Source organism: Oncorhynchus gorbuscha, unplaced genomic scaffold (genome assembly GCF_021184085.1).
Source record: "Oncorhynchus gorbuscha isolate QuinsamMale2020 ecotype Even-year unplaced genomic scaffold, OgorEven_v1.0 Un_scaffold_1699, whole genome shotgun sequence".
NCBI lineage: Eukaryota > Metazoa > Chordata > Actinopteri > Salmoniformes > Salmonidae > Oncorhynchus > Oncorhynchus gorbuscha.
Genome location: NW_025746401.1, coordinates 1 through 118,047, shown reverse-complemented (window position 1 = coordinate 118,047; position 118,047 = coordinate 1). Strand labels below are relative to the sequence as shown.

Here is a 118,047-nt window from a genome sequence, read left to right as displayed (position 1 = left end):
ATAAGACAATAAGACTCACCCTACTGGTAGACAATAAGACAATAAGACTCACCCTACTGGTAGACAATAAGACAATAAGACTCACCCTACTGGTAGACAATAAGACAATAAGACTCACCCTACTGGTAGACAATAAGACAATAAGACTCACCCTACTGGTAGACAATAAGACAATAAGACTGGTAGACAAAGACAATAAGACTCACCCTACTGGTAGACAATAAGACAATAAGACTCACCCTACTGGTAGACAATAAGACAATAAGACTCACCCTACTGGTAGACAATAAGACAATAAGACTCACCCTACTGGTAGACAATAAGACAATAAGACTCACCCTACTGGTAGACAATAAGACAATAAGACTCACCCTACTGGTAGACAATAAGACAATAAGAATCACCCTACTGGTAGACAATAAGACAATAAGACTCACACTACTGGTAGACAATAAGACTCAACCTACTGGTAGACAATAAGACTCACCCTACTGGTAGACAATAAGAGAATAAGACTCACCCTACTGGTAGACAATAAGACAATAAGACTCACCCTACTGGTAGACAATAAGACTCACCCTACTGGTAGACAATAAGACAATAAGACTCACCCTACTGGTAGACAATAAGACAATAAGACTCACCCTACTGGTAGACAATAAGACAATAAGACTCACCCTACTGGTAGACAATAAGACAATAAGACTCACCCTACTGGTAGACAATAAGACAATAAGACTCACCCTACTGGTAGACAATAAGACAATAAGACTCACCTACTGGTAGACAATAAGACAATAAGACTCACCCTACTGGTAGACAATAAGACAATAAGACTCACCCTACTGGTAGACAATAAGACAATAAGACTCACCCTACTGGTAGACAATAAGACAATAAGACTCACCCTACTGGTAGACAATAAGACAATAAGACTCACCTCTACTGGTAGACAATAAGACAATAAGACTCACCCTACTGGTAGACAATAAGACAATAAGACTCACCCTACTGGTAGACAATAAGACAATAAGACTCACCCTACTGGTAGACAATAAGACAATAAGACTCACCCTACTGGTAGACAATAAGACAATAAGAATCACCCTACTGGTAGACAATAAGACAATAAGACTCACCCTACTGGTAGACAATAAGACAATAAGACTCACCCTACTGGTAGACAATAAGACAATAAGACTCACCCTACTGGTAGACAATAAGACAATAAGACTCACCCTACTGGTAGACAATAAGACAATAAGACTCACCCTACTGGTAGACAATAAGACAATAAGACTCACCCTACTGGTAGACAATAAGACAATAAGACTCACCCTACTGGTAGACAATAAGACAATAAATCACCCTACTGGTAGACAGTAAGACAATAAGACTCACGCTACTGGTAGACAATAAGAATAAGACAATAAGACTCACCCTACTGGTAGACAATAAGACAATAAGACACCCTACTGGTAGACAATAAGACAATAAGACTCACCCTACTGGTAGACAATAAGACAATAAGACTCACCCTACTGGTAGACAATAAGACAATAAGACTCACCCTACTGGTAGACAATAAGACAATAAGACTCACCCTACTGTAGTAAGACAATAAGACTCACCCTACTGGTAGACAATAAGACAGACAATAAGACTCACCCTACTGGTAGACAATAAGACTCACCCTACTGGTAGACAATAAGACTCACCCTACTGGTAGACAATAAGACTCACCCTACTGGTAGACAATAAGACTCACCCTACTGGTAGACAATAAGACAATAAGACTCACCCTACTGGTAGACAATAAGACTCACCCTACTGGTAGACAATAAGACTCACCCTACTGGTAGACAATAAGACAATAAGACTCACCCTACTGGTAGACAATAAGACAATAAGACTCACCCTACTGGTAGACAATAGACAATAAGACTCACCCTACTGGTAGACAATAAGACAATAAGACTCACCCTACTGGTAGACAATAAGACTAAGACCCTACTGGTAGACAATAAGACAATAAGACTCACCCTACTGGTAGACAATAAGACAATAAGACTCACCCTACTGGTAGACAATAAGACAATAAGACTCACCCTACTGGTAGACAATAAGACAATAAGACTCACCCTACTGGTAGACAATAAGACAATAAGACTCACCCTACTGGTAGACAATAAGACAATAAGACTCACCCTACTGGTAGACAATAAGACAATAAGACTCACCCTACTGGTAGACAATAAGACAATAAGACTCACCCTACTGGTAGACAATAAGACAATAAGACTCACCCTACTGGTAGACAATAAGACAATAAGACTCACCCTACTGGTAGACAATAAGACAATAAGACTCACCCTACTGGTAGACAATAAGACAATAAGACTCACCCTACTGGTAGACAATAAGACAATAAGACTCACCCTACTGGACAATAAGACAATAAGACTCACCCTACTGGTAGACAATAAGACACCCTAAGACAATAAGACTCACCCTACTGGTAGACAATAAGACAATAAGACTCACCCTACTGGTAGACAATAAGACAATAAGACTCACCCTACTGGTAGACAATAAGACAATAAGACTCACCCTACTGGTAGACAATAAGACAATAAGACTCACCCTACTGGTAGACAATAAGACAATAAGACCTACTGGTAGACAATAAGACTAAGACTCACCCTACTGGTAGACAATAAGACAATAAGACTCACCCTACTGGTAGACAATAAGACAATAAGACTCACCCTACTGGTAGACAATAAGACAATAAGACTCACCCTACTGGTAGACAATAAGACAATAAGACTCACCCTACTGGTAGACAATAAGACAATAAGACTCACCCTACTGGTAGACAATAAGACAATAAGACTCACCCTACTGGTAGACAATAAGACAATAAGACTCACCCTACTGGTAGACAATAAGACAATAAGACTCACCCTACTGGTAGACAATAAGACAATAAGACTCACCCTACTGGTAGACAATAAGACAATAAGACTCACCCTACTGGTAGACAATAAGACAATAAGACTCACCCTACTGGTAGACAATAAGACAATAAGACTCACCCTACTGGTAGACAATAAGACAATAAGACTCACCCTACTGGTAGACAATAAGACAATAAGACTCACCCTACTGGTAGACAATAAGACAATAAGACTCACCCTACTGGTAGACAATAAGACAATAAGACTCACCCTACTGGTAGACAATAAGACAATAAGACTCACCCTACTGGTAGACAATAAGACAATAAGACTCACCCTACTGTAGTAAGACAATAAGACTCACCCTACTGGTAGACAATAAGACTCACCCTACTGGTAGACAATAAGACAATAAGACTCACCCTACTGGTAGACAATAAGACAATAAGACTCACCCTACTGGTAGACAATAAGACAATAAGAATAAGACAATAAGACTCACCCTACTGGTAGACTGGTAAGACAACTAAGACAATAAGACTCACCCTACTGGTAGACAATAAGACAATAAGACTCACCCTACTGGTAGACAATAAGACAATAAGACTCACCCTACTGGTAGACAATAAGACAATAAGACTCACCCTACTGGTAGACAATAAGACAATAAGACTCACCCTACTGGTAGACAATAAGACAATAAGACTCACCCTACTGGTAGACAATAAGACAATAAGACTCACCCTACTGGTAGACAATAAGACAATAAGACTCACCCTACTGGTAGACAATAAGACAATAAGACTCACCCTACTGGTAGACAATAAGACAATAAGACTCACCCTACTGGTAGACAATAAGACAATAAGACTCACCCTACTGGTAGACAATAAGACAATAAGACTCACCCTACTGGTAGACAATAAGACAATAAGACAATAAGACTCACCCTACTGGTAGACAATAAGACAATAAGACTCACCCTACTGGTAGACAATAAGACAATAAGACTCACCCTACTGGTAGACAATAAGACAATAAGACTCACCCTACTGGTAGACAATAAGACAATAAGACTCACCCTACTGGTAGACAATAAGACAATAAGACTCACCCTACTGGTAGACAATAAGACAATAAGACTCACCCTACTGGTAGACAATAAGACAATAAGACTCACCCTACTGGTAGACAATAAGACAATAAGACTCACCCTACTGGTAGACAATAAGACAATAAGACTCACCCTACTGGTAGACAATAAGACAATAAGACTCACCCTACTGGTAGACAATAAGACAATAAGACTCACCCTACTGGTAGACAATAAGACAATAAGACTCACCCTACTGGTAGACAATAAGACAATAAGACTCACCCTACTGGTAGACAATAAGACAATAAGACTCACCCTACTGGTAGACAATAAGACAATAAGACTCACCCTACTGGTAGACAATAAGACAATAAGACTCACCCTACTGGTAGACAATAAGACTCACCCTACTGGTAGACAATAAGACTCACCCTACTGGTAGACAATAAGACTCACCCTACTGGTAGACAATAAGACTCACCCTACTGGGTAGACAATAAGACTCACCCTACTGGTAGACAATAGACAATAAGACTCACCCTACTGGTAGACAATAAGACTCACCCTACTGGTAGACAATAAGACTCACCCTATGGTAGACAATAAGACTCACCCTACTGGTAGACAATAAGACAATAAGACTCACCCTACTGGTAGACAATAAGACTCACCCTACTGACAATAAGACAATAAGACAATAAGACTCACCCTACTGGTAGACAATAAGACAATAAGACTCACCCTACTGGTAGACAATAAGACAATAAGAATCACCCTACTGGTAGACAATAAGACAATAAGACTCACCCTACTGGTAGACAATAAGACAATAAGACTCACCCTACTGGTAGACAATAAGACAATAAGACTCACCCTACTGGTAGAGAATAAGACAATAAGACTCACCCTACTGGTAGATAAGACAATAAGAATAAGACAATAAGACTCACCCTACTGGTAGACAATAAGACAATAAGACTCACCCTACTGGTAGACAATAAGACAATAAGAATCACCCTACTGGTAGACAATAAGACAATAAGACTCACGCTACTGGTAGACAATAAGACAATAAGACTCACCCTACTGGTAGACAATAAGACAATAAGAATCACCCTACTGGTAGACAATAAGACAATAAGACTCACCCTACTGGTAGACAATAAGACAATAAGACTCACCCTACTGGTAGACAATAAGACAATAAGACTCACCCTACTGGTAGACAATAAGACAATAAGACTCACCCTACTGGTAGACAATAAGACTCACCCTACTGGTAGACAATAAGACTCACCCTACTGGTAGACAATAAGACTCACCCTACTGGTAGACAATAAGACTCACCCTACTGGTAGACAATAAGACTCATCCTACTGGTAGACAATAAGACTCACCCTACTGGTAGACAATAAGACTCACCCTACTGGTAGACAATAAGACTCACCCTACGGGTAGACAATAAGACTCACCCTACTGGTAGACAATAAGACTCACCCTACTGGTAGACAATAAGACTCACCCTACTGGTAGACAATAAGACTCACCCTACTGGTAGACAATAAGACAATAAGACTCACCCTACTGGTAGACAATAAGACAATAAGACTCACCCTACTGGTAGACAATAAGACAATAAGACTCACCCTACTGGTAGACAATAAGACAATAAGACTCACCCTACTGGTAGACAATAAGACATTAAGAATCACCCTACTGGTAGACAATAAGACAATAAGACTCACCCTACTGGTAGACAATAAGACAATAAGACTCACCCTACTGGTAGACAATAAGACAATAAGACTCACCCTACTGGTAGAGAATAAGACAATAAGACTCACCCTACTGGTAGACAATAAGACAATAAGACTCACCCTACTGGTAGACAATAAGACAATATGACTCACCCTACTGGTAGACAATAAGACAATAAGAATCACCCTACTGGTAGACAATAAGACAATAAGACTCACCCTACTGGTAGACAATAAGACTCACCCTACTGGTAGACAATAAGACAATAAGACTCACCCTACTGGTAGACAATAAGACAATAAGACTCACCCTACTGGTAGACAATAAGACAATAAGACTCACCCTACTGGTAGACAATAAGACAATAAGACTCACCCTACTGGTAGACAATAAGACAATAAGACTCACCCTACTGGTAGACAATAAGACAATAAGACTCACCCTACTGGTAGACAATAAGACAATAAGACTCACCCTACTGGTAGACAATAAGACAATAAGACTCACCCTACTGGTAGACAATAAGACAATAAGACTCACCCTACTGGTAGACAATAAGACAATAAGACTCACCCTACTGGTAGACAATAAGACAATAAGACTCACCCTACTGGTAGACAATAAGACAATAAGACTCACCCTACTGGTAGAGAAACACCACCCTCCTCTCTGTCATGTTGACTCACCCTACTGGTAGAGAAACACCACCCTCCTCTCTGTCATGTTGACTCACCCTACTGGTAGAGAAACACCACCCTCCTCTCTGTCATGTTGACTCACCCTACTGGTAGAGAAACACCATCCTCCTCTCATGTTGACTCACCCTACTGGGAGAGAAACACCACCCTCCTCTCATGTTGACTCACCCTACTGGTAGAGAAACACCACCCTCCTCTCTGTCATGTTGACTCACCCTACTGGTAGAGAAACACCATCCTCCTCTCATGTTGACTCACCCTACTGGTAGAGAAACACCATCCTCCTCTCTGTCATGTTGACTCACCCTACTGGTAGAGAAACACCATCTTCCTCTCATGTTGACTCACCCTACTGGTAGAGAAACACCATCCTCCTCTCTGTCATGTTGACTCACCCTACTGGTAGAGAAACACCATCCTCCTCTCTGTCATGTTGACTCACCCTACTGGTAGAGAAACACCACCCTCCTCTCATGTTGACTCACCCTACTGGGAGAGAAACACCACCCTCCTCTCTGTCATGTTGACTCACCCTACTGGTAGAGAAACACCACCCTCCTCTCTGTCATGTTGACTCACCCTACTGGTAGAGAAACACCATCCTCCTCTCTGTCATGTTGACTCACCCTACTGGTAGAGAAACACCATCCTCCTCTCTGTCATGTTGACTCACCCTACTGGTAGAGAAACACCACCCTCCTCTCTGTCATGTTGACTCACCCTACTGGTAGAGAAACACCACCCTCCTCTCTGTCATGTTGACTCACCCTACTGGTAGAGAAACACCACCCTCCTCTCTGTCATGTTGACTCACCCTACTGGTAGAGAAACACCACCCTCCTCTCTGTCATGTTGACTCACCCTACTGGTAGAGAAACACCACCCTCCTCTCTGTCATGTTGACTCACCCTACTGGTAGAGAAACACCATCCTCCTCTCTGTCATGTTGACTCACCCTACTGGTAGAGAAACACCACCCTCCTCTCTGTCATGTTGACTCACCCTACTGGTAGAGAAACACCATCCTCCTCTCTGTCATGTTGACTCACCCTATTGGTAGAGAAACACCACCCTCCTCTCATGTTGACTCACCCTACTGGGAGAGAAACACCATCCTCCTCTCTGTCATATTGACTCACCCTACTGGTAGAGAAACACCATCCTCCTCTCATGTTGACTCACCCTACTGGTAGAGAAACACCATCCTCCTCTCTGTCATGTTGACTCACCCTACTGGTAGAGAAACACCACCCTCCTCTCATGTTGACTCACCCTACTGGTAGAGAAACACCACCCTCCTCTCATGTTGACTCACCCTACTGGTAGAGAAACACCATCCTCCTCTCTGTCATGTTGACTCACCCTACTGGTAGAGAAACACCACCCTCCTCTCTGTCATGTTGACTCACCCTACTGGTAGAGAAACACCACCCTCCTCTCTGTCATGTTGACTCACCCTACTGGTAGAGAAACACCATCCTCCTCTCATGTTGACTCACCCTACTGGTAGAGAAACACCATCCTCCTCTCTGTCATGTTGACTCACCCTACTGGTAGAGAAACACCATCCTCCTCTCATGTTGACTCACCCTACTGGTAGAGAAACACCATCCTCCTCTCTGTCATGTTGACTCACCCTACTGGTAGAGAAACACCACCCTCCTCTCTGTCATGTTGACTCACCCTACTGGTAGAGAAACACCATCCTCCTCTCATGTTGACTCACCCTACTGGTAGAGAAACACCATCCTCCTCTCTGTCATGTTGACTCACCCTACTGGTAGAGAAACACCACCCTCCTCTCTGTCATGTTGACTCACCCTACTGGTAGAGAAACACCACCCTCCTCTCATGTTGACTCACCCTACTGGTAGAGAAACACCACCCTCCTCTCTGTCATGTTGACTCACCCTACTGGTAGAGAAACACCATCCTCCTCTCTGTCATGTTGACTCACCCTACTGGTAGAGAAACACCATCCTCCTCTCTGTCATGTTGACTCACCCTACTGGTAGAGAAACACCATCCTCCTCTCTGTCATGTTGACTCACCCTACTGGTAGAGAAACACCACCCTCCTCTCATGTTGACTCACCCTACTGGTAGAGAAACACCACCCTCCTCTCTGTCATGTTGACTCACCCTACTGGTAGAGAAACACCACCCTCCTCTCTGTCATGTTGACTCACCCTACTGGTAGAGAAACACCACCCTCCTCTCTGTCATGTTGACTCACCCTACTGGTAGAGAAACACCATCCTCCTCTCATGTTGACTCACCCTACTGGTAGAGAAACACCACCCTCCTCTCATGTTGACTCACCCTACTGGTAGAGAAACACCACCCTCCTCTCATGTTGACTCACCCTACTGGTAGAGAAACACCACCCTCCTCTCTGTCATGTTGACTCACCCTACTGGTAGAGAAACACCACCCTCCTCTCTGTCATGTTGACTCACCCTACTGGTAGAGAAACACCACCGTCCTCTCTGTCATGTTGACTCACCCTACTGGTAGAGAAACACCACCCTCCTCTCTGTCATGTTGACTCACACTACTGGTAGAGAAACACCACCCTCCTCTCTGTCATGTTGACTCACCCTACTGGTAGAGAAACACCACCCTCCTCTCTGTCATGTTGACTCACCCTACTGGTAGAGAAACACCATCCTCCTCTCTGTCATGTTGACTCACCCTACTGGTAGAGAAACACCACCCTCCTCTCTGTCATGTTGACTCACCCTACTGGTAGAGAAACACCACCCTCCTCTCTGTCATGTTGACTCACCCTACTGGTAGAGAAACACCACCCTCTTCTCTGTCATGTTGACTCACCCTACTGGTAGAGAAACACCACCCTCCTCTCTGTCATGTTGACTCACCCTACTGGTAGAGAAACACCACCCTCCTCTCTGTCATGTTGACTCACCCTACTGGTAGAGAAACACCACCCTCCTCTCTGTCATGTTGACTCACCCTACTGGTAGAGAAACACCACCCTCCTCTCTGTCATGTTGACTCACCCTACTGGTAGAGAAACACCATCCTCCTCTCTGTCATGTTGACTCACCCTATTGGTAGAGAAACACCACCCTCCTCTCATGTTGACTCACCCTACTGGGAGAGAAACACCATCCTCCTCTCTGTCATATTGACTCACCCTACTGGTAGAGAAACACCACCCTCCTCTCTGTCATGTTGACTCACCCTACTGGTAGAGAAACACCATCCTCCTCTCATGTTGACTCACCCTACTGGTAGAGAAACACCACCCTCCTCTCATGTTGACTCACCCTACTGGTAGAGAAACACCACCCTCCTCTCATGTTGACTCACCCTACTGGTAGAGAAACACCACCCTCCTCTCTGTCATGTTGACTCACCCTACTGGTAGAGAAACACCACCCTCCTCTCTGTCATGTTGACTCACCCTACTGGTAGAGAAACACCACCGTCCTCTCTGTCATGTTGACTCACCCTACTGGTAGAGAAACACCACCCTCCTCTCTGTCATGTTGACTCACACTACTGGTAGAGAAACACCACCCTCCTCTCTGTCATGTTGACTCACCCTACTGGTAGAGAAACACCACCCTCCTCTCTGTCATGTTGACTCACCCTACTGGTAGAGAAACACCATCCTCCTCTCTGTCATGTTGACTCACCCTACTGGTAGAGAAACACCACCCTCCTCTCTGTCATGTTGACTCACCCTACTGGTAGAGAAACACCACCCTCCTCTCTGTCATGTTGACTCACCCTACTGGTAGAGAAACACCACCCTCTTCTCTGTCATGTTGACTCACCCTACTGGTAGAGAAACACCACCCTCCTCTCTGTCATGTTGACTCACCCTACTGGTAGAGAAACACCACCCTCCTCTCTGTCATGTTGACTCACCCTACTGGTAGAGAAACACCACCCTCCTCTCATGTTGACTCACCCTACTGGTAGAGAAACACCACCCTCCTCTCATGTTGACTCACCCTACTGGTAGAGAAACACCATCCTCCTCTCTGTCATGTTGACTCACCCTACTGGTAGAGAAACACCACCCTCCTCTCATGTTGACTCACCCTACTGGTAGAGAAACACCATCCTCCTCTCATGTTGACTCACCCTACTGGTAGAGAAACACCATCCTCCTCTCTGTCATGTTGACTCACCCTACTGGTAGAGAAACACCACCCTCCTCTCATGTTGACTCACCCTACTGGTAGAGAAACACCACCCTCCTCTCATGTTGACTCACCCTACTGGTAGAGAAACACCATCCTTGTCATGCAGGTGAAAGAGGACCCAAAAGCGACTTGGCGAAAACAGAGTCTTTAATCCAGTAAAGTGAATACAAACAAAAAAACACAACTTTCACTCGAAATGACGAGGACAAACTGGAGACTCGATCTAGAACAGCAGGTGAACAGCAGGTTGCCTCGGGAAGGCACTCGAACCAGACAGACTCAGACACCTGCTCACCACGCAGCATCTGAGGAAAACACGACACGACAGGGCGATACACAATCACAGCACGGTGAATTCTAAACAAGGAACCGACAGGACAGGAACGGAACACAAAGGAAGAAATAGGGACTCTAATCAGGGGAAAGGATCGGGAACAGGTGTGGGAAGACTAAATGATTGATTAGGGGAATAGGAACAGCTGGGAGCAGGAACGGAACGATAGAGAGAAGAGAGAGCGAGAGAGTGAGAGAGGGAGGGGGAGAGAGAGGGATAGAAAGAGGGAAAGAACCTAATAAGACCAGCAGAGGGAAACGAATAGAATGGGAAGCACAGGGACAAGACAAGATAATAAATGACAAAACATGACAGTACCCCCCACTCACCGAGCGCCTCCTGGCGCACTCGAGGAGGAATCCTGGCGGCAACGGAGGAAATCATCAATGAGTGAACGGTCCAGCACGTCCCGAGACGGAACCCAACTCCTCTCCTCAGGACCGTAACCCTCCCAATCCACTAAGTATTGGTGACCCCGTCCCCGAGAACGCATGTCCATGATCTTATGTACCTTGTAAATAGGTGCGCTCTCGACAAGGACGGGAGGGGGAGGGAAGACGAACGGGGTGCGAAGAAAGGGCTTAACACAGGAGACATGGAAGACAGGATGGACGCGACGAAGATGTCGCGGAAGAAGCAGTCGCACAGCGACAGGATTGACGACCTGGGAAACACGGAACGGACCAATGAACCGCGGAGTCAACTTACGAGAAGCTGTCGTAAGAGGAAGGTTGCGAGTGGAAAGCCACACTCTCTGGCCGCAACAATACCTTGGACTCTTAATCCTGCGTTTATTGGCGGCTCTCACAGTCTGTGCCCTGTAACGGCAAAGTGCAGACCTCACCCTCCTCCAAGTGCGCTCACAACGTTGGACAAACGCTTGAGCGGAGGGAACGCTGGACTCGGCAAGCTGGGATGAGAACAGAGGAGGCTGGTAACCCAGACTACTCTGAAACGGAGATAACCCGGTAGCAGACGAAGGAAGCGAATTGTGAGCGTATTCTGCCCAGGGGAGCTGTTCTGCCCAAGACGCAGGGTTTCTGAAAGAAAGGCTGCGTAGTATGCGACCAATCGTCTGATTGGCCCTCTCTGCTTGACCGTTAGACTGGGGATGAAACCCGGAAGAGAGACTGACGGACGCACCAATCAAACGACAGAACTCCCTCCAAAACTGTGACGTGAATTGCGGGCCTCTGTCTGAAACGGCGTCTAACGGGAGGCCATGAATTCTGAATACATTCTCGATAATGATTTGTGCCGTCTCCTTAGCGGAAGGAAGTTTAGCGAGGGGAATGAAATGTGCCGCCTTAGAGAACCTATCGACAACCGTAAGAATCACAGTCTTCCCCGCAGACAAAGGCAGACCGGTAATGAAGTCTAGGGCGATGTGAGACCATGGTCGAGAAGGAATGGGGAGCGGTCTGAGACGACCGGCAGGAGGAGAGTTACCCGACTTAGTCTGCGCGCAGTCCGAACAAGCAGCCACGAAACGGCGCGTGTCACGCTCCTGAGTCGGCCACCAAAAGCGCTGGCGAATAGACGCAAGAGTGCCTCGAACACCGGGATGACCAGCTAACTTGGCAGAGTGAGCCCACTGAAGAACAGCCAGACGAGTGGAAACAGGAACGAAAAGGAGGTTACTAGGACAAGCGCGCGGCGACGCAGTGTGCGTGAGTGCTTGCTTAACCTGTCTCTCAATTCCCCAGACAGTTAACCCGACAACACGCCCATAAGGAAGAATCCCCTCGGGATCAGTAGAAGCCACAGAAGAACTAAACAGACGGGATAAGGCATCAGGCTTGGTGTTCTTGCTACCCGGACGGTAAGAAATCACAAACTCGAAACGAGCGAAAAACAACGCCCAACGAGCTTGACGGGCATTAAGTCGTTTGGCAGAACGGATGTACTCAAGGTTCTTATGGTCTGTCCAAACGACAAAAGGAACGGTCGCCCCCTCCAACCACTGTCGCCATTCGCCTAGGGCTAAGCGGATGGCGAGCAGTTCACGGTTACCCACATCATAGTTGCGCTCAGATGGCGACAGGCGATGAGAAAAATAAGCGCAAGGATGAACCTTATCGTCAGACTGGAAGCGCTGGGATAGAATGGCTCCCACGCCTACCTCTGAAGCGCCAACCTCGACAATGAATTGTCTAGTGACGTCAGGAGTAACGAGGATAGGAGCGGACGTAAAACGTTCTTTTAGAAGATCAAAAGCTCCCTGGGCGGAACCGGACCACTTAAAACACGTCTTGACAGAAGTAAGAGCTGTGAGAGGGGCAGCAACTTGACCGAAATTACGAATGAAACGCCGATAGAAATTAGCGAAACCTAAAAAGCGCTGCAACTCGACACGTGACCTTGGAACGGGCCAATCACTGACAGCTTGGACCTTAGCGGAATCCATCTGAATGCCTTCAGCGGAAATAACGGAACCGAGAAAAGTAACGGAGGAGACATGAAAAGAGCACTTCTCAGCCTTTACGTAGAGACAATTCTCTAAAAGGCGCTGTAGAACACGTCGAACGTGCTGAACATGAATCTCGAGTGACGGAGAAAAATCAGGATATCGTCAAGATAGACAAAAACAAAGATGTTCAGCATGTCTCTCAGAACATCATTAACTAATGCCTGAAAAACAGCTGGCGCATTGGCGAGACCGAACGGCAGAACCCGGTACTCAAAATGCCCTAACGGAGTGTTAAACGCCGTTTTCCACTCGTCCCCCTCTCTGATGCGCACGAGATGGTAAGCGTTACGAAGGTCCAACTTAGTAAAGCACCTGGCTCCCTGCAGAATCTCGAAGGCTGATGACATAAGGGGAAGCGGATAACGATTCTTAACCGTTATGTCATTCAGCCCTCGATAATCCACGCAGGGGCGCAGAGTACCGTCCTTCTTCTTAACAAAAAGAACCCCGCCCCGGCCGGAGAGGAAGAAGGCACTATGGTACCGGCGTCAAGAGACACAGACAAATAATCCTCGAGAGCCTTACGTTCGGGAGCCGACAGAGAGTATAGTCTACCCCGAGGAGGAGTGGTCCCCGGAAGGAGATCAATACTACAATCATACGACCGGTGAGGAGGAAGGGAGTTGGCTCGGGACCGACTGAAGACCGTGCGCAGATCATGATATTCCTCCGGCACTCCTGTCAAATCGCCAGGTTCCTCCTGAGAAGTAGGGACAGAAGAAACGGGAGGGATGGCAGACATTAAACACTTCACATGACAAGAAACGTTCCAGGATAGGATAGAATTACTAGACCAATTAATAGAAGGATTATGACATACTAGCCAGGGATGACCCAAAACAACAGGTGTAAACGGTGAACGGAAAATCAAAAAAGAAATAGTCTCACTGTGGTTACCAGATACTGTGAGGGTTAAAGGTAGTGTCTCAAATCTGATACTGGGAAGATGACTACCATCTAAGGCGAACATGGGCGTAGGCTTCTCTAACTCTCTGAAAGGAATGTCATGTTTCCGAACCCATGCTTCGTCCATGAAACAACCCTCAGCCCCAGAGTCTATCAAGGCACTACATGTAGCACCCGAACCGGTCCAGCGTAGATGGACCGACAAAGTAGTACAGGATTTTGATGGAGAGACTTGAGTAGTTGCGCTCACCTGTAGCCCTCCGCTTACAGATGAGCTCTGGCTTTTACTGGACATGAATTAACAAAATGTCCAGCAACTCCGCAATAGAGGCACAGGCGGTTGGTGATCCTCCGTTCCCTCTCCTTAGTCGAGATGCGAATCCCTCCCAGCTGCATGGGCTCAGTCTCTGAGCCAGAGGAGGGAGATGGTTGCGATGCGGAGCAGGGAAACACCGTTGATGCGAGCTCTCTTCCACGAGCCCGGTGACGAAGATCTACCCGTCGTTCTATGCGGATGGCGAGAGCAATCAAAGAGTCCACATCTGAAGGAACCTCCCGGGAGAGAATCTCATCCTTAACCACTGCGTGGAGTCCCTCCAGAAAACGAGCGAGCAGCGCCGGCTCGTTCCACTCACTAGAGGCAGCAAGAGTGCGAAACTCAATAGAATAATCCGTTATGGACCGTTCACCTTGGCATAAGGAAGCCAGGGCCCTAGAAGCCTCCCTACCAAAAACTGAACGGTCAAAAACCCGAATCATCTCCTCTTTAAAGTTCTGGAACTTGTTAGAGCAATCAGCCCTTGCCTCCCAGATAGCTGTGCCCCATTCTCGAGCCCGGCCAGTAAGGAGTGAAATGACGTAAGCAACCCGAGCTCTCTCTCTAGAGTATGTGTTGGGTTGGAGAGAGAACACAATCTCACACTGCGTGAGAAAGGAGCGGCACTCAGTGGGCTGCCCGGAGTAGCAAGGTGGGTTATTAACCCTAGGTTCTGGAGGCTCGGCAGGCCAGGAAGTAACAGGTGGCACGAGACGTAGACTCTGGAACTGTCCAGAGAGGTCGGAAACCTGAGCGGCCAGGTTCTCCACGGCATGGCGAGCAGCAGACAATTCCTGCTCGTGTCTGCCGAGCATGGCTCCTTGGATCTCGACGGCAGTGTAACGAGCGTCTGAAGTCGCTGGGTCCATTCCTTGGTCGGTTCCTTCTGTCATGCAGGTGAAAGAGGACCCAAAAGCGACTTGGCGAAAACAGAGTCTTTAATCCAGTAAAGTGAATACAAACAAAAAAACACAACTTTCACTCGAAATGACGAGGACAAACTGGAGACTCGATCTAGAACAGCAGGTGAACAGCAGGTTGCCTCGGGAAGGCACTCGAACCAGACAGACTCAGACACCTGCTCACCACGCAGCATCTGAGGAAAACACGACACGACAGGGCGATACACAATCACAGCACGGTGAATTCTAAACAAGGAACCGACAGGACAGGAACGGAACACAAAGGAAGAAATAGGGACTCTAATCAGGGGAAAGGATCGGGAACAGGTGTGGGAAGACTAAATGATTGATTAGGGGAATAGGAACAGCTGGGAGCAGGAACGGAACGATAGAGAGAAGAGAGAGCGAGAGAGTGAGAGAGGGAGGGGGAGAGAGAGGGATAGAAAGAGGGAAAGAACCTAATAAGACCAGCAGAGGGAAACGAATAGAATGGGAAGCACAGGGACAAGACAAGATAATAAATGTCAAAACATGACAATCCTCCTCTCTGTCATGTTGACTCACCCTACTGGTAGAGAAACACCACCCTCCTCTCATGTTGACTCACCCTACTGGTAGAGAAACACCACCCTCCTCTCATGTTGACTCACACTACTGGTAGAGAAACACCACCCTCCTCTCTGTCATGTTGACTCACCCTACTGGTAGAGAAACACCACCCTCCTCTCTGTCATGTTGACTCACCCTACTGGTAGAGAAACACCACCCTCCTCTCATGTTGACTCACCCTACTGGTAGAGAAACACCACCCTCCTCTCATGTTGACTCACCCTACTGGTAGAGAAACACCATCCTCCTCTCTGTCATGTTGACTCACCCTACTGGTAGAGAAACACCACCCTCCTCTCATGTTGACTCACCCTACTGGTAGAGAAACACCATCCTCCTCTCATGTTGACTCACCCTACTGGTAGAGAAACACCACCCTCCTCTCTGTCATGTTGACTCACCCTACTGGTAGAGAAACACCACCCTCCTCTCTGTCATGTTGACTCACCCTACTGGTAGAGAAACACCATCCTCCTCTCATGTTGACTCACCCTACTGGTAGAGAAACACCACCCTCCTCTCATGTTGACTCACCCTACTGGTAGAGAAACACCACCCTCCTCTCATGTTGACTCACCCTACTGGTAGAGAAACACCACCCTCCTCTCTGTCATGTTGACTCACCCTACTGGTAGAGAAACACCACCCTCCTCTCTGTCATGTTGACTCACCCTACTGGTAGAGAAACACCACCGTCCTCTCTGTCATGTTGACTCACCCTACTGGTAGAGAAACACCACCCTCCTCTCTGTCATGTTGACTCACCCTACTGGTAGAGAAACACCACCCTCCTCTCTGTCATGTTGACTCACCCTACTGGTAGAGAAACACCACCCTCCTCTCTGTCATGTTGACTCACCCTACTGGTAGAGAAACACCACCCTCCTCTCATGTTGACTCACCCTACTGGTAGAGAAACACCACCCTCCTCTCTGTCATGTTGACTCACCCTACTGGTAGAGAAACACCACCCTCCTCTCTGTCATGTTGACTCACCCTACTGGTAGAGAAACACCACCCTCCTCTCTGTCATGTTGACTCACCCTACTGGTAGAGAAACACCACCCTCCTCTCTGTCATGTTGACTCACCCTACTGGTAGAGAAACACCACCCTCCTCTCTGTCATGTTGACTCACCCTACTGGTAGAGAAACACCATCCTCCTCTCTGTCATGTTGACTCACCCTACTGGTAGAGAAACACCACCCTCCTCTCTGTCATGTTGACTCACCCTACTGGTAGAGAAACACCACCCTCCTCTCTGTCATGTTGACTCACCCTACTGGTAGAGAAACACCACCCTCCTCTCTGTCATGTTGACTCACCCTACTGGTAGAGAAACACCACCCTCCTCTCTGTCATGTTGACGCACCCTACTGGTAGAGAAACACCACCCTCCTCTCTGTCATGTTGACTCACCCTACTGGTAGAGAAACACCACCCTCCTCTCTGTCATGTTGACTCACCCTACTGGTAGAGAAACACCATCCTCCTCTCTGTCATGTTGACTCACCCTACTGGTAGAGAAACACCACCCTCCTCTCTGTCATGTTGACTCACCCTACTGGTAGAGAAACACCACCCTCCTCTCTGTCATGTTGACTCACCCTACTGGTAGAGAAACACCACCCTCCTCTCTGTCATGTTGACTCACCCTACTGGTAGAGAAACACCACCCTCCTCTCTGTCATGTTGACTCACCCTACTGGTAGAGAAACACCACCCTCCTCTCTGTCATGTTGACTCACCCTACTGGTAGAGAAACACCACCCTCCTCTCTGTCATGTTGACTCACCCTACTGGTAGAGAAACACCACCCTCCTCTCTGTCATGTTGACTCACCCTACTGGTAGAGAAACACCACCCTCCTCTCTGTCATGTTGACTCACCCTACTGGTAGAGAAACACCATCCTCCTCTCTGTCATGTTGACTCACCCTACTGGTAGAGAAACACCACCCTCCTCTCTGTCATGTTGACTCACCCTACTGGTAGAGAAACACCACCCTCCTCTCTGTCATGTTGACTCACCCTACTGGTAGAGAAACACCACCCTCTTCTCTGTCATGTTGACTCACCCTACTGGTAGAGAAACACCACCCTCCTCTCTGTCATGTTGACTCACCCTACTGGTAGAGAAACACCACCCTCCTCTCTGTCATGTTGACTCACCCTACTGGTAGAGAAACACCACCCTCCTCTCTGTCATGTTGACTCACCCTACTGGTAGAGAAACACCACCCTCCTCTCTGTCATGTTGACTCACCCTACTGGTAGAGAAACACCATCCTCCTCTCTGTCATGTTGACTCACCCTATTGGTAGAGAAACACCACCCTCCTCTCATGTTGACTCACCCTACTGGGAGAGAAACACCATCCTCCTCTCTGTCATATTGACTCACCCTACTGGTAGAGAAACACCATCCTCCTCTCATGTTGACTCACCCTACTGGTAGAGAAACACCATCCTCCTCTCTGTCATGTTGACTCACCCTATTGGTAGAGAAACACCACCCTCCTCTCTGTCATGTTGACTCACCCTACTGGTAGAGAAACACCACCCTCCTCTCTGTCATGTTGACTCACCCTACTGGTAGAGAAACACCACCCTCCTCTCATGTTGACTCACCCTACTGGTAGAGAAACACCACCCTCCTCTCATGTTGACTCACCCTACTGGTAGAGAAACACCATCCTCCTCTCTGTCATGTTGACTCACCCTACTGGTAGAGAAACACCACCCTCCTCTCATGTTGACTCACCCTACTGGTAGAGAAACACCATCCTCCTCTCATGTTGACTCACCCTACTGGTAGAGAAACACCATCCTCCTCTCTGTCATGTTGACTCACCCTACTGGTAGAGAAACACCACCCTCCTCTCATGTTGACTCACCCTACTGGTAGAGAAACACCACCCTCCTCTCATGTTGACTCACCCTACTGGTAGAGAAACACCATCCTCCTCTCTGTCATGTTGACTCACCCTACTGGTAGAGAAACACCACCCTCCTCTCATGTTGACTCACCCTACTGGTAGAGAAACACCACCCTCCTCTCATGTTGACTCACACTACTGGTAGAGAAACACCACCCTCCTCTCTGTCATGTTGACTCACCCTACTGGTAGAGAAACACCACCCTCCTCTCTGTCATGTTGACTCACCCTACTGGTAGAGAAACACCACCCTCCTCTCATGTTGACTCACCCTACTGGTAGAGAAACACCACCCTCCTCTCATGTTGACTCACCCTACTGGTAGAGAAACACCATCCTCCTCTCTGTCATGTTGACTCACCCTACTGGTAGAGAAACACCACCCTCCTCTCATGTTGACTCACCCTACTGGTAGAGAAACACCATCCTCCTCTCATGTTGACTCACCCTACTGGTAGAGAAACACCATCCTCCTCTCTGTCATGTTGACTCACCCTACTGGTAGAGAAACACCACCCTCCTCTCATGTTGACTCACCCTACTGGTAGAGAAACACCACCCTCCTCTCATGTTGACTCACCCTACTGGTAGAGAAACACCATCCTCCTCTCTGTCATGTTGACTCACCCTACTGGTAGAGAAACACCACCCTCCTCTCATGTTGACTCACCCTACTGGTAGAGAAACACCACCCTCCTCTCATGTTGACTCACACTACTGGTAGAGAAACACCACCCTCCTCTCTGTCATGTTGACTCACCCTACTGGTAGAGAAACACCATCCTCCTCTCTGTCATGTTGACTCACCCTACTGGTAGAGAAACACCACCCTCCTCTCTGTCATGTTGACTCACCCTACTGGTAGAGAAACACCACCCTCCTCTCTGTCATGTTGACTCACCCTACTGGGAGAGAAACACCACCCTCCTCTCTGTCATGTTGACTCACCCTACTGGGAGAGAAACACCACCCTCCTCTCATGTTGACTCACCCTACTGGGAGAGAAACACCATCCTCCTCTCTGTCATGTTGACTCACCCTACTGGTAGAGAAACACCACCCTCCTCTCTGTCATGTTGAATCACCCTATTGGTAGAGAAACACCACCCTCCTCTCTGTCATGTTGACTAAACAGTCTATCACTCTGTCATACAATACACGGTTGTATGTGTTGTTCTAGGCTACCTGGCTAAATTGCTCGCTAGCCTAACTTCCTTTCATGGCCAACGTTATCTAGTTAACATTAGCCTTCTACATTTAGCTACATATTGAACTTCCATCCTCTCAGGCCAGGGGGGCACTGCAATGTGTGAATTAATGGTTGGATCAGAGTCGCAGTTATAATCATTGGCCAGTACAGAGAACTAAGTAAAACCACAAGTCCATATCCCTATCTCCATCCATGGCTAATTTAGGAAAGGGACCATTTTAGCTAGCTAGCTAGCCAGCGGAGGACAACAACGAGATGCAACAATTCAAGTTGTTTCTGTCAATGACGTATGCTCGTAATGCCATTTGATGGTTGTGATGTCAAATCCAAGCTGTCTTCCCTTTCATTCAACACCATGGGCGGCAACAATGTCATACTCTTTATGACCAGACAGCATCAGATAGCTTGCCTACAGAGATAGAGGGGCAATTTCATTCGCTCTTGGGTTTTTCTCAGGTAAGATACAGGGCATTTTGTTAAGTATTCAGACCCTTTCCCCACAAGCAACATTCTGAGACGAACTGTGTTCTTAGCCAGCCCCTAACACAGTTAACACAGATGAAATATGGAAAACCATTCCATTCCTTTTAATAAGTGGCAGTTTAGTTTTGTTTGTATGAACAATTACAGTGTAAAGCAACATGTTTTATATGTAGGTACCAGTATTTTGTCTCCTCCATACCCCAACTTCTGTTCTTGACACATTTTTAAGGAGTTCTGTTTTCACACCTCCTTGACAGTATTTTATTACTTACATGGGCTGTTTTAATATTAGTCTAGAATGAAGATGAAAAATGCGCTTTCATTTTAAAACTAGCAGCGTTTAATTTTGTTTTGTCATTTTGGATAATGGGATCATGTGGAGTACTGCTACATCTTCCATCCCTGGAATGAGGTACGTTTTCCAGCCATATCCTGCATTCGTTACCGGGGTGCAAACATTATGGATGAGCAGTGTTTAAACACGAACGAGAATGTTCTCACCTGTTTCAGTCGGTCACTCAGGTAGTTCACAGTGACCCAGCCGAAGGCTCCCTCCTCCTGGCCTGTGATGATGCGAGCGCCCTGATAGGAGAACGGAGAGGACCGCAACACCTCCTCTACCGACCAAAGCACCTGATCAGACAAGCTCTGGTTTTCCATCCTACACACACACACACACACACACACCTTTTGGTTAGTCCAGTGTTTTCATTTTTACTTCCTGATTAGTGTACAGTGTTTTCATAATGACTTCCTGATCAGTGTTTTTAATTTTAACTTCCTGGTTAGTGTCTAATGTTTTCATAATAACTTCTTGGTTAGTGCCTAGTGTTTTTATAAGAACTGCATGGTTAGCTTATTAACTGTCTAGTTAGTGTCCAGTAACTTCTTGGTTAGTGCCTAGTGTTTTTATAAGAACTGCATGGTTAGTGCCTAGTGTTTTTATAAGAACTGCATGGTTAGTGCCTAGTGTTTTTATAAGAACTGCATGGTTAGCTTATTAACTGTCTAGTTAGTGTCCAGTAACTTCCTGGGTAGTGCCTAGTGTTTTTATAAGAACTGCATGGTTAGTGTCTAATGTTTTTATAAGAACTGCATGGTTAGCTTATTAACTGTCTAGTTAGTGTCCAGTAACTTCTTGGTTAGTGCCTAGTGTTTTTATAAGAACTGCATGGTTAGTGCCTAGTGTTTTTATAAGAACTGCATGGTTAGTGTCTAATGTTTTTATAAGAACTGCATGGTTAGTGCCTAGTGTTTTTATAAGAACTGCATGGTTAGTGTCTAATGTTTTTATAAGAACTGCATGGTTAGTGCCTAGTGTTTTTATAAGAACTGCATGGTTAGTGTCTAATGTTTTTATAAGAACTGCATGGTTAGTGCCTAGTGTTTTTATAAGAACTGCATGGTTAGTGCCTAGTGTTTTTATAAGAACTGCATGGTTAGCTTATTAACTGTCTAGTTAGTGTCCAGTAACTTCCTGGTTAGTGCCTAGTGTTTTTATAAGAACTGCATGGTTAGTGTCTAATGTTTTTATAAGAACTGCATGGTTAGTGCCTAGTGTTTTTATAAGAACTGCATGGTTAGTGCCTAGTGTTTTTATAAGAACTGCATGGTTAGCTTATTAACTGTCTAGTTAGTGTCCAGTAACTTTCTAGTTGGTGTTCAGTGTTTTCCTAATCATTTCCTGGTTAGTGTCTATTCTTTTCATAATAACTTCCTAGATATTAGTCAGTGTTTTCCTAATCATTTCCTGGTTAGTGTCTATTCTTTTCATAATAACTTCCTAGATATTAGTCAGTGTTTTCCTAATCATTTCCTGGTTAGTGTCTATTCTTTTCATAATAACTTCCTAGATATTAGTCAGTGTTTTCCTAATCATTTCCTGGTTAGTGTCTATTCTTTTCATAATAACTTCCTAGATATTAGTCAGTGTTTTCCTAATCATTTCCTGGTTAGTGTCTATTCTTTTCATAATAACTTCCTAGATATTAGTCAGTGTTTTCCTAATCATTTCCTGGTTAGTGTCTATTCTTTTCATAATAACTTCCTAGATATTAGTCAGTGTTTTCCTAATCATTTCCTGGTTAGTGTCTATTCTTTTCATAATAACTTCCTAGATATTAGTCAGTGTTTTCCTAATCATTTCCTGGTTAGTGTCTATTCTTTTCATAATAACTTCCTAGATATTAGTCAGTGTTTTCCTAATCATTTCCTGGTTAGTGTCTATTCTTTTCATAATAACTTCCTAGATATTAGTCAGTGTTTTCCTAATCATTTCCTGGTTAGTGTCTATTCTTTTCATAATAACTTCCTAGATATTAGTCAGTGTTTTCCTAATCATTTCCTGGTTAGTGTCTATTCTTTTCATAATAACTTCCTAGATATTAGTCAGTGTTTTCCTAATCATTTCCTGGTTAGTGTCTATTCTTTTCATAATAACTTCCTAGATATTAGTCAGTGTTTTCCTAATCATTTCCTGGTTAGTGTCTATTCTTTTCATAATAACTTCCTAGATATTAGTCAGTGTTTTCCTAATCATTTCCTGGTTAGTGTCTATTCTTTTCATAATAACTTCCTAGATATTAGTCAGTGTTTTCCTAATCATTTCCTGGTTAGTGTCTAATGTTTTCATAATAACTTCCTATATATTAGTCAGTGTTTTCCTAATCATTTCCTGGTTAGTGTCTATTCTTTTCATAATAACTTCCTAGATATTAGTCAGTGTTTTCCTAATCATTTCCTGGTTAGTGTCTATTCTTTTCATAATAACTTCCTAGATATTAGTCAGTGTTTTCCTAATCATTTCCTGGTTAGTGTCTATTCTTTTCATAATAACTTCCTAGATATTAGTCAGTGTTTTCCTAATCATTTCCTGGTTAGTGTCTATTCTTTTCATAATAACTTCCTAGATATTAGTCAGTGTTTTCCTAATCATTTCCTGGTTAGTGTCTATTCTTTTCATAATAACTTCCTAGATATTAGTCAGTGTTTTCCTAATCATTTCCTGGTTAGTGTCTATTCTTTTCATAATAACTTCCTAGATATTAGTCAGTGTTTTCATATTCATTTCCTGGTTAGTGTCCAGTGTTTTCATAAAAACCTAGTTATTATCCAGTGTTTTTATATTAACTTCCTGGTTATTGTCCAGTAACTTCCTTGTTGTTGCCCAGTGTTTTCATGTTAACTTTCTGGTTAGTATCTAGTGTTTTTGGAAAAACTTCCTAGTTATTGTCAAGTGTTGTCAAATGAACTTCCTCATTAGCGTCCAGCGTTTTCAGAAATTCCTGGTTAGTGTCAAATGCTGCCAATGACTGGAACGAACTGCAAAAAAATCACTGGAGACTCATGTCTTCCTCACTGGCTTTTTTATTTGGGCTGCAATCCTGTTAACGGGATTGATATGACAACAGCCAGTGAAAATGCAGGGCGCCAAATTCAAAACAACAGTCCTCAAACATACATGTATTTTATACCGTTTTAAAGGTAATCTTGTTGTTAATCCCACCACAGTGTCCGATTTCAAATTTACAGCGAAAGCACCACAAACAATTATGTTAGGTCACTACAAATTCACAGAAAAACACAGCCATTTTTTTCCAGCCAAAGAGAGGAGTCACAAAAAGCACAAATAGAGTTAAAATGAATCACTAACCTTTGATGATCTTCATGAGATGACACTCATATGACTTCATGTTACATAATACATGTATGTTTTGTTTGATTTATATAAGTTCATATTTATATAAAAAATCTCTGTATACATTGGCGCGTTACGTTCATTAGTTCCAAAAACATTCGGTGATAATGCAGAGAGCCACATCATTTTCCAGAAATACTCATTATAAATGTTGATAAATACAATTGTTAGACTTGAAAATATAGATATACCTCTCCTTAATGCAACCGCTGTGTCAGATTTTTAAAAACTTTACGGAAAAAGAAATCCATGCAATAATCTGGCCTGTTATCCGCCATGTTGGAGTCAACAGAAATCAGAAATCACATTATAAATATTCCCTTACCTATGACGATCTTCATCAGAATGCACTCCCAGGAATCCTAGTTCCACAATAAATGCTTGATTTGTTCGATAATGTCCATTATATATGTCGAAGTAGCTACTTGTGTTAGCACGTTTAGTACACAAATCCAAACGCTCGTGCAGGTCCATCCCAACATTGGACGAAAACTTCAAAAAGTTATATTACAGGTCGAAGAAACTTGTCAAACTAAGTATAGAATCGATCTTTAGGATGTTGTTATCATAAATCTTCAATAAAGTTCCAACCGGAGAATTCCTATATCTGTAGAGTAGCCATGGAACGCAGGTCGCTATCATGTGAAATGCACATGACCAGTACCTGGCTCTCTGCCAGACCACTGACTCAAAGAGCTCCCATCCAACTCCACAACACAGTAGAAGCCTCATTTGAGTTTCTAAAGATGGTTGACATCTAGTGGAAGCCCTAGGAAGTGCAACGTTATCCATATCCCACTGTGTATTCAATAGGGGCTGGGTTGAAAGTGACCAGCTGGCTGCTACCTAATAACACTGATAGGCTGCAGAGCCATCTGTTTAGCTTGCTGCTACCCAATAACACTGATATGCTGCAGAGCCATCTGTTTAGTTTGCTGCTACCCAATAACACTGACAGGCTGCAGAGCCGTCTGTTTAGTTTGCTGCTACCCAATAACACTGATAGGCTGCAGAGCCGTCTGTTTAGTTTGCTGCTACCCAATAACACTGATAGGCTGCAGAGCCATCTGTTTAGTTTGCTGCTACCCAATAACACTGACAGGCTGCAGAGCCGTCTGTTTAGCTGGCTGCAGAGCCGTCTGTTTAGCAGGCTGCAGAGCCGTCTGTTTAGCAGGCTGCAGAGCCGTCTGTTTAGCAGGCTGCAGAGCCGTCTGTTTAGCAGGCTGCAGAGCCGTCTGTTTAGCTGGCTGCAGAGCCGTCTGTTTAGCTGGCTGCAGAGCCGTCTGTTTAGCTGGCTGCAGAGCCATCTGTTTAGCAGGCTGCAGAGCCGTCTCTTTAGCTGGCTGCAGAGCCGTCTGTTTAGCTGGCTGCAGAGCCGTCTCTTTAGCTGGCTGCAGAGCCGTCTGTTTAGCAGGCTGCAGAGCCGTCTGTTTAGCTGGCTGCAGAGCCGTCTCTTTAGCTGGCTGCAGAGCCGTCTGTTTAGCTGGCTGCAGAGCCGTCTCTTTAGCTGGCTGCAGAGCCGTCTGTTTAGCTGGCTGCAGAGCCGTCTGTTTAGCTGGCTGCAGAGCCGTCTGTTTAGCTGGCTGCAGAGCCGTCTGTTTAGCTGGCTGCAGAGCTGTCTGTTTAGCTGGCTGCAGAGCCGTCTGTTTAGCTGGATGCAGAGCCATCTGTTTAGCTGGCTGCAGAGCCGTCTGTTTAGCTGGCTGCAGAGCCGTCTGTTTAGCTGGCTGCAGAGCCGTCTCTTTAGCTGGCTGCTACCCAATAACACTGACAGGCTGCAGAGCCGTCTGTTTAGCTTGCTGCTACCCAATAACACTGACAGGCTGCAGAGCCGTCTGTTTAGTTTGCTGCTACCCAATAACACTGACAGGCTGCAGAGCCGTCTGTTTAGTTTGCTGCTATCCAATAACACTGACAGGCTGCAGAGCCGTCTCTTTAGCTGGCTGCAGAGCCGTCTGTTTAGTTTGCTGCTACCCAATAACACTGACAGGCTGCAGAGCCGTCTGTTTAGCAGGCTGCAGAGCCGTCTGTTTAGCTGGCTGCAGAGCCGTCTGTTTAGCTGTCTGCAGAGCCGTCTCTTTAGCTGGCTGCAGAGCCGTCTGTTTAGCTGGCTGCAGAGCCGTCTGTTTAGCAGGCTGCAGAGCCGTCTGTTTAGCAGGCTGCAGAGCCGTCTGTTTAGCTGGCTGCAGAGCCGTCTGTTTAGCAGGCTGCAGAGCCGTCTGTTTAGCTGGCTGCAGAGCCGTCTGTTTAGCTGGCTGCAGAACCGTCTGTTTAGCTTGCTGCTACCCAATAACACTGACAGGCTGCAGAGCCGTCTGTTTAGCTGGCTGCAGAGCCGTCTGTTTAGCTGGCTGCAGAGCCGTCTGTTTAGCTGGCTGTTCAGCATGAGCAGTTAGCGCCAAACGACTTGGGAAACCCAGCTTCAGCTTTATTCATTGGGAAACTAAAGAAAGCCTCACAAGCTGTTTTATACTGAACAAAAATATAAACGTAACATGCAATGATTTCTAACATTTTACTGAGTTACAGTTCATATTAGGACATCAGTCACTTTAAGTCTATGGATTTTCACAACTGGGAATAAAGATATGCATCAGTTGGTCATAGATGCCTTAAAAAATGGTAGGGACATGGATTAGAAAACCAGTCAGTATCTGGTGTGACCACGATTTGCCTCATGCAGCAGGACACATCTCCTTCACATAGAGTTGATCAGGCTGTTGTTTGTGGCCTGTGGAATGTTGTCCCACCCCTCTTCAATGGCAGTGCGAAGTTGCTGGATATTGGTGGGAACTGGAACACACTGTCCTACACATCGATTCAGAGCATCACGAACATGCTCTATGGGTGACATGTCTGGTGAGTATGCAGGCCATGGATGAACTGGGACATTTTCAACTTCCAGGAACTGTGTACAGATCCTTGCGACACGGGGCCGTGCATTATCGTGCTGAAACATGAGGTGATGGCGGTGGATGAATGGCACGACAATGGGCCTCAGGATCTCGTCATGGTATCTCTATGCATTCAAATTGCCATTGATAAAAAACGCAATTGTGTTCACTGTCCGTAGCTTATGCCTTCCCACACCATAACCCCACTGCCACCATGGGGCACTTCATTCACAACATTGACATCAGCAAACCGCTCGCCCAAACAACGCCATACACCTGGTCTGCGGTTGTGAGGCTAGTTGGACGTACTGCCTAATTCTCTAAAAAGACTATGAGGGTGGCGTATGCTAGGGAAATGAAAATAAAATTCTCTGGCAACAGCTATGGTGGACATTCCTGCATTCAGCATGCCAATTGCAGGCTCCCTCAAAACGTGAGACATCTGTGGCATTGTGTTGTGTCACAAAACCGCACATTTTAGAGTGGCCTTTCATTGTCCCCAGCGCAAGGTACATCTGTGTAATTGTCATGCTGTTGAATCAACTCCTTGATATGCCACATCTGTCAGGTAGATGGATTATCTTGGCAAAGGAGAAATGCTCACTAACAAATATGGAAACAAATTTGTCCACACAATTTTAGAGAAATAAGCTTTTAGTGCATATGGAAAATTTCAGGGATCTTTAATTTCAGCTCATGAAACATTGGACCAACACTTTACACATTTTACTAATATTTTTGTTCAGTGGAGTTTCACTGTGTGTTATTTTTACCTTACCACAAACTGTCTATTGCTTGATATAAGCAGGTTTATCCAAATGTGTCAAAGAATAGGTAATCCAGGATTAGTTGGGTCGTAGTGGTTCTGGCCAGTCAGTAGTTATAGTTCTCCTCCTAAACACCATTGGGTCGTAGTGGTTCTGGCCAGTCAGTAGTTACAGCTCTCCTCCTAAACACCATTGGGTCGTAGTGGTTCTGGCCAGTCAGTAGTTACAGTTCTCCTCCTAAACACCATTGGGTCGTAGTGGTTCTGGCCAGTCAGTAGTTACAGTTCTCTTCCTAAACACCATTGGGTCGTAGTGGTTCTGGCCAGTCAGTAGTTACAGTTCTCCTCCTAAACACCATTGGGTCGTAGTGGTTCTGGCCAGTCAGTAGTTACAGTTCTCCTCCTAAACACCATTGGGTCGTAGTGGTTCTGGCCAGTCAGTAGTTACAGTTCTCCTCCTAAACACCATTGGGTAGTAGTGGTTCTGGCCAGTCAGTAGTTACAGTTCTCCTCCTAAACACCATTGGGTAGTAGTGGTTCTGGCCAGTCAGTAGTTACAGTTCTCCTCCTAAACACCATTGGGTAGTAGTGGTTCTGGCCAGTCAGTAGTTACAGTTCTCCTCCTAAACACCATTGGGTAGTAGTGGTTCTGGCCAGTCAGTAGTTACAGTTCTCCTCCTAAACACCATTGGGTAGTAGTGGTTAATGTCTGGCCAGTCAGTAGTTACAGTTCTCCTCCTAAACACCATTTTGTCGTAGTGGTTCTGGCCAGTCAGTAGTTACAGTTCTCCTCCTAAACACCATTGGGTCGTAGTGGTTCTGGCCAGTCAGTAGTTACAGTTCTCCTCCTAAACACCATTGGGTAGTAGTGGTTAATGTCTGGCCAGTCAGTAGTTACAGTTCTCCTCCTAAACACCATTGGGTCGTAGTGGTTCTGGCCAGTCAGTAGTTACAGTTCTCCTCCTAAACACCATTGGGTAGTAGTGGTTCTGGCCAGTCAGTAGTTACAGTTCTCCTCCTAAACACCATTGGGTAGTAGTGGTTCTGGCCAGTCAGTAGTTACAGCACTCCTCCTAAACACCATTGGGTAGTAGTGGTTCTGGCCAGTCAGTAGTTACAGTTCTCCTCCTAAACACCATTGGGTAGTAGTGGTTCTGGTCAGTCAGTAGTTACAGTTCTCCTCCTAAACACCATTGGGTAGTAGTGGTTAATGTCTGGCCAGTCAGTAGTTACAGCTCTCCTCCTAAACACCATTGGGTAGTAGTGGTTCTGGCCAGTCAGTAGTTACAGTTCTCCTCCTAAACACCATTGGGTAGTAGTGGTTAATGTCTGGCCAGTCAGTAGTTACAGTTCTCCTCCTAAACACCATTGGGTAGTAGTGGTTCTGGCCAGTCAGTAGTTACAGCTCTCCTCCTAAACACCATTGGGTAGTAGTGGTTAATGTCTGGCCAGTCAGTAGTTACAGTTCTCCTCCTAAACACCATTGGGTAGTAGTGGTTAATGTCTGGCCAGTCAGTAGTTACAGTTCTCCTCTAAACACCATTAGGTAGTAGTGGTTCTGGCCAGTCAGTAGTTACAGTTCTCCTCCTAAACACCATTGGGTCGTAGTGGTTCTGGCCAGTCAGTAGTTACAGTTCTCCTCCTAAACACCATTGGGTAGTAGTGGTTCTGGCCAGTCAGTAGTTACAGCTCTCCTCCTAAACACCATTGGGTAGTAGTGGTTTTGGCCAGTCAGTAGTTACAGTTCTCCTCCTAAACACCATTGGGTAGTAGTGGTTCTGGCCAGTCAGTAGTTACAGCTCTCCTCCTAAACACCATTGGGTAGTAGTGGTTCTGGCCAGTCAGTAGTTACAGCTCTCCTCCTAAACACCATTGGGTAGTAGTGGTTCTGGCCAGTCAGTAGTTACAGTTCTCCTCCTAAACACCATTGGGTAGTAGTGGTTAATGTCTGGCCAGTCAGTAGTTACAGTTCTCCTCCTAAACACCATTGGGTCATAGTGGTTCTGGCCAGTCAGTAGTTACAGTTCTCCTCCTAAACACCATTGGGTAGTAGTGGTTCTGGCCAGTCAGTAGTTACAGTTCTCCTCCTAAACACCATTGGGTAGTAGTGGTTAATGTCTGGCCAGTCAGTAGTTACAGTTCTCCTCCTAAACACCATTGGGTAGTAGTGGTTCTGGCCAGTCAGTAGTTACAGCTCTCCTCCTAAACACCATTGGGTAGTAGTGGTTCTGGCCAGTCAGTAGTTACAGTTCTCCTCCTAAACACCATTGGGTAGTAGTGGTTAATGTCTGGCCAGTCAGTAGTTACAGTTCTCCTCCTAAACACCATTGGGTAGTAGTGGTTCTGGCCAGTCAGTAGTTACAGCTCTCCTCCTAAACACCATTGGGTAGTAGTGGTTCTGGCCAGTCAGTAGTTACAGCTCTCCTCCTAAACACCATTGGGTAGTAGGGGTTCTGGCCAGTCAGTAGTTACAGTTCTCCTCCTAAACACCATTGGGTAGTAGTGGTTCTGGCCAGTCAGTAGTTACAGTTCTCCTCCTAAACACCATTGGGTAGTAGTGGTTCTGGCCAGTCAGTAGTTACAGTTCTCCTCCTAAACACCATTGGGTAGTAGTGGTTCTGGCCAGTCAGTAGTTACAGCTCTCCTCCTAAACACCATTGGGTAGTAGTGGTTCTGGCCAGTCAGTAGTTACAGTTCTCCTCCTAAACACCATTGGGTCGTAGTGGTTAATGTCTGGCCAGTCAGTAGTTACAGTTCTCCTCCTAAACACCATTGGGTCGTAGTGGTTAATGTCTGGCCAGTCAGTAGTTACAGTTCTACTCCTAAACACCATTGGGTAGTAGTGGTTAATGTCTGGCCAGTCAGTAGTTACAGTTCTCCTCTAAACACCATTGGGTAGTAGTGGTTCTGGCCAGTCAGTAGTTACAGTTCTCCTCCTAAACACCATTGGGTAGTAGTGGTTAATGTCTGGCCAGTCAGTAGTTACAGTTCTCCTCTAAACACCATTGGGTAGTAGTGGTTCTGGCCAGTCAGTAGTTACAGTTCTCCTCCTAAACACCATTGGGTCCTAGTGGTTCTGGCCAGTCAGTAGTTACAGTTCTCCTCCTAAACACCATTGGGTCGTAGTGGTTCTGGCCAGTCAGTAGTTACAGTTCTTCTCCTAAACACCATTGGGTAGTAGTGGTTCTGGCCAGTCAGTAGTTACAGCTCTCCTCCTAAACACCATTGGGTAGTAGTGGTTCTGGCCAGTCAGTAGTTACAGTTCTCCTCCTAAACACCATTGGGTAGTAGTGGTTCTGGCCAGTCAGTAGTTACAGTTCTCCTCCTAAACACCATTGGGTAGTAGTGGTTCTGGCCAGTCAGTAGTTACAGCTCTCCTCCTAAACACCATTGGGTAGTAGTGGTTCTGGCCAGTCAGTAGTTACAGTTCTCCTCCTAAACACCATTGGGTAGTAGTGGTTCTGGCCAGTCAGTAGTCACAGTTCTCCTCCTAAACACCATTGGTTAGTAGTGGTTCTGGCCAGTCAGTAGTTACAGTTCTCCTCCTAAACACCATTGGGTAGTAGTGGTTAATGTCTGGCCAGTCAGTAGTTACAGTTCTCCTCCTAAACACCATTGGGTCGTAGTGGTTCTGGCCAGTCAGTAGTTACAGCTCTCCTCCTAAACACCATTGGGTCGTAGTGGTTCTGGCCAGTCAGTAGTTACAGTTCTCCTCCTAAACACCATTGGGTCGTAGTGGTTCTGGCCAGTCAGTAGTTACAGTTCTCCTCCTAAACACCATTGGGTAGTAGTGGTTCTGGCCAGTCAGTAGTTACAGTTCTCCTCCTAAACACCATTGGGTAGTAGTGGTTCTGGCCAGTCAGTAGTTACAGTTCTCCTCCTAAACACCATTGGGTCGTAGTGGTTCTGGCCAGTCAGTAGTTACAGTTCTCCTCCTAAACACCATTGGGTAGTAGTGGTTCTGGCCAGTCAGTAGTTACAGTTCTCCTCCTAAACACCATTGGGTCGTAGTGGTTCTGGCCAGTCAGTAGTTACAGTTCTCCTCCTAAACACCATTGGGTAGTAGTGGTTCTGGCCAGTCAGTAGTTACAGTTCTCCTCCTAAACACCATTGGGTCGTAGTGGTTAATGCCTGGCCAGTCAGTAGTTACAGCTCTCCTCCTAAACACCATTGGGTCGTAGTGGTTCTGGCCAGTCAGTAGTTACAGCTCTCCTCCTAAACACCATTGGGTAGTAGTGGTTCTGGCCAGTCAGTAGTTACAGTTCTCCTCCTAAACACCATTGGGTCGTAGTGGTTAATGTCTGGCCAGTCAGTAGCTACAGTTCTCCTCCTAAACACCATTGGGTCGTAGTGGTTAATGTCTGGCCAGTCAGTAGTTACAGTTCTCCTCCTAAACACCATTGGGTAGTAGTGGTTCTGGCCAGTCAGTAGTTACAGTTCTCCTCCTAAACACCATTGGGTAGTAGTGGTTCTGGCCAGTCAGTAGTTACAGCTCTCCTCCTAAACACCATTGGGTCGTAGTGGTTCTGGCCAGTCAGTAGTTACAGTTCTCCTCCTAAACACCATTGGGTAGTAGTGGTTCTGGCCAGTCAGTAGTTACAGTTCTCCTCCTAAACACCATTGGGTCGTAGTGGTTCTGGCCAGTCAGTAGTTACAGCTCTCCTCCTAAACACCATTGGGTCGTAGTGGTTCTGGCCAGTCAGTAGTTACAGTTCTCCTCCTAAACACCATTGGGTAGTAGTGGTTCTGGCCAGTCAGTAGTTACAGTTCTCCTCCTAAACACCATTGGGTCAGTAGTGGTTAATGTCTGGCCAGTCAGTAGTTACAGCTCTCCTCCTAAACACCATTGGGTCGTAGTGGTTCTGGCCAGTCAGTAGTTACAGTTCTCCTCCTAAACACCATTGGGTCGTAGTGGTTCTGGCCAGTCAGTAGTTACAGTTCTCCTCCTAAACACCATTGGGTCGTAGTGGTTAATGTCTGGCCAGTCAGTAGTTACAGTTCTCCTCCTAAACACCATTGGGTCGTAGTGGTTCTGGCCAGTCAGTAGTTACAGTTCTCCTCCTAAACACCATTGGGTCGTAGTGGTTAATGTCTGGCCAGTCAGTAGTTACAGTTCTCCTCCTAAACACCATTGGGTCGTAGTGGTTCTGGCCAGTCAGTAGTTACAGCTCTCCTCCTAAACACCATTGGGTCGTAGTGGTTAATGTCTGGCCAGTCAGTAGTTACAGTTCTCCTCCTAAACACCATTGGGTCGTAGTGGTTAATGTCTGGCCAGTCAGTAGTTACAGTTCTCCTCCTAAACACCATTGGGTAGTAGTGGTTCTGGCCAGTCAGTAGCTACAGTTCTCCTCCTAAACACCATTGGGTCGTAGTGGTTAATGTCTGGCCAGTCAGTAGTTACAGTTCTCCTCCTAAACACCATTGGGTAGTAGTGGTTCTGGCCAGTCAGTAGTTACAGTTCTCCTCCTAAACACCATTGGGTAGTAGTGGTTCTGGCCAGTCAGTAGTTACAGTTCTCCTCCTAAACACCATTGGGTCGTAGTGGTTCTGGCCAGTCAGTAGTTACAGTTCTCCTCCTAAACACCATTGGGTAGTAGTGGTTCTGGCCAGTCAGTAGTTACAGTTCTCCTCCTAAACACCATTGGGTCGTAGTGGTTCTGGCCAGTCAGTAGTTACAGCTCTCCTCCTAAACACCATTGGGTCGTAGTGGTTCTGGCCAGTCAGTAGTTACAGTTCTCCTCCTAAACACCATTGGGTAGTAGTGGTTCTGGCCAGTCAGTAGTTACAGTTCTCCTCCTAAACACCATTGGGTCGTAGTGGTTAATGTCTGGCCAGTCAGTAGTTACAGCTCTCCTCCTAAACACCATTGGGTCGTAGTGGTTCTGGCCAGTCAGTAGTTACAGTTCTCCTCCTAAACACCATTGGGTACAGTTCTCCTCCTAAACACCGTAGTGGTTCTGGCCAGTCAGTAGTTACAGTTCTCCTCCTAAACACCATTGGGTCGTAGTGGTTAATGTCTGGCCAGTCAGTAGTTACAGTTCTCCTCCTAAACACCATTGGGTCGTAGTGGTTCTGGCCAGTCAGTAGTTACAGTTCTCCTCCTAAACACCATTGGGTCGTAGTGGTTAATGTCTGGCCAGTCAGTAGTTACAGTTCTCCTCCTAAACACCATTGGGTCGTAGTGGTTCTGGCCAGTCAGTAGTTACAGCTCTCCTCCTAAACACCATTGGGTCGTAGTGGTTAATGTCTGGCCAGTCAGTAGTTACAGTTCTCCTCCTAAACACCATTGGGTAGTAGTGGTTCTGGCCAGTCAGTAGTTACAGTTCTCCTCCTAAACACCATTGGGTAGTAGTGGTTCTGGCCAGTCAGTAGTTACAGCTCTCCTCCTAAACACCATTGGGTCGTAGTGGTTCTGGCCAGTCAGTAGTTACAGTTCTCCTCCTAAACACCATTGGGTAGTAGTGGTTCTGGCCAGTCAGTAGTTACAGTTCTCCTCCTAAACACCATTGGGTCGTAGTGGTTCTGGCCAGTCAGTAGTTACAGCTCTCCTCCTAAACACCATTGGGTCGTAGTGGTTCTGGCCAGTCAGTAGTTACAGTTCTCCTCCTAAACACCATTGGGTAGTAGTGGTTCTGGCCAGTCAGTAGTTACAGTTCTCCTCCTAAACACCATTGGGTCGTAGTGGTTAATGTCTGGCCAGTCAGTAGTTACAGTTCTCCTCCTAAACACCATTGGGTCGTAGTGGTTCTGGCCAGTCAGTAGTTACAGTTCTCCTCCTAAACACCATTGGGTCGTAGTGGTTCTGGCCAGTCAGTAGTTACAGTTCTCCTCCTAAACACCATTGGGTCGTAGTGGTTAATGTCTGGCCAGTCAGTAGTTACAGTTCTCCTCCTAAACACCATTGGGTCGTAGTGGTTCTGGCCAGTCAGTAGTTACAGTTCTCCTCCTAAACACCATTGGGTCGTAGTGGTTAATGTCTGGCCAGTCAGTAGTTACAGTTCTCCTCCTAAACACCATTGGGTCGTAGTGGTTCTGGCCAGTCAGTAGTTACAGTTCTCCTCCTAAACACCATTGGGTCGTAGTGGTTAATGTCTGGCCAGTCAGTAGTTACAGTTCTCCTCCTAAACACCATTGGGTAGTAGTGGTTCTGGCCAGTCAGTAGTTACAGTTCTCCTCCTAAACACCATTGGGTCGTAGTGGTTCTGGCCAGTCAGTAGTTACAGTTCTCCTCCTAAACACCATTGGGTCGTAGTGGTTCTGGCCAGTCAGTAGTTACAGTTCTCCTCCTAAACACCATTGGGTCGTAGTGGTTCTGGCCAGTCAGTAGTTACAGTTCTCCTCCTAAACACCATTGGGTATTAGTGGTTCTGGCCAGTCAGTAGTTACAGTTCTCCTCCTAAACACCATTGGGTAGTAGTGGTTCTGGCCAGTCAGTAGTTACAGTTCTCCTCCTAAACACCATTGGGTCGTAGTGGTTCTGGCCAGTCAGTAGTTACAGTTCTCCTCCTAAACACCATTGGGTCATAGTGGTTCTGGCCAGTCAGTAGTTACAGTTCTCCTCCTAAACACCATTGGGTAGTAGTGGTTCTGGCCAGTCAGTAGTTACAGTTCTCCTCCTAAACACCATTGGGTCGTAGTGTGTCTGGCCAGTCAGTAGTTACAGTTCTCCTCCTAAACACCATTGGGTCGTAGTGGTTCTGGCCAGTCAGTAGTTACAGTTCTCCTCCTAAACACCATTGGGTCGTAGTGGTTCTGGCCAGTCAGTAGTTACAGTTCTCCTCCTAAACACCATTGGGTCGTAGTGGTTAATGGTTCTGGCCAGTCAGTAGTTACAGTTCTCCTCCTAAACACCATTGGGTCGTAGTGGTTCTGGCCAGTCAGTAGTTACAGTTCTCCTCCTAAACACCATTGGGTCGTAGTGGTTAATGTCTGGCCAGTCAGTAGTTACAGTTCTCCTCCTAAACACCATTGGGTCGTAGTGGTTCTGGCCAGTCAGTAGTTACAGTTCTCCTCCTAAACACCATTGGGTCGTAGTGGTTCTGGCCAGTCAGTAGTTACAGTTCTCCTCCTAAACACCATTGGGTCGTAGTGGTTCTGGCCAGTCAGTAGTTACAGTTCTCCTCCTAAACACCATTGGGTAGTAGTGGTTCTGGCCAGTCAGTAGTTACAGTTCTCCTCCTAAACACCATTGGGTCGTAGTGGTTAATGTCTGGCCAGTCAGTAGTTACAGTTCTCCTCCTAAACACCATTGGGTCGTAGTGGTTCTGGCCAGTCAGTAGTTACAGTTCTCCTCCTAAACACCATTGGGTAGTAGTGGTTCTGGCCAGTCAGTAGTTACAGTTCTCCTCCTAAACACCATTGGGTCGTAGTGGTTCTGGCCAGTCAGCAGTTACAGCTCTCCTCCTAAACACCATTGGGTCGTAGTGGTTCTGGCCAGTCAGTAGTTACAGTTCTCCTCCTAAACACCATTGGGTAGTAGTGGTTCTGGCCAGTCATTAGTTACAGTTCTCCTCCTAAACACCATTGGGTCGTAGTGGTTCTGGCCAGTCAGTAGTTACAGTTCTCCTCCTAAACACCATTGGGTATTAGTGGTTCTGGCCAGTCAGTAGTTACAGTTCTCCTAAACACCATTGGGTAGTAGTGGTTCTGGCCAGTCAGTAGTTACAGTTCTCCTCCTAAACACCATTGGGTCGTAGTGGTTCTGGCCAGTCAGTAGTTACAGTTCTCCTCCTAAACACCATTGGGTCGTAGTGGTTAATGTCTGGCCAGTCAGTAGTTACAGTTCTCCTCCTAAACACCATTGGGTAGTAGTGGTTCTGGCCAGTCAGTAGTTACAGTTCTCCTCCTAAACACCATTGGGTCGTAGTGGTTCTGGCCAGTCAGTAGTTACAGCTCTCCTCCTAAACACCATTGGGTCGTAGTGGTTCTGGCCAGTCAGTAGTTACAGTTATCCTCCTAAACACCATTGGGTCGTAGTGGTTCTGGCCAGTCAGTAGTTACAGTTCTCCTCCTAAACACCATTGGGCGTAGTGGTCGTAGTGGTTAATGTCTGGCCAGTCAGTAGTTACAGTTCTCCTCCTAAACACCATTGGGTCGTAGTGGTTCTGGCCAGTCAGTAGTTACAGTTCTCCTCCTAAACACCATTGGGGTCAGTAGTTACAGTAGTGGTTCTGGCCAGTCAGTAGTTACAGTTCTCCTCCTAAACACCATTGGGTCGTAGTGGTTCTGGCCAGTCAGTAGTTACAGTTCTCCTCCTAAACACCATTGGGTCGTAGTGGTTAATGTCTGGCCAGTCAGTAGTTACAGTTCTCCTCCTAAACACCATTGGGTCGTAGTGGTTCTGGCCAGTCAGTAGTTACAGTTCTCCTCCTAAACACCATTGGGTAGTAGTGGTTCTGGCCAGTCAGTAGTTACAGTTCTCCTCCTAAACACCATTGGGTCAGTAGTGGTGTCTGGCCAGTCAGTAGTTACAGTTCTCCTCCTAAACACCATTGGGTCGTAGTGGTTCTGGCCAGTCAGTAGTTACAGTTCTCCTCCTAAACACCATTGGGTCGTAGTGGTTCTGGCCAGTCAGTAGTTACAGTTCTCCTCCTAAACACCATTGGGTAGTAGTGGTTCTGGCCAGTCATTAGTTACAGTTCTCCTCCTAAACACCATTGGGTCGTAGTGGTTCTGGCCAGTCAGTAGTTACAGTTCTCCTCCTAAACACCATTGGGTATTAGTGGTTCTGGCCAGTCAGTAGTTACAGTTCTCCTAAACACCATTGGGTAGTAGTGGTTCTGGCCAGTCAGTAGTTACAGTTCTCCTCCTAAACACCATTGGGTCGTAGTGGTTCTGGCCAGTCAGTAGTTACAGTTCTCCTCCTAAACACCATTGGGTCGTAGTGGTTCTGGCCAGTCAGTAGTTACAGTTCTCCTCCTAAACACCATTGGGTCGTAGTGGTTCTGGCCAGTCAGTAGTTACAGTTCTCCTCCTAAACACCATTGGGTCGTAGTGGTTAATGTCTGGCCAGTCAGTAGTTACAGTTCTCCTCCTAAACACCATTGGGTCGTAGTGGTTAATGTCTGGCCAGTCAGTAGTTACAGTTCTCCTCCTAAACACCATTGGGTCGTAGTGGTTCTGGCCAGTCAGTAGTTACAGTTCTCCTCCTAAACACCATTGGGTATTAGTGGTTCTGGCCAGTCAGTAGTTACAGTTCTCCTAAACACCATTGGGTAGTAGTGGTTCTGGCCAGTCAGTAGTTACAGTTCTCCTCCTAAACACCATTGGGTCGTAGTGGTTCTGGCCAGTCAGTAGTTACAGTTCTCCTCCTAAACACCATTGGGTCGTAGTGGTTCTGGCCAGTCAGTAGTTACAGTTCTCCTCCTAAACACCATTGGGTCGTAGTGGTTCTGGCCAGTCAGTAGTTACAGTTCTCCTCCTAAACACCATTGGGTCAGTAGTGGTAGTGGTTCTGGCCAGTCAGTAGTTACAGTTCTCCTCCTAAACACCATTGGGTCGTAGTGGTTCTGGCCAGTCAGTAGTTACAGTTCTCCTCCTAAACACCATTGGGTCGTAGTGGTTCTGGCCAGTCAGTAGTTACAGTTCTCCTCCTAAACACCATTGTCGTAGTGGTTCTGGCCAGTCAGTAGTTACAGTTCTCCTCCTAAACACCATTGGGTAGTAGTGGTTCTGGCCAGTCAGTAGTTACAGTTCTCTCCTAAACACCATTGGGTAGTAGTGGTTCTGGCCAGTCAGTAGTTACAGTTCTCCTCCTAAACACCATTGGGTCGTAGTGGTTCTGGCCAGTCAGTAGTTACAGTTCTCCTCCTAAACACCATTGGGTCGTAGTGGTTCTGGCCAGTCAGTAGTTACAGTTCTCCTCCTAAACACCATTGGGTCGTAGTGGTTCTGGCCAGTCAGTAGTTACAGTTCTCCTCCTAAACACCATTGGGTCGTAGTGGTTGTCTGGCCAGTCAGTAGTTACAGCTCTCCTCCTAAACACCATTGGGTCGTAGTGGTTCTGGCCAGTCAGTAGTTACAGTTCTCCTAAACACCATTGGGTCGTAGTGGTTCAGGCCAGTCAGTAGTTACAGTTCTCCTCCTAAACACCATTGGGTCGTAGTGGTTCTGGCCAGTCAGTAGTTACAGTTCTCCTCCTAAACACCATTGGGTCGTAGTGGTTCCGGTCCAGTCAGTAGTTACAGTTCTCCTCCTAAACACCATTGGGTCGTAGTGGTTCTGGCCAGTCAGTAGTTACAGTTCTCCTCCTAAACACCATTGGGTAGTAGTGGTTCTGGCCAGTCAGTAGTTACAGTTCTCCTCCTAAACACCATTGGGTCGTAGTGGTTAATGTCTGGCCAGTCAGTAGTTACAGTTCTCCTCCTAAACACCATTGGGTAGTAGTGGTTCTGGCCAGTCAGTAGTTACAGTTCTCCTCCTAAACACCATTGGGTCGTAGTGGTTCTGGCCAGTCAGTAGTTACAGTTCTCCTCCTAAACACCATTGGGTAGTAGTGGTTCTGGCCAGTCAGTAGTTACAGTTCTCCTCCTAAACACCATTGGGTCGTAGTGGTTAATGTCTGGCCAGTCAGTAGTTACAGTTCTCCTCCTAAACACCATTGGGTCGTAGTGGTTCTGGCCAGTCAGTAGTTACAGTTCTCCTCCTAAACACCATTGGGTAGTAGTGGTTAATGTCTGGCCAGTCAGTAGTTACAGTTCTCCTCCTAAACACCATTGGGTCGTAGTGGTTCTGGCCAGTCAGTAGTTACAGTTCTCCTCCTAAACACCATTGGGTCGTAGTGGTTCTGGCCAGTCAGTAGTTACAGTTCTCCTCCTAAACACCATTGGGTCGTAGTGGTTCTGGCCAGTCAGTAGTTACAGTTCTCCTCCTAAACACCATTGGGTCGTAGTGGTTCTGGCCAGTCAGTAGTTACAGTTCTCCTCCTAAACACCATTGGGTCGTAGTGGTTCTGGCCAGTCAGTAGTTACAGTTCTCCTCCTAAACACCATTGGGTCGTAGTGGTTCTGGCCAGTCAGTAGTTACAGTTCTCCTCTAAACACCATTGGGTCGTAGTGGTTCTGGCCAGTCAGTAGTTACAGTTCTCCTCCTAAACACCATTGGGTCGTAGTGGTTCTGGCCAGTCAGTAGTTACAGTTCTCCTCCTAAACACCATTGGGTCGTAGTGGTTCTGGCCAGTCAGTAGTTACAGCTCTCCTCCTAAACACCATTGGGTCGTAGTGGTTAATGTCTGGCCAGTCAGTAGTTACAGTTCTCCTCCTAAACACCATTGGGTAGTAGTGGTTCTGGCCAGTCAGTAGTTACAGTTCTCCTCCTAAACACCATTGGGTCGTAGTGGTTCTGGCCAGTCAGTAGTTACAGTTCTCCTCCTAAACACCATTGGGTAAACACCAGTTAGTGGTTCTGGCCAGTCAGTAGTTACAGTTCTCCTCCTAAACACCATTGGGTCGTAGTGGTTCTGGCCAGTCAGTAGTTACAGTTCTCCTCCTAAACACCATTGGGTCGTAGTGGTTCTGGCCAGTCAGTAGTTACAGTTCTCCTCCTAAACACCATTGGGTCGTAGTGGTTCTGGCCAGTCAGTAGTTACAGTTCTCCTCCTAAACACCATTGGGTCGTAGTGGTTCTGGCCAGTCAGTAGTTACAGTTCTCCTCCTAAACACCATTGGGTCGTAGTGGTTCTGGCCAGTCAGTAGTTACAGTTCTCCTCCTAAACACCATTGGGTCGTAGTGGTTCTGTTACAGTTCTCCTCCTAAACACCAGTCAGTAGTTACAGTTCTCCTCCTAAACACCATTGGGTCGTAGTGGTTCTGGCCAGTCAGTAGTTACAGTTCTCCTCTAAACACCATTGGGTCGTAGTGGTTCTGGCCAGTCAGTAGTTACAGTTCTCCTCCTAAACACCATTGGGTCGTAGTGGTTCTGGCCAGTCAGTAGTTACAGTTCTCCTCCTAAACACCATTGGGTCGTAGTGGTTCTGGATAATTTGAAGATCAGCGTCATTGAAGTTGGTGGTTCGTTAATACTAATTTCTGATCTTTTCATCACTAGTTACCAGAGCCACAAAGTCAGAAAACATACCTACCTCTACAATGTATCTTTTTAAACCTAAACCTAATCTTAACCCTAACCATAACCACATTGCTAACCTTATGCCTAACCCTAACCTTAAATTAAGACCAAAAAGCTCATTTGAGCTTTCACACATTTTTACAATATAACCAATTTTGACTTTGTGACTGTAGTATCTGGTGGAAATCTTTCCGATCTGAGACGAGGGAAATTGTTTGCCTGGTTTGGTGTTTTGTTAAGGGAGTGGTCACGCACCCAAGAAGGCTCAACCAATCATCCGACGGATAATACTTGCAGCTATCCTACGAAACAACATTTTGCATCCAGGGGTACCTGAGCAGCCTCATTCCGGCGGTGGCCCCCAGGTAGAGGGGGGTCTCGTGGTGCCTGCTTAGGGGGATGAGGCTCTCTGCTTCCTTCATACAGCTCTTCAGAGACGCCCCTGCCTGCCCTGGAAGCACAGAGTAGCTGGAGATACCAGCACCTGGACGGACGGACGCACACACGCACACACACACACACACACACACACACACACACACACACACACACACACACACACACACACACACACACACACACACACACACACACACACACACACACACACACACACACACACACACACACACACACACACACACACACTTTAACTAGATAACAAAGCAAATTTTATTGGTCACATACACATGGTTAGCAGATGTTAATGGGGGTGTAGCGAAATGCTTGTGCTTCTAGTTCTGACAATGCAGTAATAACTAACGAGTAATCTAACCTAACAATTCCACAACACCTACCTTATACACGCAAATCTAAAGGGATGGAATAAGAATATGTACATATACATATCTGGATGAGCGATGGCCGTGTGCCATAGGCAAGATGCAGTAGATGGTATAGAATACAGTATATACATATGAGATGAGTAATGTAGGACATGTAGACATTATTAAAGTGCCGTTATTTAAAGTGACTAGTGATACCTTCAAATCCATTTATTAAATAGATTAAAGTGGACAGAGATTCGAGTCTATGTTGGCAGCAGCCTCTGTGTTAGTGATGGCTGTTTAATGGTCTGACGGCCTTGAGATAGAAGCTGTTTTTCAGTCTCCCGGTCCCAGCTTGCTAGGTTTTTATAGTGTGTGTGTGTGTGTGTGTGTGTGTGTGTGTGTGTGTGTGTGTGTGTGTGTGTGTGTGTGTGTGTGTGTGTGTGTGTGTGTGTGTGTGTGTGTGTGTGTGTGTGTGCGTGCGTGCGTGCGTGCGTGCGTGCGTGCGTGCGTGCGTGCGTGCGTGTGTCTACCTTGGACTTTGCAGGAGTGTGTCTGCTGCACTCTTCCGGTGTCGTTATCCTTCTCTGCTGGCCACTCGTAGATATACACTGCTGTATGTGAGGAGCCAGCATCCAGGACGATCCCATACTGAGAGATGGAGAGAGACACATTTTCAACCTCTCTGACCCAGTCTGTAATACCTACATGTTTCAAGCAAACCACCATAGCCCCTGTACCTAAGAATGTAACCTGTCTAAATGAATACCAACCCGTAGCACACATCTTTTGCCATGACATTTGTATTCATTCTGGATTCCCAATTAGCTGATTGAGAAAGAAAAGGAAAGCCGAGCTCTAGGAGCTCAGATGAAATCATTTCATACCTTAATAACCAATGTTTGTTGATCAGGGTATAATGACAAAAGACTGAGGGTCACTAGTTTATATAGTGTCAAAGGACACACAGGTGTCTGTAATCATGGCCAGGTCTGGCCTGATATCATTGGTTAATTCTCAGACATAAGAATAACATACAAAAACATGAATGGATAGCATACGATCATAGATCACATTTGGCTACATAGTCCTACAAACATTTACAATGAATAGCAAAATCACAATCACAAGAATGGCTTCAGATCAAAGTCTTCATTGAGACCGAAGGGAGCAAGGTCCTTTAAATGAAAGATCCAGGCAGCCTCTCGTTTTAACAATAAATTGTCGAGGTCACCCCTCTGCTAGGGAGGGTGACATGTTCGATGGACAATATAACGTAGGGTTGAAATCTTGTGGTTCGCTTCCAAAAAGTGGACCACAACTGGGTCATGTTTTTGCACCTATTATTATTTGCACCTAATGGTGCTGCGATGCTCCAAGATTCGTACTTTTAATTTGCACTTTGTTTTACCCACACCAGCACAAAAACATCCTGTGGCGGACTGCAATAGCGTCGAACAGTCCCCGCGATATGCAACTGTTCAGGGAAGTCAGGAACCAATACACGCAGTCAGTCAGGAAAGCTAAGGCCAGCTACTTCAGGCAGAAGTTTGCATCCTGTAGCTCCAACTCCAAAAAGTTCTGGGACACTGTGAAGTCCATGGAGAACAAGAGCACCTCCTCCCAGCTGCCCACTGCACTGAGGCTAGGTAACACGGTCACCACCGATAAATCCATGATTATCGAAAACTTCAATAAGCATTTATCAACGGCTGGCCATGCCTTCCGCCTGGCTACTCCAACCTCGGCCAACAGCTCCGCCCCCCCGCAGCTCCTCGCCCAAGCGTCTCCAGGTTCTCCTTTACCCAAATCCAGATAGCAGATGTTCTGAAAGAGCTGCAAAACCTGGACCCGTACAAATCAGCTGGGCTTGACAATCTGGACCCTCTATTTCTGAAACTATCCGCCGCCATTGTCGCAAACCCTATTACCAGCCTGTTCAACCTCTCTTTCATATCATCTGAGATCCCCAAGGATTGGAAAGCTGCCGCAGTCATCCCCCTCTTCAAAGGGGGAGACACCCTGGACCCAAACTGTTACAGACCTATATCCATCCTGCCCTGCCTATCTAACTAAGGTCTTCGAAAGCCAAGTCAACAAACAGGTCACTGACCATCTCGAATCCCACCGTACCTTCTCCGCTGTGCAATCTGGTTTCCGAGCCGGTCACGGGTGCACCTCAGCTACACTCAAGGTATGAAACGATATCATAACCGCCATCGATAAAAGACAGTACTGTGCAGCCGTCTTCATCGACCTTGCCAAGGCCTTCGACTCTGTCAATCACCATATTCTTATCGGCAGACTCAGTAGCCTCGGTTTTTCGGATGACTGCCTTGCCTGGTTCACCAATTACTTTGCAGACAGAGTTCAGTGTGTCAAATCGGAGGGCATGCTGTCCGGTCCTCTGGCAGTCTCTATGGGGGTGCCACAGGGTTCAATTCTCAGGCCGACTCTTTTCTCTGTATATATCAATGATGTTGCTCTTGCTGCGGGCGATTCCCTGATCCACCTCTACGCAGACGACACCATTCTATATACTTTTGGCCCGTCATTGGACACTGTGCTATCTAACCTCCAAACGAGCTTCAATGCCATACAACACTCCTTCCGTGGCCTCCAACTGCTCTTAAACGCTAGTAAAACCAAATGCATGCTTTTCAACCGATCGCTGCCTGCACCCGCATGCCCGACTAGCATCACCACCCTGGATGGTTACGACCTTGAATATGTGGACATCTATAAGTACCTAGGTGTCTGGCTCGACTGCAAACTCTCCTTCCAGACTCATATCAAACATCTCCAATCGAAAATCAAATCAAGAATCTGCTTTCTATTCCGCAACAAAGCCTCCTTCACTCACGCCGCCAAGCTTACCCTAGTAAAACTGACTATCCTACCGATCCTCGACTTCGGCGATGTCATCTACAAAATGGCTTCCAACACTCTACTCAGCAAACTGGATGCAGTCTATCACAGTGCCATCCGTTTTGTCACTAAAGCACCTTATGCCACCCACCACTGCGACTTGTATGCTCTAGTCGGCTGGCCCTCGCTACATATTCGTCGCCAGACCCACTGGCTCCAGGTCATCTACAAGTCCATGCTAGGTAAAGCTCCGCCTTATCTCAGTTCACTGGTCACGATGGCAACACCCATCCGTAGCACGCGCTCCAGCAGGTGTATCTCACTGATCATCCCTAAAGCCAACACCTCATTTGGCCGCCTTTCGTTCCAGTACTCTGCTGCCTGTGACTGGAACGAATTGCAAAAATCGCTGAAGTTGGAGACTTTTATCTCCCTCACCAACTTCAAACATCAGCTATCTGAGCAGCTAACCGATCGCTGCTGCTGTACATAGTCTATTGGTAAAAAGCCCACCCATTTTCACCTAACTCATTCCCATACTGTTTTTATACTGTTTTTATTTATTTACTTTTCTGCTCTTTTGCACACCAATATCTCTACCTGTACATGTCCATCTGATCATTTATCACTCCAGTGCTAATCTGCAAAATTTTAATTATTCGCCTACCTCATGCCTTTTGCACACATTGTATATAGACTCCCCTTTTTTTCTACTGTGTTATTGACTTGTTAATTGTTTACTCCATGTGTAACTCTGTGTTGTCTGTTCACACTGCTATGCTTTATCTTGGCCAGGTCGCAGTTGCAAATGAGAACTTGTTCTCAACTAGCCTACCTGGTTAAATAAAGGTGTTCTCAACTAGCCTACCTGGTTAAATAAAGGTGTTCTCAACTAGCCTACCTGGTTAAATAAAGGTGAAAAAACAACAAAAAAAACAACAACAAAAAAACATTTTTTACCACAAGGACAAGTTATAAGATAAATAACTGCCTTAGTGGAGCACGTGGAAACACCTTTGATTGGGATCTGTTTCCCTGTTTGTGGGTGTTTGAAGGATCTACATTTATAAGTGCCATTGCATTGATCACAGCCGTTACACTACTAGTGTCCATCCAGTAGAGGCGTAAATAGACGTTGTACTGGGATATTTTGGGGTGGATCCGATACTGTCATCGGATCTTAGAATGTGCCGATGTTTGTGATCGATTCTTTTCCCAAGTCTAGGTCCTAAACAGATTCTACCCCCAAGCCATAAGACTCCTGAACATCTAATCAAATGGCTACCCAGACTACTTGCATTGCCCCCACTCTTTTACGCTGCTGCTACTCTCTGTTATTATCTATGCATAGTCACTTTAATAACTCTACCTACATGTACATATTACCTCAATTACCTCCACTAACCGGTGCCCCCGCATATTGACTCTGTACCGGTACCCCCCTGTATATAGTCTCGCTATTGTTATTTTACTGCCGCCCTTTTTTAAACTGCGTTGTTGGTTTGGGATTGTAAGTAAGGTTGTATTTGGCACATGTGACAAATAACATTTGATTTGGATATTTCAGTTTTTTGCTAATTCTTTTGATTCGACAGAATTGGCTGTAGGGCAAACTGTTTTCAAGGGAAGTGGGTGACAACTATCAGACCTCAACACACTGTTACGCTCAGTAGGTTTCAGTGTATAGAACATTATCTTCACACAAAATCAGAAAATCAAGGAAACTGATTTGACGTGTATCAGATTGCATAGTAAATGTCAGATGCTCAGAACAGGAGTGAAGAAAAGCATGGAACGCCTGGAGCTGTTTTGCATCACCCCTCCATAGAACACAAGAATCATCAACGTACCATTTCCACATAGTAATGTCATTCAAGAAAACATTTTTGAGAGGATTGAGAATAGACTGTTTCATGTAACCCACATACAAATTAGCATAGTTAGGAGCCATGGGGGCCATAGCAGTACCCTTCATCTGAATAAAGAAACCATTTAGAAATATGAAGTAGTTTTGTGTAGAGTAATATTTCAGCCAATGTTATAATGCAGCACTGGATGGTAGTTCATTAGGGTCACGTTGCAGAAGAAAATGTTCCATAGCTTCAATACCGCCCTCGTGTGGAATATTAGTGTATAACTCAACATCAAAAAAATAACTAACAAGGTATTATCAGGGAGAGGATCAAGAGATTCAATAATAGAGACCATACTGCTGGTGTCCTTAAGGAGGGGAGCTGTTCTGAGACGATACTGCTGGTGTCTTTAAGGAGGGGAGCTGGTCTGAGAACATACTGCTGGTGTCCTTTAGGAGGGGAACTGTTCTGAGACCATACTGCTGGTGTCCTTTAGGAGGGGAGCTGGTCTGAGACCATACTGCTGGTGTCCTTAAGGAGGGGAGCTGGTCTGAGAACATACTGCTGGTGTCCTTTAGGAGGGGAACTGTTCTGAGACCATACTGCTGGTGTCCTTTAGGAGGGGAGCTGGTCTGAGACCATACTGCTGGTGTCCTTAAGGAGGGGAGCTGTTCTGAGACCATACTGCTGGTGTCCTTTAGGAGGGGAGCTGTTCTGAGACCATACTGCTGGTGTCCTTAAGGAGGGGAGCTGTTCTGAGACCATACTGCTGGTGTCCTTAAGGAGGGGAGCTGTTCTGAGACCATACTGCTGGTGTCCTTAAGGAGGGGAGCTGTTCTGAGACCATACTGCTGGTGTCCTTTAGGAGGGGAGCTGGTCTGAGACCATACTGCTGGTGTCCTTTAGGAGGGGAGCTGGTCTGACACCATACTGCTGGTGTCCTTAAGGAGGGGAGCTGTTCTGAGACCATACTGCTGGTGTCCTTTAGGAGGGGAGCTGGTCTGAGACCATAATGCTGGTGTCCTTTAGGAGGGGAGCTGGTCTGAGACCATAATGCTGGTGTCCTTTAGGAGGGGAGCTGGTCTGAGACCATACTGCTGGTGTCCTTAAGGAGGGGCGCTGTTCTGAGACCATACTGCTGGTGTCCTTTAGGAGGGGAGCTGTTCTGAGACCATACTGCTGGTGTCCTTAAGGAGGGGAGCTGGTCTGAGACCATACTGCTGGTGTCCTTAAGGAGGGGAGCTGGTCTGAGAACACACTGCTGGTGTCCTTTAGGAGGGGAACTGTTCTGAGACCATACTGCTGGTGTCCTTTAGGAGGGGAGCTGGTCTGAGACCATACTGCTGATGTCCTTTAGGAGGGGAGCTGTTCTGAGACCATACTGCTGGTGTCCTTAAGGAGGGGAGCTGTTCTGAGACCATACTGCTGGTGTCCTTAAGGAGGGGAGCTGTTCTGAGACTATACTGCTGGTGTCCTTTAGGAGGGGAGCTGGTCTGAGACCATACTGCTGGTGTCCTTTAGGAGGGGAGCTGGTCTGACACCATACTGCTGGTGTCCTTAAGGAGGGGAGCTGTTCTGAGACCATACTGCTGGTGTCCTTTAGGAGGGGAGCTGGTCTGAGACCATACTGCTGGTGTCCTTTAGGAGGGGAGCTGGTCTGAGACCATACTGCTGGTGTCCTTTAGGAGGGGAGCTGTTCTGAGACCATACTGCTGGTGTCCTTTAGGAGGGGAGCTGGTCTGAGACCATACTGCTGGTGTCCTTAAGGAGGGGAGCTGTTCTGAGACCATACTGCTGGTGTCCTTTAGGAGGGGAGCTGGTCTGAGACCATACTGCTGGTGTCCCGTAGGAGGCGAGCTGGTCTGAAACCTTACTGCTGGTGTCCTTTACAAAGGAGTGGATTCAGCATGTCAATACCTCTCACAAATACAAGTAGTGATGAAGTCATTCTCTCCTCCACTTTGAACCAGGAGAGATTGACATGTATATTATTAATGTTAGCTCTCCGTGTATATTTAAGTGCCAGCTGCGCTACCCTGTCCTGAAATAATTGCAAATTTCCTAAGTCCCTCTTTGTGGCACTTGACCACACAACTGAACAGTAGTCCAGGTGCGACAAAACTAGGGCCTGTAGGACCTGCCTTGTTGATAGTGTTGTTAAGAAGGTAGAAACTAGGACCTGTAGGACCTGCCTTGTTCATAGTGTTGTTAAGAAGGTAGAAACTAGGACCTGTAGGACCTGCCTTGTTGATAGTGTTGTTAAGAAGGTAGGAACTAGGGCCTGTAGGACCTGCCTTGTTGATAATGCTGTTAAGAAGGTATAAACTAGGGCCTGTAGGACCTACCTTGTTGATAGTGTTGTTAAGAAGGTAGAAACTAGGACCTGTAGGACCTGCCTTGTTGATAGTGTTGTTAAGAAGGTATAAACTAGGGCCTGTAGGACCTGCCTTGTTGATAGTGTTGTTAAGAAGGTAGAAACTAGGGCCTGTAGGACCTGCCTTGTTGATAGTGTTGTTAAGAAGGTATAAACTAGGGCCTGTAGGACCTGCCTTGTTGATAGTGTTGTTAAGAAGGTAGGAACTAGGGCCTGTAGGACCTGCCCTGTTGATAATGTTGTTAAGAAGGTATAAACTAGGGCCTGTAGGACCTGCCTTGTTGATAATGTTGTTAAGAAGGTATAAACTAGGGCCTGTAGGACCTGCCTTGTTGATAATGCTGTTAAGAAGGTAGAAACTAGGGCCTGTAGGACCTACCTTGTTGATAATGCTGTTAAGAAGGTATAAACTAGGGCCTGTATGACCTGCCTTGTTGATAATGCTGTTAAGAAGGTAGAAACTAGGGCCTGTATGACCTGCCTTGTTGATAATGCTGTTAAGAAGGTATAAACTAGGGCCTGTATGACCTGCCTTGTTGATAATGCTGTTAAGAAGGTAGAAACTAGGGCCTGTATGACCTGCCTTGTTGATAATGCTGTTAAGAAGGTAGAAACTAGGGCCTGTAGGACCTACCTTGTTGATAATGCTGTTAAGAAGGCAAAGCAGTGCTTTATTATAGACAGACTCCTCCCCATCCTTGCTACTGTTGTATCAATATGTTTTGACCATGACAGTTTATAATACAGGGTTACTGCAAGCAGTTGTTATGTTCGTTGAATGGAGGAGACCAAGGCGCAGCGTGATATAAATACATGTTACTTTAATGACGACGAAGAAACACATAAACAAACTACAAAAACGAACGTGAAGCTAAATATAGTGCTGACACAGGCAACTAACACATAGACAATAACCCACGAAATACCCAAAGAAGATGGCTGCCTAAATATGGTTCCCAATCAGAGACAACGATAAACAGCTGCCTCTAATTGAGAACCAATCTAGGCAACCATAGACATACATAAACACCTAGATAGTAAACACCCCCATAAACATACAAAACCCCTAGACAGTACAAAAACACACATACATCACCCATGTCACACCCTGACCTAACCAAAATAATAAAGAAAACAAAGAATACTAAGGTCAGGGCGTGACAGTACCCCCCCAAAGATGTGGACTCCCGGCCACACACCTAAACCTATATGGGAGGGTCTGGGTGGGCATAACTCCGAGGTGGCGATTCTGGTTCGGGACGTGGACCCTGCTCCACTTCTGACTCGTCACACTTACTTAATGTCTCTGGAGTGGGAACACTCACCGCCGACCACGGACTAGAGGACGCCACTGGACTGATGGTCGAGTCTGGAGTGAGTGGCGCCTCTGGATTGGAGGGAGACTCTGGCGGATCCGGACTGGAGGGAGACTCTGGCGGATCCGGACTGGGACCCGTCGTGGTAGGTTCCGGACTGCGGCCCGTCGTAGGAGGTTCCGGTCTGTAGACTATCGCCGGACGCTCTGGACTGGGTACTGTTGCCGAACGCTCTGGACTGGGTACTGTTGCCGGACGCTCTGGACTGGGTACTGTTGCCGGACGCTCTGGACTGGGTACTGTCGCCGGACGCTCTGGACTGGGTACTGTCGCCGGACGCTCTAGACTGGGTACTGTCGCCGGACGCTCTAGACTGGGTACTGTCGCCGGACGCTCTAGACTGGGTACTGTCGCCGGACGCTCTGGACTGGGTACTGTCGCCGGACGCTCTGGACTGGGTACTGTCGCCAGACGCTCTGGACTGGGTACTGTCGCCAGACGCTCTGGACTGGGTACTGTCGCCGGACGCTCTGGACTGGGTACTGTCGCCGGACGCTCTGGACTGGGTACTGTCGCCGGACGCTCTGGACTGGGTACTGTCGCTTGCCCGCTGGCACAGGACACACAGGGCTGTCCAGACTCACAGTACGCAGAACCGGCCAATGAGCTGGAATATAGCGCAACGGGCTAGAAATGCGCACTGGAGACGCCGTGGGCATCTCTGCATAACACGGTGCCTGACCAGTTATACGCTCCCCACGGTAAGCACGAGGAGTTGGCTCAGGTCTCCTACCTGACTTAGCCAATCTCCTCGTGTGTCCCCCCCAAAACATTTATTGGGGCTGCCTCTCGGTCTTCCGTGCTAGCCGTGTACCCATATATCATCGCCGTTCCTCCATTCTCCTGTATCCCTCCTCGCACTGTTCCATAGAATCCCAGGCGGGCACTGGCACTCTCTCTGGATCGATCGACCACCTCTCCATCTCCTCCCAGGTTTTTACCCACTCATCCTTCTCTCGGGTCCATTCTTCCACAAAGCGCTGTTCCCTGTTCCAGGGATCAACAAGCCTTCCACCCCTGTGTCTGCCCTAATGGCAGCCCCCAGAGGCTCCATGTACAGAACGAAGAGGAGAGCCGAGAGTGGGCACCCCTGCCTGACCCCAGACGAGAGGTCAAAAACATCACCCAAGTGACTATTTACACTAACTTGGCACCCCGCTCCGACATATAATGTACAGATCCATCCTATGAATTTCTCCCCAAATCCTAATCTACCTAACACACTGAATAGAAAAGTTATATTCATGCAATCAAAGGCTTTCGCCTGATCTAGCGCTGCTACCATTAAAGGCAGACCTCTATCTTCAACCCAAGCAATGGAGTCCCTGATTAACTGTAGGGTTCCATCTAATAGAGCGGCCCTCTACCCTGCACGTCTGATCCTCATGGATGACGTAGGGAAGGGCTGTACGCAACCGGTCTGCTAAAACCTTTGCAAATAGCTTGTAATCTACGCACAGCATGGTCAACGGCCACCAGTTGCCAAGGTCTGTTGCTTCCCCCTTCTTATACAGAAGTGACAGCACACCAACAGCCATTGATCCCCCCGGGACCCCCGTCTCAAGGATGGCCTTCAAGACTTCGAGGACCACTGGTCCAAGTATACCCCAAAACTTGAGATAAAACTCAGCCGCAGCCAATCCATCCCAGCCACCTTCCCTTTTCACATCCTCCTAAGAGCGCTCTCAACCTCTTCTAGTGTGATCTGGGCCTCCATCACTTCTCCATCACTTCTCTAATGTCCTCCGGCAACCGCCTGGACAAGTGTTCTAAAAACACATTTCCCTGCTCTACATCTATTTCCCTTTCCTTAAATAAACATTGGAAATGGTCAGTTGTCACCCTGACCATTTCCTCTGGTTTTCTGGAAAGCCTAGAAAGCTGTCCTGGGGAATTCCTGATTCTAACTGGATTTTGTTGGAGAGGCTTCCATTAAAGAACACCCTCTGTGTTCTGTTAGACAGGTAACTCTTTATCCACATTATAGCAGGGGTGTAAAGCCATAACACATACGTTTTTCGATAATGTCAAAAGCTGCAATGAAGTTATCATCAATTTCTCTCAGCCAATCATCAGTCATTTGTGTCAGTGCTGTGCTTATTGAATGTCCTTCCCTATAAGCGCGCTGAAAGTCTGGTGTCAATTTGTTTACTGTAAAATATAATTTTATCTGGTCAAACACAATTTTTCCAGAAGTTTACTAAGGGTTGGTAACAGGCTGATTGGTGGGCTATTTGAGCCAGTGAAGGGGGCTTTACTATTATTGGGAAGCGGAATGATTTTAGCTTCCCTCCAGGCCTGACGGCACACACTTTCTAGTAGGCTTAAATTGAAGATATGGCAAATTGGAGTGGAAATATCGTCTGCTATTCTCCTCAGTCATTTTCCATCCAGATTGTTAGACCCCGGTGGCTTGTCATTGTTGATAGACAACAATACTTTTTTTCACCTCTTCTACAGTGACTTTTTAGAATTCGAAAGTACAATTCTAGTCTTTCATAATTTGGTCTGATATACTTGGATGTGTAGTGTCAGCGTTTGTTGCTGGCATATAATCCCTATCTTGCCAATGCCTGGTGTAGACAGCAACACTGTCTGGTGTAGAGGTCCTGGATGGCAGGAAGCTTTGCACCAGTGATGTACTGGGCCGTACGCACTACCTTCTGTAGTGCCTTGAGGTCTGAGGCCGAGAAGTTGCCATACCAGGCAGTGATGCAACTGGTCAGGATGCTCTCGATGGCTCAGCTGTAAAACATTTTGAGAATCTGAGTAACCTTGCCAAATCTTTTCAGTCTCCTGAGGGGGAATAGGTTTTGACATGCCCTCCTCACTGTTTTGGTGTGCCTTGGTGTGCTTGGACCATGTTCGTTTGTTGGTTGATGTGGACGCCATAGAATTTGAAGCTCTCAACCCTGCTCCACTACAGCCCCGCCGATGAGAATGGGGGCGTGCTCGGTCCTCCTTGTCCATCACCCTGATTGATCTCTTTTTATTTAGCCCTCAATAGCCTCAGTCATTAGGCAGTATTAGTTTTGTTTAATTTAGCACGCTTCTCCTGTTTTGTTTATCTGCCTTTATTATTAACTACCTGCTGCACCAGCTTCCTGAATCCAAGTGCTTACGTTACAAGAATGGCAAGATGACAGCAATCTGCAGGTCATGGAGAGAGGACATCAGTTCTGAATCTGAATCCATGATAACAATGACAGAGAAATCTGATTAACTAACAGTACCCAGGCCATTTCATGTAATTGATCTACTCCAGAGCTAATTGATTCAACTTGTCAACTAATCCTCAAGGTCTTGAATAGCTAGATCAGAGCTACAGTACAATTGTGAAACATCTGGGTGTACCCGAGGAAAGGTTTGAGAAACAGATGCAGTACATTACAGTAAAACAAACTAGAGAAAGTCTTTTCAACATTTATTCAGAACCGAAAATGAACCAGAAAATATGCATTTTCAACGTCCGGAAAATACCTATTTTGACGTCCTGAAAATAACTATTTTCACCTTTCATTCAGAACCTAAAATGAACCTAACTTCAACGTCTGGAATTGTATCGTATAATGTATTTTAAATGTCATTTTGCTTACTGGGTTCAGACTTTGGGAACACACTAAAAAGTAACTTGATATTGTTGATTAGTCAGCATAAATGTGTATTAAAATGGCATGAAGAAAATGGCATTGACAGAACGGTGTACTGAATGAATGCATCATAAGGTAAGGACTGGAATTTGTTCTGGATGCTCGAACAGCGTCTGTCTCGTATGTTGATCTAGCTAATTATCTAGCAAAGCTAGCATACAGTGGGGAGAACAAGTATTTGATACACTGCCGATTTTGCAGGTTTTCCGATTTTGCAGGTTTTCCTACTTACAAAGCATGTAGAGGTCTGTCATTTTTATCATAGGTACACTTCAACTGTGAGAGACGGAATCTAAAACAAAATCCAGAAAATCACATTGTATGATTTTTAAGTAATTCATTTGCATTTTGTTGCATGACATAAGTATTTGATCACCTACCAACCAGTAAGAAGGTATCTAGGTGTTTTTGTAAGTCTATGGTTGCCTAGATTGGTTCTCAATTAGAGGCAGCTGTCTATCGTTGTCTCTAATAAAATGCAAATTAATTACTCTACACCTATGGGTGTATTGAATCACCCATCCAAAGCGTAATTAACAATTTCATCATGCTCAAAGGGATATTCAGTGTCTGCTTATATTTACCCATCTACCAATAGGTGTCCATCTTTGCGAGGCATTGGAAAACTTCCATGGTCTTTTTGGTTGAATCTTTGCAACTCTCTTGTCTTTGTGGTTGATTCTGTGCTTGAAATTCGCTACTCCACTGTGGGACCTTACAGACAATTGTATGTGTGGGGTAGAGAGATGGGGTAATCACTCAGAAACCTGGTTAACCACTATTATTGCACACAGTGAGTCCATGCAACGTATTATGTGAAGAAAAAAAATATATATATATTATGTGACTTGTTAAGCACATTTGTACTCCTGAATGTATTTAGGCTTGCTATAAAAGGGGTAAAAGACTTATTGACTCAAGACATTTCAGCTTTACATTTTTAATGAATTGGTAAAAATGTCTAAACAAAAAATTCCACTTTTTACGTTGTGGGATATTGTGTATGGATCAGTGGCACAATATCTAAACGTTATCCATTTTAAATTCAGGCTGTAAGACAACAAAATGTGGAAAAAGTCAAGCGCTGTGAATAGTTTCTGAAGGAACTGTATGGCACAGTCTCGTTGGCTTGTGGCTACTGTCTACTGGCTAGTTTCTGAAGGCACTGTATGGCACAGTCTCGTTGGCTTGTGGCTACTGTCTACTGGCTAGTTTCTGAAGGCCCTGTATGGCACAGTCTCGTTGGCTTGTAGCTACTGTCTACTGGCTAGTTTCTGAAGGCACTGTATGGCACAGTCTCGTTGGCTTGCGGCTACTGTCTACTGGCTAGTTTCTGAAGGCACTGTATGGCACAGTCTCGTTGGCTTGCGGCTACTGTCTACTGGCTAGTTTCTGAAGGCACTGTATGGCACAGTCTCGTTGGCTTGCGGCTACTGTCTACTGGCTAGTTTCTGAAGGCACTGTATGGCACAGTCTCGTTGGCTTGCGGCTACTGTCTACTGGCTAGTTTCTGAAGGCACTGTATGGCACAGTCTCGTTGGCTTGTGGCTACTGTCTACTGGCTAGTTTCTGAAGGCACTGTATGGCACAGTCTCGTTGGCTTGTAGCTACTGTCTACTGGCTAGTTTCTGAAGGCACTGTATGGCACAGTCTCGTTGGCTTGTTGCTACTGTCTACTGGCTAGTTTCTGAAGGCCCTGTATGGCACAGTCTCGTTGGCTTGTAGCTACTGTCTACTGGCTAGTTTCTGAAGGCCCTGTATGGCACAGTCTCGTTGGCTTGTTGCTACTGTCTACTGGCTAGTTTCTGAAGGCACTGTATGGCACAGTCTCGTTGGCTTGCGGCTACTGTCTAATCAAATCAAATCAAATCAAATTTATTTATATAGCCCTTCGTACATCAGCTGATATCTCAAAGTGCTGTACAGAAACCCAGCCTAAAACCCCAAACAGCAAACAATGCAGGTGTAAAAGCACGGTGGCTAGGAAAAACTCCCTAGAAAGGCCAAAACCTAGGAAGAAACCTAGAGAGGAACCGGGCTATGTGGGGTGGCCAGTCCTCTTCTGGCTGTGCCGGGTAGAGATTATAACAGAACATGACCAAGATGTTCAAATGTTCATAAATGACCAGCATGGTCAAATTAATAAGGCAGAACAGTTGAAACTGGAGCAGCAGCACAGTCAGATGGACTGGGGACAGCAAGGAGCCATCATGTCAGGTAGTCCTGGGGCACGGTCCTAGGGCTCAGGTCCTCCGAGAGTTTCTGAGAGAAAGAAAGAGAGAATTAGAGAGAGCATATGTGGGGTGGCTACAGTCCTCTTCTGGCTGTGCCAGGTGGAGATTATAGCAGAACGTGGCCAAGATGTTCAAATGTTCTAAATGACCAGCATGGTTGAATAATAGTAAGGCAGAACAGTTGAAACTGGAGCAGGAGCATGGCCAGGTGGACTGGGGACAGCAAGGAGTCCTCATGTCAGGTAGTCCTGGGACATGGTCCTAGGGCCCAGGCCAGTTGAAACTGGAGCAGCAGCATGGCCAGGTGGACTGGGGACAGCAAGGAGTCATCATGTCAGGTAGTCCTGGGGCATGGTTCTAGGGCTCAGGTCCTCCGAGAGAGAAAGAAAGAGAGAAGGAGAGAATTAGAGAACGCACACTTAGATTTACACAGGACACCGAATAGGACAGGAGAAGTACTCCAGATAAACAAACTGACCCTAGCCCCCGACACATAAACTACTGCAGCATAAATACTGGAGGCTGAGACAGGAGGGGTCAGGAGACACTGTGGCCCCATCCGATGGCACACCCCGGACAGGGCCAAACAGGAAGGATATAACCCCACCCACTTTGCCAAAGCACAGCCCCCACACCACTAGAGGGAAATCTTCAACCACCAACTTACCATCCTGAGACAAGGCCGAGTATAGCCCACAAAGATCTCCGACACGGTACAACCCAAGGGGTGGGGGGGAACCCAGACAGGCCGACCACAACAGTGAATCAACCCACCCAGGTGACGCATGGCCCCCCAGGGACGGCACTGAGAGAGCCCCAGCAAGCCAGTGACTCAGCCCCCGTAACAGGGTTAGAGGCAGAGAAACCCAGTGGAAAACGGGGAACCGGCCAGGCAGAGACAGCAAGGGCGGTTCGTTGCTCCAGAGCCTTTCCGTTCACCTTCCCACTCCTGGGCCAGACTACACTCAATCATATGACCCACTGAAGAGATGAGTCTTCAGTAAAGACTTAAAGGTTGAGACCGAGTTTGCGTCTCTGACATGGGTAGGCAGACCGTTCCATAAAAATGGAGCTCTATAGGAGAAAGCCCTGCCTCCAGCTGTTTGCTTAGAAATTCTAGGGACAATTAGGAGGCCTGCGTCTTGTGACCGTAGCTACGTATAGGTATGTACGGCAGGACCAAATCAGAAGGTAGGTAGGAGCAAGCCCATGTAATGCTTTGTAGGTTAGCAGTAAAACCTTGAAATCAGCCCTTGCTTTGACAGGAAGCCAGTGTAGAGAGGCTAGCACTGGAGTAATATGATCAAATTTTTTGGTTCTAGTCAGGATTCTAGCAGCCGTATTTAGCACTAACTGAAGTTTATTTAGTGCTTTATCTGGGTAGCCGGAAAATAGAGCATTGCAGTAGTCTAACCTAGAAGTGACAAAAGCATGGATTAATTTTTCTGCATCATTTTTGGACAGAAAGTTTCTGATTTTTGCAATGTTACGTAGATGGAAAAAAGCTGTCCTCGAAATGGTCTTGATATGTTCTTCAAAAGAGAGATCAGGGTCCAGAGTAACGCCGAGGTCCTTCACAGTTTTATTTGAGGCGACTGTACAACCATTAAGATTAATTGTCAGATTCAACAGAAGATCTCTTTGTTTCTTGGGACCTAGAACAAGCATCTCTGTTTTGTCCTACTGTTTAATAGTAGAAAGTTTGCAGCCATCCACTTCCTTATGTCTGAAACACATGCTTCTAGCGAGGGCAATTTTGGTGCTTCACCATGTTTCATTGAAATGTACAGCTGTGTGTCATCCGATAGCAGTGAAAGTTTACATTATGTTTTGAATAACATCCCCAAGAGGTAAAATATATAGTGAAAACAATAGTGGTCCTAAAACAGAACCTTGAGGAACACCGAAATGTACAGTTGATTTGTCAGAGGACAAACCATTCACAGGACAAACTGATATCTTTCCGACAGATAAGACCTAAACCAGGCCAGAACATGTCCGTGTAGACCAATTTGGGTTTCCAATCTCTCCAAAAGAATGTGGTGATCGATGGTATCAAAAGCAGCACTAAGGTCTAGGAGCACGAGGACAGATGCAGTTAGTTGGCTAGTTTCTGAAGGCCCTGTATGGCACAGTCTCGTTGGCTTGTAGCTACTGTTTACTGGCTAGTTGGCTAGCTAAATTGGCTATAATAATGCCCCAAGCCTTGCGATGCAGTGCCTTAGACTGCTGCACCACCCAGGAGACCTGCCATCAGACATTTTTTAAATCCTATGGTCACTTTATGGAGGCTAGTCTCGTTTTTAATCCGACGACTAAAATGTGAGCTAGATAGCCACAGAAAATACTCTGAAAATTCAATTGTCAACGACCCTGTTAAGATATCCGGTATGTGGTTCTTGGTAACGGACGTACAGCTCATGACGAGAGGTGGGGAATGTGCTATGTACCTTTTCATAAACATTGGTATCATATTGGCTTAGATATGATGGTAGGGAGATTTAAATTCAGCTTGAGCTTCAACCAATGCATAATATAGTCTACACTATTTGGGATTTTTCCATCGCAGCCACAGAATCTGAAAAAGCTATTGCAAACATTTATTGTACCTCATTGCCATAACAACCACATATAGTACCTTGTACTTCTGTAGGAGAGGCTTGTTCTGCAATACTGCTGTTGTCACCAGGGCAACTATCGCTGTGATACCAAGCACCGTGATGATGATCACAGCCTTATACCAAGCGTTCTTTCCTTTCGTCTCTGAGGAAGAGGGATAGTAGGAGAGATGGGGAGAGAGGGTGAGAGAGGAGAAGAGAGAGGGAGGAGAAGAGAGGAGGGAGGGGGAGAGAGGGGGAGAGAGAGAGGGAGGGGGAGAGAGGGGGAGAGAGAGAGGGGGAGAAGGAGAGAGGGAAAGAGTTAGGAAGAGAGAGGGAAAGTTGGAGAGAGTTAGCATTTTCCAACCAGCTGTTGATGATGTCACATCTGTATTATTGATGACAGGAGGGTTATGAGTGTTAATGTTGATGCTGTTGTTGCTGTTGTTGTTGTTGTTGCTGCTGCTGTTGTTGTTGTGTAACTAGGAACTAGTTCTAAATGTGTTGTAAATGTCCATATTAACTCAAGTTAATGCTCTAACCAGAGGTAGGTTCAACAAGGGAAGTAGTTTGTTCATTTGTTTTGTGTTAGATCTACTAGAACCTTTCCTGGGCACACCCTTTTTCTCCATGTTCGCCTTCCTTTTACCTATGAAATTACCTTTTGTTCTGAAAATAAATGTTTGCTTTTTACACTTGGAACTTTGGATTCCCAAAACCATGTTCAGTGGTTGCTTTGGAAGCCCGTCTGACTACGGCATCACATACTTGGTGCCTCAAGGCAAGTTTGGAATTGGATTCCCAAAACCATATTCAGTGGTTGCTTTGGAAGCCCGTCTGACTACGGCATCACATACTTGGTGCCTCAAGGCAAGTTTGGAATTGGATTCCCAAAACCATATTCAGTGGTTGCTTTGGAAGCCCGTCTGACTACGGCATCACATACTTGGTGCCTCAAGGCAAGTTTGGAATTGGATTCCCAAAACCATATTCAGTGGTTGCTTTGGAAGCCCGTCTGACTACGGCATCACATACTTGGTGCCTCAAGGCAAGTTTGGAATTGGATTCCCAAAACCATATTCAGTGGTTGCTTTGGAAGCCCGTCTGACTACGGCATCACATACTTGGTGCCTCAAGGCAAGTTTGGAATTGGATTCCCAAAACCATGTTCAGTGGTTGCTTTGGAAGCCCGTCTGACTACGGCATCACATACTTGGTGCCTCAAGGCAAGTTTGGAATTGGATTCCCAAAACCATGTTCAGTGGTTGCTTTGGAAGCCCGTCTGACTACGGCATCACATACTTGGTGCCTCAAGGCAAGTTTGGAATTGGATTCCGATATTGCCTCAACTGTATATTCCAAGTGAAGAAGTGACTGACTCTATTGTAGCTCTCTGACTTCGCGTTACTCACTTTGGAGAGAGGGGAATGAAGTATGGTTGCTCTTTCTATTGCTCAATCTGCTCGAGGTGTTGGATAATTTCGGGGAACCTTTGAGAGTTGTGGAGCTTGGAATTGCTCGTGGAGCTTGGAATCGCTCGTGGAGCTTGGAATCGCTCGTGGAGCTTGGAATCGCTCGTGAGCTTGGAATCGCTCGTGGAGCTTGGAATTGCTCGTGGAGCTTGGAATCGCTCGCGGAGCTTGAATTGTATGTGTCTTGGCTGTTGTGTCTTGTGATGACCTCATGTGTTGGGCTCATTCATTAAGCTGTGCTTTGCTAAAATGTGTTCATAATGTGCTAATCGTTCACTGTTACGTGCTTTTAAAATGGATACAATTGAAATTCTTAAGAAATTGTAATGATCTAGAAGTGCTAAATTGGGTGCACTTGCTAAAAATATAAATGAGATCACAGTTTATGGGTGATGACGGAAATGTGGAATTGGTTTACACAAATATGTTCACTGATTCCTCAAAGTTGGTTAAGGAGTTGCATGATCTCAATGAGTCCATAAAGGTTTTATTACCAGCCGACGAGGCAGAAAAGGATCAGGTCGAATGGTTTGGCCCAAACACAGAGGCAGAAAAGGATCAGGTCGAATGGTTTGGCCCAAACACAGAGGCAGAAAAGGATCAGGTCGAATGGTTTGGCCCAAACACAGAGGCAGAAAAGGATCAGGTCGAATGGTTTGGCCCAAACACAGAGGCAGAAAAGGATCAGGTCGAATGGTTTGGCCCAAACACAGAGGCAGAAAAGGAACAGGTCGAATGGTTTGGCCCAAACACAGAGGCAGAAAAGGATCAGGTCGAATGGTTTGGCCCAAACACAGAGGCAGAAAAGGATCAGGTCGAATGGTTTGGCCCAAACACAGAGGCAGAAAAGGATCAGGTCGAATGGTTTGGCCCAAACACAGAGGCAGAAAAGGATCAGGTCGAATGGTTTGGCCCAAACACAGAGGCAGAAAAGGATCAGGTCGAATGGTTTGGCCCAAACACAGAGGCGAAAAGGATCAGGTCGAATGGTTTGGCCCAAACACAGAGGCAGAAAAGGATCAGGTCGAATGGTTTGGCCCAAACACAGAGGCAGAAAAGGATCAGGTCGAATGGTTTGGCCCAAACACAGAGGCAGAAAAGGATCAGGTCGAATGGTTTGGCCCAAACACAGAGGCAGAAAAGGATCAGGTCGAATGGTTTGGCCCAAACACAGAGGCAGAAAAGGATCAGGTCGAATGGTTTGGCCCAAACACAGAGGCAGAAAAGGATCAGGTCGAATGGTTTGGCCCAAACACAGAGGCAGAAAAGGATCAGGGAATGGTTTGGCCCAAACACAGAGGCAGAAAAGGATCAGGTCGAATGGTTTGGCCCAAACACAGAGGCAGAAAAGGATCAGGTCGAATGGTTTGGCCCAAACACAGAGGCAGAAAAGGATCAGGTCGAATGGTTTGGCCCAAACACAGAGGCAGAAAAGGATCAGGTCGAATGGTTTGGCCCAAACACAGAGGCAGAAAAGGATCAGGTCGAATGGTTTGGCCCAAACACAGAGGCAGAAAAGGATCAGGTCGAATGGTTTGGCCCAAACACAGAGGCAGAAAAGGATCAGGTCGAATGGTTTGGCCCAAACACAGAGGCAGAAAAGGATCAGGTCGAATGGTTTGGCCCAAACACAGAGGCAGAAAAGGATCAGGTCGAATGGTTTGGCCCAAACACAGAGGCAGAAAAGGATCAGGTCGAATGGTTTGGCCCAAACAGAGGCAGAAAAGGATCAGGTCGAATGGTTTGGCCCAAACACAGAGGCAGAAAAGGATCAGGTCGAATGGTTTGGCCCAAACACAGAGGCAGAAAAGGATCAGGTCGAATGGTTTGGCCCAAACACAGAGGCAGAAAAGGATCAGGTCGAATGGTTTGGCCCAAACACAGAGGCAGAAAAGGATCAGGTCGAATGGTTTGGCCCAAACACAGAGGCAGAAAAGGATCAGGTCGAATGGTTTGGCCCAAACACAGAGGCAGAAAAGGAACAGGTCGAATGGTTTGGCCCAAACACAGAGGCAGAAAAGGATCAGGTCGAATGGTTTGGCCCAAACACAGCAACACTGGATTATTTTGTATCCACAGTGGACACATGGATGGAAGAAGCACATCAATGCTCAGCTGCTAACAAAACTGATGCGGAGGTCCAGCCAAGGGACAGTATCGTAAATATCTAATCAAAATGTGGAAATTAGTCACAACACAGCAGGCGCTCAAGACAATCCACCACATCTTATATCAAGCTCAATTTGGAGGCTGAAAGGGCAGCTTATTGGTTAAAGTTGAAACATTGAAAAGGAAACAACTATTGGAGGAACAAGAGCCTCAACTCAAATCATAAATGGAAGAATTAGAGCTTGAAGCTGAAATATGGTCTAAAAGTGCTAAGCTGAATGTATTCCATGAATGTATCCCCTTGTTCACCATGTCTGTGCACAGGGCCAGGGTCAAAGTAGTATGTTGCAAGAAAGTGCTACCACCACATACAGCTCTGTTCATCGTAGGTCAACTAACACACAGCCTGTTGTAAGACCAAAAGATAGGCAGCTGCAACATCCAACTAGGAGAGGAAGGCCTACCAACCCAGATCAGGGTGGAGCTGACAACATGGCCACTGTTGTCAACATTCTGCTACACCAACCATCTATCACTGAAATGCTGGTAAAGCAGCAAAGGTTGTCCTCATTACCACCTCTTAGTGTACCTGTGTTTACAGCAAAGACAGGCTGTACTTTTTGGAGCAATTCACCAGAGATCTAGTCTGCAGTTGCCAAGATACGGAGGCTAAGCAGAGGCCAAAAGGCTTCTGAATATAAAATGGTTTTCTTCATGATGTTGGATGACAAAGGGATATTGCATGCGTGTTACCTCATTTTATACCCTAGTGAAACAGGAAGTGATGTAATGGCTCACTATAGTTCCTTAAGACTTAAATAAACTTAAATAAGTTTAGAGCAGTCTGACTGAGCAGCAGCAGGCCCGTAATTATTCATTCAAACAGCACTTTTGTGCGTTTTGCCAGAAGCTCTTCGCAAGCACAGCGCTGTTTATGACTTCAAGCCTATCAGCCTAATGGCTGGTGTAACCAATGTGAAATGGCTAGCTAGTTAGCTGGGTGTGCGCTAATACTGTTTCAAACATCACTCACTTTTAGATTTGGAGTAGTTATTCCCCTTGCGCTGCAAGGGCCGTGGCTTTTGTGGAGTGATGGGTAACGATGCTTCGAGTGTGGCTGTTGTCGATGTGTTCCTGGTTCGAGCCCAGGTAGGGGTGAGGAGGGGGACGGAAGCTATACTGTTACACTGGCAATACTAAAGTGCATATAAGGACATCCAATAGTCAAAGGTATATGAAATACAAATGGAATAGAGATAAATAGTCCTATAATTCCTATAATAACTACAACCTAAAACCTCTTACCTTGGAATATATCATGTTAAAAGAAACCAACAACTTTCATATGTTCTCATGTTCTGAGCAAGGAACTGAAACGTTAGCTTTCTTACATGGCACATATTGCACTTTTACGTTCTTCTCCAACACTTTGTTTTTGCATTACTTAAACCAAATTGAACATGTTTCATTATTTATTTGAGGCTAAATTGATTTTATTGATGTATTATATTAAGTTAAAATAAGTATTAATTAATTCAGTAGTTGTCATTATCACAAATTGTAAAAAATAAAAAAATCGGCCAATTAATCAGTATCGGCTTTTTTGGTCCCGGTATCGGCGTTGAAAAATCCTAATCGGTCGACCTCTAGTTTGAATGGATGAAGTGTCTGCTTTTCTGTGTTGATTTCTCTTACTTTAATAGGAGAATCTCCTTTTAGAGAGAGAGAGAGAGAGAGAGAGAGAGAGAGAGAGAGAGAGAGAGAGAGAGAGAGAGAGAGAGAGAGAGAGAGAGAGAGAGAGAGAGAGAGAGAGAGAGAGAGAGAGAGAGAGAGAGAGAGAGAGAGAGAGAGAGAGAGAGAGAGAGAGAGAGAGAGAGAGAGAGAGAGAGAGAGAGAGAGAGAGAGAGAGAGAGAGAGAGAGAGAGAGAGAGAGAGAGAGAGAGAGAGAGAGAGAGAGAGAGAAAGGCAGAGAGGGAGAGAGAGAGGGAGAGAGGGAGAGAGTGAGGGAGAGAGGGAGAGAGAAAGGCAGAGAGGGAGAGAGAGAGGGAGAGAGGGAGAGAGAGAGAGAGAGAGAGAGAGAGAGAGAGAGAGAGAGAGAGAGAGAGAGAGAGAGAGAGAAAGGCAGAGAGGGAGAGAGAGAGGAGAGAGAGAGAGAGAGAGAGAGAGAGAGAGAGAGAGAGAGAGAGAGAGAGAGAGAGAGAGAGAGAAAGGCAGAGAGGGAGAGAGAGAGGGAGAAAGGGAGAGAGGGAGAGAGAGAGGGAGAAAGGGAGAGAGAGACCCAACCAAATCATGAGAAAACAAAAAGATAATTACTTAACACATTGGAAAGAATTAACAAAAAAACAGAGCAAACTAGAATGCTATTTGGCCCTACACAGAGAGTACACAGCGGCAGAATACTGACCCAAAATTAAGGAAAGCTTTGACTATGTACAGACTCAGTGAGCATAGTCTTGCTATTGAGAATGGCTGCCGTAGGCAGACATGGCTCTCAAGAGAAGACAGGCTATGTGCTCACTGCCCACAAAATGAGGTGGAAACTGAGCTGCACTTCCTAACCTCCTGCCCAATGTATGACCATATTAGAGAGACATATTTCCCCCAGATTACACAGATCCACAAAGAATTCGAAAACAAATCAAATTTTGAAAAACTCCCATATCTTTTGGGTGAAATTCCACAGTGTGCCATCACAGCAGCAAGATTTGTGACCTGTTGCCACGAGAAAAGGGCAACCAGTGAAGAACAAACACCATTGTAAATACAACCTATATTTATGCTTATTCATTTTATCTTGTGTCATTTAACTATTTGTACATTGTATATATATATATAATATGACATTTGTAATGTCTTTACTGTTTTTAAACTTCTGTATGTGTAATGTTTACTGTTATTTTTTGTTGTTTTTCACTTTATATATTCACTTTGTATGTTGTCTACCTCACTTGCTTTGGCAATGTTAACACATGTTTCCCATGCCAATAAAGCCCTTGAATTGAATTGAATTGAGGAGAGAGAGAAAGAGAGAAAGAAAGAGAGAAGAGAGAGAAGAGGAGAGAGAGAGAGAGAGAGAGAGAGAGAGAGAGAGAGAGAGAGAGAGAGAGAGAGAGAGAGAGAGAGAGAGAGGGGGGTGGGTAACAGTTAACTATGTGATATGATCTAAAAAGTACAGAATTGCAGCCCTGTGTGTCTTCAGAGGAACAGGCGCTGAGAGGAACAGGCACTGAAACAGAGATTGGCATTTCCTCTCCAAGCCCGGAAGTGCAGGCTGTCGGCATGGAAACGCAGCTGGAGTGTGTGTGTGTCTGTGTGTTAAACCCTGAAAGGGGCTAATTAGGGGGAGCCATGTCTGGCTCTAAGCAACATGTGTGTTTGTGTTTGAGGAAGTTGGGACTCCATTCGTTAGTTGTTTATGTTGGAGTGTGATTGGTCAGGCAGTTTGAGAAATCATCATTGTTACCGATTGGAATTCCCTGTGTGTGTGTGTGTGTGTGTCAAAGGGAGTGTGAGGGGACTACTGATAATAAGAAACACTGGCTACACACATGTAGACACACACACACACACACACACACACACACACACACACACACACACACACACACACACACACACACACACACACACACACACACACACACACACACACACACACACACACACACACACACACACACACACACACACACACACACACACTTACAATATCTTAGTGTTCCATTCTCTTACACGGTTCTAGCCTCCCTTCCTGCAGTAGTTCTGTCAGCCTTAGATCCCAATATCTTAGTGTTCCATTCTCTTACACGGTTCTAGCCTCCCTTCCTGCAGTAGTTCTGTCAGCCTTAGATCCCAATATCTTAGTGTTCCATTCTCTTACACGGTTCTAGCCTCCCCTCCTGCAGTAGTTCTGTCAGCCTTAGATCCCAGGTTAGCCTGTCTTCCTGCCCGTTCCTGCTCACACACAGACTTGCGCAGGCACCACACACACACATCCACACACACGCAGACAAGGCACACACACAAACAGACACACACACACACACACACATTTTCTCTTATCTTTTCCGTTAAAGTTACCTTCACGTTAAGACAGTTGCACCAAACATTTTAAGGTTAATTTCCCCTTTAATTAAATTATGTTACAAAAAATGCCCATGAGGTCCCTTAACTGCTTCATTCAGTATGGATATCAATGTGAACAGCATTTTTGTGGAGGTGAATGTTGCTTTCCTAATTCCTATGCCCTCGTTGCTACAGCAAAACTTAAACCACCTAGCTAGTTAGCTAGCTAAGTAAATTATGGTAGGTGGTAGTTTTAGGTTGAAGACAGGGACAAGTTGTTTGGATTTGAAATGATACTGAATATGAGGTGAAACAGCAGACTATTAGCTTTAATTTGAGGCTATTTTCAACCATGTCGGGTGAACCGTTTATAAATATTTTTGTACACAGTCCCCCAAATTCAGTTATATATGTATTCAAGTAGTAAACAGTTAATTATTCATGTGGATGGTGTATCAATAAACTCAGTCACTACTGCTGGTACCAAATAAGAATTTGTTCTTAGCTGACTTGCCTAGTTAAATAAAGTTAAAATTAAAATTAAAAATTGACTCTGTACTGGTACCACCCTGTATATAACCTCCACATTGACTCTGTACTGGTACCTCCTGTATATAGCCTCCACATTGACTCTGTACTGGTACCCCCTGTATATAACCTCCACATTGACTCTGTACCACTTACCCCCTGTATATAGCCTCCACATTGACTCTGTACTGGTACCTCCTGTATATAGCCTCCACATTGACTCTGTACTGGTACCCCATGTATATAACCTCCACATTGACTCTGTACTGGTACCCCCCTGTATATAGCTTCCACATTGACTCTGTACCGGTTACCCCCTGTATATATAGCCTCCACATTGACTCTGTACTGGTACCCCCTGTATATAGCCTCCACATTGACTCTGTACCGGTACCCCATGTATATAGCCTCCACATTGACTCTGTACTGGTACCCCCCTGTATATAGCTTCCACATTGACTCTGTACCGGTTACCCCCTGTATATATAGCCTCCACATTGACTCTGTACCGGTACCCCCTGTATATAGCCTCCACATTGACTCTGTACCGGTACCCCCTGTATATAGCCTCCACATTGACTCTGTACCGGTACCCCCTGTATATAGCCTCCACATTGACTCTGTACCGGTACCCCCTGTATATAGCCTCCACATTGACTCTGTACCGGTACCCCCTGTGACGGATGTGGCAAGGCTTGCAAACTATTTGTCACACCAGATCTAGTTCACCTGTCCTTGTGATTGTCTCCACCCACTCCAGGTGTCACTTATTTTCCCTGGTGTATTTATCTCCGTGTTTCCTCTGTGCCAGTTCGTCTTGTTTGTCTTTCAAGTCAACCAGCGCTTTTTCCTGTACTCCTGCTTCTATTCTCTTTTTGGTAGTCCTCCTGGTTTTGACCCTTGCCTGTTTTCTAGACTCCGTACCAGTCTGCCTGACCATTCTGCCTGCCCTGACCTCGAGCCTGCAGGCCACTCTGTACCTCCTTGACTATGAACTGGTTTTGACCTTTTGCCTGTCCATGACCATTCTCTTGCCTACCCCTTTCGGATTGAATAATAAATATCAAAGACTCAAACCATTTATATCTGGGTCTTGCCTTGTGACCTTATACTTGCATCAAAAAGCAGAACACTCAAAACATGAGCACAATGGCAGCTCTTCCTTTAAAGAACTCCAGGCCTCAAGAGGGCAGATAACCCAAAAACACGGGTGGAACTAAAAAATTGAGCCAGGATTTCTGAAGGGACTACTTTTACATGCGTACCTGGCAGATAAGCATGGGTATAAAATGTTTGGGCTTAGCTTTGCTTGGGTCCTCAACATACAAACAGCTCACTGTTCAACCCTAAAGACGCAACTGGTATGTAATGTTTGGAATGATTTATTATGTTGCATCCAGTGCTTGGCACAATTTACATGGTTAACTCTGGTAAGAGTGGTGACTTTTTTGTGTATATTTTCTGACTGCAGAAGTAATTGCTTGAAGTGCTAGATTAAATTGTTTAAACGTTTACTTTATTCAAAGCCATGCTTTGTTGCTGTGTCATGCATTGTTTATTGTGTAAAATAATGCATGTTTATTCTCTTATCAACCTATTCCTATTCCCTATTCCTTATTCCTCTGTCATTCAACTACTCTATTCAAAAAATCTACTGTTTCAACACATTCAACAAATGGCATCAAAACCATAAGAAAACACTAAAGGAATTGAGTTGTCCCTTTGCATCCTTCACGTGTTGAGCAAGCAGTTTTCAAATTTGGGCAGAGCTGAAATAATTATAACACCTAGACAACTTGACAATACTATTTAGACCTTATAGCCAGAACCACCTAGCCATCAGAAGCTAACCAGCTAATTAGCTACAAGCTATTTAGTCATTGTTAGCGACTGCTAGCGGCCTTTACCTTCTGCACAGATGCCAGCCCTTTATTTTAGCCTGAATAATACTCGCCAGCCTACTGGTATAGGACTGTTTCTCCACTACAACGCCGGATTCCTGCTGTAAACCCTGGACCATTACTCCTGATCTTCACAGCTAGCTAGCTGCCACTGAGTGACCCACTACCGACGCTATCCCTGAGGCCCACCTCTCCGCATACTCAGTAGTTCACCCGGACTCCACTCAAACTCGGCTAGAATCCACTACTCCACCAGATCCTTGCCGTAAGCTCTGGACCTTGGCACCGGATCACCGCTGGTACCGAGTGGCTATAATGGCTAATGGCCCTGAAAGAGGTGGAGAACAAGAGTACCTCCTCCCAGCTGCCCATTGCACTGAGGCTAGGTAACACGGTCACCACCGACTAATCCACGATAATCAAACATTTCAATAAGCATTTCTCTACGGCTGGCCATGCCTTCCTCCTGGCTACTCCAACCCCGGCCCTGCCTATCTAAAGTCTTCGAAAGCCAAGGTAATAAACAGATGGGGGTGCGTGCTCAGTCCCCTCCTGTACTACCTGTTCACTCATGACTGCATGGCCAAGCACAACTCCAACACCATCATTAAGTTTGCTGACGATACAACAGTGGTAGGCCGGATCACCGACAATGATGAGACCGCCTATAGGGTAAAGGTCAGAGACCTGGCAGTGTGGTACCAGGATATCAACCTCTTCCTCAATGTGATCCAGACAAGGGAGATTGTGGACTATAGAAAAAGGAGGACAGAGCACGCCCCCATTCTCATCGACGGGGCTGTATTGGATCCGTTGAGAGCTTCAAATTCCTTGTTGTCCACATCAACGACAAACTAGAATTGTCCAAACACACCAAGACAGTCGTGACGAGGGCACGACAATGCCTATTCCCCCTCAGGAGACTGAAAAGATTAGGCATGAGTACTCTGATCCTCAAGATTCTACATCTGCACCAACGTTGCATCACTGCCTTGTATGGCAACTGCTCGGCCTCCGACCGCAAGACACTACGTAGGGTAGTGTGTACAGCCATGTACATCACAGGGGCCAAGCTTCCTGTCATCCAGGAGCTATATACCAGGTGGTGTCAGAGGAAGGGCCTAGTCATAGACTGTTCTCTCTGCTACTGCACAGCAAGCTGTACCAGCAAGCTGTAGCAGCACCAAGTCTAGGTCCAAAAGGCTTCTTACCAGCATCTACCCCCCCTCCCCCAAGCCATAAGGCTCCTGAACAGCATCTACCCCCCCCCAAGCCATAAGGCTCCTGAACAGCATCTACCCCCCCCCCAAGCCATAAGGCTCCTGAACAGCATCTACCCCCCCAAGCCATAAGGCTCCTGAACAGCTAACCTGTGTCCCCGCACATTGATTCTGTACCGTTACCTCCTGTATATTGTTTCACTACTGTTTTATTTTTTTCCCTTTAATTATTAGTTCTATTTTTAAATATTTTTTTTACATCAGTTGATTTTAGTAACACTTAACACTTATGTTTCTTAACTGCATTGTTGGTTAAAGGCTTTCAGGTAAACATTTCACTGTAAGGTCTACAGCTGTTGTATTTGGCGTATATGAAAAATACAATTTGATTTGACCAATTAGTTAATCCACAATAGTAACCTAATTGACAGAGTGAAAAGAAGGAAGCCTGTACAGAATAGAAATATTCCTAAACATGCCTCATGTTTGCAAAAAGGCACTAAAGTCATTCTGCAAAAAAATATGGCAAAGCAATTAACCTTTTGTTCTGAATACAAAGTGTTATGCTTGGGGCAAATCCAATACAACACATCACAGAGTACCGCTCTACATTTTATCAAGTATAGTGGTGGCTGCATCATGTTATTGGTATGCCTTTAATCGTTCTGGCCTGGGGAATTTTTCAGGATAAAAAATAAATGGAATGGAGCTAAACACAGGAACGATCTTATAGGAAAACCTTGTTCAGTCTGCTTTCCACTAGACACTGAGAGATTAATTCACATTTCAGCAGGACAATAACCTAAAACTAAAGGCCAAATCTACACTGGAGTTGCTTATCAACTTGGGCGGCAGGGTAGCCTAGTGGTTAGAGCTTTGGACTAGTAACTGGAAGGTTGCAAGTTCAAACCCCTGAGCTGACAAGGTACAAATCTGTTCTGCCCCTGAACAGGCAGTTAACCCACTGTTCCTAGGCAGTTATTGAAAATAAGAATTTGTTCTTAACTGACTTGCCTAGTTAAATAAAAAATCAAGAAGACAGTGAATTTTCCTGAGTGGCCTGGTTACAGTGTTGAATTAAATCTGCTTAAAAATGTATGGCGTCACCTCAAAATGGTTTCCGAGCAATGACCAACAACCAATTTGACAGAGCTTAAAGAATAAATACAAAAATAATGGGCAAATGTTGCACAATGCAGGTGTGGAAACCTCTTAAACTTACCCTCAAAGACTCACAGCTGTAATCGCTGCCAAAGGTGATTCTAACATGTATTGTCCCAGGGGAATATTATCTACTATTTATCTAATCAAGACATATTTATCTAATCTACATATTATTTTACAAATGTTAGAATTTGTCTTCCACTTTGACATTCTATAGTATTTTGTGTAGATCGTAGACATATAGGCCAGGTGTCAAGAAGCAGGTGTAGAAGGTCCGTTTAATAATGAATGCAGTTAAACGAAACATGAGAAGAATACAGAACGTGAATGAAAAAACAACACTGCCTGATTACTGAGGACTAAATAAAGGGTGTGTAATGATCAGGTGTGTGTAATGATGGGGACCAGGTGTGTGTAATGATGCATGAGAAGAATACAGAAAGTGAATGAAAAAACAACACTGCCTGATGACTGAGGCTACTGAGGACTAAATAAAGGGTGTGTAATGATCAGGTGTGTGTAATGATGGGGACCAGATGTGTGTAATGATTGCCAGTGCCGGTGGTTAATAGATAGGTGGTTAATAGATAGGCGACGATGATTGCTGGAGAAGGGGAGTGGGTGTGACAGTAACAGACATTCTGACAGACAACAACATTCTGTTGACACTCCAAGTGAATTTGTATCCAGTGTATACTTGTCTTAAAGCACAGTAAACATTTCAACGTTGTCTTGTCAACTAACATGGTGGAACCAGGCTGATCTCTATGTTCACCACTGAAACAAAATGGTCAGCGCAACGATCAAGCTGGTTGCACTTGGCTAAAACGCTGCAGACCCCTTCCCTTTTTCCACATTTTGTTACAGTACAGCCTTATTCTAAAATAGGTTAACATGTCTAGGACTGGGGTTCCGCTGAACCCCTTGCCAACAGCCAATGAAATTGACAAATCATCAGAAATCTCATAAATCAAATTTCTCAAACATACAAGTATTAGGCACCATTTTAAAGATAAAGTTCTCGTTAATCCAGCCACAGTGTCTGATTTCAAAAATGCTTTACAGCGAAAGCTCCACAAACGATTGTTAGGTCACCACCAAGTCACAGAAAAACCCTGCAATTTTTCCAGCCAAAGAGAGGAGTTACAAAAAGCACAAATAGAGATAAGATAAATTACTAAACTTTGATGATCTTCATCAGATGACACTCATAGGACTTCATGTTACACAATACATGTATGTTTTGTTCGATAAAGTGCATATTTATTTCCAGAAATCGAATTTTACATTGCCGTGTTATGTTCAGTAGTTCCAAAACATGCAGTGATTTTGCAGAGATCCACATCAATTCACAGAAATACTCATTATAAATGTTGATGATAATTCAAGTGTTATGCATGGGAATTTAGATAAACTTCTCCTTAATGCAATCGCTGTGTCAGATTTAATAAAAACTATACGGAAAAAGCATGCCATGCAATAATCTGAGTACGGAGCTCGGAGCCCAAACTAGCCAAAAGAAATATCCGCCATGTTGCGCAGTCAACGTTAGTCAGAAATAGCATTATAAATATTACCTTACCTTTGATCTTCATCAGAATGCACTCCCAGGAATCCCAGTTCCACAATAAATGTTTGATTTGTTTGATAAAGGTCATCATTTATGTCCATATACCTCCTTTTTTTTAGGGCGTTTGGTAAACAAATCGAAACGGGCATGCAACTTCCAGCGGAAAGGTCGGACGAAACAGTTATATTCCAAACAGTTATATTACTGGTTGTAGAAACATATCAAACGATGTATAGAATCAATCTTTAGGATGTTTTTATCATAAATGTTCAATAATGTTCCAACCGGAGAATTCCATTGTCTGAAGAAAAGCAATGGTACGAGAGCGAACTCTCTCATGACAGCGCATGGTCAGCTCGTGGGACTCAGGCAGACCTCTGACTCATTCCCCTCTCATTCAGCCCCCCTTCATAGTAGAAGCATCAAATAACGTTCTAAAGACTGTTGACATCTAGTGGAAGCCTTGGGAAGTGCAACATAACCAATATCCCACTGTATCTTCAATAGGAGCTGAGTTGAAAAACGACAAACCTCAGATTTTTTTTCTCCGGTTTTAGCCTGCCATATGAGTTATGTTATACTCACAGACATCATTCAAACCGTTTTAGAAACTTCAGAGTGTTTTCTATCCAATACTAATATGCATATAATAATATGCATATATTAGCATTTGGGACTGAGTAGGAGGCAGTTTACTCTGGGCACGCTTTTCATCCAAAAGTGAAAATGCTGCCCCCTATCCCATTGAAGTTAAATAAAAACGGTCCTCATCAATCTACACACAATACACCATAATGACACAGCGAAACAAGCGAAACATCAAAATACCTTATTTACATAGTTGAAGTCGGAAGTTTACATACACTTATGTTGGAGTCATTAAAACTCGTTTTTCAACCAATCCAGACAGGTTATTTCACTTATTATTCACTATCACAATTCCAGTGGGTCAGAAGTTTACATGCACTAAATTGACTGTGCCTTTAAACAGCTTGGAAAATTCCAGAAAATTGTCATGGCTTTAGAAGCTTCTGATTGGCTAATTGACATTATTTGAGTCAATTGGAGGTGTACTTGGTCCTTCTGTAGCTCAGTTGGTAGAGCATGGCGCTTGTAACGCCAGGGTAGTGGGTTCGATTCCGGGACCACCCATATGTAGAATGCATGCACACATGACTGTAAGTCGCTTTGGATAAAAGCGTCTGCTAAATGGCATATATATATATTTGTTTAATATCTCTGTATAGTAAATGTCAATAGTTGTCAAAAGTTTAAATGTATTTGGTTAAGGTGTATGTAAATGTCCGACTTCAACTATATATCAACTTCTACTGTCCTTTAACCCTTTCACATTATAGAAACATATTGATATCAACTATAACTGAAATGAAATAGCCAGCCTGCCAGCTTAGTAGAGTCTGCCACTAGCACAGTCAGTGTAGTCAGCTCAGCTATCAAAGGCAGTTATAGTCAATGAACTAATCACTGATCATAATCTTGATGTGATTGGCTTTACTGAAACATGGCTTAAGCCTGATGAATTTACTGTGTTAAATGAGGCCTCACCTCCTGGTTACACTAGTGACCATATCCCCCGTGCATCCCGCAAAGGTGGAGGTGTTGCTAACATTTACGATAGCAAATTTCAATTTACAAAAACCCCCCGATGTTTTCATGAAATCTATGCAGCCTACTCAATCACTTTTTACAGCTACTGTTTACAGGCCTCCTGGGCCATATACAGTGTTCCTCACTGAGTTCCCTGAATTCCTATCGGACCTTGTAGTCATAGCATATAATATTCAAATTTTTGGTGACTTTAATATTCACATGGAAAAGTCCACAGACCCACTCCAAAAGGCTTTCGGAGCCATCATCAACTCATTGGGTTTTGTCCAACATGTCTCTGGACCTACTCACTGTCACAGTCATACTCTGGACCTAGTTTTGTCCCATGGAATAAATGTTGTGGATCTTAATGTTTTTCCTCATAATCCTGGACTATCGGACCACCATTTTAGTACCTTTGCAATCGCAACAAATAATCTGCTCAGACCCCAACCAAGGATCATCAAAAGTCGTGCTATAAATTTCTAGGACAACCCAAAGATTCCTAGATGCCTTTCCAGACTCCCTCCAACTATCCAAGGACGTTGGAGTACAATTATCGGTTACCCACCTAACTGAGGAACTCAATTTAACCTTGCGTAATACCCTAAATGCAGTTGCATTACTAAAAACACAATGTCATAAGAAACGAGCTCCCTGGTATACAGAAAATACCCGAGCTCTGAAGCAAGCTTCCAGAAAATTGGAACGGAAATGGCGTCACACCAACTGGAAGTTTTCCGACTAGCTTGGAAAGACAGTACCATGGAGTATCGAAGAGTCCTCACTGCTGCTCGATCATCCCATTTTTCCAACTTAATTGAGGAAAATAAGAACAATCTGAAATTTCTACACTGGCTTCCTGTTAAGGCAAGGGCTGATTTCAAGGTTTTACTGCTAACCTACAAAGCATTACATGGGCTTGCTCCTACCTATATTTCCCGATTTGGTCCTGCTGTACATACCTACACGTACGCTATTGTCACAAGACGCAGGCCTCCTAATTGTCCCTAGAATTTCTAAGCAAACAGCTGGAGGCAGGGCTTTCTCCTATAGAGCTCCATTTTTATGAATGGTCTGCCTACCCATGTAAGAGACGCAGACTCAGTCTCAACCTTTAAGTCTTTACTGAAGACTCATCTCTTCAGTGGGTCATATGATTGAGTGTCGTCTGGCCCAGGAGTGGGAAGGTGAACGGAAAGGCTCTGGAGCAACGAACCACCCTTGCTGTCTCTGCCTGGCCGGTTCCCCTCTTTCCACTGGGATTCTATGCCTCTAACCCTATTACAGGGGCTGAGTCACTGGCTTACTGGTACTCCATGCCGTCCCTAGGAGGGGTGCATCACTTGAGTGGGTTGAGTCACTGACGTGATCTTCCTGTCTGGATTGTCACCTCCCCCCCCCCTTGGGTTGTGCCGTGGTGGAGATCTTTGTGGGCTATACTCGGCCTTGTCTCAGGATGGTAAGTTGGTGGTTGAAGATATCCTTCTAGTGGTGTGGGGGCTGTGCTTTGGCAAAGTGGGTGGGGTTATATCCTGCCTGTTTGGCCCTGTGCGGGGGAATCATCAGATGGGGCCACAATGTCTCCTGACCCCTCCTGTCTCAGCCCCAGTATTTATGCTGCATTAGTTTGTGTCGGGGGGGCTAGGGTCAGTCTGTTATATGTGGAGTACGTCTCCTGTCTTATCCGGTGTCCTGTGTAAATTCAAGTATGCTCGCTCTAATTCTCCATTTCTCTCTTCTCTCTCACTCGGAGGACCTGAGCCCACGACCATGCCTCAGGACAACCTGGCATGATGACTCCTTGTTGTCCCCAGTCCACCTGGCCGTGCTACTGCTCCAGTTTCAACTGACCTGAGCCCTAGGACCATGCCCCAGGACTACCTGGCATGATGACTCCTTGCTGTATCCAGTGCACCTGGCTGTGCTGCTGCTCCAGTTTCAACTGTTCTGCCTGTAGCTATGGAACACTGACCTGTTCACCGGACGTGCTACCTGTCCCAGAGCTGCTGTTTTCAACTCTCTAGAGACAGCAGGAGCGGTAGAGATACTCTTAGTGATCGGCTATGAAAAGCCAACTGACATTTACTCCTGAGGTGCTGACTTGTTGCACCCTTGACAACTACTGTAATTATTATTATTTGACCGTGCTGGTCATTTATGAACTTTTGAACATCTTGGCCATGTTCTGTTATAATCTCCACCCGGCACAGCCAGAAGAGGACTGGCCACCCCTCATAGCCTGGTTCCTCTCTAGGTTTCTTCCTAGGTTTTGGCCTTTCTAGGGAGTTTTCCTAGCCACTGTGCTTCTACACAGTGGCATTTCTTGCTGTTTGGGGTTTTAGGCTGTGTTTCTGTACAGTATTTTGTGACATCAGCTGATGTAGGAAGGTCTATATAAATACATTTGATTTGATCTGTCCTCTAACCCTTTCACAATATAGAAACATATTGATATCAACTATAACTGTCCTCTAACCCTTTCACAATATAGAAACATATATCAACTTCCAGAGGAAGGAAACCACTCAGGGACTTTAAAACAGTTACAGAGTTTAATGGCTGTGATAGGAGAACTGAGGATGGATGAACAATACTAACCTAAATGACAGCCACCGGGGTCTGACAACTTGTAGGCAGAGTTGTTAAAGTAATTATCCGTCCATGTACATATTTCCTCAACTAACCGGTGCTCCCGCAAACTGACTCTGTAACGGTACCCCCTGTGTATAGTCTCGCTATTGTTATTTTATTGCTGCTCTTTAATTACTTGTACTTTTATTTCTTATTATCCATATATTTTTTAACTGCATTCCAAGTCCCGTTGTATTCCTGTTACCTTTTATACCTGTTGTATTCTGCGAATGTGACTAATAACATTTGATTTGAAGGGATAGTCATTCAACAAGCACATCACTTACTGCACTAACCCCAACCCTAACCCACAGCACTTACTGCACTCACCCCAACCCTAACCCACAGCACAGCACTTACTGCACTAACCCATAACCCTAACCTTAACCTTAACCCTAACACTAACCCTAACCCACAGCACTTACTGAACTAACCCATAACCCTAACCCTAACCCTAACCCTAACACACACATGACTGATTGATGCAGTAGTAGCTAAGATGGGGAGAAGTCTGACTATAATAAAGTGCTACTCTGCCTTCTTAACAACACTATCAACAAGGTAGGTCCTACAGGACCTAGTTTTGTCGCACCTTGACTACTGTTCAGTCGTGTGGTCAGGTGCCACAAAAAAGGACTTAGGAAAATTGCAATTGGCTCACAACAGGGCAGCACGGCTGGCCCTTGGATGTACACAAGAGAGCGAATATTAATAAGATGGCTGAAAGTGGAGGAGAGATTGACTTCATCACTACTTTTATTGATGAGAGGTATTGACATGTTGAATGCACCGAGCTGTCTGTCTGAATTACTGGCACACATCTCAGACACCCATGTATACCCCACAAGACATGGCACAAGTCCACAGTCCCCAAGTCCAGAACAGACTATGGGAGCAGCACACTACTACACAGAGCCATGACTACATGGAACTCTATTCCACATCAGGTAACTGATGCAGCAGTAGAATTCAATTTTTTTTAACAGATTAAAAAACACCTTCTGGAACTGCTGGGACTGTGGAGAAACACAAACATTGGCACGCACACACACACACACACACACACACACACACACACACACACACACGACAACATTTTCACTATACCAACACATGTATTTAGTACTGTAGATATGTGGTAGTGGTGGAGTAGGGGCCTGAGGGCACACAGTGTGTTGTGAAATCTGTGAATGTATTGTAATGTTTGTAAAACTGTATAAACTGCCTTATTTTGCTGGACCCCAGGAAGAGTAGCTGCTGCTTTGGCATAATAAATGTATCCATAATAAATACAAATTCATCAAATTCCACTGTCGTCTAAAACCCTTCCACTGTTCTCTGAGACTGAACACCCTTAAAAGAATCCTGAATCTAAAGAAACTAACCTCAACCCTCACAGAGGGTCTCTCATCTAGTCACTTCCTGTTAAAACAGGATACTGACTGACATGACTCAACAACAGGAAGTTGGCTTCCTCTTTGAGAAAGCAAAGCATTATGGGAGCTTGGAGGACAGACATCATACCACACATACTAACCTAAAATGATCCTCAAATCTCTGAAGCCCCTTAGAACTAACACCTAACCCTAACACAAAACCAGACACTAAACCTAACTCTACATTCATTAGAACCCGCAGGCACCTGCTGTAGAACACTCAGACACTATTTAGAACATTCTGGGATGATTTAGAACATGCAGATACTATTTAGAACATTCAGACAATATTTAGAACATTGCGACACTCTTTAGAATATTCGGACAGTATTTAGAACATTCAGGGACCATTTAGAACATCCAGGGACTATTTAGAACAGTGTCCTGCGTTCCATTGACCTTTACTGCATCAATTGTAACGTTGTCACGGTAATGTCACACCAAAGGAAGTGGTGTGTGTGTGTGTGTGTGTGTGTGTGTCAGGCAGAGCTGTAATCCTACCTCTCTGTTCAGCCATGGTCTGTATCGCTTAGCAGTGATATAACAGTCTTTCTATTCTCTCTCCCCCTCCCTCTCTCTCCCCTCTTCTCTCTAACACACAAACGGCTCTCTTTGCTCTCTTTCGTCCTTCCTTTCCTCTCTCCTCTCTCTCTTCTCCTCTCTTTCTCTCCCCTCCTTCCCTACCTCGTTCTCTTTCATACACTCTGCTCTCTCCTCCACCCTTACCCTGCACCTCTATCTATCAACAGGCACTTTATTAGAACAAGCTGCCAGCCTCCTCTGTCTACCCTCCTCCCCCTCTCTCTTCCCAACTTCCCCTCTCTCTTCCCTCCTCACCCTCTGTCTACCCTCCTCCCTCTACCCTCCCCTTTCTCTTCCCTCCTACTCCTCTCTTCCCAACTCCCCTCTCTCTACCCTCCTCCTCTATTTTCTCTCCTCCCCTCCCCCCTCTCTTCCCTCCTCCCCTCTCTCTCTACCCTCCTCCCCCTCTCTCTACCCTCCTCCCCCTCTCTTTTCTCTCCTCCCTCTTCCCTCCTCTTCCTCTCTCTACCCTCCTCCACCTCTCTTTTATCTCCTCCCACTCCAACCTCTCAACAATCCCTCCTCTCTCTTCTCCCCCTCCCCCTCCCCCTCTCTTTACCCTCCTCCCCCTCTCTTCCCTCCTCCTCTCTCTACAATCTCCCCCTTCTCTTTTCTCTCTTCCCACTCCAACCTCTCAACACTTCCTCCTCTCTCTTCTCTCCTCCCCTCTCTCCTCACCTCAACCCCAACCCTAATGCTAACCCTCTTTCTTTTCTCCTCACATCTCACTTCTCTTCTCTCCTCCCACTCCAACCTCACCTCAACAATCCCCCTTTCTCTTCCCCCTCCTCCTCCTCTCTCTTCCCTCCTCCTCCTTTCTCTTCCCTCCTCCTCCTCTCTCTTCCCTCCTCCTCCTTTCTCTTCCCTCCTCCTCCTTTCTCTTCCCTCCCCTTTCTCTTCTCTCCTCCCACTCCAACCTCACCTCAACAATCCCCCTTTCTCTTCCCTCCTCCTCCTCTCTCTTCCCTCCTCCTCCTTTCTCTTCTCCTCCTCCTCCTCTCTCTTCCCTCCCCTTTTCTCTTTCTCTCCTCCCACTCCAACCTCTCAACACTCTCCCCTCTCTCTCTCTTCTCTCTCTTCTCCCTCTCTTCTCTCCTCCTCCACTCCCCCTCTCTCTACCCTCCCCTCTTTCTTCCCTCCCCTCTCTCTTCCCTCCTCTTCCCTCTACCCTCCTCCAACCACCCCTCAACACCCTCTTTCTTCCTTCCTCCCCCTCTTCTTCCCTCTCTTCCCTCCTCCCCCTCTCTCGTCTCTTCTTCCACTCTAACCTCCCCTCTACCCCCCTCTCCAACCACCCCTCAACACACCCACCTCTCTCTACCCTCCTCCCCTTCTCTCTTCCCCCCTCCAACCACCCCTCAACACTCCCCCTCTCTCTACCCTCCTCCCCTTCTCTCTTCTCCCCCTCTCTCTACCCCCCCACCCCCCTCCAACCACCCCTCAACACACCCTCCTCTGTTTTTCTCTCTGGGTTCAAGGAGGGCTGGGTATATCTAAATGTGTGTGTGTACATATATAATCATATTTTGACCCTTTCCCTTTCGTGTTTCTTCAATGTTTCCTCATTTTTCATTTTGATAGTCTGAAAGTGATTAATCAGCTCTTTTAGTTACTCAAACACACAGACTGGTTGACTAATACCAAAAGGGGAAGGGTTAGGGAGACAGACAGAGAGATGGTGAGAGAGAGTGAAACAGTGAGAGACAGAGTGAGAGAGAGGCAGACAGATTGAGACAGAGAGGCTGGGTGGGGAGATGAGAGGGAAAGAGAGACAGAGATACAGAGTGGAAAGAACATTGTCAGTGTGGTGCCTATCGTGTTCGCCTCAGAAACAAAATGTCCACAGTTAGAAACAGGGCTGAAACAGAAAGCTCCACGAATATCAATAAAAATCTGTTTACTCCTTGTAGATGCTTCAAGCAGCAGTTTCTGTAGTGTAGTGGTTATCACCTGAGAGTAACACGTGGTGTATAGCCGTAGCACAATTTTGTTGACCTTTTCTACCATTTTGAGACATGGTTATCCCACCCAGGGACATATGATTATGTATACTACTTGTTACACTGTAGTTAAAACATGGATCACATGACAGCACAGATTACCCTGTTTAATAAAATAAACACTATAGTTGATTCCCTCAGGATTTGGTACACTGTACTTAAAACAATAATGACGTAAAAAGTTTAATCAGTTGATGGATTTTTTTCAATTGTATTCAAATCTTTATTATAATTACGTTTATTCCCTCAAACAATTTTACAGGAGAGGAGAGGACCCACTGTGATTAACTAGTTTTACAGGAGAGGAGGGGACCCACTGTGATTAACTACATTGGGGCAAAAAAGTATTTAGTCAGCCACCAATTGTGCAAGTTCTCCCACTTAAAAAGATGAGAGGGGCCTGTAATTTTCATCATAGGTACACTTTATTTTTATTTATTTTACCTTTATTTAACTAGGCAAGTCAGTTAAGAACAAATTCTTATTTTCTATGACGGTCTAGGAACAGTGGGTTAACTTCCTGTTCAGGGGCAGAACTTAATATATGCCATTTAGCAGACGCTTTTATCCAAAGCGACTTACAGTCATGTGTGCATACATTCTACGTATGGGTGGTCCCGGGGATTGAACCCACTACCCTGGCATTACAAGCGCCATGCTCTACCAACTGAGCTACAGAAGAAGAAGAAGAACTTCAACTATGACAGACAAAATGAGAAACAAAAATCCAGAAAATCACATTGTATGATTTTTAATGAATTTATTTGCAAATTATGGTGGAAAATACGTATTTGGTCAATAACAAAAGTTTATCTCAATACTTTGTTATATACCCTTTGTTGGCAATGACAGAGCTCAAATGTTTTCTGTAAGTCTCCACAAGGTTTTCACACACTGTTGCTGGTTTTTTGGCCCATTCCTCCATTAAGATGATGGTGTGATGTTTTGGGGCTGTTGCTGGGAAACACTGACTTTCAACTCTCTCCAAAGATTTTCTATGGGGTTGAGATCTGGAGACTGGCTAGGCCACTCCAGGACCGTGAAATGCTTTTTACGAAGCCACTCCTTCATTGCCCGGGTGGTGTGTTTGGGATCATTGTCATGCTGAAAGACCCAGCCATGTTTCATCTTCAATACCCTTGCTGATGGAAGGAGGTTTTCACTCAAAATCTCACGATACATGGCCCCATTCATTCTTTCCTTTACACGGATCAGTCGTCCTGGTCCCTGTGCAGAAAAACAGCCCCAAAGCATGATGTTTCCACCCCCATGCTTCATAGTAGGTATGGTGTTCTTTGGATGCAACTCAGCATTCTTTGTCCTCCAAACATGATGAGTTCAGTTTTTACCAAAAAGTTATATTTTGGTTTCATCTGACCATATGACATTCTCCCTATCTTCTTCTGGATCATCCAAATGCTCTCTAGCAAACTTCAGATGGGCCTGGACATGTACTGGGTTAAGCAGGGGGGCACTGCAGGATTTGAGTCCCTGGCGGCGTAGTGTGTTACTGATGGTAGGCTTCATTACTTTGGTCCCAGCACTCTGTGCAGCCGTATTCATTGATCTGGCCAAGGCTTTCGACTCTGTCAATCACCACATCCTCATCGGCAGTCTCGACAGCCTTGGTTTCTCAAATGATTGCCTCACCTGGTTCACCAACTACTTCTCTGACAGAGTTCAGTGTGTCAAATCGGACGGTCTGCTGTCCAGACCTCTGGCAGTCTCTATGGGGGTGCCACAGGGTTCAATTCTTGGACCGACTCTCTTCTCTGTATACATCAATGAGGTCGCTCTTGCTGCTGGTGAGTCTCTGATCCACCTCTACGCAGACGACACCATTCTGTATACTTCCGGCCCTTCTTTGGACACTGTGTTAACAACCCTCCAGGAAAGCTTCAATGCCATACAACTCTCCTTCCGTGGCCTCCAATTGCTCTTAAATACAAGTGAAACTAAATGCATGCTCTTCAACCGATCGCTACCTGCACCTACCCGCCTGTCCAACATCACTACTCTGGACGGCTCTGACTTAGAATACGTGGACAACTACAAATACTTAGGTGTCTGGTTAGACTGTAAACTCTCCTTCCAGACCCATATCAAACATCTCCAATCCAAAGTTAAATCTAGAATTGGCTTCCTATTTCGCAACAAAGCATCCTTCACTCATGCTGCCAAACATACCCTTGTAAAACTGACCATCCTACCAATCCTCGACTTTGGCGATGTCATTTACAAAATAGCCTCCAATACCCTACTCAACAAATTGGATGCAGTCTATCACAGTGCAATCCGTTTTGTCACCAAAGCCCCATATACTACCCACCATTGCGACCTGTACGCTCTCGTTGGCTGGCCCTCGCTTCATACTCGTCGCTAAACCCACTGGCTCCATGTCATCTACAAGACCCTGCTAGGTAAAGTCCCCCCTTATCTCAGCTCGCTGGTCATCATAGCATCTCCCACCTGTAGCACACGCTCCAGCAGGTATATCTCTCTAGTCACCCCCAAAACCAATTCTTTCTTTGGCCGCCTCTCCTTCCAGTTCTCTGCTGCCAATGACTGGAACGAACTACAAAAATCTCTGAAACTGGAAACACTTATCTTCCTCACTAGCTTTAAGCACCAACTGTCAGAGCATCTTACAGATTACTGCACCTGTACATAGCCCACCTATAATTTAGCCCAAACAACTACCTCTTTCCCAACTGTATTTAATTTATTTATTTATTTTGCTCCTTTGCACCCCATTATTTTTATTTTTACTTTGCACATTCTTCCATTGCAAAACTACCATTCCAGTGTTTTACTTGCTATATTGTATTTACTTTGCCACCATGGCCTTTTTTGCCTTTACATCCCTTCTCACCTCATTTGCTCACATTGTATATAGACTTGTTTACACTGTATTATTGACTGTATGTTTGTTTTACTCCATGTGTAACTCTGTGTCGTTGTATCTGTAGAACTGCTTTGTTTTATCTTGGCCAGGTCGCAATTGTAAATGAGAACTTGTTCTCAACTTGTCTACCTGGTTAAATAAAGGTGAAATAAATAAAAATTTAAAAAATTGTAGCTGGGGATTTTAACAAGACTAATCTGAAAACAAGACTCCCTAAATTTTATCAGCATATCGATTGCGCAACCAGGGGTGTAAAAACCTTGGATCATTGTTACTCTAACTTCCGCGACGCATATAAGGCCCTGCCCCGCCCCCCTTTCGGAAAAGCTGACCACGACTCCATTTTGCTGATCCCTGCCTACAGACAGAAACTAAAACTAGAGGCTCCCACGCTGAGGTCTGTCCAACGCTGGTCCGACCAATCTGACTCCACACTCCAAGACTGCTTCCATCACGTGGACTGGGATATGTTTCGTATAACAATATTGACGAATACGCTGATTCGGTGTGCGAGTTCATTAGAACGTGCGTTGAAGATGTCGTTCCCATAGCAACGATTAAAACATTCCCTAACCAGAAACCGTGGATTGATGGCAGCATTCGCGTGAAACTGAAAGCGTGAACCACTGCTTTTAATCAGGGCAAGGTGACTGATAACATGACCGAATACAAACAGTGCAGCTATTCCCTCCGCAAGGCTATCAAACAAGCTAAGCGTCAGTACAGAGACAAAGTAGAATCTCAATTCAACGGCTCAGACACAAGAGGCATGTAGCAGGGTCTACAGTCAATCACGGACTACAAGAAGAAATCCAGCCCAGTCACGGACCAGGATGTCTTGCTCCCAGGCAGACTAAATAACTTTTTTGCCCGCTTTGAGGTCAATACAGTGCCACTGACACGGCCTGCAACGAAAACATGCGGACTCTCCTTCACTGCAGCCGAGGTGAGTAAGACATTTAAACGTGTTAACCCTCGCAAGGCTGCAGTCCCAGACGGCATCCCCAGCTGCGCCCTCAGAGCATGCGCAGACCAGCTGGCCGGTGTGTTTACGGACATATTCAATCAATCCCTATACCAGTCTGCTGTTCCCACATGCTTCAAGAGGGCCACCATTGTTCCTGTTCCCAAGAAAGCTAAGGTAACTGAGCTAAATGACTACTGCCCTGTAGTACTCACTTCCGTCATCATGAAGTGCTTTGAGAGACTAGTCAAGGACCATATCACCTCCACCCTACCTGACACCCTAGACCCACTCCAATTTGCTTACCGCCCAAATAGGTCCACAGACGATGCAATCTCAACCAAACTGCACACTGCCCTAACCCATCTGGACAAGCGGAATACCTATGTGAGAATGCTGTTCATCGACTACAGCTCGGCATTCAACACCATAGTACCCTCCAAGCTCGTCATCAAGCTCGAGACCCTGGGTCTCGACCCCTGTCATGTTTTGTCATTTATTATCTTGTCTTGTCCCTGTGCTTCCCATTCTATTCGTTTCCCTCTGCTGGTCTTATTAGGTTCTTTCCCTCTTTCTATCCCTCTCTCTCCCCCTCCCTCTCTCACTCTCTCGCTCTCTCTTCTCTCTATCGTTCCGTTCCTGCTCCCAGCTGTTCCTATTCCCCTAATCAATCATTTAGTCTTCCCACACCTGTTCCCGATCCTTTCCCCTGATTAGAGTCCCTATTTCTTCCTTTGTGTTCCGTTCCTGTCCTGTCGGTTCCTTGTCTAGAATTCACCGTGCTGTGTTTGTGTATCGCCCTGTCGTGTCGTGTTTTCCTCAGATGCTGCGAGGTGAGCAGGTGTCTGAGTCTGTCTGGTTCAAGTGCCTTCCCGAGGCAACCTGCTGTTCACCTGCTGTTCAAGATCGAGTCTCCAGTTTGTCCTCGTCATTTCGAGTGAAAGTTGTGTTTTTTGTTTGTATTTACTTTACTGGATTAAAGACTCTGTTTTCGCCAAGTCGCTTTTGGGTCCTCTTTCACCTGCATGACAACCCCGCTCTGTGCAACTGGGTACTGGACTTCCTGACGGGCCGCCCCCAGGTGGTGAGGGTAAGCAACAACACCTCCACCCCGCTGATCCTCAACACTAGGGCCCCACAAGGGTGTGTTCTGAGCCCTCTCCTGTACTCCCTGTTCACCCACGACTGCGTGGCCAAGCACGCCTCCAACTCAATCATCAGGTTTGCGGACGACACAACAGTGGTAGGCTTGATTACCAACAACGACGAGACGGCCTACAGGGAGGAGGTGAGGGCCCTCGGAGTGTGGTGTCAGGAAAATAACCTCACACTCAACGTCAACAAAACTAAGGAGATGATTGTGGACTTCAGGAAACAGCAGAGGGAACACCCCCCTATCCACATCGATGGATTCAGTAGTGGAGAGGGTAGTAAGTTTTAAGTTCCTCGGCATACACATCACAGACAAACTGAATTGGTCCACTCACACAGACAGCATCGTTAAGAAGGCGCAGCAGCGCCTCTTCAACCTCGGGAAGCTGAAGAAATTCGGCTTGTCACCAAAAGCACTCACAAACTTCTACAGATGCACAATCGAGAGCATCCTGGCGGGCTGTATCACCGCCTGGTACGGCAACTGCTCCGCCCACAACCGTAAGGCTCTCCAGAGGGTAGTGAGGTCTGCACATCGCATCACCGGGGGCAAACTACCTGCCCTCCAGGACACCTACACCCGATGTTACAGGAAGGCCATAAAGATCATCAAGGACATCAACCACCCGAACCACTGCCTGTTCACCCCGCTATCATCCAGAAGGCGAGGTCAGTACAGGTGCATCAAAGCTGGGACCGAGAGACTGAAAAACAGCTTCTATCTCAAGGCCATCAGACTGTTAAACAGCCACCACTAACATTGAGTGGCTGCTGCCAACACACTGTCATTGACACTGACCCAACTCCAGCCACTTTAATAATAGGAATTGATGGGAAATGATGTAAATATATCACTAGCCACTTTAAACAATGCTACCTTATATCATGTTACTTACCCTACATTATTCATCTCATATGCATACGTATATACTGCACTCTATATCATCGACTGCATCCTTATGTAATACATGTATCACTAGCCACTTTAACTATGCCACTTTGTTTACATACTCATCTCATATGTATATACTGTACTCGATACCATCTACTGTATGCTGCTCTGTACCATCACTCATTCATATATCCTTATGTACATATTCTTTATCCCCTTACACTGTGTATAAGACAGTAGTTTTGGAATTGTTAGTTAGATTACTTGTTGGTTATTACTGCATTGTCGGAACTAGAAGCACAAGCATTTCGCTACACTCGCATTAACATCTGATAACCATGTGTATGTGACAAATAAAATCTGATTTGATTTGAAGAAGTAAACTGAATTGTCTTATAGTCAGTGCATGTATTTGAATTTCCAAAATAAAGTATTTATGAAAGCAACTCATCTCTTTTATAAATACGTTACTTACTGCATGTGTCAAAGAGGACTGTTTCCGCCCAGTTTCGAACCGGGGACCTTTCGTGTGTAAAGCCAACGTGATAACCACTACACTACACTACAGAAACTGCTGCTAGTATTATCAGCAAGGAGTAACCCGAGTTTTACATATATTCATCGCACGAATACGAAATTCCAACATCATGCATTCATGAAAATTCCCTGTTACAAATAAAGTACTTCTCACATGTGTCAGAGACCTCTGTTTCCAAAATAAGGTATTCATGAAAGCAACTCATCTCTTTTATAAAAACGTTACTTTCTGCATGTGTCAAAAAGGATAACAACTAGGCTATTTTTCCTCCCGGTTTCGAACCAGGGACCATTTGCGTGTAAAGCGAACGTGATAACCACTACACTTCAGAAACTGCTGCTACTTTTATCAGCAAGGAGTAACCCGAGTTTTACAGATATTCATTGCATGTATTCGAATTTCCAAAATAAGGCATTTATTAGAACAACTATTCTCTGTTACAAATACAGTACTTACTGGATTTGTCATAGAGAACTGTTTCCGCCCGCTTCGATCCGGGGACCATTCGAGTGTAAAGCAAACTTGATAAGTACTAAACTAGAGAAACTGCTGCTGGAATTACTACTGTGGAGTAAACCAAATTGTACAGATATTCATCGCACGAATTCGAAATTCCAACATAATGCATTTATGAAAATTCTCTGTTACAAATACAGTACTTCTCACATGTGTCAGAGACCTCTGTTTCCAAAATAAGGTATTCATGAAAGCAACTCATCTCTTTTATAAAAACGTTACTTACTGCATGTGTCAAAAAGGGTAACAACTACGCTATGTTTCCACCCGGTTTCGAACCAGGGACCTTTCGCGTGTAAAGCGAACGTGATAACCACTACACTACTGAAACTGCTGCTACTATTATCAGCAAGGAGTAATCCGAGTTTTACAGATATTCATTGCATGTATTCGAATTTCCAAAATAAGGCATTTATTAGAACAACTATTCTCTGTTACAAATACAGTACTTACTGGATTTGTCATAGAGAACTGTTTCCGCCCGCTTCGAACCGGGGACCATTCGAGTGTAAAGCAAACTTGATAACTACTAAACTAGAGAAACTGCTGCTGGAATTACTACTGTGTAGTAAACCAAATTGTACAGATATTCATCGCACGAATTCGAAATTCCAACATAATGCATTTATGAAAATTCTCTGTTACAAATACAGTACTTCTCACATGTGTCAGAGACCTCTGTTTCCAAAATAAGGTATTCATGAAAGCAACTCATCTCTTTTATAAAAACGTTACTTACTGCATGTGTCAAAAAGGATAACCACTACACTATGTTTCCGCCCTGGTTTGAACCAGGGACCTTTCGCGTGTAAAGCAAACGTGATAACCACTACACTACAGAAACTGCTGCTAGTATTATCAGCAAGGAGTAACCCGAGTTTTACATATATTCATCGCACGAATACGAAATTCCAACATCATGCATTCATGAAAATTCTCTGTTACAAATACAGTACTTCTCACATGTGTCAGAGACCTCTGTTTCCAAAATAAGGTATTCATGAAAGCAACTCATCTCTTTTATAAAAACGTTACTTACTGCATGTGTCAAAAAGGATAACCACTACACTATGTTTCCGCCCGGTTTTGAACCAGGGACCTTTCGCGTGTAAAGCAAACGTGATAACCACTACACTACAGAAACTGCTGCTACTATTATCAGCAAGGAGTAACCCGAGTTTTACATATATTCATTGCACGAATACGAAATTCCAACATCATGCATTCATGAAAATTCTCTGTTACAAATACAGTACTTCTCACATGTGTCAGAGACCTCTGTTTCCAAAATAAGGTATTCATGAAAGCAACTCATCTCTTTTATAAAAACGTTACTTACTGCATGTGTCAAAAAGGATAAACACTACGCTATGTTTCCGCCCGGTTTCGAACCAGGGACCTTTCGCGTGTAAAGCGAACGTGATAACCACTACACTACAGAAACTGCTGCTACTATTATCAGCAAGGAGTAACCCGAGTTTTACAGATATTCATTGCATGTATTCGAATTTCCAAAATAAGGCATTTATTAGAACAACTATTCTCTGTTACAAATACAGTACTTACTGGATTTGTCATAGAGAACTGTTTCCGCCCGCTTCGAACCGGGGACCATTCGAGTGTAAAGCAAACTTGATAACTACTAAACTAGAGAAACTGCTGCTGGAATTACTACTGTGTAGTAAACCAAATTGTACAGATATTCATCGCACGAATTCGAAATTCCAACATAATGCATTTATGAAAATTCTCTGTTACAAATACAGTACTTCTCACATGTGTCAGAGACCTCTGTTTCCAAAATAAGGTATTCATGAAAGCAACTCATCTCTTTTATAAAAACGTTACTTACTGCATGTGTCAAAAAGGATAACCACTACACTATGTTTCCGCCCGGTTATGAACCAGGGACCTTTCGCGTGTAAAGCAAACGTGATAACCACTACACTACAGAAACTGCTGCTAGTATTATCAGCAAGGAGTAACCCGAGTTTTACATATATTCATCGCACGAATACGAAATTCCAACATCATGCATTCATGAAAATTCTCTGTTACAAATACAGTACTTCTCACATGTGTCAGAGACCTCTGTTTCCAAAATAAGGTATTCATGAAAGCAACTCATCTCTTTTATAAAAACGTTACTTACTGCATGTGTCAAAAAGGATAACCACTACACTATGTTTCCGCACGGTTTTGAACCAGGGACCTTTCGCGTGTAAAGCAAACGTGATAACCACTACACTACAGAAACTGCTGCTAGTATTATCAGCAAGGAGTAACCCGAGTTTTACATATATTCATCGCACGAATACGAAATTCCAACATCATGCATTCATGAAAATTCTCTGTTACAAATACAGTACTTCTCACATGTGTCAGAGACCTCTGTTTCCAAAATAAGGTATTCATGAAAGCAACTCATCTCTTTTATAAAAACGTTACTTACTGCATGTGTCAAAAAGGATAAACACTACGCTATGTTTCCGCCCGGTTTCGAACCAGGGACCTTTCGCGTGTAAAGCGAACGTGATAACCACTACACTACAGAAACTGCTGCTACTATTATCAGCAAGGAGTAACCCGAGTTTTACAGATATTCATTGCATGTATTCGAATTTCCAAAATAAGGCATTTATTAGAACAACTATTCTCTGTTACAAATACAGTACTTACTGGATTTGTCATAGAGAACTGTTTCCGCCCGCTTCGAACCGGGGACCATTCGAGTGTAAAGCAAACTTGATAACTACTAAACTAGAGAAACTGCTGCTGGAATTACTACTGTGTAGTAAACCAAATTGTACAGATATTCATCGCACGAATTCGAAATTCCAACATAATGCATTTATGAAAATTCTCTGTTACAAATACAGTACTTCTCACATGTGTCAGAGACCTCTGTTTCCAAAATAAGGTATTCATGAAAGCAACTCATCTCTTTTATAAAAACGTTACTTACTGCATGTGTCAAAAAGGACTATGTTTCCGCCTGGTTTCGAACCAGGGACCTTTCGCGTGTAAAGCAAACGTGATAACCACTACACTACAGAAACTGCTGCTAGTATTATCAGCAAGGAGTAACCCGAGTTTTACATATATTCATCGCACGAATACGAAATTCCAACATCATGCATTCATGAAAATTCTCTGTTACAAATACAGTACTTCTCACATGTGTCAGAGACCTCTGTTTCCAAAATAAGGTATTCATGAAAGCAACTCATCTCTTTTATAAAAACGTTACTTACTGCATGTGTCAAAAAGGACTGTTTCCGCCTATGTTTCGAACCAGGGACCTTTCGCGTGTAAAGCGAACGTGATAACCACTACACTACAGAAACTGCTGCTACTATTATAAGCAAGGAGTAACCCGAGTTTTACAGATATTCATTGCATGTATTCGAATTTCCAAAATAAGGCATTTATTAGAACAACTATTCTCTGTTACAAATACAGTACTTACTGGTTTGTCATAGAGAACTGTTTCCATGTGCCCCGCTTCGAACCGGGGACCATTCGAGTGTAAAGCAAACTTGATAACTACTAAACTAGAGAAACTGCTGCTGGAATTACTACTGTGGAGTAAACCAAATTGTACAGATATTCATCGCACAAATTCGAAATTCCAACATAATGCATTTATGAAAATTCTCTGTTACAAATACAGTACTTCTCACATGTGTCAGAGACCTCTGTTTCCAAAATAAGGTATTCATGAAAGCAACTCATCTCTTTTATAAATACAGTACTTAATGCATGTGTCAAAGAGGACTGTTTCCGGCCGGTTTTGAACCAGGGACCTTTCACGTGTAAAGCGAACGTGATAACCACTACACTACAGAAACTGCTGCTAGTATTATCAGCAAGGAGTAACCCGAGTTTTACATATATTCATCGCACGAATACGAAATTCCAACATCATGCATTCATGAAAATTCTCTGTTACAAATACAGTACTTCTCACATGTGTCAGAGACCTCTGTTTCCAAAATAAGGTATTCATGAAAGCAACTCATCTCTTTTATAAAAACGTTACTTACTGCATGTGTCAGAAGGATAACAAATACACTATGTTTCCGCCCAGTTTCGAACCAGGGACCTTCGCCTGTAAGCGAACGTGATAACCACTACACTACAGAAACTGCTGCTAGTATTATCAGCAAGGAGTAACCCGAGTTTTACATATATTCATCGCACGAATACGAAATTCCAACATCATGCATTCATGAAAATTCTCTGTTACAAATACAGTACTTCTCACATGTGTCAGAGACCTCTGTTTCCAAAATAAGGTATTCATGAAAGCAACTCATCTCTTTCATAAAAACGTTACTTACTGCATGTGTCAAAATGGATAACCACTACACTATGTTTCCGCCCGGTTTCAAACCAGGGACCTTTCGCGTGTAAAGCAAACGTGATAACCACTACAGTACAGAAACTGCTGCTACTATTATCAGCAAGGAGTAACCCGAGTTTTACAGATATTCATTGCATGTATTCGAATTTCCAAAATAAGGCATTTATTAGAACAACTATTCTCTGTTACAAATACGGTACTTACTGGATTTGTCATAGAGAACTGTTTCCGCCCGCTTCGAACCGGGGACCATTCGAGTGTAAAGCAAACTTGATAACTACTAAACTAGAGAAACTGCTGCTGGAATTACTACTGTGTAGTAAACCAAATTGTACAGATATTCATCGCACGAATTCGAAATTCCAACATAATGCATTTATGAAAATTCTCTGTTACAAATACAGTACTTCTCACATGTGTCAGAGACCTCTGTTTCCAAAATAAGGTATTCATGAAAGCAACTCATCTCTTTTATAAATACGTTACTTACTGCATGTGTCAAAAAGGACTGTTTCCACCTGGTTTCGAACCAGGGACCTTTCACGTGTAAAGCAAACATGATAACCACTACACTACAGAAACTGCTGCTAGTATTACCAGCAAAGAGTAACCCGAGTTTTACATATATTCATCGCACGAATACGAAATTCCAACATAATGCATTTATGAAAATTCTCTGTTACAAATACAGTACCTCTCACATGTGTCAGAGACCTCTGTTTCCAAAATAAGGTATTCATTAAAGCAACTCATCTCTTTTATAAAAACGTTACTTACTGCATGTGTCAAAAAGGATAACCACTACACTATGTTTCCGCCCGGTTTCGAACCAGGGACCTTTCACTTGTAAAGCAAACGTGATAACCACTACACTACAGAAACTGCTGCTACTATTATCAGCAAGGAGTAACCCGAGTTTTACATATATTCATCGCACGAATACGAAATTCCAACATCATGCATTCATGAAAATTCTCTGTTACAAATACAGTACTTCTCACATGTGTCAGAGACCTCTGTTTCCAAAATAAGGTATTCATGAAAGCAACTCATCTCTTTTATAAAAACGTTACTTACTGCATGTGTCAGAAGGATAACAAATACACTATGTTTCCGCCCGGTTTCAAACCAGGGACCTTTCGCCTGTAAAGCGAACGTGATAACCACTAGACTACAGAAACTGCTGCTAGTATTATCAGCAAGAAGTAACCCGAGTTTTACATATATTCATCGCACGAATACGAAATTCCAACATCATGCATTCATGAAAATTCTCTGTTACAAATACAGTACTTCTCACATGTGTCAGAGACCTCTGTTTCCAAAATAAGGTATTCATGAAAGCAACTCATCTCTTTTATAAAAACGTTACTTACTGCATGTGTCAAAAAGGATAACCACTACACTATGTTTCCGCCCGGTTTCGAACCAGGGACCTTTCGCGTGTAAAGCAAACTTGATAACCACTACACTACAGAAACTGCTGCTACTATTATCAGCAAGGAGTAACCCGAGTTTTACATATATTCATCGCACGAATACGAAATTCCAACATCATGTATTCATGAAAATTCTCTGTTACAAATACGGTACTTACTGGATTTGTCATAGAGAACTGTTTCCGCCCGCTTCGAACCGGGGACCATTCGAGTGTAAAGCAAACTTGATAACTACTAAACTAGAGAAACTGCTGCTGGAATTACTACTGTGTAGTAAACCAAATTGTACAGATATTCATCGCACGAATTCGAAATTCCAACATAATGCATTTATGAAAATTCTCTGTCACAAATACAGTACTTCTCACATGTGTCAGAGAGCTCTGTTTCCAAAATAAGGTATTCATGAAAGCAACTCATCTCTTTTATAAATACGTTACTTACTGCATGTGTCAAAAAGGACTGTTTCCACCCGGTTTCGAACCAGGGACCTTTCACGTGTAAAGCAAACATGATAACCACTACACTACAGAAACTGCTGCTAGTATTACCAGCAAGGAGTAACCCGAGTTTTACATATATTCATCGCACGAATACGAAATTCCAACATAATGCATTTATGAAAATTCTCTGTTACAAATACAGTACTTCTCACATGTGTCAGAGACCTCTGTTTCCAAAATAAGGTATTCATGAAAGCAACTCATCTCTTTTATAAAAACGTTACTTACTGCATGTGTCAAAAAGGATAACCACTACACTATGTTTCCGCCCGGTTTCGAACCAGGGACCTTTCGCTTGTAAAGCAAACGTGATAACCACTACACTACAGAAACTGCTGCTAGTATTATCAGCAAGGAGTAACCCGAGTTTTACATATATTCATCGCACGAATACGAAATTCCAACATCATGCATTCATGAAAATTCTCTGTTACAAATACAGTACTTCTCACATGTGTCAGAGACCTCTGTTTCCAAAATAAGGTATTCATGAAAGCAACTCATCTCTTTTATAAAAACGTTACTTACTGCATGTGTCAGGAGGATAACAAATACACTATGTTTCCGCCCGGTTTCGAACCAGGGACCTTTCGCGTGTAAAGCAAACGTGATAACCACTACACTACAGAAACTGCTGCTAGTATTATCAGCAAGGAGTAACCCGAGTTTTACATATATTCATCGCACGAATACGAAATTCCAACATCATGCATTCATGAAAATTCTCTGTTACAAATACAGTACTTCTCACATGTGTCAGAGACCTCTGTTTCCAAAATAAGGTATTCATGAAAGCAACTCATCTCTTTTATAAAACGTTACTTACTGCATGTGTCAAAAGGACTGTTTCCGCCTGGTTTCGAACCAGGGACCTTTCGCGTGTTAAGCAAACGTGATAACCACTACACTACAGAAACTGCTGCTAGTATTATCAGCAAGGAGTAACCCGAGTTTTACATATATTCATCGCACGAATACGAAATTCCAACATCATGCATTCATGAAAATTCTCTGTTACAAATACAGTACTTCTCACATGTGTCAGAGACCTCTGTTTCCAAAATAAGGTATTCATGAAAGCAACTCATCTCTTTTATAAAAACGTTACTTACTGCATGTGTCAAAAAGGATAACCACTACACTATGTTTCCGCCCGGTTTCGAACCAGGGACCTTTCGCGTGTAAAGCAAACGTGATAACCACTACACTACAGAAACTGCTGCTACTATTATCAGCAAGGAGTAACCCGAGTTTTACATATATTCATCGCACGAATACGAAATTCCAACATCATGTATTCATGAAAATTCTCTGTTACAAATACGGTACTTACTGGATTTGTCATAGAGAACTGTTTGTCGAACCGGGGACCATTCGAGTGTAAAGCAAACTTGATAACTACTAAACTAGAGAAACTGCTGCTGGAATTACTACTGTGTAGTAAACCAAATTGTACAGATATTCATCGCACGAATTCGAAATTCCAACATAATGCATTTATGAAAATTCTCTGTCACAAATACAGTACTTCTCACATGTGTCAGAGAGCTCTGTTTCCAAAATAAGGTATTCATGAAAGCAACTCATCTCTTTTATAAATACGTTACTTACTGCATGTGTCAAAAAGGACTGTTTCCACCCAGTTTCGAACCAGGGACCTTTCACGTGTAAAGCAAACATGATAACCACTACACTACAGAAACTGCTGCTACTATTATCAGCAAGGAGTAACCCGAGTTTTACAGATATTCATTGCATGTATTCGAATTTCCAAAATAAGGCATTTATTAGAACAACTATTCTCTGTTACAAATACAGTACTTACTGGATTTGTCATAGAGAACTGTTTCCGCCCGCTTCGAACCGGGGACCATTCAAGTGTAAAGCAAACTTGATAACTACTAAACTAGAGAAACTGCTGCTGGAATTACTACTGTGGAGTAAACCAAATTGTACAGATATTCATCGCACGAATTCGAAATTCCAACATAATGCATTTATGAAAATTCTCTGTTACAAATACAGTACTTCTCACATGTGTCAGAGACCTCTGTTTCCAAAATAAGGTATTCATGAAAGCAACTCATCTCTTTTATAAAACGTTACTTACTGCATGTGTCAAAAGGATAACAAATACACTATGTTTCCGCCCGGTTTCGAACCAGGGACCTTTCGCGTGTAAAGCAAACGTGATAACCACTACACTACAGAAACTGCTGCTAGTATTATCAGCAAGGAGTAACCCGAGTTTTACATATATTCATCGCACGAATACGAAATTCCAACATCATGCATTCATGAAAATTCTCTGTTACAAATACAGTACTTCTCACATGTGTCAGAGACCTCTGTTTCCAAAATAAGGTATTCATGAAAGCAACTCATCTCTTTTATAAAAACGTTACTTACTGCATGTGTCAAAAAGGATAACCACTACACTATGTTTCCGCCCGGTTTCGAACCAGGGACCTTTCGCGTGTAAAGCAAACGTGATAACCACTACACTACAGAAACTGCTGCTACTATTATCAGCAAGGAGTAACCCGAGTTTTACATATATTCATCGCACGAATACGAAATTCCAACATCATGTATTCATGAAAATTCTCTGTTACAAATACGGTACTTACTGGATTTGTCATAGAGAACTGTTTCCGCCCGCTTCGAACCGGGGACCATTCGAGTGTAAAGCAAACTTGATAACTACTAAACTAGAGAAACTGCTGCTGGAATTACTACTGTGTAGTAAACCAAATTGTACAGATATTCATCGCAAATTCGAAATTCCAACATAATGCATTTATGAAAATTCTCTGTTACAAATACAGTACTTCTCACATGTGTCAGAGACCTCTGTTTCCAAAATAAGGTATTCATGAAAGCAACTCATCTCTTTTATAAATACGTTACTTACTGCATGTGTCAAAAAGGACTGTTTCCACCCTGGTTTCGAACCAGGGACCTTTCACGTGTAAAGCAAACGTGATAACCACTACACTACAGAAACTGCTGCTAGTATTATCAGCAAGGAGTAACCCGAGTTTTACATATATTCATCGCACGAATACGAAATTCCAACATCATGCATTTATGAAAATTCTCTGTTACAAATACAGTACTTCTCACATGTGTCAGAGACCTCTGTTTCCAAAATAAGGTATTCATGAAAGCAACTCATCTCTTTTATAAAAACGTTACTTACTGCATGTGTCAAAAAGGATAACCACTACACTATGTTTCCGCCCGGTTTCGAACCAGGGACCTTTCGCTTGTAAAGCAAACGTGATAACCACTACACTACAGAAACTGCTGCTAGTATTATCAGCAAGGAGTAACCCGAGTTTTACATATATTCATCGCACGAATACGAAATTCCAACATCATGTATTCATGAAAATTCTCTGTTACAAATACGGTACTTACTGGATTTGTCATAGAGAACTGTTTCCGCCCGCTTCGAACCGGGGACCATTCGAGTGTAAAGCAAACTTGATAACTACTAAACTAGAGAAACTGCTGCTGGAATTACTACTGTGTAGTAAACCAAATTGTACAGATATTCATCGCACGAATTCGAAATTCCAACATAATGCATTTATGAAAATTCTCTGTTACAAATACAGTACTTCTCACATGTGTCAGAGACCTCTGTTTCCAAAATAAGGTATTCATGAAAGCAACTCATCTCTTTTATAAATACGTTACTTACTGCATGTGTCAAAAGGACTGTTTCCGCCCAGTTTCGAACCAGGGACCTTTCACGTGTAAAGCAAACGTGATAACCACTACACTACAGAAACTGCTGCTACTATTATCAGCAAGGAGTAACCCGAGTTTTACAGATATTCATTGCATGTATTCGAATTTCCAAAATAAGGCATTTATTAGAACAACTATTCTCTGTTACAAATACAGTACTTACTGGATTTGTCATAGAGAACTGTTTCCGTTTTCCCCGCTTCGAACCGGGGACCATTCCAGGGAGTGTAAAGCAAACTTGATAACTACTAAACTAGAGAAACTGCTGCTGGAATTCTACTGTGTAGTAAACCAAATTGTACAGATATTCATCGCACGAATTCGAAATTCCAACATAATGCATTTATGAAAATTCTCTGTTACAAATACAGTACTTCTCACATGTGTCAGAGACCTCTGTTTCCAAAATAAGGTATTCATGAAAGCAACTCATCTCTTTTATAAAAACGTTACTTACTGCATGTGTCAAGGATAACAAAGGACTGTTTCCCCGGTTTCGAACCAGGGACCTTTCGCGTGTAAAGCAAACGTGATAACCACTACACTACAGAAACTGCTGCTAGTATTATCAGCAAGGAGTAACCCGAGTTTTACATATATTCATCGCACGAATACGAAATTCCAACATCATGCATTCATGAAAATTCTCTGTTACAAATACAGTACTTCTCACATGTGTCAGAGACCTCTGTTTCCAAAATAAGGTATTCATGAAAGCAACTCATCTCTTTTATAAATACGTTACTTACTGCATGTGTCAAAAAGGACTGTTTCCGCCTGGTTTCGAACCAGGGACCTTTCGCGTGTAAAGCAAACGTGATAACCACTACACTACAGAAACTGCTGCTAGTATTATCAGCAAGGAGTAACCCGAGTTTTACATATATTCATCGCACGAATACGAAATTCCAACATAATGCATTTATGAAAATTCTCTGTTACAAATACAGTACTTCTCACATGTGTCAGAGACCTCTGTTTCCAAAATAAGGTATTCATGAAAGCAACTCATCTCTTTTATAAAAACGTTACTTACTGCATGTGTCAAAAGGATAACCACTACACTATGTTTCCGCCCGGTTTCGAACCAGGGACCTTTCGCGTGTAAAGCAAACGTGATAACCACTACACTACAGAAACTGCTGCTAGTATTATCAGCAAGGAGTAACCCGAGTTTTACATATATTCATCGCACGAATACGAAATTCCAACATCATGCATTCATGAAAATTCTCTGTTACAAATACAGTACTTCTCACATGTGTCAGAGACCTCTGTTTCCAAAATAAGGTATTCATGAAAGCAACTCATCTCTTTTATAAAAACGTTACTTACTGCATGTGTCAAGGATAACAAATACACTATGTTTCCGCCCGGTTTCGAACCAGGGACCTTTCGCGTGTAAAGCAAACGTGATAACCACTACACTACAGAAACTGCTGCTAGTATTATCAGCAAGGAGTAACCCGAGTTTTACATATATTCATCGCACGAATACGAAATTCCAACATCATGCATTCATGAAAATTCTCTGTTACAAATACAGTACTTCTCACATGTGTCAGAGACCTCTGTTTCCAAAATAAGGTATTCATGAAAGCAACTCATCTCTTTTATAAAAACGTTACTTACTGCATGTGTCAAAAGGATAACAACTACACTATGTTTCCGCCCGGTTTCGAACCAGGGACCTTTCGCGTGTAAAGCGAACGTGATAACCACTACACTACAGAAACTGCTGCTACTATTATCAGCAAGGAGTAACGAGTTTTACATATATTCATTGCATGAATACGAAATTCCAACATCATGTATTCATGAAAATTCTCTGTTACAAATACGGTACTTACTGGATTTGTCATAGAGAACTGTTTCCGCCCGCTTCGAACCGGGGACCATTCGAGTGTAAAGCAAACTTGATAACTACTAAACTAGAGAAACTGCTGCTGGAATTACTACTGTGGAGTAAACCAAATTGTACAGATATTAATCGCACAAATTCGAAATTCCAACATAATGCATTTATGAAAATTCTCTGTTACAAATACAGTACTTCTCACATGTGTCAGAGACCTCTGTTTCCAAAATAAGGTATTCATGAAAGCAACTCATCTCTTTTATAAAAACGTTACTTACTGCATGTGTCAAAAGGATAACAACTACTATGTTTCCGCCAGGTTTCGAACCAGGGACCTTTCGCGTGTAAAGCAAACGTGATAACCACTACACTACAGAAACTGCTGCTACTATTATCAGCAAGGAGTAACCCGAGTTTTACAGATATTCATTGCATGTATTCGAATTTCCAAAATAAGGCATTTATTAGAACAACTATTCTCTGTTACAAATACAGTACTTACTGGATTTGTCATAGAGAACTGTTTCCGCCCGCTTCGAACCGGGGACCATTCAAGTGTAAAGCAAACTTGATAACTACTAAACTAGAGAAACTGCTGCTGGAATTACTACTGTGGAGTAAACCAAATTGTACAGATATTAATCGCACAAATTCGAAATTCCAACATAATGCATTTATGAAAATTCTCTGTTACAAATACAGTACTTCTCACATGTGTCAGAGACCTCTGTTTCCAAAATAAGGTATTCATGAAAGCAACTCATCTCTTTTATAAATACGTTACTTACTGCATGTGTCAAAAGGACTGTTTCCTCCTGGTTTCGAACCAGGGACCTTTTTCGCGTGTAAAGCAAACGTGATAACCACTACACTACAGAAACTGCTGCTAGTATTATCAGCAAGGAGTAACCCGAGTTTTACATATATTCATCGCACGAATACGAAATTCCAACATCATGCATTCATGAAAATTCTCTGTTACAAATACAGTACTTCTCACATGTGTCAGAGACCTCTGTTTCCAAAATAAGGTATTCATGAAAGCAACTCATCTCTTTTATAAAAACGTTACTTACTGCATGTGTCAAAAAGGATAACCACTACACTATGTTTCCGCCCGGTTTCGAACCAGGGACCTTTCGCGTGTAAAGCAAACGTGATAACCACTACACTACAGAAACTGCTGCTAGTATTATCAGCAAGGAGTAACCCGAGTTTTACATATATTCATCGCACGAATACGAAATTCCAACATCATGCATTCATGAAAATTCTCTGTTACAAATACAGTACTTCTCACATGTGTCAGAGACCTCTGTTTCCAAAATAAGGTATTCATGAAAGCAACTCATCTCTTTTATAAAAACGTTACTTACTGCATGTGTCAAAAAGGATAACAAATACATATGTTTCCGCCCGGTTTCGAACCAGGGACCTTTCGCGTGTAAAGCGAACGTGATAACCACTACACTACAGAAACTGCTGCTAGTATTATCAGCAAGGAGTAACCCGAGTTTTACATATATTCATCGCACGAATACGAAATTCCAACATCATGCATTCATGAAAATTCTCTGTTACAAATACAGTACTTCTCACATGTGTCAGAGACCTCTGTTTCCAAAATAAGGTATTCATGAAAGCAACTCATCTCTTTTATAAAAACGTTACTTACTGCATGTGTCAAAAGGATAACAACTACACTATGTTTCCGCCCGGTTTCGAACCAGGGACCTTTCGCGTGTAAAGCAAACGTGATAACCACTACACTACAGAAACTGCTGCTACTATTATCAGCAAGGAGTAACCCGAGTTTTACATATATTCATCGCACGAATACGAAATTCCAACATCATGTATTCATGAAAATTCTCTGTTACAAATACGGTACTTACTGGATTTGTCATAGAGAACTGTTTCCGCCCGCTTCGAACCGGGGACCATTCGAGTGTAAAGCAAACTTGATAACTACTAAACTAGAGAAACTGCTGCTGGAATTACTACTGTGGAGTAAACCAAATTGTACAGATATTAATCGCACAAATTCGAAATTCCAACATAATGCATTTATGAAAATTCTCTGTTACAAATACAGTACTTCTCACATGTGTCAGAGACCTCTGTTTCCAAAATAAGGTATTCATGAAAGCAACTCATCTCTTTTATAAAAACGTTACTTACTGCATGTGTCAAAAGGACTACGCTATGTTTCCGCCAGGTTTCGAACCAGGGCCCTTTCACGTGTAAAGCGAACATGATAACCACTACACTACAGAAACTGCTGCTACTATTATCAGCAAGGAGTAACCCGAGTTTTACAGATATTCATTGCATGTATTCGAATTTCCAAAATAAGGCATTTATTAGAACAACTATTCTCTGTTACAAATACAGTACTTACTCACATTTGTCATAGAGAACTGTTTTTCGAACCGGGGACCATTAAGTGTAAAGCAAACTTGATAACTACTAAACTAGAGAAACTGCTGCTGGAATTACTACTGTGGAGTAAACCAAATTGTACAGATATTAATCGCACAAATTCGAAATTCCAACATAATGCATTTATGAAAATTCTCTGTTACAAATACAGTACTTCTCACATGTGTCAGAGACCTCTGTTTCCAAAATAAGGTATTCATGAAAGCAACTCATCTCTTTTATAAATACGTTACTTACTGCATGTGTCAAGAATGACTGTTTCCTCCTGGTTTCGATCCAGGGACCTTTTGCGTGTAAAGCAAACGTGATAACCACTACACTACAGAAACTGCTGCTAGTATTATCAGCAAGGAGTAACCCGAGTTTTACATATATTCATCGCACGAATACGAAATTCCAACATCATGCATTCATGAAAATTCTCTGTTACAAATACAGTACTTCTCACATGTGTCAGAGACCTCTGTTTCCAAAATAAGGTATTCATGAAAGCAACTCATCTCTTTTATAAAAACGTTACTTACTGCATGTGTCAAAAAGGATAACCACTACACTATGTTTCCGCCCGGTTTCGAACCAGGGACCTTTCGCGTGTAAAGCAAACGTGATAACCACTACACTACAGAAACTGCTGCTACTATTATCAGCAAGGAGTAACCCGAGTTTTACATATATTCATTGCATGAATACGAAATTCCAACATCATTTATTCAGAAAAATTCTCTGTTACAAATACGGTACTTACTGGATTTGTCATAGAGAACTGTTTCCGCCCGCTTCGAACCGGGGACCATTCGAGTGTAAAGCAAACTTGATAACTACTAAACTAGAGAAACTGCTGCTGGAATTACTACTGTGGAGTAAACCAAATTGTACAGATATTAATCGCACAAATTCGAAATTCCAACATAATGCATTTATGAAAATTCTCTGTTACAAATACAGTACTTCTCACATGTGTCAGAGACCTCTGTTTCCAAAATAAGGTATTCATGAAAGCAACTCATCTCTTTTATAAATACGTTACTTACTGCATGTGTCAAAAAGGACTGTTTCCTCCTGGTTTCGAACCAGGGACCTTTCGCGTGTAAAGCAAACGTGATAACCACTACACTACAGAAACTGCTGCTAGTATTATCAGCAAGGAGTAACCCGAGTTTTACATATATTCATCGCACGAATACGAAATTCCAACATCATGCATTCATGAAAATTCTCTGTTACAAATACAGTACTTCTCACATGTGTCAGAGACCTCTGTTTCCAAAATAAGGTATTCATGAAAGCAACTCATCTCTTTTATAAAAACGTTACTTACTGCATGTGTCAAAAAGGATAACAACTACGCTATGTTTCCGCCAGGTTTCGAACCAGGGACCTTTCGCGTGTAAAGCGAACGTGATAACCACTACACTACAGAAACTGCTGCTACTATTATCAGCAAGGAGTAACCCGAGTTTTACATATATTCATCGCACGAATACGAAATTCCAACATCATGCATTCATGAAAATTCTCTGTTACAAATACAGTACTTCTCACATGTGTCAGAGACCTCTGTTTCCAAAATAAGGTATTCATGAAAGCAACTCATCTCTTTTAGAAATACGGTACTTACTGCATGTGTCAAAGAGGACTGTTTCCGCCAGGTTTCGAACCAGGGACCTTTCGCGTGTAAAGCGAACGTGATAACCACTACACTACAGAAACTGCTGCTACTATTATAAGCAAGGAGTAACCCGAGTTTTACAGATATTCATTGCATGTATTCGAATTTCCAAAATAAGGCATTTATTAGAACAACTATTCTCTGTTACAAATACGGTACTTACTGGATTTGTCATAGAGAACTGTTTCCGCCCGCTTCGAACCGGGGACCATTCGAGTGTAAAGCAAACTTGATAACTACTAAACTAGAGAAACTGCTGCTGGAATTACTACTGTGGAGTAAACCAAATTGTACAGATATTAATCGCACAAATTCGAAATTCCAACATAATGCATTTATGAAAATTCTCTGTTACAAATACAGTACTTCTCACATGTGTCAGAGACCTCTGTTTCCAAAATAAGGTATTCATGAAAGCAACTCATCTCTTTTATAAATACGTTACTTACTGCATGTGTCAAGAATGACTGTTTCCTCCTGGTTTCGATCCAGGGACCTTTTGCGTGTAAAGCGAACGTGATAACCACTACACTACAGAAACTGCTGCTAGTATTATCAGCAAGGAGTAACCCGAGTTTTACATATATTCATCGCACGAATACGAAATTCCAACATCATGCATTCATGAAAATTCTCTGTTACAAATACAGTACTTCTCACATGTGTCAGAGACCTCTGTTTCCAAAATAAGGTATTCATGAAAGCAACTCATCTCTTTTATAAAAACGTTACTTACTGCATGTGTCAAAAAGGATAACCACTACACTATGTTTCCGCACGGTTTCGAACCAGGGACCTTTCGCGTGTAAAGCAAACGTGATAACCACTACACTACAGAAACTGCTGCTACTATTATCAGCAAGGAGTAACCCGAGTTTTACATATATTCATAACCACGAAATTCCAACATACACTACAGAAACTGCTGCTACGGTATTATCATTTGTCAAGAGAGTCGAACCGGGGACCATTCGAGTGTAAAGCAAACTTTTACTAAACTAGAGAAACTGCTGCTGGAATTCACTGTGGAGTAAACCAAATTGTACAGATATTAATCGCACAAACGAAATTCCAACATCATGCATTTATGAAAATTCTCTGTTACAAATACAGTACTTCTCACATGTGTCAGAGACCTCTGTTTCCAAAATAAGGTATTCATGAAAGCAACTCATCTCTTTTATAAAAACGTTACTTACTGCATGTGTCAAAAAGGATAACCACTACGGACTCATTGATATGTTCCGCCCGGTTTCGAACCAGGGACCTTTCGCGTGTAAAGCAAACGTGATAACCACTACACTACAGAAACTGCTGCTACTATTATCAGCAAGGAGTAACCCGAGTTTTACATATATTCATCGCACGAATACGAAATTCCAACATCATGTATTCATGAAAATTCTCTGTTACAAATACGGTACTTACTGGATTTGTCATAGAGAACTGTTTGTCAGACCGGGGACCATTCTGTTTGATAACTACTAAACTAGAGAAACTGCTGCTGGAATTACTACTCAGTAAACCAAATTGTACAGATATTAATCGCACAAATTCGAAATTCCAACATAATGCATTTATGAAAATTCTCTGTTACAAATACAGTACTTCTCACATGTGTCAGAGACCTCTGTTTCCAAAATAAGGTATTCATGAAAGCAACTCATCTCTTTTATAAAAACGTTACTTACTGCATGTGTCAAGAAGGACTGTTTCCCCCGGTTTCGACCAGGGACCTTTCGCGTGTAAAGCAAACGTGATAACCACTACACTACAGAAACTGCTGCTAGTATTATCAGCAAGGAGTAACCCGAGTTTTACATATATTCATCGCACGAATACGAAATTCCAACATCATGCATTCATGAAAATTCTCTGTTACAAATACAGTACTTCTCACATGTGTCAGAGACCTCTGTTTCCAAAATAAGGTATTCATGAAAGCAACTCATCTCTTTTATAAAAACGTTACTTACTGCATGTGTCAAAAAGGATAACCACTACACTATGCTTCCACACGGTTTCGAACCAGGGACCTTTCGCGTGTAAAGCAAACGTGATAACCACTACACTACAGAAACTGCTGCTACTATTATCAGCAAGGAGTAACCCGAGTTTTACATATATTCATCGCACGAATACGAAATTCCAACATCATGTATTCATGAAAATTCTCTGTTACAAATACGGTACTTACTGGATTTGTCATAGAGAACTGTTTCGCTTCGAACCGGGGACCATTCGAGTGTAAAGCAAACTTGATAACTACTAAACTAGAGAAACTGCTGCTGGAATTACTACTGTGGAGTAAACCAAATTGTACAGATATTAATCGCACAAATTCGAAATTCCAACATAATGCATTTATGAAAATTCTCTGTTACAAATACAGTACTTCTCACATGTGTCAGAGACCTCTGTTTCCAAAATAAGGTATTCATGAAAGCAACTCATCTCTTTTATAAATACGTTACTTACTGCATGTGTCAAAAAGGACTGTTTCCGCCTGGTTTCGAACCAGGGACCTTTCGCGTGTAAAGCAAACGTGATAACCACTACACTACAGAAACTGCTGCTAGTATTATCAGCAAGGAGTAACCCGAGTTTTACATATATTCATCGCACGAATACGAAATTCCAACATCATGCATTCATGAAAATTCTCTGTTACAAATACAGTACTTCTCACATGTGTCAGAGACCTCTGTTTCAAAATAAGGTATTCATGAAAGCAACTCATCTCTTTTATAAAAACGTTACTTACTGCATGTGTCAAAAAGGATAACAACTACGCTATGTTTCCGCCAGGTTTCGAACCAGGGACCTTTCGCGTGTAAAGCGAACGTGATAACCACTACACTACAGAAACTGCTGCTACTATTATCAGCAAGGAGTAACCCGAGTTTTACATATATTCATCGCACGAATACGAAATTCCAACATCATGCATTCATGAAAATTCTCTGTTACAAATACAGTACTTCTCACATGTGTCAGAGACCTCTGTTTCCAAAATAAGGTATTCATGAAAGCAACTCATCTCTTTTATGAAAACGTTACTTACTGCATGTGTCAAAGAGGACTGTTTCCGCCAGGTTTCGAACCAGGGACCTTTCGCGTGTAAAGCGAACGTGATAACCACTACACTACAGAAACTGCTGCTACTATTATAAGCAAGGAGTAACCCGAGTTTTACAGATATTCATTGCATGTATTCGAATTTCCAAAATAAGGCATTTTATTAGAACAACTATTCTCTGTTACAAATACGGTACTTACTGGATTTGTCATAGAGAAACTGGATTTGTTTCCGCCCGCTTCGAACCGGGGACCATTCGAGTGTAAAGCAAACTTGATAACTACTAAACTAGAGAAACTGCTGCTGGAATTACTACTGTGGAGTAAACCAAATTGTACAGATATTAATCGCACAAATTCGAAATTCCAACATAATGCATTTATGAAAATTCTCTGTTACAAATACAGTACTTCTCACATGTGTCAGAGACCTCTGTTTCCAAAATAAGGTATTCATGAAAGCAACTCATCTCTTTTATAAATACGTTACTTACTGCATGTGTCAAGAATGACTGTTTCCTCCTGGTTTCGATCCAGGGACCTTTTGCGTGTAAAGCGAACGTGATAACCACTACACTACAGAAACTGCTGCTAGTATTATCAGCAAGGAGTAACCCGAGTTTTACATATATTCATCGCACGAATACGAAATTCCAACATCATGCATTCATGAAAATTCTCTGTTACAAATACAGTACTTCTCACATGTGTCAGAGACCTCTGTTTCCAAAATAAGGTATTCATGAAAGCAACTCATCTCTTTTATAAAAACGTTACTTACTGCATGTGTCAAAAAGGATAACCACTACACTATGTTTCCGCCAGGTTTCGAACCAGGGACCTTTCGCGTGTAAAGCAAACGTGATAACCACTACACTACAGAAACTGCTGCTACTATTATCAGCAAGGAGTAACCCGAGTTTTACATATATTCATCGCACGAATACGAAATTCCAACATCATGTATTCATGAAAATTCTCTGTTACAAATACGGTACTTACTGGATTTGTCATAGAGAACTGTTTCCGCCCGCTTCGAACCGGGGACCATTCGAGTGTAAAGCAAACTTGATAACTACTAAACTAGAGAAACTGCTGCTGGAATTACTACTGTGGAGTAAACCAAATTGTACAGATATTAATCGCACAAATTCGAAATTCCAACATAATGCATTTATGAAAATTCTCTGTTACAAATACAGTACTTCTCACATGTGTCAGAGACCTCTGTTTCCAAAATAAGGTATTCATGAAAGCAACTCATCTCTTTTATAAATACGTTACTTACTGCATGTGTCAAGAATGACTGTTTCCTCCTGGTTTCGATCCAGGGACCTTTTGCGTGTAAAGCAAACGTGATAACCACTACACTACAGAAACTGCTGCTAGTATTATCAGCAAGGAGTAACCCGAGTTTTACATATATTCATCGCACGAATACGAAATTCCAACATCATGCATTCATGAAAATTCTCTGTTACAAATACAGTACTTCTCACATGTGTCAGAGACCTCTGTTTCCAAAATAAGGTATTCATGAAAGCAACTCATCTCTTTTATAAAAACGTTACTTACTGCATGTGTCAAAAGGATAACAACTACACTATGTTTCCGCCGGTTTCGAACCAGGGACCTTTCGCGTGTAAAGCAAACGTGATAACCACTACACTACAGAAACTGCTGCTAGTATTATCAGCAAGGAGTAACCCGAGTTTTACATATATTCATCGCACGAATACGAAATTCCAACATCATGCATTCATGAAAATTCTCTGTTACAAATACAGTACTTCTCACATGTGTCAGAGACCTCTGTTTCCAAAATAAGGTATTCATGAAAGCAACTCATCTCTTTTATAAAAACGTTACTTACTGCATGTGTCAAAAGGATAACAAATACACTATGTTTCGCCCGGTTTCGAACCAGGGACCTTTCGCGTGTAAAGCAAACGTGATAACCACTACACTACAGAAACTGCTGCTAGTATTATCAGCAAGGAGTAACCCGAGTTTTACATATATTCATCGCACGAATACGAAATTCCAACATCATGCATTCATGAAAATTCTCTGTTACAAATACAGTACTTCTCACATGTGTCAGAGACCTCTGTTTCCAAAATAAGGTATTCATGAAAGCAACTCATCTCTTTTATAAAAACGTTACTTACTGCATGTGTCAAAAAGGATAACCACTACACTATGTTTCCGCCCGGTTTCGAACCAGGGACCTTTCGCGTGTAAAGCAAACGTGATAACCACTACACTACAGAAACTGCTGCTACTATTATCAGCAAGGAGTAACCCGAGTTTTACATATATTCATTGCATGAATACGAAATTCCAAATCATGTATTCATGAAAATTCTCTGTTACAAATACGGTACTTACTGGATTTGTCATAGAGAACTGTTTCCGCCCGCTTCGAACCGGGGACCATTCGAGTGTAAAGCAAACTTGATAACTACTAAACTAGAGAAACTGCTGCTGGAATTACTACTGTGGAGTAAACCAAATTGTACAGATATTCATCGCACGAATTCGAAATTCCAACATAATGCATTTATGAAAATTCTCTGTTACAAATACAGTACTTCTCACATGTGTCAGAGACCTCTGTTTCCAAAATAAGGTATTCATGAAAGCAACTCATCTCTTTTATAAATACGTTACTTACTGCTGTCATGTGTCAAAATGACTGTTTCCTCCTGGTTTCGAACCAGGGACCTTTCGCGTGTAAAGCAAACGTGATAACCACTACACTACAGAAACTGCTGCTAGTATTATCAGCAAGGAGTAACCCGAGTTTTACATATATTCATCGCACGAATACGAAATTCCAACATCATGCATTCATGAAAATTCTCTGTTACAAATACAGTACTTCTCACATGTGTCAGAGACCTCTGTTTCCAAAATAAGGTATTCATGAAAGCAACTCATCTCTTTTATAAAAACGTTACTTACTGCATGTGTCAAAAGGATAACACTACACTATGTTTCCGCCTGGTTTCGAACCAGGGACCTTTCGCGTGTAAAGCAAACGTGATAACCACTACACTACAGAAACTGCTGCTAGTATTATCAGCAAGGAGTAACCCGAGTTTTACATATATTCATCGCACGAATACGAAATTCCAACATCATGCATTCATGAAAATTCTCTGTTACAAATACAGTACTTCTCACATGTGTCAGAGACCTCTGTTTCCAAAATAAGGTATTCATGAAAGCAACTCATCTCTTTTATAAAAACGTTACTTACTGCATGTGTCAAAAGGATAACCACTACACTATGTTTCCGCCCGGTTTCGAACCAGGGACCTTTCGCGTGTAAAGCAAACGTGATAACCACTACACTACAGAAACTGCTGCTACTATTATCAGCAAGGAGTAACCCGAGTTTTACATATATTCATCGCACGAATACGAAATTCCAACATCATGCATTCATGAAAATTCTCTGTTACAAATACAGTACTTCTCACATGTGTCAGAGACCTCTGTTTCCAAAATAAGGTATTCATGAAAGCAACTCATCTCTTTTATAAAAACGTTACTTACTGCATGTGTCAAAAAGGACTGTTTCCGCCTGGTTTCGAACCAGGGACCTTTCGCGTGTAAAGCAAACGTGATAACCACTTACACTACAGAAACTGCTGCTAGTATTATCAGCAAGGAGTAACCCGAGTTTTACATATATTCATCGCACGAATACGAAATTCCAACATCATGCATTCATGAAAATTCTCTGTTACAAATACAGTACTTCTCACATGTGTCAGAGACCTCTGTTTCCAAAATAAGGTATTCATGAAAGCAACTCATCTCTTTTATAAAAACGTTACTTACTGCATGTGTCAAAAAGGATAACCACTACACTATGTTTCCGCCCGGTTTCGAACCAGGGACCTTTCGCGTGTAAAGCAAACGTGATAACCACTACACTACAGAAACTGCTGCTAGTATTATCAGCAAGGAGTAACCCGAGTTTTACATATATTCATCGCACGAATACGAAATTCCAACATCATGCATTCATGAAAATTCTCTGTTACAAATACAGTACTTCTCACATGTGTCAGAGACCTCTGTTTCCAAAATAAGGTATTCATGAAAGCAACTCATCTCTTTTATAAAAACGTTACTTACTGCATGTGTCAAAAAGGATAACAACTACACTATGTTTCCGCCCGGTTTCGAACCAGGGACCTTTCGCGTGTAAAGCAAACGTGATAACCACTACACTACAGAAACTGCTGCTACTATTATCAGCAAGGAGTAACCCGAGTTTTACATATATTCATTGCATGAATTCGAAATTCCAACATCATGCATTTATTGAAAATTCTCTGTTACAAATACAGTACTTACTGGATTTGTCATAGAGAACTGTTTCCGCCCGCTTCGAACCGGGGACCATTCGAGTGTAAAGCAAACTTGATAACTACTAAACTAGAGAAACTGCTGCTGGAATTACTACTGTGGAGTAAACCAAATTGTACAGATATTAATCGCACAAATTCGAAATTCCAACATAATGCATTTATGAAAATTCTCTGTTACAAATACAGTACTTCTCACATGTGTCAGAGACCTCTGTTTCCAAAATAAGGTATTCATGAAAGCAACTCATCTCTTTTATAAATACGTTACTTACTGCATGTGTCAAAAGGACTGTTTCCGCCTGGTTTCGAACCAGGGACCTTTCGCGTGTAAAGCAAACGTGATAACCACTACACTACAGAAACTGCTGCTAGTATTATCAGCAAGGAGTAACCCGAGTTTTACATATATTCATCGCACGAATACGAAATTCCAACATCATGCATTCATGAAAATTCTCTGTTACAAATACAGTACTTCTCACATGTGTCAGAGACCTCTGTTTCCAAAATAAGGTATTCATGAAAGCAACTCATCTCTTTTATAAAAACGTTACTTACTGCATGTGTCAAAAAGGATAACAACTACGCTATGTTTCCGCCAGGTTTCGAACCAGGGACCTTTCGCGTGTAAAGCGAACGTGATAACCACTACACTACAGAAACTGCTGCTACTATTATCAGCAAGGAGTAACCCGAGTTTTACAGATATTCATTGCATGTATTCGAATTTCCAAAATAAGGCATTTATTAGAACAACTATTCTCTGTTACAAATACAGTACTTACTGGATTTGTCATAGAGAACTGTTTCCGCCCGCTTCGAACCGGGGACCATTCGAGTGTAAAGCAAACTTGATAACTACTAAACTAGAGAAACTGCTGCTGGAATTACTACTGTGTAGTAAACCAAATTGTACAGATATTCATCGCACGAATTCGAAATTCCAACATCATGCATTCATGAAAATTCTCTGTTACAAATACAGTACTTCTCACATGTGTCAGAGACCTCTGTTTCCAAAATAAGGTATTCATGAAAGCAACTCATCTCTTTTATAAATACGTTACTTACTGCATGTGTCAAAAAGGACTGTTTCCGCCAGGTTTCGAACCAGGGACCTTTCGCGTGTAAAGCGAACGTGATAACCACTACACTACAGAAACTGCTGCTACTATTATAAGCAAGGAGTAACCCGAGTTTTACAGATATTCATTGCATGTATTCGAATTTCCAAAATAAGGCATTTATTAGAACAAATTCTCTGTTACAAATACGGTACTTACTGGATTTGTCATAGAGAACTGTTCGTTACTTAGTGGATGTCATAAGGTGAATGCCCGCTTCGAACCGGGGACCATTCGAGTGTAAAGCAAACTTGATAACTACTAAACTAGAGAAACTGCTGCTGGAATTACTACTGTGGAGTAAACCAAATTGTACAGATATTAATCGCACAAATTCGAAATTCCAACATAATGCATTTATGAAAATTCTCTGTTACAAATACAGTACTTCTCACATGTGTCAGAGACCTCTGTTTCCAAAATAAGGTATTCATGAAAGCAACTCATCTCTTTTATAAAACGTTACTTACTGCATGTGTCAAAATGACTGTTTCCGCCTGGTTTCGAACCAGGGACCTTTGCGTGTAAAGCAAACGTGATAACCACTACACTACAGAAACTGCTGCTAGTATTATCAGCAAGGAGTAACCCGAGTTTTACATATATTCATCGCACGAATACGAAATTCCAACATCATGCATTCATGAAAATTCTCTGTTACAAATACAGTACTTCTCACATGTGTCAGAGACCTCTGTTTCCAAAATAAGGTATTCATGAAAGCAACTCATCTCTTTTATAAAAACGTTACTTACTGCATGTGTCAAAAAGGATAACCACTACACTATGTTTCCGCCCGGTTTCGAACCAGGGACCTTTCGCGTGTAAAGCAAACGTGATAACCACTACACTACAGAAACTGCTGCTAGTATTATCAGCAAGGAGTAACCCGAGTTTTACATATATTCATCGCACGAATACGAAATTCCAACATCATGCATTCATGAAAATTCTCTGTTACAAATACAGTACTTCTCACATGTGTCAGAGACCTCTGTTTCCAAAATAAGGTATTCATGAAAGCAACTCATCTCTTTTATAAAAACGTTACTTACTGCATGTGTCAAAAAGGATAACAACTACGCTATGTTTCCGCCAGGTTTCGAACCAGGGACCTTTCGCGTGTAAAGCAAACGTGATAACCACTACACTACAGAAACTGCTGCTACTATTATCAGCAAGGAGTAACCCGAGTTTTACAGATATTCATTGCATGTATTCGAATTTCCAAAATAAGGCATTTATTAGAACAACTATTCTCTGTTACAAATACAGTACTTACTGGATTTGTCATAGAGAACTGTTTCCGCCCGCTTCGAACCGGGGACCATTCGAGTGTAAAGCAAACTTGATAACTACTAAACTAGAGAAACTGCTGCTGGAATTACTACTGTGTAGTAAACCAAATTGTACAGATATTCATCGCACGAATTCGAAATTCCAACATAATGCATTTATGAAAATTCTCTGTTACAAATACAGTACTTCTCACATGTGTCAGAGACCTCTGTTTCCAAAATAAGGTATTCATGAAAGCAACTCATCTCTTTTATAAAAACGTTACTTACTGCATGTGTCAAAAAGGACTGTTTCCGCCTGGTTTCGAACCAGGGACCTTTCGCGTGTAAAGCGAACGTGATAACCACTACACTACAGAAACTGCTGCTAGTATTATCAGCAAGGAGTAACCCGAGTTTTACATATATTCATCGCACGAATACGAAATTCCAACATCATGCATTCATGAAAATTCTCTGTTACAAATACAGTACTTCTCACATGTGTCAGAGACCTCTGTTTCCATCATGAAAAACTCATACTTTTTAAAAACGTCTTAAGTGAACTTGATAACCACTACGCTATGGAATCTTTTGATTCCCAAAAGAAGGCATTATTGAAAAATTTAATTTTCATTTTCAACAATGGTATTTATTGAATGTATCAACAAGTGCTGTTTCCACAGAGGTTCAAACCAGGGACCTTTTGCATGTTAAGCACACGTGATAACAGCTACACTACAGAAACTTCTGCTTGAGATACCTGCAAGAAGTAAAACAAAATTTCTTATAGTAAGTGCATGTATTTGAATTTCCAAAGTAAGGTATTAATGAAAGCCACTCATCTCTTTTAGAAATACGGTACTTACTGCATGTGTCAAAGAGGACTGTTTCCGCCAGGTTTCGAACCAGGGACCTTTCGCGTGTAAAGCGAACGTGATAACCACTACACTACAGAAACTGCTGCTACTATTATAAGCAAGGAGTAACCCGAGTTTTACAGATATTCATTGCATGTATTTGAATTTCCAAAATAAGGCATTTATTAGAACAACTATTCTCTGTTACAAATACGGTACTTACTGGATTTGTCATAGAGAACTGTTTCCGCCCGCTTCGAACCGGGGACCATTCGAGTGTAAAGCAAACTTGATAACTACTAAACTAGAGAAACTGCTGCTGGAATTACTACTGTGGAGTAAACCAAATTGTACAGATATTAATCGCACGAATTCGAAATTCCAACATAATGCATTTATGAAAATTCTCTGTTACAAATACAGTACTTCTCACATGTGTCAGAGACCTCTGTTTCCAAAATAAGGTATTCATGAAAGCAACTCATCTCTTTTATAAATACGTTACTTACTGCATGTGTCAAGGAATGACTGTTTCCGCCTGGTTTCGAACCAGGGACCTTTCGCGTGTAAAGCAAACGTGATAACCACTACACTACAGAAACTGCTGCTAGTATTATCAGCAAGGAGTAACCCGAGTTTTACATATATTCATCGCACGAATACGAAATTCCAACATCATGCATTCATGAAAATTCTCTGTTACAAATACAGTACTTCTCACATGTGTCAGAGACCTCTGTTTCCAAAATAAGGTATTCATGAAAGCAACTCATCTCTTTTATAAAAACGTTACTTACTGCATGTGTCAAAGGATAACTATGTTTCCGCCCGGTTTCGAACCAGGGACCTTTCGTGTGTTAAGCGAACGTGATAACCACTACACTACAGAAACTGCTGCTAGTATTATCAGCAAGGAGTAACCCGAGTTTTACATATATTCATCGCACGAATACGAAATTCCAACATCATGCATTCATGAAAATTCTCTGTTACAAATACAGTACTTCTCACATGTGTCAGAGACCTCTGTTTCCAAAATAAGGTATTCATGAAAGCAACTCATCTCTTTTATAAAAACGTTACTTACTGCATGTGTCAAAAAGGATAACCACTACACTATGTTTCCGCCCGGTTTCGAACCAGGGACCTTTCGCGTGTAAAGCAAACGTGATAACCACTACACTACAGAAACTGCTGCTACTATTATCAGCAAGGAGTAACCCGAGTTTTACAGATATTCATTGCATGTATTCGAATTTCCAAAATAAGGCATTTATTAGAACAACTATTCTCTGTTACAAATACAGTACTTACTGGATTTGTCATAGAGAACTGTTTCCGCCCGCTTCGAACCGGGGACCATTCGAGTGTAAAGCAAACTTGATAACTACTAAACTAGAGAAACTGCTGCTGGAATTACTACTGTGTAGTAAACCAAATTGTACAGATATTCATCGCACGAATTCGAAATTCCAACATAATGCATTTATGAAAATTCTCTGTTACAAATACAGTACTTCTCACATGTGTCAGAGACCTCTGTTTCCAAAATAAGGTATTCATGAAAGCAACTCATCTCTTTTATAAAAACGTTACTTACTGCATGTGTCAAAAGGACTATGTTTCCGCCCGGTTTCGAACCAGGGACCTTTCGCGTGTAAAGCAAACGTGATAACCACTACACTACAGAAACTGCTGCTAGTATTATCAGCAAGGAGTAACCCGAGTTTTACATATATTCATCGCACGAATACGAAATTCCAACATCATGCATTCATGAAAATTCTCTGTTACAAATACAGTACTTCTCACATGTGTCAGAGACCTCTGTTTCCAAAATAAGGTATTCATGAAAGCAACTCATCTCTTTTATAAATACGTTACTTACTGCATGTGTCAAAAGGACTGTTTCCGCCTGGTTTCGAACCAGGGACCTTTCGCGTGTAAAGCGAACGTGATAACCACTACACTACAGAAACTGCTGCTAGTATTATCAGCAAGGAGTAACCCGAGTTTTACATATATTCATCGCACGAATACGAAATTCCAACATCATGCATTCATGAAAATTCTCTGTTACAAATACAGTACTTCTCACATGTGTCAGAGACCTCTGTTTCCAAAATAAGGTATTCATGAAAGCAACTCATCTCTTTTATAAATACGTTACTTACTGCATGTGTCAAAAAGGACTGTTTCCGCCTGGTTTCGAACCAGGGACCTTTCGCGTGTAAAGCAAACGTGATAACCACTACACTACAGAAACTGCTGCTACTATTATCAGCAAGGAGTAACCCGAGTTTTACATATATTCATCGCACGAATACGAAATTCCAACATCATGCATTCATGAAAATTCTCTGTTACAAATACAGTACTTCTCACATGTGTCAGAGACCTCTGTTTCCAAAATAAGGTATTCATGAAAGCAACTCATCTCTTTTATAAAAACGTTACTTACTGCATGTGTCAAAAAGGATAACCACTACGCTATGTTTCCGCGCGGTTTCAAACCAGGGACCTTTCGCGTGTAAAGCAAACGTGATAACCACTACACTACAGAAACTGCTGCTACTATTATCAGCAAGGAGTAACCCGAGTTTTACATATATTCATCGCACGAATACGAAATTCCAACATCATGCATTCATGAAAATTCTCTGTTACAAATACAGTACTTCTCACATGTGTCAGAGACCTCTGTTTCCAAAATAAGGTATTCATGAAAGCAACTCATCTCTTTTATAAATACGTTACTTACTGCATGTGTCAAAAAGGACTGTTTCCGCCTGGTTTCGAACCAGGGACCTTTCGCGTGTTAAGCGAACGTGATAACCACTACACTACAGAAACTGCTGCTAGTATTATCAGCAAGGAGTAACCCGAGTTTTACATATATTCATCGCACGAATACGAAATTCCAACATCATGCATTCATGAAAATTCTCTGTTACAAATACAGTACTTCTCACATGTGTCAGAGACCTCTGTTTCCAAAATAAGGTATTCATGAAAGCAACTCATCTC

The 118,047-nt window shown here is 43.7% G+C and overlaps 1 protein-coding gene and 44 non-coding genes across 45 annotated transcripts; all 45 read right to left on the bottom strand.

The window, feature by feature from the left end:
• Positions 1-21,261: 21,261 nt before the first annotated feature.
• LOC124023838 (ectonucleoside triphosphate diphosphohydrolase 1-like) lies at positions 21,262-65,863 on the bottom strand. Its single transcript, XM_046338047.1, has 6 exons — positions 65,756-65,863; positions 63,172-63,193; positions 59,043-59,167; positions 42,583-42,700; positions 41,616-41,766; positions 21,262-21,520 (listed from the first exon to the last, which is right to left on the bottom strand). The coding sequence occupies exons 1-6, from the start codon at positions 65,861-65,863 to the stop codon at positions 21,301-21,303; spliced, it is 744 nt and encodes a 247-aa protein (XP_046194003.1). The 3' UTR covers positions 21,262-21,300.
• Positions 65,864-89,328: 23,465 nt separating this feature from the next.
• On the bottom strand, positions 89,329-89,401 carry trnav-uac. Its single transcript has one exon. It is a non-coding gene; the product is annotated as a tRNA-Val (tRNA).
• Positions 89,402-89,628: 227 nt separating this feature from the next.
• On the bottom strand, positions 89,629-89,701 carry trnav-uac. The gene has a single exon. It is a non-coding gene; the product is annotated as a tRNA-Val (tRNA).
• Positions 89,702-90,741: 1,040 nt separating this feature from the next.
• trnav-uac lies at positions 90,742-90,814 on the bottom strand. The gene has a single exon. It is a non-coding gene; the product is annotated as a tRNA-Val (tRNA).
• A 429-nt stretch (positions 90,815-91,243) lies between these two features.
• Positions 91,244-91,316, bottom strand: trnav-uac. Its single transcript has one exon. It is a non-coding gene; the product is annotated as a tRNA-Val (tRNA).
• A 2,116-nt stretch (positions 91,317-93,432) lies between these two features.
• trnav-uac lies at positions 93,433-93,505 on the bottom strand. The gene has a single exon. It is a non-coding gene; the product is annotated as a tRNA-Val (tRNA).
• Positions 93,506-94,825: 1,320 nt separating this feature from the next.
• trnav-uac lies at positions 94,826-94,898 on the bottom strand. The gene has a single exon. It is a non-coding gene; the product is annotated as a tRNA-Val (tRNA).
• A 226-nt stretch (positions 94,899-95,124) lies between these two features.
• trnav-uac lies at positions 95,125-95,197 on the bottom strand. The gene has a single exon. It is a non-coding gene; the product is annotated as a tRNA-Val (tRNA).
• Positions 95,198-95,409: 212 nt separating this feature from the next.
• On the bottom strand, positions 95,410-95,482 carry trnav-aac. Its single transcript has one exon. It is a non-coding gene; the product is annotated as a tRNA-Val (tRNA).
• Positions 95,483-95,709: 227 nt separating this feature from the next.
• trnav-uac lies at positions 95,710-95,782 on the bottom strand. Its single transcript has one exon. It is a non-coding gene; the product is annotated as a tRNA-Val (tRNA).
• A 924-nt stretch (positions 95,783-96,706) lies between these two features.
• On the bottom strand, positions 96,707-96,779 carry trnav-uac. The gene has a single exon. It is a non-coding gene; the product is annotated as a tRNA-Val (tRNA).
• Positions 96,780-97,006: 227 nt separating this feature from the next.
• Positions 97,007-97,079, bottom strand: trnav-uac. The gene has a single exon. It is a non-coding gene; the product is annotated as a tRNA-Val (tRNA).
• A 720-nt stretch (positions 97,080-97,799) lies between these two features.
• trnav-uac lies at positions 97,800-97,872 on the bottom strand. Its single transcript has one exon. It is a non-coding gene; the product is annotated as a tRNA-Val (tRNA).
• A 1,220-nt stretch (positions 97,873-99,092) lies between these two features.
• On the bottom strand, positions 99,093-99,165 carry trnav-uac. Its single transcript has one exon. It is a non-coding gene; the product is annotated as a tRNA-Val (tRNA).
• A 226-nt stretch (positions 99,166-99,391) lies between these two features.
• Positions 99,392-99,464, bottom strand: trnav-uac. Its single transcript has one exon. It is a non-coding gene; the product is annotated as a tRNA-Val (tRNA).
• A 224-nt stretch (positions 99,465-99,688) lies between these two features.
• trnav-uac lies at positions 99,689-99,761 on the bottom strand. The gene has a single exon. It is a non-coding gene; the product is annotated as a tRNA-Val (tRNA).
• Positions 99,762-99,987: 226 nt separating this feature from the next.
• Positions 99,988-100,060, bottom strand: trnav-uac. Its single transcript has one exon. It is a non-coding gene; the product is annotated as a tRNA-Val (tRNA).
• A 1,230-nt stretch (positions 100,061-101,290) lies between these two features.
• On the bottom strand, positions 101,291-101,363 carry trnav-uac. Its single transcript has one exon. It is a non-coding gene; the product is annotated as a tRNA-Val (tRNA).
• Positions 101,364-101,589: 226 nt separating this feature from the next.
• trnav-uac lies at positions 101,590-101,662 on the bottom strand. Its single transcript has one exon. It is a non-coding gene; the product is annotated as a tRNA-Val (tRNA).
• A 226-nt stretch (positions 101,663-101,888) lies between these two features.
• trnav-uac lies at positions 101,889-101,961 on the bottom strand. The gene has a single exon. It is a non-coding gene; the product is annotated as a tRNA-Val (tRNA).
• A 1,219-nt stretch (positions 101,962-103,180) lies between these two features.
• On the bottom strand, positions 103,181-103,253 carry trnav-uac. Its single transcript has one exon. It is a non-coding gene; the product is annotated as a tRNA-Val (tRNA).
• A 721-nt stretch (positions 103,254-103,974) lies between these two features.
• On the bottom strand, positions 103,975-104,047 carry trnav-uac. The gene has a single exon. It is a non-coding gene; the product is annotated as a tRNA-Val (tRNA).
• Positions 104,048-104,261: 214 nt separating this feature from the next.
• Positions 104,262-104,334, bottom strand: trnav-uac. Its single transcript has one exon. It is a non-coding gene; the product is annotated as a tRNA-Val (tRNA).
• Positions 104,335-106,790: 2,456 nt separating this feature from the next.
• trnav-uac lies at positions 106,791-106,863 on the bottom strand. The gene has a single exon. It is a non-coding gene; the product is annotated as a tRNA-Val (tRNA).
• A 226-nt stretch (positions 106,864-107,089) lies between these two features.
• Positions 107,090-107,162, bottom strand: trnav-uac. Its single transcript has one exon. It is a non-coding gene; the product is annotated as a tRNA-Val (tRNA).
• Positions 107,163-107,376: 214 nt separating this feature from the next.
• Positions 107,377-107,449, bottom strand: trnav-uac. The gene has a single exon. It is a non-coding gene; the product is annotated as a tRNA-Val (tRNA).
• A 2,125-nt stretch (positions 107,450-109,574) lies between these two features.
• trnav-uac lies at positions 109,575-109,647 on the bottom strand. Its single transcript has one exon. It is a non-coding gene; the product is annotated as a tRNA-Val (tRNA).
• Positions 109,648-110,368: 721 nt separating this feature from the next.
• trnav-uac lies at positions 110,369-110,441 on the bottom strand. Its single transcript has one exon. It is a non-coding gene; the product is annotated as a tRNA-Val (tRNA).
• A 226-nt stretch (positions 110,442-110,667) lies between these two features.
• On the bottom strand, positions 110,668-110,740 carry trnav-uac. Its single transcript has one exon. It is a non-coding gene; the product is annotated as a tRNA-Val (tRNA).
• Positions 110,741-111,255: 515 nt separating this feature from the next.
• Positions 111,256-111,328, bottom strand: trnav-uac. The gene has a single exon. It is a non-coding gene; the product is annotated as a tRNA-Val (tRNA).
• Positions 111,329-111,555: 227 nt separating this feature from the next.
• Positions 111,556-111,628, bottom strand: trnav-uac. The gene has a single exon. It is a non-coding gene; the product is annotated as a tRNA-Val (tRNA).
• Positions 111,629-112,049: 421 nt separating this feature from the next.
• Positions 112,050-112,122, bottom strand: trnav-uac. Its single transcript has one exon. It is a non-coding gene; the product is annotated as a tRNA-Val (tRNA).
• Positions 112,123-112,349: 227 nt separating this feature from the next.
• Positions 112,350-112,422, bottom strand: trnav-uac. The gene has a single exon. It is a non-coding gene; the product is annotated as a tRNA-Val (tRNA).
• A 427-nt stretch (positions 112,423-112,849) lies between these two features.
• Positions 112,850-112,922, bottom strand: trnav-uac. Its single transcript has one exon. It is a non-coding gene; the product is annotated as a tRNA-Val (tRNA).
• Positions 112,923-113,371: 449 nt separating this feature from the next.
• On the bottom strand, positions 113,372-113,443 carry trnav-uac. Its single transcript has one exon. It is a non-coding gene; the product is annotated as a tRNA-Val (tRNA).
• Positions 113,444-113,670: 227 nt separating this feature from the next.
• trnav-uac lies at positions 113,671-113,743 on the bottom strand. Its single transcript has one exon. It is a non-coding gene; the product is annotated as a tRNA-Val (tRNA).
• Positions 113,744-114,470: 727 nt separating this feature from the next.
• On the bottom strand, positions 114,471-114,543 carry trnav-uac. The gene has a single exon. It is a non-coding gene; the product is annotated as a tRNA-Val (tRNA).
• A 505-nt stretch (positions 114,544-115,048) lies between these two features.
• On the bottom strand, positions 115,049-115,121 carry trnav-uac. Its single transcript has one exon. It is a non-coding gene; the product is annotated as a tRNA-Val (tRNA).
• Positions 115,122-115,549: 428 nt separating this feature from the next.
• trnav-uac lies at positions 115,550-115,622 on the bottom strand. The gene has a single exon. It is a non-coding gene; the product is annotated as a tRNA-Val (tRNA).
• A 217-nt stretch (positions 115,623-115,839) lies between these two features.
• Positions 115,840-115,912, bottom strand: trnav-aac. The gene has a single exon. It is a non-coding gene; the product is annotated as a tRNA-Val (tRNA).
• Positions 115,913-116,139: 227 nt separating this feature from the next.
• trnav-uac lies at positions 116,140-116,212 on the bottom strand. The gene has a single exon. It is a non-coding gene; the product is annotated as a tRNA-Val (tRNA).
• Positions 116,213-116,640: 428 nt separating this feature from the next.
• On the bottom strand, positions 116,641-116,713 carry trnav-uac. Its single transcript has one exon. It is a non-coding gene; the product is annotated as a tRNA-Val (tRNA).
• Positions 116,714-116,926: 213 nt separating this feature from the next.
• On the bottom strand, positions 116,927-116,999 carry trnav-uac. Its single transcript has one exon. It is a non-coding gene; the product is annotated as a tRNA-Val (tRNA).
• Positions 117,000-117,213: 214 nt separating this feature from the next.
• On the bottom strand, positions 117,214-117,286 carry trnav-uac. The gene has a single exon. It is a non-coding gene; the product is annotated as a tRNA-Val (tRNA).
• A 514-nt stretch (positions 117,287-117,800) lies between these two features.
• Positions 117,801-117,873, bottom strand: trnav-aac. Its single transcript has one exon. It is a non-coding gene; the product is annotated as a tRNA-Val (tRNA).
• Positions 117,874-118,047: the final 174 nt, after the last annotated feature.

What these genes read in the sequence shown, in the direction of transcription:
- LOC124023838 (XM_046338047.1), bottom strand. Translation starts at nt 65,863, where the DNA reads ATGCCGACAGCCTGCACTTCCGGGCTTGGAGAGGAAATGCCAATCTCT. An exon ending in ACACACAGGGCTGCAATTCT is followed by an intron (nt 63,194 to 65,755) that starts GTACTTTTTAGA and finishes CAAAAAGTACAG; the next exon opens with CCTGTCTTTGCTGTAAACAC. An exon ending in GCCGGAATGAGGCTGCTCAG is followed by an intron (nt 21,521 to 41,615) that starts GTACCCCTGGAT and finishes GTGTGTGTGTAG; the next exon opens with GATGGAAAACCAGAGCTTGT.